This window comes from Cynocephalus volans, chromosome 10, assembly GCF_027409185.1.
Source record: "Cynocephalus volans isolate mCynVol1 chromosome 10, mCynVol1.pri, whole genome shotgun sequence".
NCBI lineage: Eukaryota > Metazoa > Chordata > Mammalia > Dermoptera > Cynocephalidae > Cynocephalus > Cynocephalus volans.
Window position 1 is genome coordinate 95,984,449 of NC_084469.1, and position 112,730 is coordinate 96,097,178.

The window sequence follows — 112,730 nt, forward strand, 5'->3', positions numbered from 1 at the left end:
TGAAACTGGACAAAGACCACAAAAAGATCTTTGAACAGAAAGCCAAAAACTTGCCAAGCAGGAAAGGAAAAGGGCAAATATAAAAAAGAAAACACCAGGAAGATGCAGAAATAAAGCAATTTTATATACAACTTTCATTAAATACTGCTAAAATGAACGTATTAGTCCATTTCCGTTGCTTATAACATAAATATCTGAAACTGGGTAATTTGTAAGAAAACAAAATTTATTGCTTACAGTTTCAGAGGCTGGGAAGTCCAAAGTCCAGGAACCACATCTGGTGAGCGCCATCTTTGGTGGTGACTCATGGTATCACATGGGGAGATGGCCGAAGCAACCAGAGACACTCACGTGCTCTCCTTTTAAAGCCCTCAGAACCACACCCATGACCACCATTATTAATCCATTCATTGGGGCATGGTCCTCACAATCTATTCACCTCTTCAAGGCTCTACATTTCAATCACCATAATAGGACTTCCCACCCTCAACAGTTACAGTGGGGATGAAGTTTTGAGGGACAGTCAACCAAAGGCAATGTCCTTTTTAAAGACAGACACAGGCATATGTATAATTGATTATGACTCAACAGAAATTAATAATAATAATAAATAAATAAAATAAAGATAGACACAGGCGCGTAATGGAGGGGACATCTGGGAGATCCTATGTGTGTTTGAGAGGTAGGTTTGCAGCCTGATCTTTAAGTCTGTGGCTGTGACTCAAGATAAGCACGAGGTGGGTGGTCCCGAGAGCTCTTATGCCGCCACGGTGGAGGCCCCAATCCCCATGTGAGCGCTGAAGGCACAGGAACGATGTGTGGGTTCCCAGAGCCCAGCACACAGGGTAGGCCCTTCATGCATATTTGGTGCATAAAACAATGAACAACAGGGAGTGTCGCGACAAGCAGCCATGGCTTGTCACCACAAAATTGTAACGTGCCCCTGCCGAGTTCTGAAGGCGTTAGAGCCTCTGCGGAACTCCAGATCGAGCCGGGATCCCGGAACCTTTATGTCGCGTTACTGAGGATGCAACTCAGAGGGGGAAGGACCGCAGGACTTGGAGCTGGACAGGCGCAGATCTCAGCCAATGACAAAGGCAAGCTGTGTATGCTGCAGCCAATAATAGGGGATAACGGAAGTGACGTTGACGGAAGTACAAGATACTATTGAAGAAGCTCGATACGCACCGAGCCTAACCGGTTCTCTGGTGTTTGTAGGACGAGGAGGAGGCAAAGATGTCGGAGCGAAAAGTTTTAAATGTAAGTGTTGAGCGACTCGGGCTTTCTAGCCGGAGCGAGACATCCCGGAACTCCGGAAGAAGGGGAGGCTTCCTGTGACCACGTCTCGGAGCCCTTTTCTTCCTCAACGGCCTTTCGCGGAACGGATTTTTCCAAACTCCTCCCAATCCCTTTCCGTGGGGGGTGGGCCTTCGCTAAGCCGATACCCAATCAGCTGCGGGGGAGGTGTTCGGGAGGCTTACCCAATCACGTTCCCTGACCGGGTTTTCCCAAGGGATTTATCCAATCACCTTCCTTAGGGGCGGGGCTTTATTATGATTTGACGGTCCTGTTCCACTATCGCCTGTACGGGCGTGACTCTTAAGCCCCGCCCCGCCTGGGGTCTCTAACCAATCGTATTCCTCGGAGGGGTTAGGTTTTGTCAAGTGCTTCTGGCTGCAAATGTGAGACCCCATTCTCTGTGCAGCTCCTCCCAACTCTGTTGAGGGATTTTCAGGACTCCATTAGGCTATGCTCCTATTCACTATATCACACGGTTTCCTCCATAGTCCCGTCCCTGGATCTGAGTCCTGAGTAGCTGAAACCTGCGGAACTCAGTTTCCTCCTCTGTGAAATGGGTACATTGCTCTTTGTCTCCTAGAACCTTTGCAAGGCTTCCTTGAGGCAAGGGAAATAAACTGCTCCGTGTAGTGACTGGCGCCCAGTAGGTGCTAAAAACACGAAGTGCTTTATTTTCTGGTTATCCGATGGAGTTATTTTTCATCACCCAAACTCGCTTTCCCCGTTTCCCACCTCGGGCTCCTTGCAGAAGGGTTATCGCAGCAATCGTGTAACTGCTCTCCTTAGGAAGTCCTGCTTGCCGGGTTTCGTCCTTGGCTGGCATCTGGGAACTTGAATTTCAGGATGGTTCCCACTGTTCCCTTATAAGAACATCTGTCTGTTGGTGCTTACACTGGTTGTGCCAACAATGTGATTTTTGCTGAACCCCTGCTGTCTGCTTGGGAGTCTAGGATCTTGGCATGTGCCAGGCAGAGGGTACCTGCGTGACCAGCCCCTAGTACAAGCCCTGGATCTCTATGAACTTCCCTGGTAGACAACATTTCACACGTGTTGTCATAACTTGTTGTCGGGGGAGTTAAGTGCATCCTGTGTGACTCCACTGGGAAAGGATTCTGGAAGCTGGTTTCCTCCTGCTTTCACCCCAAGGGGCTTTTTACCTTTGCTGATTGTGTTTGGTTTACTTTCATTGTAATAAACCATAGCCACGAGGACAACTGTAGGCTGAGTCCTGGGAGTCCTTCCTACAAATCACAGAGCTTGGGGTGCTCTTGGGAACTCCCTGACACAGCTCCCCAGAGACCCTTCCCTCTGCCCGTGGCCTACCCCTGCTTCTGAAAAGAGTTCCCCCTGACACTTCATTCCTCCCCACAGAAATACTACCCACCGGACTTTGACCCATCAAAGATCCCCAAACTCAAGCTCCCCAAAGACCGACAGTACGTGGTGAGGTTGATGGCCCCCTTCAATATGAGGTGAGCACCCCCTAGGTTCCCCCACCAGTCAGGCTGACAGACTCAGTGCCTGGCATCCAGAGAGGTGGCCTGTCCCCAGTGTTCAGACCAGGCCACTGGTCCTGGCTCAGACATTGACCACTCCAAGCCTCACTCTTTCCAACATTCAGGATTAAACTCCCAGACCTCTGAGAGCTCCTAACCAGTGCCTGCATCAAGGTCCTAATCATTAGTAAAAGTGGGAGTGCAGAAATGGGTCCCCATACATACATTTCGGCTCCTCCAACAACCAAGCTTCTTCCTACCTCAGGGCCTTTGCACATACTGTTGCCTCTGCCTGGAATGTAGCTGGCTCCTCCTCACCCTTTAGATCTTGGCTCAAATCTTACCCCCTTGGAGAGGCCTCCGTTATTCTCTCTCACACAGTACTCAGAGTGGTCAGAGAAATGTCAGAAGAAATGACAGTGGCGCTGAGGCCTGAGGGTTGAGGGGTGTCATAGGGTGTGAGAACCACAAGAGCAAAGGTGCTGAGGTGGGACGAGCTGGAAGCGTTTGTAGGGATAGCCAGTAGGTGGGCGTGGTGGGGCTGGGAAGCACGGGGCCTGAGTGGGAGGGATGAGGGAGGGCAGGGTGGCAGGAGCTCCTTCCTGTATGCAGAATCTTCCCTCGTGGAGGCTGGGATGCCTCATAAGCACCAGGCTTGCTTCTGGGAATATATGACAGGCAAAGCTCACCTAGTCTGAGTGCTCCCATGGAGGGGACACTTGGGCCACGTTATGATGAGCAGAAGAGCATTCCAGGTGGGGAAATTCGTACCCACAATGGGGCAGTCTGCCCCAGGAGGGAGGAAGCTCCCTGTCTCTGGAGGCAAGCAAGCAGTGATCTTGCAGGATGCCATAATGTCCTACCAGAAGGGGCCAGAGTCCCGATATGGCACGGGTTCCTTCATCGTGCCACAGGTGTAAGACGTGTGGAGAGTACATCTACAAGGGGAAGAAGTTCAACGCACGCAAAGAGACGGTGCAGAACGAGGTCTACCTGGGCCTGCCCATCTTCCGCTTCTACATCAAGTGCACCCGCTGCCTGGCCGAGATCACTTTCAAGGTAGATGGTCAGCCAGGCTGCTCCTTTGTACCCCAGGTCCCCTTGGATTGGGCGGGCTCTGGGAGTGACCAGCTTATATCCTCACTCTCCAAGGAAATTCCATTTCAGTTTATGTCCAAGAAACAGACAGAGATTTGGGGGAGATGTTCATGGCAGTGCTAAATATCAAGGCAAAAAGATAGAAGCAACCTACATGTACAATACTAGGGGATGGGATGAACAAATTATTGTACAATAGAATATGAGGTAGTCAGTAAAAATCACATTTTTACGGCTCGCTGGTTGGCACAGTTGGTTAAAGTGAGGTGTTATAATACCAGGGTCAACGGTTTGGATCCCTGTACTGGCCAGGTGCCCAAAAAACCAAATAAACAAAAAGTCATGTTTTTACTTTTAATTGTTACCTTAAGGATTTGGGGAAAGGACAAGAAGAACTTAAAATTTTCCGTTTTTATACTTTGGTAGTGTGTAAGGTTTTTATTTATTTATTTTTTTATAAGCTTTTTTTTCTTTGATTAAAAAATAAGATTTGATTAAAATAAATAAAAAGTATGTTTAGAAATTATATATTTTAATTCTTTACCTTTTTATTAACAGCTTTATTGAGATATAGTTCACATACCATACAATTCACACACTTTTAAAGTGTATAATTTAGTGGTCTTTAGTTTATTCACAATGTTCTTGTACAACCACTACCTCTGTCTAATTCCAGATCCATTTTTATCACCTCTAAAAGAAACCCCATCCCCATCAGCACTCACTCCCCATCCCCTCCCCCAGCCCCTGGCAACCATGACTCCACTTTCTGTCTCTGTGGATCGGCCTGTTCTGGACATTTCATGTAAATGGAGTCACACACTCTGTGGCCTTTTGTGTCTGGTATCTGTCACTGAGCATGATGTGTCCAAGGTCCATCAACGTGATAGCATGTGTCAGAGCCTCATTCCTTTTCATGGCTCAGTAGTATTTCATGGTACAGATGCACCACATCATGTTTATCCATTCATCTATTGATGGACACTTGGGTTGTTTCCAGAAAATGGCTTTTTAACCTGAATTGTAAAGTGTGTGTATTTGTACATATTAATGAATACATGTGTATTTTTTAAAAGGCTAGAGAACCTATGGCAAAATGTTAGAAGTTGATCTTTCTTGACTGGCCAGTTAGCTCAGTTTGTTAGAGCACTGCCTTGTAACACCAAGGTCAAGGGTTTGGATCCCCCTACTGGCCAGCTACCCCCCCCCCCAAAAAAAGAAGTTGGTCTCTGTGGGGAAGTGATTAGGTTCTAAAATTACTAGGAGAAATATATACAGTATTTCCATAAATACTCATATATATGTGTGCCTGTGGTAAAAGCAGAATTCAAACAGTACTGCAGGATTAAAACTGGAGAGTCAGTCTACTACTTCTCTCTGCCCAGCCACTCAGTGCACAGGAGCAAACTCTGTAACAATTTCTTATACGATTTTCAACAAATTTCCTATGCCCACATGTACATAGTGATTACATTTTTCCTCGCTTCCTCTTTTCTAATAATAAAACATCTTATTTGGGGATACTTGTAGATTTACATAAAAGTTGGAAGTACAGTACAGACAGTCCCTGTCTACCCCTCACCCACTTCCCCTCACGTTAGCATCTCCTGTAACCACAGTGTGGTTGTCACAATGAGAAACCAGCATTAGAATGTTACCAACTCCAGACTCAATGCAGAATTCACTTTTTCTGCTACTGTCCCTATTTTGTTCCAGGGTCTGATCCAGGATACCAAGTTATATTTAGCCTCTCAAGTTTTTTTTTTTTTTTTTTTTTTTTTTTAAAGATGACAGGTAAGGGGATCTGAACCTTGACTTGGTGTTGATAGCACCACGCTCTCCCAAGTGAGCTAACCGGCCATCCCTATATAGGGATCCGAACCCGTGGCCTTGGTGTTATCAGCACCACACTCTCCCAAGTGAGCCATGGACCAGCCCTCCACCTCCCAAGTTAATAAACACAAGTACTTGTGTGTTGTGTACTCAGTTGTATATGTAGTTCACAACGAAAGCAGAGATGTTCCTAAGCACACACACCAAAAGGGCAGGGATTGTGACATGTGCAAAGGCCTGGAGATTCCATCTGCAAACGTGCTGAAGGTGGGGAGTGGAGGGTGAGGTTTGCAGGGAGGCAGTGGGCTGGCGGAGAAGAGTTTTAATGTGCCTGCTGGGGAGTTGGGCATTTCTGCAGACAGAGATGAGAGCACTAGAAAGAACCATACTAGCAAAAGTGATAAGACATGAAAAATAAAGAAAAGGTAGCAGGAAGAATTAAAAAACAGAGAGAAGGGGTTTGGGCTGCTGGGAGCTCTTTAGCAGAAGCTTTCAGTGCCCAGGGAGCTGATGTTTGTCCATCTTCCTTCCAGACAGACCCCGAAAACACAGACTACACCATGGAGCATGGGGCCACACGGAATTTCCAGGCTGAGAAGCTCCTGGAGGAGGAAGAGAAGAGGGTGCAGAAGGAGAGGGAGGACGAAGAGCTGAACAACCCCATGAAGGTGAGCTGGGTGCTGCATGTGCATGTGTCCATGCGTGTGCATGTGTGTGTGTGCTGTCTGTGTTGGCACCCCTTCCTGCCTCAGGTTCCCAGGCAGGGTGATGAGGTGGGGTGTATAGTTAGTAAAACTCCAAGATGTCCTCCAAGACCCTGCCAGCTGGTGCACATGCCCCAGGTGGTCCCCTAAAATGTGAATTGGAAGCATCCCACTCCCATGCATAGGTTATAATATGTTAACTTATGGCTCAGTTGACCTTTCCAAAGGAGATTATCTAGGTGGACCTGAAGTATTACACGAGCCTTTTAATCCGGGCCTAGCGTCAGAGACAGAGGAAGTGACAGAACAGTCAACAGCCAGCAAGAAAACAGGGACCTCAGTCCCACAACTACAGGGAACTGAATTCTGCCAGCAACCACCTGAATGAGCTCAGGAGAGAATACTGAGTGTGACATGAGACCACAGCCTGGTGAGACCCTGTAAGAGATCCCACCCAGCTGTGCTGGGCTCCCAACCCACTGAAACCCTGAGACAATGAATTTGTGGCTTTTAAGCCACCCAGTTTGTGGCAGATTGTTACACAGTGCAGCAGGAGGAAACGAATACAGGGGGCAGGAAGTTGGTCTTCAGAACAGAAGGTACTGCCTCCAGTTGGCTGCCCCCGTTTTCTAAGAAGCTTTCTATGACCTGTTAGGCCAGTGGGTATTAAGACTAGAAATACTTAAGGAGAAGTTCTCTTGAGCATTTCCCAGCTCTGTGACCTTGGGCCAGCCACTTGGCCCCTCTCGTCCTCAGCACCCTCATCTGTGAAATGGGATTGATAACTGTGCCCGTTTCACATGACTGTGGTGAGGGTTCAGTGAGTCCATACACGTAGAACTGTCAGAACAGGGCCAGGCACACAGTCAGCGCTCTGTGAATGTCTGCTAGGATTGTTATTCTTCATAAGAAATTATTTTCACCTTCCATTGGAGAGTTTTGTTGTTTTTCTCAGAAATGTTAAAATGACTATGTTTCTTCCTGTGCCCTCCCACTTCCACATTCCCCATTTATTCCTGGACTCCTCCACCTCTGCCAAACGTGAGTTTTCTGAGCAAGCCACGTCAGTTGATGCAGAGCAGCAGGGAGGGAATGGGCCTCAGCAAGGGTTTGCTTTATGCCTGGAGCTGTCCCCATGCTGTCTGTGTGTGACTTTACTTCCCCGCTGACAGCAAGGAGCTGTCACACTGGTGTTAGTCAGCTACTGATATGTAACAAATTATTCCAAAACCAAGCAAATTCACCCAAGGTCCAGCATTCGATCCCAGTACCAGCCAGCTGCCAAAAACCAAAACCACTAAGCAGCTTCAAGCAACAGACGTTTATTATCTCCCATGGCTTGAGGGTCAGGAATCCAGGACTGATTCAGCTGGGAGTTTATGGCTTGGGGTCTCTCCTGAGGTCAAGCTGTCAGCCAGGGCTGCATTGTCTGAAGCCTCGACTGGGGCTGGAGGAGCTGCTTCCAGGCTGGCTGCCTTGTGTGGCTGTTGGTCGGAGGCCTCAGCTCCTCGCATGTGGGCCTCTCCCCAGTGCGGCTTGAGCTTCTTCGTGATGTGGTGGCTGGCTGCCCCAGAGCGAGGTATCCCAGAGAGAGAGTAGGAGGCACCTGCCCTGTCTTTGATGTCCTTGTCTGGGAAGTGGCTTACTCATACTTCTGTCATACTCCAGCTGCCACGTCCAGCCCATGCTCACAGGGAGGGGATCAAGCTCCACCTTTTAAAGGGAGGGACTTCAAAGACTGTGGATGCCTTTTAAAACCACCACGATTGCCGTTTTCTGACGGTTCAGTACAACAAGGCTGCACCACTGGGAAGTAGCCAAGATGGGACCCATACCCAGTCCTGCCGGGCTCTAAAGCCACCTCTCTGAGACCTGGGGCACCTGAGCTCACCACACTGAGACTCAGTTTCCCTTTCTGTAAAATGGGGCTTGTTGTGAGGATTAAATGAGACTATATTGGGAAACAACTTAGCTGAGGGCCTGGCATACAGTAGGTGCTCGATTTGTTTTTTAAAATTTTTCACTATTATTTTTACTTCATAATGGTGCCAGGCTGGAAAACCAGGCCATCTGAGTCCAGGGCCAGACTCCAGCCACATGGCCTCAGGTGGTCACCTCCCCTCCCCAGAGCTCAGTGTTCTCCCCTGTGAAATGGGCACAGTGATGGGGCCAAGCAGGAGGTCCCTGAGCAGGACAGAGGAACAGAAGTGGGGCTTCCCTGGCCCGGGGCAGCCCCCAGGGCACAATCCCAACATGCCACTCAGCCCTGCCTGGTTGCGCCCACCAGGTGCTGGAGAACCGGACCAAGGACTCCAAGCTGGAGATGGAAGTGCTGGAGAACCTGCAGGAGCTCAAGGACCTGAACCAGCGCCAGGCGCACGTGGACTTTGAGGCCATGCTGCGGCAGCACCGGCTGTCGGAAGAGGAGCGGCAGAAGCAGGAGCAAGAGGAGGATGAGCGGGAGATGGCGTGAGTCAGGCGGCTGTCCCCCTGCCCTATGCTCCCCTCTCTGGATCTTTCCATGGTTCCCTCCAGTGTCACCTTCTCAGGGAGATCTTTCTTACCCACCCCATCACACTTTCTTGTGGCAGTTATGTCAGGGTCCCAGGACCACCCTACGCATGGAGATCTGCTGGGGGGTGCTCCTGGGACTCTGCATGGGTCGTCCTCACAGCCATGGCTTATTATGATGAAAGGATGCAGAGCAGAGTCAGCTCAGGGAAAAGGCACATGGGGTGGACTGGGGGGTTTCAGGCTTGGCTTCCAGAATCCTCCCTGAGGAGAGTTGCTCAGGACCCGTTTCATCCCCATCAATGGGCCATGACAACTGAAGGCAGAAGGTGGAAGGCAGGGTTGAACTTAAACCACAATGTTTGCACTGACAGTATAGGCCCAGGAGCCCCTCCTGTCATAGAAGCAGGGCCCCCAGAGCCCAGGTTCCAGATGCCAGCCAGGGCGGGCCTCGCAGTTGCCGTTCTCAAGACGCAGCCTTGGGCCTCCCTGGTTGATGCTGTTCTGCTCAGCGCCCACCTCCCTCTGGAATCTTTTTGTTGATTCATTCTTTTCCTGGTTTATCCCCGCTCCTGCCTCCTGTAGCGTCTGAGTGCTGTGGGAACAGGGACTTTGAGTGGCTTCTCCTGCATCCCCCAGGCCTAGAACAGGGTCAGGCATGTCATGGGTCCTCAGGAGGCACCTAGTGGGTGGGCAGAGGGATGAGCCCTTGAGTGAGTAATAGTGACAGGAGCACACGGTCATCAGGCACCTTCCAGGTGTCAGGTGCTGCCCATCTCATGGCCCTGGAAGGCAGCATGATTACCATCACAGTCGAGGTTCAGGAATGTCCAGCCATGGTCCCAGCTGAAGTCACCCAGCCAGGGTTTAAATCCAGTCCAGGTGTTTAACCACGCCACTGCCCTCAGTGGATGAAGGAAAGTTGATTTTTTCAAAGTTATCTGTGGCCTCCTGCCCCACCCAATCTCACCAAGGGCAGGAAAGCACAGCAGGGCACTGTCCCCCTGCAGAGCATGTCCCCCAGCCCCCACGTTCCACCCCACAGGACCTTATTGGAGGAAGCCAGGAACCGAAGGCTGCTTGAGGACTCAGACTCAGAGGATGATGCTGTGCCTGCCCCGCCCCGGCCAGCGCTGTGGCCCAGCCCCACTGCCATCCTGGACGAGGTGAGCAGGGCTGGCAGAGTTGCGTGCGCACTTGTGCTGAATGAGGGACAGGTGAAGCCAGGGGCAGCCTAACTCTTCTACTCTGCTGTTGTAGCCCCAAAGCGGCCGTAGGTCGTGGGTTATTTACCCCACATGGGCGTGGCCATGTGCCAATAAAACTTTATTTACAAAAACAGGGGTCAGGCCTACTATGGGTCTGTAGCTTGACATAAAGCACATGGAAGTTCATTTCTCAGTCATGTGACAGTACCAGAGTGACAGTCGGGGACTTCTCTGCTCCACAAAGTCATGCAGGAATTCAGGCTCCTTCCAGTTCCTTGCTGTGCTTCTCCCTGAGTGTGGATTCCTGCTCTGTGGTTACAGCTGGCTCAGAGTACCCACGAGGTCCAGCTGTGGGAAGGCAAAGGGTGAATGGAGGATCACCTGCCAGTGCCCTGAGGCTCAGACTCAGATGTTGCCCACCTGAGTTCCTAGTCACTGGCCACATCTAGCTGCAAGAGAGGCCAGGAAGTGCAGTCTGCAGCTGGCCCGAGCCTGGCTGCTACTCTATCTAGAAAGAAGAGAAGAGAGGTTGGGTGGGGACTGGCATTTCCACCATGGCTATCTTATCCAAGGCTGAGGCCACTCTGGTTTGTTCATTGAAGAAGGTGGTTAAAGTGAGGGATCATCCACCAATAACAGTCACTCAGAAACATTTCATTTTAGTTCTAAACACATTTGTGTTCTGTGTTGGTGGAAGTACAGGCCCAGCCACCAGACAAGACCCAAAGTCACAGCAGTCTCAGTTGGGTAGAAGCTTGCTCTTCTCTCAAATCCCAGCCATGCAGAACAATCCAGAGCAGGGAAGGCGGCCCCAGGTGTCAGGGCCCAGGTTGCCTGTCTTGTAACTGTTCTGCCGTACCTAGGATGACGCCCTCCTGGCGTGGCATTTCTCTGCACCCCAGTCAGTGGGAGGGGGTGAGGGGTAGAAGGGACACACCTTGGGTTGAGCACATCCTTCTGCTCAGGGCGTGAGCACCTCCCACTGCAAAGGGCACTGGGAAATGTAGTCTATAGTGAAGACAGCCATGTTCCAGCTGGGAATTCCATCCCAGCTAGAAGAAAGAATGGGTTTAGGGGTCAAATACTCACCCCCACTAATCTTTTGATATAGAACCAAGACATTTTTTTTTGTTTATTTTGGTTTTTGGGTTTTTTTGATGGCTTATCAGCACAAGGATCCGAATGCTTGACCTTGGTGTTCTCAACACCACACTCTAACCAAGTGAGCTAACTGTCCAGCCTTGGACGTTTTTTTAAAAGACATTTTCCTCGAGGATGTTTCCCCTAATAAGAGTTCTCACATTGTTTTTCATTTTCTTTTTTTTTATAAAAGATGACCGGTAAGGGGATCTTAACCCTTGACTTGGTGTTGTCAGCACCACGCTCACCCAGTGAGCTAACCGGCCATCCCTATATGGGATCCGAACCCATGGCCTTGGTGTTATCAGCACCGCACTCTCCCGAGTGAGCCACGGGCCGGCCCCTCACATTGTTTTTCTTACATAAACTGCCCCCAGAATTCATTGTCGACAATTTCCTCTTTTTTTTTTTTTTCCCAATTGGAGCAAGAGAGCGAAGCTACTTTCAGAGCAACCTGACCTTTTGTGATTTATCTCTCCCATCTTTTGCCTATACTTGATTTGATAGCAAGTGTTTTGCTTTGTTTTGTTTTACACAATATGCCTTTATCAACACTTTTCAAATCTTCACCTTAACTCTTCTGTTCTTGTTTTGGTGGCTGGCCGGGACAGGGATCAACCCCTGGACCTCAGTGTTCTCAGCACCACACTCTAACCCACTGAGCTCACCGGCCAGTCCCCTTCACTTTAACTCTTGTAGGAAGTTATACATGTCTCCTTTCACACCTCTGTTTCCTTGGTTTGGTTGAATGACGACAAGTACAACCAGCAGAAGCAGGTTCGGGAACATGTTTGCGTTGGCACTGAGCCTGGGGAGAGCCCTGGTAGTGTTTGGCAAGGCTACAGAACACCAGTTAATCCTGTGCGTCAGTGGTGCTGGATGACAAAGCTTCAGCCAGGATCACTCATCTGCCCTCTCTCCCCCTGCTAAATGGCCGTCTGACCCGGGCCCTGTGCAGCCCCGGCCAGCATATGCAGTGTGCAGAATGGCCACTGTATCCTCTGCCTCTGCTCGTCTCCCCCTCCAGGGGTGACAGCTTCCTTGCTGCCTTGGATATGCCAGGCTCAGTCTCCCCTCGGGTCTGTGTCTCCCTGTTCCCTCTGCCTGGAGCACCCTCCCTGCGACCTGTGCTTGTCACCACCACCTCCTCGTTCTGATATCAGCCCAGTCACCCTCTAACAAGGCTTCCCCAACCACCTTGTCCAAAGTGGGCACCCCCTCGCCTCCCACTGTTACACTGCCCTGACATCTCAGTAGAGATTGTCCTGGTTATGTGTTTACTTGTCCCCATCTCTCCTGCTATGGTGAGGCCCCGCCGGTCCTGTTCCCTTTGTGCCTTTTGAATCCGGTGGTTGCCAGTTCCTCTGTCTAAACAAAAAACAGACAGAAGGGGTCCCTTCTGGTGTGATTGAAGAGCTGGGGGTGGGGCCGAGCCCTTGTCTGCCTCCCTGTAACTGTTCCCTAAGGTGGGTGCCTCCATGTTCAGTCATTCCCTCAAATGCATGGACTGAGTACCCGCTGTATGCCCAGAACTGTTTGCAGACCACAGACCCGGCAGTGAGCAGGACAGCACGCATGCATAGTTGAGGAGTCGGGTAACAAGTGGCAGAGGGCACAGTGGGCAGGAACATGTGGCACTCATTTGAGCTTGAACTCTGGGGAGAGGCTTCATGGAGGAGGACATACTCGAGTGGGGTATTGAAGGATACATAGGAGTTCACCAAGTTAATGAGAGGACAGGGGGACATTCCAGGTAAAAGGAATGGCATGGCTGAAGGTGTGGCAGTGAGAAGCCACACTGTGACTTAGGAAGTGCCAGTGCAGGGTGTATGGGCTGGAGAATGGGCAGAGACCTAGGAGTACCAGGCCCAGGGCTCCGGGAGCCATAGAGGAGTTTAGAGCAGGGGAGAGATTTGTCGTCAGCACAGTAGTAGAGATGAGGGTGGTAAGGACCCCTCCGGCAGCTGGTTCATCAGGAGACTATGAGTAGGGAGGTCAGTGGGGGTGGATCTGGGCCAGACCGCCCCCACATGTCCCCCTTGCCCCACAGGCCCCTAAGGCCAAGAGGAAGGTGGAGAGCTGGGAGCAGAGCATCGGCAGCCTCGGCAGCCGGCCTCAGCTGTCCGGCCTGGTCGTGGTGAAGAAGAGGAAGACAGAGCGGGAGCACAGCGCCGGGCAGGGCCAGGCAGCAGCCGCCCTGGGTGAGTCCCCCAGGTTCCTGGAGCCGGGTGCAGTGTCCCCAGTAGCCCCTAGGCGGCAGCAGCGCACCCCAACCGCGGCGCTGTTCTGGAGCCTTCATGGAGCAGGTTAGGGTAAAGTGCGTCTCCCTCCCAGGGCCTATTAGTGGAGTAAGGGGAGAAGGCATGGAGGGGTTTTGTTTTCCTTTTAATTACAGAAGGAGCAAGTGCTTTAAGACCCAAGTCACAAAGAAGTGTATAAAAACTAAATGTCAGATCCTGCGGTACCCCACCTTCATCATCCGTTGTCAGCAGACACAGGTCCTGGGCGTCTACACCTCAGGGATGGTGTAGCTGGTGCTCTGTGGCCCCCACGCCCCACACCAACCCTGGAAGATGGAGAATTGGAGGAGGGGGTGTCAGTGTGGCCAGGTGGTTAGGACCAGGATTCCAGAGCCGAGCAGCCTGGGTGCACATCCCCCATGCCTCCACTTGCTTCTTGTGCAGCCTTGGTCAAAGGATCTCCCCCCACCCCTTGGCCTCAGTTTCCCGTCCTGTTAAAAGCAGATAATAACAGGACTTACCTCCTAGGTAGGGTAGGAACTTGGTTTGGGGTTGATTCCATGAGCTGCTCCACGTCAGGTGCTTGTTTAGACCCTGGAACACAGTGAGTCTTCCATGTAAGTGAGCCAGCCCTTACCTGTACCGCTATTACCCACTGGTCAGATGAGGAGGCCGAGGTTCAGAGAGGTGTACCCACACACCTGAAGCCACACAGCCAGGGGTGTGTCCCTTCTGAATCACCATAAACTGTGGCTTGACTTTGGACTTCAGAGCCATGTCCACTTTCTGCGGTGCACTCTGCCTGCCTGGCTGGAGCTTCCAGAAGTGCAGTTGCCAAAGGGTGTGCGGGTTTAAATCTGCCATAGGCCCCACCAGGAGCTTTCCAGAAGGCTGGGCCATTCACACGCTTTCCACCTCTGGGCCTTGCCAGCAAGCTGGAATGGCCAAGCTTGAGCTCCCAGCCTCGTCTCAGCTGACTGTTGCCTTCCCCTCCAGGTGCCCTTCAGAGCAGGAAAGCAACTGACCCTGCACCCCCGACACCTGGTGCCTCCTCCCTGAGCCAGCTGGGGGCCTATCTGGACAGTGATGACAGCAGCAGCAGCAACTGAGCCCCGCCCAAGCCCTTCAAGGTCAGGGGTCTCAGGTCCAGCTTCAACCGTACCAGGAGAGCTGGTGGTCAGGGCAGGAGGCCTTGGCACCAACCAGGGCCACAACCAGGCGAGCACCAGTAGCCACCAAGGCCAGCGGGGCCGGCAAGGGCTTCAGCCTGGGGACTCGGCTTCTCTCCTGTCTCCCCACTAGCACCTTGGGGACCCAAGCTGCCCCTACCCCCACTTGGCACCATGTTGGGGGCTGCCACATTCCTGGAGCGCCTCTCAGCTTTCAGCATGACTCCCTGGTCCTGTCACAGACCGTCCTTGGGATGTTGGTCGTATTATGGGCATGCAGGTGAGCCCACCTACCCCCAGGTGGCTCCATCCCTTCCCTCCACAGAACTGTCTGGAATCAATAAAAGGAATCCACCTAGCTGACCGGGCCACTTGCCCTCTGCCAGCATCTGACAAGGGGGCTGTGGGGTGAGGCCTCTGCTATCAGGTTCTGGTTCTTCCAGAAGTATTCACAGCTGCCTCCTGTGTAACCAAGCCTAGGTCTGGGCTTTTGGGCCACAGCGTATATCCCGTCGTTTGTGCCAGAGTTCGGTGCTCCTCCCCCTCTGCTAGGGATGTTGTGTTTGTTCCTGATATTTGCTGCCACGCACAGTGTCAGGGCAAACCCTCCTATGAGTGTGTCCTCGTGAATGGGGTCAAGTATCTCTTTAGGACACCAAAAAATGGAACTGTGGGCTCGAAGGAGGTGCATAATATTCATTTTTAACTTCTGGGGCTTTTTTTGGGTTTTGGTGGCTGGCTGGTATGGGGATCTGAACCCGTGACCTTGGTGTTATAACACTGCTCTAACCAACTGAGCTAACCGACCACTGTTAATTGTAAAGGACACTACGCTTTGCCTTCCAAGGGGCTGGGCTGTTTACACTTTCAGCAAGTGTGGATCCCTGGCTGGATAATCCGTGGGAATCAATGCTGGCTGGGAAGTCCTGCCTCCCAGGCAGGGGTAGCCCAGGGGCGGAAGGAGGGCGGGAAGACGGGACAGGATCAGGGTGAGTGCTCACTTCCGGCGCCTCTTTTCATTTTAATTTTGACGTCCTTCCAGACTTACCAATGAGTTCCAGAACTAGAACAAAGAATTCTCATAATGACCCCTTTCCCACATTTACTCTTCTCTATACTGTGTATACAGTTGTCCCTTGGTATCCATAGGGGATTGGTTCTAGGACACCCGCCATGCCCCCACAGATACGAAAATCTGCGGATGCTCAAGAAATGTAACACTGACACAGAACTGGTGTCTAATCTCCATCTGTGGTGGTTATGGTTAAGTTGTGTTCCCCAAAAAAGATATGTTGATGTCCTCGCCCCCAGGACCTCAGAGTGTGACCTTTGGAGACAAGGTCATTGCAGACGGGATCGAGTTAAGATGAGGTCATTAGGGCTTGTCCTTATAAAAAGGGGAGATTTGGACAGACAGACAGACATGCACAGAAGGAAGACACAGGGAGAGGATGGCCGTGGGGAGACCAAAGGGGCGGAGACCAAAGGGGCGCAGCCGTGAGCCCAGGAGTGTCCACACCTTGTTGCCCCGACCCCACTTGGATTTTGGAATTCTAGCTCTACTGTGAGAGAATAGATTTCTGTTGTCCCAAGCCACCCAGTCAATGGTACTTTGTTGCGACAGCCCTAGGAAACTCATACACTATCAAATCAAATTCCACCGATTGCCCCAATAATGTTCTTTTGTTTTTGGGTACAGGGATCTGAACCCTTGACCCTGGTGTCTTCAGCGCCGCGCTCTAACCAACCAGCTTGCCAGCAGCCCCCCCCATAACGTTCTTGATGGCAACGGGAACCCCAAGTCAGGCATCGCGTTCTCTCCTTGCATCTCTTTTGTCTCTTGTCACCTGAGACGGTCCTCGGCCTTCTGTTGTCTTATATGTCACTGATATTTTTGAAGAGTCCAGCCAGCCGTGCTGGAGGCTGCCCCTCCATTTGGGTTTGTCTGGTATTTCCCAACAATCAGGTTCAGGTTGCACCTTCCTGGCAGGAGTGTCACAGAAATGATGTGTTCTCGGGAGGCCCACGAGGTCGGGTCGCCCTATTTCTGGTGACTGAACCTTGGTCTGGGTCGTGGTGACGTCCATAGCTCCCCGTTTTCCTTTTTCATCCCACAAGATGGCAAGTGTCCGTGGGGAGGTACTTTGAGATCATGTAAACATCTAACCCTCATCAAACTTTCACTCGCCAGTTTTACCATCCGTTGCTGATTTTCTCTCAAATAAATGATTGCTATTGTATCCGTTTCTTGTGGCTGCCATGACAAGTGTGTCATACCAGGGGGGTGACTTAAACACTGGAAGTGTATCCTCTTATGGTTCTGGAGGCCAGAAGTCAAGATCAGCGTGGAGCAGGGCCGGCTCCTGAGGCTGAGGGAGAATCTGCCCCAGGCCTGTCCCCAGCTTCTGGTGGCCGCCAGCAATCCTGGCATTCCTTGCTTGTAGAAGCACCGCCCCACGTCTGCCTCCTCACATGGCCATCTTTTCTGAGTCTGCCTTCCCTTCTCTTCTCTTCCAAGGATACTGTCTTTGGATTTAGGACCCACCCAAATCCAGGATGATCTCACCTTGAGATCCTTCACATAATTCCATCCACAAAGACCCTTTTCCAAATAAAGCCACATTCACAAGTTCCACTTGTTAGGACATGAATATATATTTTTGGGGGATCAGTGTTCAACCCACTACAACCATGATGGTTACCAAATCCAACTCTTTTTAAATTTTTTTTTATTTTTTATTTTCGGAGGCTAGCCAGTACTGGTGTTGAATCCTGGTCCTTAGTGTTATCAGCACCACATACTAACCAACTGAGCTAACTCGCCAGCTGCATATACTCTTTTTATTGTTTTAATTTATCGGAGGCTGGCTGGTATGGGGATCTGAACCAGTGACCTTGGTGTTATGAGGCTGTGCTCTGACCAACTGAACTAACCGGCCAGCCCTTCTATACACTCATTTAAAAGAACTTATCTGTTGAGTGCCAGCCATGCGCTGGGGGCTGGGATATGACAGCAAAAGACACAGTCTCTACCTTCATGGAATTCACAGTCCAGCATGACTCAAGGTAAATACCATAAAGAAAAGAAATAGAGGATGTCTGTAATCAACCAGAGGATGATTTGTGCTGAATTAATCAGGGAGGCTTTACTTGGGAGGTGACATTCAATCTGAGACCTGAAGGATGAAGAGGAGCTGGCCATACAGATCAGGAAAGAACATTCCATGCAGAGGCAACAGCACGTGCAAAGGCCCTGGGGCAGGACCGAGCCTGGTGTGTGGGAGGAACAGCGAGGAGGCCCGTGTGGCTGCAGCAGAGAGAGCGAGGGGGAGAGAGGGAGGGGAGGAGGGGACAGGGCAGGTCATGCAGGGCCTGGTGGGCTGTGGGGAGGACTTGGGCTTTTATTATACGAGTAATGAGAGGCCACATGAGAGTTTTTAACAAGGAACTGACATCTTATTTACATTTTAAAAAATTACTCTGGTTGCTTTGTGAATAGTTGGTAGTTAACTGCAATCTCATAAGGCAAACGCCATCAGAACCATCGCATAGGTGAGGACACTGAGATTCAGAGAGGGAAAATGATGTGCCCAAGGTCCCTGTGGTGGTCTTACAATAGGTCCGTATGCCATATGAATAGCTGCATTAAAAAATACGTATATGTCCACAAATTCTTTGATGCTCCTCTCTTCAAGTGGTGGAGCCTAATTCCCCTTTCCTTGAGTGAGGGCTGAATTTAGTGACTATTCAGTGCCTTTGGTGAATGGGACATTGGGTGACTTCTGAAACTAGACTATAAAAAACATCGTGGCTGCCTTCCTGCTCTCTCTGGGATCACTCGCTCTGGGGGAAGCTCAAGCTGCGCTGTGGAGATTCCTGTGTGGCCAGGAGCTGAGGCCTCCTGCCAACAGCCGTGTGAGGCAGCCTCCCTGGGAGTGGCTCCTCCAGCCCCAGTCGAGCCTTTAGATGGTGCATCCCTGGCTGACAGCTTGACAGTGACCTCATGAGAAACCCCAAGCCCAAACCCCCCAACTTAGACACTCCTGGAATCCAGACTCTCAGAAATTATGAGATAATAAATGTTCGTATGCTAAGTTTTGGGATAATAGATAACTAATTTGGTCATGCAACCAGTAAGTCTGATTCCAAAGCTAATGCCCTTTGAAGGTTGACAGATTTCAACTCTGGTGTAATTCTCTACCACTCCAGGATTTTCTAGTTTAAAGTCCCATGCCTCCATCAGACCCCTTCACGACCTGATCAACTCCCAAGCCTTCTCTCCTACCCTACCCAGGGTTAGTAGCATCAGCCCCACCCCCCACCACATGCTTGTATTTGGAATTTGGCAATTAGGTTTTGTATTTTTCACTGTCAGAGTTTGGGGGGTGAAGAGTCACCACTTTGGGATCCACTTTCCTATGATGATTTCCCTGCTTGGATATGACTGATGTAGAGGTGAACTGGGGGCCAGCTAGGGCTTTCTGATGAGGACTCGGGGGGCCTCACATTGTAGCTCCAAGGCTGTGAAGTCAGGACCTGGGGATCCTGACAGTGGTAGACTGAGGCCGGCTCACACTGAAAACTCGTGAGAGTCAACGGGTAGTTGATGTCTCTTGTGTTAAGCAACATCATGTTGGTGGCTTAAACTTGGCCATAGGAGCATTTACACCATGGAAACTGGCAAGTGCTGCAAATCAGTCCCTCACACCAGCCAGAGAGCCAGCTGTTAAGCATTTACCAGCACACCACTGCCTGTTTTCTCCAAATCCATGATCATGCATGGAGCCTGGAATGTGGTCCATTCAGAGATTGGTTAAAAGAAATCATCTGGGGTTGGCCGGTTAGATCAGATGGTTAGAGTGTGCTGGTGATAACATCAGCGTCCAGGGTTCAATCCCTGTCAGCCACCAGAACAAAACAAAACCAGCAAAAAAGCAAAGCAAAGGGCCGTCCTGTGGCTCACTTGGGAGAGTGTGATGCTGACAACAGCAAGTCAAGGGTTAAGATCCCCTTACCGTCCGTCTTTAAAAAAAAAAAAAAAAAAAAAAAAGCAAAGCAAAATCATCTAGTTTAAGAAGTTGTAAAAAGAGGTTTGGTGGGGAGGGTGAGGGTTGGGCCTCTCTGGTTCGTTCTGATTCATTCTCTCTGACTGTTTCCTGAACGTCCGTCACTCCTGATCCACTGCACTTTTCGCCATGCGCGTGCACTGTTACTTGCATTTATTTAATAGTATTACATTGTAACCTAACTGTTTTCCAACATATGAGTCAACAAACAACAGCCCTTGGGCCAAATTTGGTCCCTGTGGCCTGTCTTTGTAAATAAAGCTTTATTGGCACACCGACATGCCCATTTGTGTGCATATCATCTGCGGCTGCTGTTGGTCTACAGTGGCAGAGTTAGTATTTATGATAGAGACTTTATGCCATGCAAAGCCAAAAATATTTATTATTTGGGCCCTTTACAGAGAAAGTTTTTTGACCTCTGCCTAGGTCATCATCAGCTCTGCAGTTCTCGAAAGGCCTTCAGAGAAAGGTGGTCAGGACAAGGCACCCCCCACATGTGTAGGTGCACACTGTCCCTGTAGCTCCTCCAGCTGAGGCCACCCAGAGGACAAGCACCAGCCTCCCTCTCCTCTGTGTGACATGGCAGGTGGACTACAGGGATCTTCGCAGCGAGTAATAATAACAGCTAAGGTTCGTGCACCACTGAGCACTCTCCAGACCTCGTGCTGAGCTGTTTATACAAACTCACCCAATGGGGCCGGCCCGTGGCTCACTCAGGAGAGTGTGGTGCTGATAACACCAAGGCCACGGGTTCGGATCCCTGTATAGGGATGGCTGGTTAGCTCACTTGGGAGAGTGTGGTGCTGACAACACCAGGTCAAGGGTTGAGATCCCCTAACCGGTCGTCTTTAAAAAAAATAATTATAATAACTCACCCAATGCTCATCTCCTAATGCAAGTTTATGAACCCCTTTGCTCATTCAGAATATATTTATTGACCACCTACTTTGTGTCAGGCTTTGATTTAAGCACTGGGAGCTGGCCGGTAAGCTCAGTTGGTTAGAGCACAGTGTGGATAAACCAAGGTCAAGGGTTTGATCCCTGTACTGGCCAGCTGCCCCCTCAAAATAAATAAAAATAAATAAATAAATAAATGAAAAAATATATATTTTAAAGTGGATTTAGGCACTGGGGCTACAGCATTAAAGTAAAACAAAGTTCCACTCATAAAGGTGACATTCTTGGTGGGAGATGGGGGGTAAGAGATTAAACATATATAAATATAGTGAATATAAATAACACATTTTTACAATAATATATAATAATACTACAGAAAATATATAATATATTATGTAAAGTTAATAAATGTTATATATGATAATATGACATAATAATATGTATAATGTTATAATTATCAATAACAATATAAGTATAATAAAATATAAATGAAATTTATGTATTATATTACTAATAAAATATAATTTTATGTATTTTTATATTAATAATTTAAAATATATTTTGTAAGAATCATAAATAATAATAAGGTACAAATAAATAAAGTAAATGTAAAATAAAATAAAGTAAACGTATGCTGTAGGTAGTGATAACTGATTAAAATAAAGCAGGGCTGTCCAGTTTTCTCAGTGGTTAGAGTGCAGTGTTACAACACCAAGGTGAAGGGTTCGGATCCCCGTGCCAGCCAGCTGCCAAAAATAATTTTAAAAATTTAAAAATAAAGCAGGGGAAGAGAGTTCTGAGGGGCTGCCAAGGGGATGCCTTAGCAGATGTGTTTATTGTCCATCTCTCCCTGTATTTTTTATCTAGTACTGCCTATGAAATTATCCCAAAATTTAGTGGCTTAAAGCAACAGAAATCCAGGTGTGGTTTAGTTGAGTCTCCTGCTTCCAGGTCTCTCAAGGCTGCAGTTAAGATGTTGAACAGGGCTGGGGTCTCATCTGAAGGCTTGCCCGGGGCAGGATCAGCTTCCAAGCTTGCTCTCGTGGTTGCTGGCAGAATCCAGTTCGTCATGGGTGTTGGCCAGAGGCCTCCCTCAGTTCCTTGGCCACGTGGAAACTTGGAGCAGCTTGTTTCATAAAGCCAGCAGGAGAGTAGAGTCTGTAGACACAGCACCCTTCCCCTCTGCCATGTTCCTTTGGTTAGAAGCCACAGTCCCACCCACACTCGAGAGGAGGGGATTCCACATGTCATGAACACCAGGAGGCAGGGGTCATTGGGGGTCACCTGAGGGTCTGCCTGCCAGACTTCCACTGGACAGTGAGCTTCGCAAAGGCACATATCATATTGGCAACTGTGTCTCCAGCACCTAAAACCACCTAGGCTCTTAGTAGGTGCTCAAAATGCTTGTGGACTGATTGAGTGGGTGTTGCCCCATTCACAGGCGAGAAAACCGAGGCTCAGGAAGCCCCATGGCTCTGCCTGCTCCCACCACTCCTCCCCACCCTTTCCTACACCACTGAAATTTTTATTTTTAATTTTTACATCCCCTTGGAGGCTTTTAGACTTTGTTCTCTCACCCTGTGCCCCCTGCTCCCTGCTCTGCCCCAACCTCCCCTGGCTCCCCCCCCCACCTGCCCTTCCCCCCTCACAGCCCACAGCTCCCACCAGCTTATCGTCTGTTACCCTGTCCTCGAGAGCTGTCAGATCTCCTGCGAAATCTCCTCCATCAGCCCCCTGGGGCTGCCACACTGCCAGAGCAGATCAGAGGATGGGGGGAGGGGGTGGCAGTGGCCGCTCGTCCTGCTGGAGCCCACTCCCGCCTGAACCTGGGCCTCATAAAGGAGAAGAGGGGCCGCTCCCACTCCCCAAGCTCTTGCCACAACAAGCACAGCACTGAGCTCTCTCCAGGCCGAAGCTCACTGCCCACTCCCTCGGGCACACGCTCTGTTACTGCCCCATTTTACAGATGAGGGAGGCTCCTAGGTCAAGGGCTCGTGGTGAGTGAGGGAAAGGCCCTGAGTTTGAATCCTCAAGGCTCCAAGTATATGCCCTTGATTTCACGCCCCACTAAAACTGCTGCAGACTGGGAGCCTTTAGGGACCAGGCCAGGCCTCCCCCATCAGACTGGAGGCCCTCAAAGGTTGGTCCATGCCTCCTCCATCAGACTGGGAACCCTGAAGGCAGGCTCATGTCTCCCCCATTTGACTGGGACCCAGGAAGTCAGGGCCATATCTTTTCCATTAGACTGGGAGCCCTTGACGTTTGGACCATGCCTCCCCCTTCAGACTGGGGAGCCTTGGAGGCAGGTTCATGTCTCCTCTGTCAGACTGGGACACTGGAAGTCAAGGCCGTGTCTCCTCCATTAGAGAAGAGCCCATGAAAGCAAGCACGTATTTCTTCCATCAGACGCTTCCCCCAGCAGACTGGGGACTCCTGAAGATAGGCTCATGTCTCAACTCCATCAGACTGGGGGCTCCGAAAGTGAGGGTCATGTCTCTCCTATGAAACTAGAAGCCCCTGAAGTCAGAGCTGTGACTCCGCCATCAGACTGGGTGCTTCAGAGGGCAGGATTATGCCTTCCCCACCAGACTAGGAGCCTATTAAGGCATGCACGTATCTCCTGCCTCAGACTGGGGGTTTCTGAGGGCAAGACCATACCTCTGCCATCAGACTGTGAATTAAGAAAGGCAGAGCTGTGTCTAAGGGCTTCTGAGGGCAAAGGTGGTCTCCCCTATCAGACTAGGAGCACCTAAGGCAGGGCCACGTCTCTCCCATCATATGAGGGGTTTTTAGGCCCCATCGTGGGCCGTCATCTATCCCCGGCTGGTCCCATCTGCCCTGGTGTATTGGCTCCCACACCCCCTCGAGAGTCAGAGCTGCTGTTCTAGGAGACAGGGGCAAGGGTACAGAGAGAGCAGGCACAGCCCCCAGCCAGGGACCACATCCCGCTCCTTCCTGAGGTCCTGTCCACCCTAAGCATATATCGAGCACCTACTGTGTGCCACACAATGGAATATTACTATAAAAAGGAACGAGGCTCTGACACACGCTACCACGTGGATGATCTTTGAACACATCACGCTCAGTGACAGACGCCAGACACAGAAGGCCACACAGTGTGTGTCTCCATTTATATGAAACGTCCAGAACAGGCCAATCCACAAAGACAGAAAGTGGATTCGTGGTTGCCAGAGATTGGGAGTTTGGGTCTGAGATTTCTTTGGGGGATGATAAAAATGTTCTGGAATTAGTGGTGATGGTCACACAATCTTGTAAACATACAAAAAACAAACCCCACTGAATTGCATGTACACGGTAAGTGGGTGAATTATAGGGTGAGGGAATTATATCTCAAGAAACCAAACAAAACACAAAAGCACCCAAAACAGTGCCTGGCAGTAAGTGCTCAGCAGGGGTGACCTGTCAGTCCCCATTTCCCACGTGAGAAAACTGTCCAGGTCACTCCCCAAGGTCAGGTGGGCTGGAATTCCTGAGCCCAGGCTCTGGAGAACCACAGCACTCTGAGCCCCGCACACCCTGCAGGAGCCCTCAATAAACTGCCTCCCAGACCACGAGTGCTGGGGGAAGGGAAGTCCCCGCCGTGCAGGACCCCCAGACCCCTCCACATCCTTGCTTGTAGCCACACAGCGCCCCCCTGCGGGCAACCGTCCCAAAGCCCAAGCCCAAGAGGTCATGTGGCTGATTCAAGGTCACAAGGTGACTCCCAGCCTGGCTCTGTCATCTGCCTCTTTCTGCACCCCCCCACCTCCTCCTCGTTCCTTTCCTGGGGGTGGGGGTGGGGCAGCCCCAGAAGCAGCCAGCTCAAAAGCTCAGGAAAGTCAAATGCCGTTTGATTCTGCCTCCAGGGCGTCTAATTGCTATTCCTGACACAGACTGTAATTAGAAGGCTCCTTTCAAATATTTATACCTCAGACACCGAGTATTTATCCGACAGGGAGAGGACTCGGATTTGATGAGATCTGTCAACAGCTCATCCCCGAGCCAGGAATTGCCTTGCGGCTGACAGAAAACAGGACAATTACCCACGGTGCTCCCTGGCGGTCCCCAGGGACGCTGCCTTGCTGATCGGAGAGGGTAGGGTGGAAGGGGGGGGTGCGGACTGTGTCAATGAGCCCCAGAAGGGAGGTCCAAGTTCAACAGGTCTCTGTTGGGGGACACGGCAGATGGGAACGGGAGGGAACAGAAGGGTCGAGGCCCCTGCTGCCATCAGGGGCTTTATCTTAATCGTTCTATGCCTCAGTTTCCCCATCTGGAGAGTGGGGCTAAGAGTGGAGGGAACAGGGAGGATCCCTGATTCCATGAAGAGACTCCAGTGGGTGGGTCTGCAGTGTCACCCCACAGCAGGCCACACGATGGTGTCCAGGCAGAAATGAGCTGCTGAGCAGCTTTGAGCGAGGCCCTCCCTTCTCTGTGCCTCAGTTTCCCCATCTTTAAAATGGGGAGGCTGAGTGATCACTTGCTCCCTTCGGGTGATCCTTGCTCGAGCTCTCTGGGTTTTCCTATTAGAAGCCTCCTTTTTCTAATGAGGAAACCAAGGCACCAAAGCACAGCAGACCCTGTCCCCGGTCCAGTAGTTCTGCCAGTCACAGCGTGTCAGCTTTTACTTCTGTCTGGTCCTCCCTCCCCTCCAAGCCAGAGGCACCCTGGGGGAGCCAGGAGAAGAGAATCTGGGGTCCCATTCTTCCTGATCACCCCTCTTTTTCTGCAGTCATTAAGGGAAACTGAGCAAGCCTCCTTACGGGGAAAGAAAAAAAGGTTTTGCTCTAAAATCGACCAGCAATCCCCTTGTCCTCTCTCATCTCCCAAACTTCTTAGTGTCCTTGCCCCCAGACAGCTGCAGCTGCCGACAGGCAGCCAGGACAGGCGACACCCTTTCACTCAGTCCCCCTTCCCACCCCCCAACCCCAGAAGCCACAAAGGGACAGATGCTGAGGCCACACGCCAGGCACAGACGCCATCTCCCTGCCCCTGGGGGAGGGGAAGCCGGATCGCAGTCCCTTCCGTCGCCTCTCCCTTCCTTCGGCTGCGTCAACGTCAGTTTTAGCCGGTGACCTCTGCGACAATGTCCACGCCCCCCAACCTCCTGGTCAGTTTCCCCGCCAGATACCGGTTCGGTTTCAACCCTCGGCGGTGGCCACTCGCCCCGTCCGCTGGACGCCTTCCCCGCTTCTCGCGGTCAAGTGCAGCCCCAGTCTCCCCGCCCCTCCTGCCCCGCACCTGTCGCTCTCCCGAGCCACCTCGGTGCCAGCTGACTCCCCACCTGCCGCCCTCCCCGCGGCCCCCGCCCCTCCCTGCCCAGAACAGCTGAAGGTCTCGGTCACCTCGGAGGGGCGCGCGGGGGGCGGGGGAGGGGCGGGGAAGCCTTGACGTTGCTGCCCAGGACGTGGCCCGGGGCTGGCGGGGACCGGCGCGTCCTCCTGCGCGCCCTCCCCGAAGTCCCACCTCCCGGCCGCGCGCCGGCTGCTGCGGGGAAAGTCTCTCCGAAAGCGCGAAGGGGGATCGGAGGGGATTTTTTATTTCCCTTTGTGCCGGCGGCTGCGGCCGGATCGAGGCGGCGGGGCCGGGGGCCGCGGGATCGGGGGGCTCCCTCCGGAGCGGGAAAGAGCGCGACAAAGGATGCGCCCTGCCGGGGTCACCGTCCCCACGGCCCAACTTTGCGCGCGGTGCCCGCGCCCCGGAGGAGCCCGCCCGCTGCGCTGAGAACCCAGGGGTCCGGGCCGAGCCGGGCGAAGGTGGGCCTCTCCCGCTCCCCCGCTGTCGCCGCTTCTGAATTTCCCCTTCTGCACGCTGAGCCCGGCCAAGGCGCACGCCTGATCTTTCTCCACCTGCTTCGCCTCCTCCCCCTGGGGAAGGGGGCCCGGAAAAAGGCATGTGGATCCCCCTCTGACGGTGGCAGGATTTGGGGTGACACGCGTCCAGATGGCCAGGTGGCTGCGGGACTACCTGAGCTTTGGCGGCCGGAGACCCCCTCCGCAGCCGCCCGCCCCCGACTACACGGAGAGCGACATCCTGAGGGCCTACCGGGCGCAGAAGAACCTGGATTTTGAAGACCCCTATGAGGACGCCGACAACCGCCTGGAGCCGGACCCCGCGGGCCCTGGGGACTCCAAGGGGTCCGGAGACGCCAAGTACGACTCTCCCAAGCACAGGCTCATCAAGGTGGAGGCTGCGGACATGGCCAGAGCCAAGGCCTTGCTGGGCAGCCCCGGGGAGGAGGTGCGTGGCTGGGTGGCCCCGGGAGGCTGGGTGGGGAGGGTCAGGCTGTGCCCCGTCCCCCCATCTGGGGGAGCTTGTTTAATGTGTGATCCCAGAGGTGGGCCAGAGCACCAGAGGGACACTTGCCAGTCCTCCACCTACTTGTCAGAGTTTGATATCTGTCCCTTTGCAATGCACAATGCTGGTTGTCCCTCTGACCGGCCCTGCTTTGTCTTTCTGTCCTCCTGTTCCCTGGCCATACCCCTCCTCCCGTCCCCTCCCCTCCACTTCCCTTCCTCTTGGCAGCAGGTGGGATCTTCCCAAAACGTCTGAGCAAGGCACTCTCCTTCTGGGCACTTAAACCTCCTCACCATGACTCTGCCCTTCCTGCTGTTAGGATTCCCATTTTACAGAGGTGGAAACTGAGGCTCACAGAAGAGAGGTGACTCGCCCAAGGTCACAGGGCTCCAGCAAGTTGAGATTTGATTCCACAGCTGTCTCCAATGCCCATGCTTTTTTTCAATATGTTTCCTAGAGGATCGGGGAGTTGACCCCAAAGCTTCAGCAGAGACAGTAGCCAGAGAGGGATTTGAGGTGGGTGCCAGGGGCTGCATTGAGTCGTGGTTCATGGCACCAGAAAGGGAATAGGAGGCAGGGATTCAGGGGAACCAGACAGCTGGGATCAAACTCTGCCTCTGACTTACCAGCTGTGTGACCCTGTACAAGTCACTTACCCTCTCTGTGCCTTGGTTTCCCCATCTGTAAAATGGGGATAATGTACTTACTGGATGTTGGTATTATGAATAAATATAGGGAAAGCATTTAGAGCAGAACTGGCACCTGGTAAACATTACAATTACTGAAGGAGGGAAGCAGGTGTCTGTGTTGGGGAGAATCACAGTAGCCTGGAGGAAGTCAGCAGGGGAAGCTGGCAGCTGTGTGCCAACTCTCGTGAGTGCTAGAGTAGACTCCCTGCCCTCCCCCCGCCAAAAGAACTGCTTGGAGATGTGTCAGATGGCCCAGAGGGGGCAGGCAAGGAGTGTAAGATCACCCAGCAGGGCATCCAGAGCTGCGCTCGGCCCCCCTGAGCCCTCGCCCCTCTCCTTCCTTCTCTCCCCAGCTGGAAGTTGACACTGAGTATTCAGACCCTTTTGATGCCCAGCCTCATCCTCCTCCCCCAGATGACGGTTACATGGAGCCCTACGACGCCCAGCGGGTCATGAGCGGTGAGCGGGCAGGGATTGGGGGATAGAGACAGAGGCCAGGTGGGAATAGGCTCTGACCAGTGTCCTTGGCCTCCCAGAGTTGCCATGCAGAGGGGTGCAGCTGTATGATACTCCCCATGAAGAACAGCACCGAGATCCAGGGGATGGACCCCTTTCCGGGCAAAGGCCTCGACAGAGCCGGCTGCCCCAGGAAGATGAACGGCCAGCGGATGAGTATGACCAACCCTGGGAGTGGAAGAAAGACCACATCTCCAGGGCATTTGCAGGTGCTTCTCCCACCCAGGCCCTGGCTTCTGGATGCGCCATCCCTTCATTTCCTCGTCTGGTCATGTCCCCCGATTCCACTTAGAAAGTAGAGCCCAATCACCTGCCACTTTGGTAGTTTGTTAATTCTCACTAAAGTGTGAATGACTGATAGTCGTAAATTCCTCTTCCCAAGAGAATATACATCTTCCTTGGAAACTAAAATGCCTTTTAGAGTGGAATGGAACCTATTCATTCCGCTCAGTATAGTGCAGGGAGAGGAATATGGCTTTGGTGTTACACTAGACCTGGCTTTGTGTTACTTGGGCAAGTCACTTTATCTCCTTGAGTCTCAGTTTCCTTACTGTAATATGGAGATCATTCTAGTACCTACGGAACATGGCGCTTGTAAACTGAGTGCTAGAAAGTGCACTATTATGTAGGAGGTTTTGGGAGGAGAGGGCAGTACTTCTTAGTAGCTGCCAGTCAGGTAGACTAGGGATCGATTCCTAGCTGAGTTGAGTGAGCTTGGACAAGTCTCTGAACCTCAGTTTCCTCCTCTTTAAAAGGGATAATAATAAGGTCAACTTTAAGAAATAAAATAATTCGGACCAGGAGGACTTGTGACAACCCAGCCTTGCCCCAGAGGTTGTGTGACTGGGAGGGGGGTCGGGGCTCAGTGCCTTGATCTACCTCTCTGCATATCGGGGGTGGTATTCTAGTTCTATGACTTGGCCCCAATAGGGGCAGAACCCCGGAAGGGAACTTGGGAGTCCATGGCTCTAGTCGGAAACTTCCAACCCACCCTCTAGACACGCCCCCTGATCTCTGATTTGTCGTTCATAGCACTGCCCCGCCCTTTCCGTGGCCACACCCTTTCCTCCTGAAGGCCAATCCTGCGCCAGCCTTAAGCCCAGCCCCTCCTATTCTGGGCTCTGATAGGTTCCTCCAAGCAGGTTCCGCCTTCCTACTGAAATTCCATTGGCTTGTCCCTGCCCCGCCCCCACAGCTAGGCTGAACTCAACCCTTTCCTCTCTACCCTTAACCCTCCAGTGCAGTTTGACAGTCCGGAGTGGGAAAGGGCCCCAGGCCCAGCCAAGGAGCTCCGGAGACCCGCGCCCAGAAGTCCTCTGCCTGCAGAACGCGTGGATCCGGCCCTGCCCCTGGAGAAGCAGCCGTGAGTGGGGAAGCCGAAGGTGGAAGAGCCCTGCCGAACCCCTCCGACCACCAGTAGACTCCAACCCCTCAGATTTTTTCTTTTCCCTCCCTGGACTAGGGAGCTGGGGGAGCTTTGATTCATTCGTTCACTTCACTCATTTCTTCAATTAATCTTCCCTGTGCACCAATGCCTGCTGTGTGCCAGACACCCAGCTAGGCACAAAGCAGAATGAGATGGGGTCCCTTTCTCGCTGGGAGCAGGTTCTGGTTTCGAATCCCTGCTCCGCCTCTCCTGGCTGTGTGGCCCGGGGCAAGTCACTTAACCTTCCTGAGCCTCAGGCTCAAAAGACTGCCTGTCTCACTTGGTTGGGGCTCACAGCCTGAAAGCAGAGACAGAAATTATTCTCACCCCAGGATCTCTTGGGATGGAACTGGGAAGAGCAGGATTCTGGGGGGCTCCCAACTTTGGGCTGCGGTGCGGTGCATGAGCTGGGAGGGTCTGGGGCTTCTTGGTGTCCCTCCAGCTTGGGAGCTCCTTGAGGGACTCCCAGAGCCCAGGCCATGCCATCACAGTCATTCCCAAACCTCTTCGGTGGGCGATACAGAACTGGTTATTTAACACTGAGGCGTAGGATGCGAAGTTTATTCTCTTTTCAATTTTCTTTCAATACAAACGACGGTAAAGTCTCCGTTTGGCGCTCTTCTGTCTTTGACACCTGCCCGCAACAGCTAACCTCTCTTTGAGCACAGTAAAGAAAAATATTAAATAAAGAATGGTACAAGGGGCTGGCTGGTTAGCTCCGTTGGTTAGATTGTAGCCTTGTAACACCAAGGTCAAGGGTTCGGTTCCCCATACTGGCCAAAAACAAAAAAGGTAGAGGTGGGTGGGGATCTGGGATGTGGCAAAACTCATGAAAGTGATTGAAGTTGGTGGATTAGGAAGGGGTGTTGAGGACATTTGGAGACCCAGCCAGATGGGGGCTGTCAAGGTCAAGGTGAGGTCTACATGTTGAATTGGAGGTAGCATCTCCACCTTTGACCTGGGCTCAGCTGCCTCCCAAGGGAAGCTGTGTCTGCCCGATGACCTGGCTCCTCCTGAAAAATCCAAGGGAATTTTCCTCGATTTGTAGCCTGGGTGTCACAAGCCCTTGCACCAGCTGTACCTGGCCCGACCCCAGGGTGTGCTTGGGGGTGGCCCTTCATGAGACATCTGCCCTCACCCCCTAGGTGGTTTCATGGCCCGCTGAGCCGGGCTGATGCTGAGAACCTCCTATCACTCTGCAAGGAAGGCAGCTACCTCGTGCGGCTCAGCGAAACCAGCCCCCAGGACTGCTCCCTGTCCCTCAGGTGAGCCCCCAGCCTCCCAGGGACAGAGGGTCACAGGACTGCATGCGTCACACTTACAGGTTAATTGGATGGGAGCCCAGGGGTGTGGTTCCAGCAGCCAGTGGGCAGGGCTTCCAGGCCAGTGGGTGGAGGTTTTTAACATAAGGGCGGGGCTTCCAGGGAGGTCACTGGCATGATTCCAGCTGGGAATGAGCTCGCCGTCACTGGAGGTACGCAAGAAGATGAAGCAGGATCCAGGCCTTGGGTGAAATGGGGAACTAGGTGTCCACGGTTTCTTTAGGCTCCCCTAGTGCAAAAGTTGAAGTATATCTCCTTGTGTCTGCCTGAAGCCAGAATCCCAGAGCGGCCCTGTAGGCATTTGAGTTTTAGGCCCTGATTCCATGTGCTCCTGTTCCTAAGATTCTAAGTGGGTCTAATTATAAAACGCTCCCAAGATTCTACTAGGTGTCTGAATGCCAGATCTAAAAGGACAAGATTGGAAGAGGACTTTGAGGCAGGTTCAAATCCTGACTCTGCCACTTTCTAAATTAATCAACCTCTCTGGGCCTTTATCCTCATCCGTATAGCAAGGGTAGTGATAGCATCAGCTTCCTGGTGGTTCTGTGATAATCAGACAGACAAACAAAAATAGGTGAAAAAATACTGGGAACAGTGCCTGGAAAACAGGACATGCTTAATTAATGTTAATAGTCATGATAAAATGATTCCCAGGTTCTAGGTCATTCCACCCACCACACATGGAGAGAAAGCAAAGGGATCCCAGACCGGGGGTTGATTAGTGGGAGCCCCCGAGGGGCCGTACAAGGGATCAGAAACTTGGGAGAGAGAAGAGGTGGTGAGCTCACTTGGTTAAAGCATGGAGCTGGTAACACCAAGGTCAGGGGCCCTGATCCCCTTACCAGTCAGCCGCCAAAAAAAAAAAAAAAAAGGGTAAGAGAATAGGGTGAGTCTGGGGGTGCTTGGAGTGACCTAAGAGGGGTCCTCAGGCCCCCTGGTGCTAGGTCCTGTCCCTTCATTGAATAGACATTAATTGAGCACCTGCTGTCTGTGTTCCAGGCCCTGTTCTAGTTGCTGGGGCTCTGGCAGTGCCAGAGATAGAGATATTTTAGATAGAGATAAGGGCTAAGACCCAAACAGAACAGTGGAAAATCGGAGAGTTTGAGTAGGGGCTCAGGGGTGGCCTCTCTAAGGAGGTGACATTTGAGCTGAGCCGTCAGGAAATCAAAAGAAAGAGTGCGCAGGGGTAGAAAGTGTCCTGCCAAGGTGTCCTCTTTGGGGTCTCCTGACTGCACCAGAATTTCGAATGTGTTCGGCCACTCCCCAGGGCATGGGTTAAGGACTAGGTTTTAGAGCGGAAAGAGAAACTTACAAAGTCAAGATCAGGGAGGTAGAACCTGATCCTCTTGTATCCTGCAGAAGACATGCACTGGGTCTGCTGTTGGGTCCCAGTTCCTGGAGAGGAACCTCAACCCCAGCCTACTTTCATAGGGGACAAGCCTGAGATGGCAGCCTGGCCAGGGGGGAATAAGCAAACAGCTTCACACCAAACCACTGTTTACCACCAATGTCTGGGGACACCAGTGCCCGGCCCTGGGGACTGTGGGAGGTTGCTTTAGGGATGGAAAGCATGAGTGGGTCTGGGGTGTTCAGTGCTCCCTTGGACCCCTGTCCCCCAGGAGCAGCCAGGGTTTCCTGCATCTGAAGTTCGCGCAGACTCGAGAGAACCAGATCGTGCTGGGGCAGCACAGTGGCCCCTTTGCCAGCGTGCCCGAGCTGGTCCTGCACTACAGCTCGCGCCCGCTGCCGGTGCAGGGTGCGGAGCACCTGGCCCTGCTGTACCCGGTCATCACACACACCCCCTGATGGGGACCCTCAGCCCCCTGCCCAGCATCCCTGCCTGATAAAGCTGGAAGACAGATGGACAAACAGACTCTCTACCCTTCCAGACCCTGGTCTACATCAAAGCCACCTAATCTGACTCCTTGTGGGTTCTAGAACTCAGAACTGTGTATCAAAACCATCCCCTGGCCTGGAAAATAAATAAGTTATTGTCTGTTTCAAGTGTCCTTCCTGGGCAGCAGGGAACGGGGATCCCTGTCACCCAGTGGGAGAAAGAATTAGGTGAGCCCTCACCCCTCCCATCTGTCTCCCCATGTGGGGAATGGCCACTGTGGGTGTCCAGTGTGGCACGGGGGGGGGGCCCAGGAGACATCCAGAGGCACCAGCCCCTTGAGGCATGATGGCGAGACTGAGACTCTTGTAGGGGCAAGGGCATCCCCAGCTCTTTGTTTTGGGGTCGGAGCCGGGCTTGGAGCCTGAGTCTCACACCGAGCAGGGACAGGCAGAGGGAGAGGTACGAGGTACAGGGGCAGATAAACGCCCGGACAGCAGAAACCAGCGGATACAGAGCTGGAGAAACTGAGGGGGCAAGGCTCTCAGGCCAGCCCCACCCCCTCCTCATCCGGCAGGCAGCATGGTCTGATCTGCAGAAAGGACATCTGTCCCCATGGAAACAGCAGGAGTGGGGGAGGGGAGCCAGGCCCAGCTGGTGTCACTTCAAGGTGACAGGAGGACAGGAGATCCCGGGGGGGGGGGGGGGGGGGGGGGGGGGGGCTGGCAAACACCAGGGAGCCTCTGACTTCCCCACTCCTCCCCCCATCTCCAGGCCTGCCTGAGGGGAGATAACAGCTGGGGAGGGGGTCGTCCAGCAGGACAGGCTTGGAGGCTGGGGGGTATCACCTTCATGCTCCTTGGATGTGTCTCTACCCATATAAAGGGGGGTTGGCAAGTTGACACAGAGCTCCCTCGCCACAGTGGGCCTCTCCAGCCATCCCTGGGGGCTCTGGGGCCTCCCAGATGACCCCTCAAATCCCCACAAACTCTAGCTTTGCTTTCTTCATGAGCTTTTATTGAGCATTCTGGGGCCGCAAGGGAGATCTATTGCCATAGAAACAAGGCGGGGATCTCTGTTGGACTCCTGGTCTCCCCCTGGAAGGAGTTACATCCTTTTTTTTTTTTTTTTTTTTTTTGGTGGCTGGTGGGTACAGGGATGGAACCCTGGACCTTGGTGCTAACCAAGTGAGCTAACCGGCTAGTCCTACGCAGTTACATCCTTTTGTAGCCTCTTGTGGGATCCCCTTTGTGTCTCCTGGAGTTTCCAACTCCTCTCCCACTACAGGGAACCCTCGGGCCTTGGCTGCCCAGAGGGGCCTGGGCCAGGAGAGACCCTGATGGTAGAGATGGTTTGGCTGGGCCTCTGGCTGGGGCAAGGTTTGGGGGGCCAGACGCCGTGGGGGGGTGGCAGGCTGGGGAAAAGAGAGAGCGTACACGCTCTGGCCTTTCTGGCCCTCCCTGGGTGTGTCCAGCTCCTTTCTCTCTCCAGGCCAGGTCTCACTCTTCTTTGGGGCCCCTCGAGGCCGGTATAGGACGTTGCTGTAGAATGGATTTCCTAGATGGGGGTGACACAGACCAAGAGGGGACAGTCACTTAAGAGAGTCTGGCCCTCCGCGGCTCACCTCTGGGGCTTTGCTTCTATTTCTGAAGAACGTGGGTGCAGGGCCTGGCCTTCTCCATCCCCCTACTCCCCTCCGCTCCCCGCCAGCATCCCGGCCGGGGCCCTCCTAATGGCCGGATGAGGGACGGGCCATCCCTGTCCACAGCTGCACTTCCCGCCTCGGCCACGCGGGGGCGGCCTGCGGCGCCCACGGGCTCCCCGGCGCGGTTGTCTGTGTTACCTGAGTCCTTTTCCCGGCAGCGGCGGCGACCCCAGATGCCCGCGCCCAGCGCGACCGCCGCCACCGCCACGACCCCCGCCGCCAGCAGCACTAGGAGCAGTCCTGGGAGGAGAGTGGGCGGGCTGAGGGGGCGGGGCTGGGAAGGGACACGTGCCAGGGGCTCACCTGGGAGGCTGGGGGTCCGGGGGCCATCTGCAGAGAAGACGTCACTGTCGCCCGAGGGTACCCACCTTCGAACCAGATTCCTGCACGCTCCACCCTCCGAGGTCAGAGCTCCCTCAGCCCAGGAGGGGCCTCCGTGCTGTGGGGCTTCAGGTAGGTGCCCACTCTGAACCTCAGTTTTGTCTTCTGAAAAATGAGGTTCCCTGTACCAGCCGGCCGCCTATATATATATATATACACATTTATATTTATTGAGCACTTACTATGTCCCGAGGTCCTGTGCTTCTTTAGATAGACCCACTCTAAATCCGCCCAATCCGGCCAAAGAAGCACTATTGGCTGTTTTGTTTGGGGGTTTTTTGGCTGCTGGGGGAGATCCAAACCCTCGACCTTGATGTGTTCAACACTGAGCTCTAAACAGCTGAGCAACCGGCCAGCCCTACTGGCTGTATTTTGACAGCTGAGGGAACAGGCACAGAGAGGTCAAGTTACTTGCCCAAGGTCACACAGCAAGTCAATGGAAGAATGAGGACTTGAATCAGGTCTGTATAACCTTCATGAGCCCCAGCCGAAGGCTCCGAATGCTGTGCTAAGGTGAGGTCCAGCGCCCCCAACCCCTTCATCTAGCAGGTTCTGAGGTGGGTGGGCGGGCGGTCCCTGGAGGCTGGCTGTGGGGGGTGGGGACGCCAGCCGTGCGGAGCTGGACCGACGCCTGCTTGCTTCTCCCCTCGCAGCTGCCAAGGCACAGCCTGGAGCCTGCACACCCCGCCTCTGCTAATTGCTAATTAATTGGCCCCCTTGACACAACCACAGCACACCACCCTGGAGGCAGACACGCGGCCCCGCCAGTGGGCGGGTCCTGCCAGCTGGAGAGGAACGGGCATCTCTTGGGGCGGGGAGCCGGGTGCTCCCTTCTGCCGGATGGGGGTTGGGCAGGCACCCGGGGCCGACAGGAACCACGGAGAAAGCAGGCAGGGGGCCTGGGTAGCTTGTGTCCCTCGCAAGGGTGTCGCGGCAGAGCCAGGCGAGCGTGGGAGCCGGGCTCTGCAGAAACTGGGCTGCATCCCCGCCTTGTGTACAACGCTGGCCACGTCCTGGTCCTCTCTGGGGCCTCAGCTTTGCTGATCTAGAAAGTTCTTTCCGACTTTGAGAGTCTGACCTTCACTTCTGGATTCTAGAAATCTAGAATTCTCTGCTCTTACACACTCTGAGATTGCAAAATTCTGAGTCTATTTCAAGTACTTGAGATACTGCAATTCTAAGATTCTAGATTTCATTATCACCCACCTAAGAAGGTGTTTTTAGACTTTTTTGAAATCTTAATTTGCTCCCCCATGAAATGTTAATTCCACAGATATACTTGTAAATCTGCATATGTTCTGTATGTGTATTTATACTTTATACATAAAAAGAGTAAGATTTTTTAACCCCCAAGAATCAATATTCGCCTCCTTAGGGGACAATACATGCTTTAATTTTAAGATCCCAGAACCTTCTGTCCCTATGACTCTAGAAGTGTAAGATTCCTTCTTTTTTTTTTTTTTTTTTTCCAGAGCTGGCCTGTCCAGGTATCAGAATCCTTGACCTTGGTGTTATAACACCGCTCTAACCAGCTGAGTTAACCCACCAGCCCTGTAGGATTCTGTTTCGAGACTCCACAATTGTCCAAGGTACAATAGTAATGTGTACATATTTTTGCCAAAAGACAAGCCCTAGATTTTTCAGAACAGACTTATCCATACTAACCAAAAGGTGGAAGCTGCCCGAACATCCATCAATAGGAAACTGGATTGATAATGGTGGTGTAGTCACACGACGGAATAGTCTACACTGAGGAGAAAGGACGGACCACTGCCACATGCACCAACATGGATAAGTCTCCCAGAAATCACACAGAGTAAAAGAAGCCAGACACAAAAGAGAAAGCCATTTAAAATAAATACAAAACCAGGCAAAAATAGATCAATTGTCCTGACCCGCGGGAACAGCAACGCGGACCCTGGAGGGAGGAGTGGGAATTGGAAGGAACAAGAGACGCGAGACATGGAGACAAGACAGTATTCTGATAAGGTCTCATTTATTAGCCACAAGGTCACAGCTATTTAGACAGCAGGAGGGGATCAGCAGACAAGGAAGTGAGCAGCAGGTGGCTTGCTGAGAAAACCGCAGGGTGGGTTGTTCCGGTAAATGGGAAATTCCCCTGTTATCTATGGCAAGTTGCAAAGTCTCCCACACCATAGTCACACGAGGGGTAGGGACGGAAGGTAACAGCAAACAAGGCTCTGAGGCCTCGAGGCAATAGCTGGGCTCTATGGCTCCGGACAGGCAGGCTCTTAGGCAACAGCCGGGCTCTATGGCTCCAGACAGGTCCCCCTTTTTTATTATTTCAAGCCAAGAGAACCCCTCGGGAACTGTGCCTGTCTTAGGTTGGGGCCATCCATCCCGAGCATTGTACCCGTCGTAGGATGAGGCCGCATCAATGGCGGCCCTCCTGTCTTAGGTGGCGCGTACGGGGATGTCACCCTCTTACCCGTCGTTGGCTATCCAGTTCAGCTCACAGGGGAGGCAGCCCGCTAATTTGAATTCAGCGGGACATGTGAACCACTTTGTTCTTGCATCTCTAGGCATTGGTGATGGACCTGTATAGGCCTTGCCTGCATAGCCTCAGTTTGCTGTTTAATAAATGCCATAAGTTTCTTGAACAAAAGAGGACCTAAGGCAAGCAATAGAAGCAAGCCAAGAAGCGATCCAAGAAGGGGTAGGAGGTAAGGTAGGAATCCATTCAGTCCAGACCAAAGGGGGTTATCCGCCAATTGTCTTCTTCTTTTTTCCAGGTCTTCTTGGAGCTGTTTGATTCGGTCTCTGACTATTCCGGACTTGTTGGCGTAGAAGCAACATTTTTCCTGTAGGGCCAAACAAATACCTCCCTGCTCTGCAGATAGTAGATCTAAACCTCTTCTATTTTGTAATACTGCTTCTGCCAGAGAATCTAGTTGATCTTGTAAATCTTGTATAGTTGGGGAAGTGGCTTCTACATCAGAGACCAATTGACTAGACAATTTGGTGTATTGGGTTAGAGCGTAAGCAAGGCCAGTGGTTCCGGGCGCAGTTGCGGCGGGAATTCCTAGCCCTGCAAGTAAGGGAATAAACTGTATGTCTCTTTTAGCTCTTCCAGCTATGTGATCAATTGTAGGGACAGGAACAGGCTCGTCTCCGGAAATAATGTCTACATCGGGCAGGAGGGAAGCTAAGACACACAACCCTGTCCAATTTGTGGGCAATTGGGTATAAGCCTCATTGTGACCACAAACAAAGACAGAGCCGTTAGGAGCACACAAAGGTGTAGAAACATTAATAACAGTCGAGCACTCAGTGAAAGCAACAATCCCGACGTCGATTGCAAAGCTATTGTTAACTGAAGGGGAGTAATAACAAGAGGAATTAAAAAACTGTAAGGGTTGTACCTGCAAAGGAGAAGTCAGTGAGCACTGGTTATCAGCAGAATAATTGGAATGCGGACTGGGGATGGCAAGGGGGACGGGTTGTCCTACAGTCAGACAGAGCCAACAGTTCTGTGCAAGCTCAGCATTAGACGCATTGAGCAGGTTGTAAGTAGCCTGAAGGATGTTGGAGGTCTGGGTATCGCGTTTCAACTCGCCCCTGGCTTCAGGCAGGGCTAAGGGGGCCTCGTTTATTTTCTCTATCCTCCTTTGTACCCTAAGCACTCTGGCCTGATCTTGGGGACCTCCTCCATCAGACACATGAAGAGGGGCGGAGGTGGACCAACACACGTGGCTACCCGCTGTGCCCGGGCAAGAGGTTTGGACAAATTTAGTTGAACCTGGCCCGACGACGGAAGGAATAACTGCATGTTCTCCCCCGACAGACCCCGCCATCGATTTTTCTAGGATGGCTGTATAATATGTAAGATTTCCACGGGTGCATTGCTGGAAAGAAGAATAACAAGAACTATGCACAGAACTGACAAATGTTGTACAAGGGCACGGTCCGGGGCGCCCATTGACAGCAGGAATAGCCTGTGGATTTTTAACACACTGCCATTTTAAGGCTGTCGAGCTGTCCCAGCCGGCTTGATAAGCCGCGTGACTACCGCATTGTACGATTGCTCGGACATCCCGCGGGAGACTGGAACGATATCCCCCTTTGCAATCGCATGGTTTACCGTGGATTGCCCTTAATTTTTCAAGGGCCCTCGCGGGATCCTCAAAACCAGTTTGGATCCGTATCAGCTGGCAGCACAGGCTAAGGAGCCAAAGAAGGCGTTTGGTCACCATCATTTCTACAGGAGAAGGAGAAAAACGAAAAAAGGCGTTCTCAGGGACCAACGGACTTCCTGGGTGACAGGTTACGATCAACTTGCTTAACTAATCGTTCCGGCAGCCATCTGGCCGCATCATGCTTTTGAGAAAAAACACAGACTGAGCCTCTTCCCCAAATCAAGACTGGATCTGGGCCATACCAAGTGTTACCCAGTGGGTCTTTCCATTTGACCATGGCAAATTGTTTTTGGGACTCAGGATGCCAAAAACGGTCGGCTGCGGACTTGCCGCTAGAATCCAGGTTCAAAAAATTAAGAATAAAAAGAGCTTGATTAAGTAGATTCCTGGGGGAGCCTTTTGTAGGATAGCATCCCCCTTTTTTATTTTCTCAAGGCAAGTCTTTAAAGACAAATGTGCTCTTTCAACAATTCCTTGGCCTTGAGGATTATAAGGGATACCCGTAAGATGTTGTATCTGTAATCTAGCACAGAAATCTTGGAAGGCCCTTGAGGTGCAGCCAGGGCCATTGTCAGTTTTAATTTGTTTAGGAGCTCCTAGAATTGAAAAGCAGTGTAATAAATGAGAAATGACATGTTTAGTGGCGTCTCCCGTTTGTAGAGTGACAAGCAAAAATCCACTATAGGTGTCTATGGACACATGTATGTACTTTAAGTTGCCAAATTCTGGATAATGGGTAACATCCATCTGCCAAATCTTGTTTGGGACAAGTCCCCTAGGGTTCACTCCAAGGTGGGGGATTGGCAAATGAGTAACACATGTGGAACATTGTTTGACTATTTGTCTAGCTTGTTCTCTAGTAATTTTAAATAGTAATCTAAGTGTGTGAGCATTAACATGATGAAGGGCGTGTGTAGCTTGAGCCAGTGTTACAGGGTCGGCTGCAATAGTGGCCACGGTTTTGGTGGCTGCATCGGCTAGGCTGTTACCTTTGGTTAGGGGGCCTGGTAGGCCGGAAGGTGCTCGAATATGCCCTATGAAAAAAGGTGTGGGTCTATGTTGGATGAGTTGCTGACATTGTAAGAATAGTTTAGCAGTATTGGAAATATGTTTGATTTGAGAAACTGCTTCTAAAAGTGGAATAGAAGGAGCCAAATAGGCACTGTCGGGATAGATATTAAAAGCCTGATTTGGGAAGGCTGACAGCACCGCAATGGCAGCTTGTAATTCTACAAGCTGAGCAGAAGTATGACTGGTGTTAAATATGATTATTTTATCATTGACAGTATAAGCCGCGGTGCCTGTGGACGAGCCATCAGTAAACACTGAAAGGGCATTAGCTAAGGGCACTTTGCTAGTGGCTCGGGGAAATATAAAGGCATGTAGATTACAAAACTGAATAAATTTATTTGATGGGTAGTGGTTATCTATTATACCAGCATAAGAGGCACAAGCTATCATCCAGGTGTCCGAATTTTGTAAGAGCCAATCAACCTGTTGTTGGGTATAAGGTTGGATTAATGTGGTTGGCTCAAGCCCAAAATATTTTCTACTATTTTCTCTGCCTAATATAATCAGGTTTGCAACAGCATCATAGTAAGGAAGTAAAGTCTTTTTGGGGTATGAAGGTAAATGAATCCACAGAATAGGGTTGTTTTGCCAAAACAGTCCTGTAGGGGCAGCTGTTGCATTAAAAATGATAAATGTTAAGGGTTGAGCGTAGTCGATGCTGGTAACAAACTGAGCTGCAATAGCATCTTCTACCTTTTGGAGTGCAGCCAGTGCCTCTGGAGAAAAGGACCTAGGAGATTTGGGGTCTGGATTTCCTTTTAATACGTCAAATAAGGGTTTCAGGTCACCTGTGGTAAGCTTAAGGTACGGACGGAGCCAGTTTATATCTCCCAACAGCTTTTGAAAATCATTAAGGGTTTGTAATTGATCCTTGCGAATAAGTGCCTTTTGGTTGGAAATCTGGGGTCCACTAATTTGAAAACCTAAATAGGTGTAAGGATCCTGTCGCTGAACCTTTTCGGGAGCAATTTGTAAGCCCGCTACTGTTAGTTGTTGTTTAAGTTGGGCGAAACACTGTAAAACCTGTTCTCCTGATTGCCCTGCTAATAGAATGTCATCCGTGTAATGTATATAATATATATGGATTTCCAGGCTGTTCTAATCGGTTGTAAGGCCGCAGCCACATATTTTTGACATAAGGTGGGACTATTGGCCGTACCTTGAGGTAGGACCCGCCAGTGATTTATCTTTTCATAGGCTCCTTGAAATTTATTGAGGGAATACTAAAGGCAAAACGTTTTTGATCATCAGGATGCAAAGGAATTGTAAAAAAAAAAAAGTCTTTGAGATCTATAACAATTTTAAAATAACCTAAGGCGGGGGGCGGCCCGTGGCTCACTTGGGAGAGCCTGGTGCTGACAACACCAAGTCAAGGGTTGAGATCCCCTTACCGGTCATCTTAAAAAATAAATAAATAAAAATAAATAAACAAATAAAATTAAATAACCTAAGAGGATTGCAACTGGGGATGGTAAGCCAGGCTGTAAGGTACCCACAAGCACCATTGCAGCGTTAACAGCTCTTAAATCTTGTAATAATCTCCATTTTCCAGATTTCTTTTTAATAACCAATACGGGAGTAGTAATTCCATGGGGAGTTACTTTCAACAATGTGTCCGGCCAGTAATTGTTCCTGCACTAACTGTTGGGCGACACATAGTTTTTCTGATGTTAATGGCCATTGATCAACCCAAATAGGCTTGTCCGATTTCCAAGTGATGGGATCAGCACGTCTTTGGGGTGCAGGCATGTCAATGGCCGAAATTAAAAACTCCCAACCCCCTTTTTATCACGTTGGCCTGTAACTGGGATGGGTTGTAAAATGCCCTGGGCTGTATCCTTGAGCTAGCATTTGAGCAGCAACTATGTCATTAGGGCTGCACATTATTACTCTCATTTGTGAGAGCAGGTCCCTTCCCCAAAGATTAACAGGTAAATTAGGGAGGATAAACGGTTTGATGAGACCTGAGTTATTTTCTTTATCTTTCCAAGTAAGGTATTTTGCACTTTGTTTAGGATTGTTGCTTTGTCCAATCCCTTTTAAGTTGGTTAAGGTCTCGGAAATAGGCCAACTGGTGGGCCAATCCTCCTGTTTAATGATGGTAACATCAGCCCCGGGATCTATTAAGCCGGTGAACTGTTTACCATCTAACCATAAGGCGAGGGAGGGGTTTGGATGAGAAATTTGTTGAACCCAGGAGGCATCAGAGGACCCAAAACTTCCAGATCCCCTTAGAGCATTATGAGCTTTGTGTCTAGTCTTTATTAGTGGGAGTAAGATTAATTGGGCTATTCTTTCTCCTTGGGGGCTAGTAACAATGTTACTAGTTGCTTTGGCCATGATTTTAATTTCCCCTGTAAAGTTATTATCGATTACTCCGGGATATATTAGTAGACCCTTTATAATGGCACTGCCTTGGCCTAGAACTAACCCAAAGCTTTCGGGGGGCAATGGACCAGTAACCCCCGTGCTTAAGGCTTGAGTTCCCATTTCAGGGGTTAGTATTGTGCAGGAGGTGGAACAGAGGTCCAGTCCTGCACTCCCCGGGGCGACTCTACTGAGTTTTGAAATGGATTGTTGTTCCCGGCTGGAACAAAATTGATTGCCCCACAGACTTGATTCGGGGCCTGGGGCTGGCCCCTCTTCCCGTTTCCCTGAAGGGGTGGTAAGGGATTTCCCTGAATATCAGTTTTAGACTTACATTCATTAGCCCAATGTTTTCCTCTTTTACACCGTGGGCAAGTCCCTGGAGTTTTAGCAGTTGAGTCCTTATTTTGGCTGACCTGACAATCTTTGGCAAAATGTCCTGTTTTGTCACATTTGAAACAACCCCTTTTATTTTTATCCTTGTTAGCCAGAAAGTCTCTAACTGTTTGTCCATTAAAAGCTGCTGCCATAGCTAGACCCTGTTGATAAGAGGATCCAATGTCTGAGCAAAGGCGAATGTGATTTATTTTTACGGGGCCTAATAGCTGCCTGACAGGCAAGATTGGCGTTTTCAAAAGCCAACTGCCTTAGATAGTCCACATTAGCGTCAATATTGCCAAATATTCTTTCTGCGGCTGTCATCAGTCTGTTTACAAAATCTGGAAAAGGTTCATCAGGCCCTTGTCTGCCTCCAGCGAGTGAAGCGCCCGAGTCCCCTTTAGCAGGGAGCCTTTTCCAGGCCTTTACGGCAGCTGCCTGAATCTGGCAGGGTCATATTCTTTTTGTTCTTCTATGCTAGAATAGTCACCGGAGCCAGTTAACATGTCAAGACCCCAGTCTTTGTCAGCCTGTAGGTTTTTTCTTGCTGTGTCCCTGCAGTTCTCCTGAAAGTCTGACTTCCAGAGCAAATAATCGCCCCCCGAGAGGGAGGCTCTAACAAGGGTCTTCCAGTCAATGGGGCTGAGCCAGTTTTCAGCTACAGACTCCAGTATAGCAAGTGTCTATGGCGCCGTGGGCCCATACCGGGAAATAGCGGCCTTTAACTCTTTAATAATATTATACCCAAACCTAGAATGGTGTCGTGTAGCCTGTCCCAGGCCATTTATGGTTTCAGACACTGGGTAGGCCTCAAACTGGCCAGTACTGCCCACATCTAAGTGACGGGGGGGGCTCTGTTACTGAGGTCCCCAGTTTACGGTCCCAGGGAGGGCGATTGCCAGCTGCCCCTTCCGCTTGTCTTAACCTTAACTGTTGTCATTTGGTGGTCAAACACTGGAATTTTTCCTCTAACTTTATGTGCTCTTCTAGCTGTTTTATTTTCTTTTCAAGCTCTTCTTTGGAATCTGGTGCAGCCATTACCGCCGGAGCAGAGGCCAAATTATGGGGGGGGGGGGGGGGGGCACGATAAGGACAGGCCCCTCCATGCACATTGTCTTCAGCGACAATCGACCTCTTTCCAAGTCGCCCCAATCAACCTCTGAGGGGTCAGGATTGGCTACATGCTCACTACCCTGGAGTTTGAATGAGGGATACTTTTTAGACTTTTTAGATTTAACAACAGGAGCCTTGGCCCCTTCACCTTCATCTTCTAAGGAAACGAGGTCTATATCCTCGCCAGGCGGCGGGGAGGAATTTCTGAGGTCAGCTTTGGAAGTGACTTTTAATACTTCCTCTGTCTGAGCCACAGTTTCGGCTATGTCCAGGGATTTGTCCCTAGTTGGAATCATGTCTTTGAGCAAATTCCTGTAGGAAAAGGCAGTCACCGGGACCTTCTCTGGCCCGCAGGTTTCATAAAAATCTTGTAATGCACTCCCAAACCCAGTCCATCTTTTTGCACTAATAGTCCCCTTCCTCCGGAAACCAAGGACAAAGATCCCGTGCAAAATCCAAAAACTTTAGCAAATCACCCATTTTAACCTTTACTCCTCGCGTCTTTAAGGCCTTTTGTAACGGTCTCACACAGACGTGATGTGGACTCAGTTCCTGTCCCATAGTCGGGCGCGCTTCCTCACCTTATCCCGACGCGGCAGGTCCCCGCGGCCGACGAAGGTCTCACTCTTTCGTTTTCAGCGGTCGACCCTCCGAGGCGCCGTCTTCCTCACGGTGTCCCCCGTATCCAGTGCCCCACGTCGGGCGCCAGAATGTCCCGACCCGCGGGAACAGCAAAGCGGACCCTGGAGGGAGGAGTGGGAATTGGAAGGAACAAGAGACGAGAGAAATGGTGACAAGACAGTATTCTGATCAGGTCTCATTTATTAGCCACAAGGCTACAGCTATGTAGCCAGCAGGAGGGGATCAGCAGATCAGGAAGTGAGCAGCAGGTGGCTTGCTGAGAAAACCGCAGGGCGGGTTGTTCCGGTAAACGGGAAATTCCCCTGTTATCTATGGCAAGTTGCAAAGTCTCCCACACCATAGTGCACACGAGGGGGAGGGACGGAAGGTAACAGCAAACAAGGCTCCGAGGCCTCGAGGCAAGAGCCCGGCTCTATGGCTCCGGACAATCAATGCTAGTAGAAGTCAGCATACTGCTGGGGGCAGGGGTAGTGCTATCCCGGGGACCATGTAGGATATCTGGGAGGCTGGAAATGTTATGTTTTTGAGCTGCTGGGGGTTGCATGGGCATGTTCAGGTGGTAAAAATCCACTGAGCTGGACACTTACAGTATGTGTGTTCCTTTGTCTGCAGGATATACTCTAAAAACATTTTTTAAAAAGATTCTGGAATGGTTTTCATCAAAACTCCAGAATTGTATATTCTCCTGAATCTTTATGATTGTGACATTCTGGAATAAGAGTTAGCAAACTACAGCCTATAGGCCAAATTCGGCCCACGGCCTGTCTTTTTAAATAAAGTTTTATCGGACCCCAGCCGATAAAGTTTTATCGGACCCCATTCGTTTCTGTGTGGTCTATGGCTGCTTTCATGCCACGAGGGCAGAGTGGAGTAGCTGCAGGAGAGATCGTGTGGCCTTTCACAGAAAGTTTGCTAAACCCCAGTCTGGAATGGTATGTTCTAGTGTGTCTTTGGTTCTGTGATTTTAGACTTCAATGTTCTCGACTTTGGGGGATCTCTCATCCTAAGAGTCTGATGGGAAGAATTTAGAATTGTATGTTTCTAGGAGCTTGAGAACAAGAGTCTTATGATTCTAACACCAAGGTCAAGGGTTTGGATCCTGTACTGGCCAGCTGCCAAAAAGCAAGACAAAAGAAGTCAAGAGTCTTTTTTTTTTTTTTTTTTTTTTTTGTCGTTTTTTCGTGACCGGCACTCAGCCAGTGAGTGCACCGGTCAGTCCTATATAGGATCCGAACCCGCGGCGGGAGCGTCGCCGCGCTGCCAGCGCAGCACTCTACCAAGTGCGCCATGGGCTCGGCCCAAGTCAAGAGTCTTAAGATTCTAGAATCTTCCGTCTCTCTCACTTGCTCTCATACCTGCAGACACCATGAGCTGTGTCCCATTACCCTCAGCCTCCTCCAACTCAGGAATCTCCATAGCTGCCCAGCACACATAGTCCCCGCTGTCGTTCATGCTGACACGGTCCAGTCGCAGGGTGAGATCACCAGGTGCCAGCCAGGACAGCTGTCCCCAGGGCCCACAGACCCCCAGGCTAAAGCTGCTGTTGGTGATGTATGGCTGGCACATGACATCACCGTCCTTGGTCCACCCAACATGGAGACGTTCCCAGGCCTGGGTCTGGGCCACCTGACAGGCCAAGATCACCTGACTGTCCTGTCTCACCCATAGTGATTTGGGCCCCTGCTGTATACTCAGGCCTGTGGCTCCTTGAATGGTTGGGGGACAGAAGAGGTGGGTGAGACCTTTCTCAGTGTGTGCACGTGAGTGTGTGTGTGACTCACTCCCCTAGTGACCCTGCAGTAAGGGTTTGAAACCTCACTGTCTGTATGACCTTTGGAAGGTCACTTCTCCTCGCTAAGGCCTAATGACCCCATCTGCAAGATGGGTATAACTCAGTCAGCTCTTGTGGAATTTCAAGATGGATTCTATCTATGACATGTCCAGCTCTCAGCCACATCAATATCACCTAACATGTGCCATGCCCTATGCTGGGTGCCCTGAACAAAATCCTTGTCCTTGAGGAGCTGATAGTCCGGGGTAAGAGAGACATGGGAAAGCATGAAATGAGAATCACGATGGAGGAGAGGAATGGAGAGTGACCACAGAGGATAACAGTGAAGGGAGGGAGAATCGACTTATAGAGGGTGGCCAGGGAGGGTCTCTCTGAGGTGGTGACATTTGAAGGGGGATCTGAATGGTAAGAGAGAACCAGTTGTGGGAAAGAAGGTCTGGAGGAAAAGCGTTCCAGGCAGAGGGCACAGCACGTGCTAAGGTCCTGGGGCAGGACCGAGCCTGGCGTGTGGGAGGAACAGCGAGGAGACCCATGTGTCTGCAGCAGAGAGAGAGACAGGGACAGAGGGAGGTGGGATGGGAGAAGTCAGCAGGGGATGGTTAACACAAGGCCTTGTGGGCCGCGGGGGTGGTGTGGGGAGGTGGGGAAAGGGGCAGTTTATCTTTTCATCTAAATGTGATGGGAAACCAAAGGAGCAGGGAGGAAACATGGTTCAGTTTCAGTTTTAATGAAAAGGTCACCCTGACTGCCATGGCGAGAACACACTGTGGGGTACAGGGGTCAGGGGCAGGAGTGGGGACACCTGGGAGTTGGCGACCGCACTAGTCCGAGCCTGTGATGCTGGGGTGGGAGAGACATGGATAGAGTTTGAAGGTTGTCCCCAGAGGAAGCGCAAGTAGGCTGGAGTTGGGGAAGACGGAAGGCGGAATGGTGGAGTATGCCCAGAGTTTGGCCTGAGGGACTATGTGCATGGTGGCCTTTGGTGGGGGACCCTGAGGGAGAAGTGGGCTGGAGCAGAAAGAATGAGTTTGCTTTTGGCCATGATAAGTCAGGTGCTTGTTAGACCCCCCAGAAGGCGAGGTCGGGTCAAGTTCTTGGTGTTTGAGATGCAATGGAGCCCAGCCAGAGACATGAGATCCAGGGAAGAGTACCAGGCAGCTGCGATAGCAGGTGCAAAGGCCTGGAGGTGGGATCGGGCCTGGCATGTCGGGAAAAGGAGGGGAGGGAGGGAGGGAAGGAAGACCAGCAGGACAGAGCTGGGGAAGACAGGGCGTGTAGAGAGGTGGCTAGAGGTCAGAGAGGAACGGGGCCAAGTCATGCAAGGGTGGCATATAGGTCATGGTTTGAATTTTCCCCTCTGAAGACCCTTCCTGACTCTTTCAACCCACATCAGGTCCTTAGTATCAGAGGGAGACGGGACCTTGTGAAGTTTGGGACTCCGAGCAGGAGGGGCAGGCAGTGGGGGGTAACGGGCAACAGGAGAGGGGTGTAGAGGGCAGGGAGGGCCAAGTACTCACCCCACAACTGCACCAGGAGGACCAGCACCATGTCCAGGGACTCCACTCCTGGCCCATCAGCCCTGTCCCAGCTGTCCCCTTCTCCCCCTCCCATGCGACAAACTTCCCGCCGCAATCTCCACCCCACGCCGGATAGGCAGAAGTGGCAGACATCCGGTGTTCGAGGCTTCTGCGGGCTCCACTTCCTGCCACTTCCTGCCTCGGTTTCCCCAAAGTGTTTTCTATCTAAAAGTCAGTGTGCTTATGTGAATCTGTGTGTGTTGGAGAAGATGTGTTCCAGTGAGCAGAAACCTTTCTGGAAGGCTCTACATAAACGCATCTGGACTGGGGCACGCATTGGAAGAGCAGGTGACACAGGGTGGAGGAGGGGGCAGACGGCAGAGGCCTGAGTGGTGGACTGAATGGCAGGATTCCTGCCTCAATTATTTTGTCCCCCAAATGTCTTCCTTGGAGGTTTGGAGGAATGGATTTCTACTGATGACTTTGACTTTGGGTCCTACCACAGGTGTGGGGGTTCCTCCTGCTGCCATGTGCTGGGGAGATGTTTGGGGACCCAGTTGAGGGATTTCATAGGCTCTATAGTTCCTCCCAGCCCTGCCCCCCTCCCCTGTCAGCAGGGCCTCCTGAGAGGAGGTGGCAGACCCACAGACCACAATGTCTCATATGCAACCGCTGAATGACCTCCTTTCTCACTCGGAACCAGAAAGCACGCATCCTTCACAGTCGTGTTCCTGTCAACCACAAGGAGGCCCCTGCGGTCGCGCTCTGCACCTCCCTAGCAGACATTCAGCCCCCTTCGTTGGAAGCCCTCTTCCCCCCACTCTCTGCAGAGGACCCTGGATAGATTCAGCTCCAGACCCTTCTAGTCAGATAAGAAAGACAGAGCTGGACTCAGTCATTCCTAGCCCTGTGAATTCTGGGCTGGCGGGGAGGGTTCTAGAGAGGAGATGTTAGAGCCTGGGGCTTTGTGGGATGTGTAGGAGTTCGGTTGTGGTGTGGGGACGGAAAGAGGGTATTGGAGGCTGAACACCCGCTTGGGGAAAGGCCTTGGCTTTTCGGTAAATGCATGGCCTGTGAGTGGTCCAGGGCCAGATCTCGCGGGGTGAGGTGAGGGTTTAAAATACCAGTTTGAGTAGCGAGAGAGAAGAAGTGGGGAGACTGAGGCACGGGAGTACTAGGGATGGTCTGGAGGTCCTATAGCAAGGCTGGGGGCCGAATCAGGCATTCTGTCTCCCAGCTTGGGGCTCTCTTTAGCTCAGACATCACTACCAATGTCACTGGCTGGGCCCCAGGCTCTGGAGGTCCCGGCTCTGGGCGACCCCAGCCGCGGGACTACATTTCCCAGCGTCCCTCTGGAGCCGCGCCTGCGCATTGCGGCCAGTGATGGAGCGCTGACCCGGGGCGCGGCGGCGGCGAGGGCTCGGCGGGCCATTGGCTCCCGGCAGCGGCAAAGGCACTTTGGGGACTCAAAGAGCCAGCGAGTCCCGCGGGCCGGGCTGGGGTGACCTGGGCTGCAGCCATGGAGGACCAGAGGGTAGGACGGGGCGGGGCGGGGCGGAGCCCGCAGCAGGGGGGCGACAAGGGAGGGGACCAGGTGTTGCCGCAGCGACCCCCACCCCCGTCCCTGCAGCTGCTCGGCGCTCCAGGCCCCGCCCCCGCCGCAGCCCTGCCCGGATCTCCCCTCCCCATTTGGGACGCAGCCCCTCCTATTATGTTGGCCTGGGGCCAGGCGCCCCGCCAAGCCCCCCATCCCCCCAGGACGTGGGTCCCAGTCCTGACCTCATCCCCCACACCTGCCATCCCCGCCGCGGACCGGGGGTCCCGGCCCTCGCCCCGGCCCGCCCCCCGAGGACGCCCCACCAGCTCCGCAGTGCCGACCCCGCCGCCGACCCTGTACCCCCAGAAAAGGGGCCCATCGAAGCCTGGGTCGCAGCCAGAGGCTCAAGCCCGAACCGCCCACGAATCTTCCCTCTCCCCTCCTTCCCTTCCTCAGGAGCTCCCTTCCCCCTCCCCACTTACCTGGGCTCTGTGGCTTTGTCCAGGTAATCCCTTTCTCCTTCCTAATCCCTTTTGCCCAGGTAGGCCCCATCCCCAGGGTATCCCCTTCCTTGGCCCATCCCTGTTCCTGGGCTCTCCCACCTCCCTGGGGGGTTTTCTTCCCACAGATAACCCTTTCCCCAGGCTAGCCCCTTACCCCAGCTCATGCCCCACCTTCAGGATGTGGGCACTGGGTTGAAGGCTTTGTGCTTGGGCAGACGCGGTCCAGGGCCAGGATCTGTCCCTTCCTGAGAGGCTCTCTCTGAGCCTTAGTTTCCTCCCCTGTAAAATGGAGATGCGTCCCGTACTCACGTGCTAGGTGAGGTCCATAGGGCTGGGAGCTTCACCTCCAGCAAGTGCACAAGGCCATGGCCATTAGTATGGAAGCCCCCCCATCTCCTTCCTGGATTCCTGGAGGGTGGAGCCAGACCACGCTGCGGGGCTTACCTGCCCTGCGTGTTCATGTTCATGTTCCTGTTACTGGTGGAGCAGGAGGCTCTGCGGAAGATCATCACCACGCTGGCTGTGAAGAATGAAGAGATTCAGAGTTTTATCTACTCCCTGAAACAGATGCTGCTGAACGTGGAGGTGAGGGGGGCGGGGAAGGCTCGGGTGGGTGGAGGGAGGGAGGTGGCAGCCATAGGAACTGGCCTGTTGCTGCTCGTGCCCGTGGGAGGCTGGGCCTGGCAGGCCATGTCCAAGCCTCAGTTTCCCCGTCTGAACACGGGCTTTGGCCAATCCTGACCCTTCTGACCCAGGCAAATTCAACCAAGGCGCAGGAGGACCTTGAAGCGGAGTTCCAGAGCCTCATCTCCCTCCTGGAGGAACGGAAGGAGGGCATGCTCATGAAGATAAAGCAGGACCGTGCCAGCCGCACCTACGAGCTGCAGGTGTGCGGCTGGACCACTGCACCCCTCAGCCTCAACAGAGCCCAGCTGGCCTCAGTACCTTTCTTCAAACCTAGATGCTCCCAAGTGTCTGGTGTCTCCCCTGCCCCCCTCCCTAGCCCATCAGTCCCCCAGCTACCTGCTCTCCCTTAACCCCTCTCCATCACCACACCCTCAAGGCTCACTCAGTCTTCCCCTCCTGTCTTCACCTAGTGCCTCCAATTTCTCACCCAATCCCATGGCTTCCCAAGATCTGATGGTATCACTTCTGCTCAAACACCTGCCATGGCTCCCATGGGCTCTCAGACACCAAGCTGGGGTCACTTGGGAAGCATCCAAACATCCTGGGAAACTTACTAACATTCCAAATTCCCCTCCCTAGGGAATGTAGAGCCCAGTAGTTCAGGTGTGGCCTGGACATGTGAATTTTTAAGGAAGGGATTCCCCAGGAAGTTCTGATATACTGCCGGAAGTCAGGCCCGACTTGGCCAGGCTCTTGAGGCTCCAACCCCCCTCTCCCCCCTGGAGTTCTAGAAAGGCATGGTACCCTGAATCCTGAAGGTGGTGGGGAGCCCTGGGAGGGGTTGAGGCACTGTGGTGGGTTGTTTTCTCCTTTGGTGCCTGGCACCTTGCCCATTGGAGCCATGCTACCTGCAGAACCAGCTGGCTGCCTGCACGCGGGCCCTGGAGAGCTCCGAGGAGCTTCTAGAGACAGCCAACCAGACCCTGCAGGCCACGGACAGTGAGGACTTTCCTCAGGTGGGCGTCCCTGATGCTTTACCCATAAGGTTGCCAGATAAAATATAGTGTGCTCACTTAAATCTGCTTTTCAGGTTAGCGACGAGTAATTTTTTAGTATAAGTGTGACCCACCCGTGGAATATTTTAGCATAAGTGTGCCCTGAAGATTGCACAAGACATACACTAAAAAAAAAAGTATTTGTTGTTGATCTGAAATTAAGATTTATCAATGAATAATTTCTTTAGTATGTCACATGCAGTGTTTAGTGTAAGTATATCCCAAATATCACAGGACATACTTACACTAAAAAAAATCATTATTTATCTAATGCCAGTTTAACTGGGTGCCCTGGTTTTTATTTGCTAAAGCTGCCAACTGTATGTACTGGGCACTGGGCAGGAGGTTGGGGTGCGGTTGGGGACATGTTTTTGCCTTCCTATCCCTTCAGGGTACAGCCTAGAAGGAGGAAGGAGGGTTTCTTCCTCAGTGCTGGGGGACTTTGGCAAATGGCTACTATGCTGGGCCTCAGTCTTCCTGTCTGTATAGTGGCTCTCTGATTTGGTCGAGACAAGTCTTTGAATTTTATTCTGTCTCTCTCTCTAGGCTGCAAAGCAAATCAAAGATGGGTAAGATGCTGGGATCTGGCCCTCACCCCAGTGCCCTGCCCCTGGTGTGAAGGTGGGACACCCAGGTGAACAGCACTGGACCGGAACACGGGGGAGGGGGTCCCACATCTTGGACGACCAGGCCTGGGGCTGCCCTGAGACCCCTGCCAGCAGGCTACCTCTACCTCCTTCCCTGCAGTGTGACAATGGCCCCTGCCTTCCGGCTGTCATTGAAAGCCAAGGTCAGCGACAACATGAGTCACCTCATGGTGGACTTTGCACAGGAGCGGCAGATGCTACAGGCGATCAAGTTCCTTCCTGGTGAGAGGGGAACTCACTGGAGGGCCAGGATTTCAGGGAAATGGCCTGGGAGTCTGGGAAGCCCTGAGAGGGGGCCTGGAGTATGGATGAGTGTGAATCCTCGGAAGGCCCCGCCCCAGGGTGGAGCCATAGTGAAGCCCCACCCACCCGGTAGCAAAGACTTGGGAAAACCCTGCTCCCAGTGGTGAAGCCTTAAGAAGGCTACGCCCCTTGGGGAAAACGGCATTGTGAGAAAGACCCCCTGGTAGTAGAGCCCCAGAGAGAGCCGTGCCCCCAGTTGGTAGAGAATTCTGGAGAAGTTCTGTTTTCTTGATGGAAACTTGAGAAAGCTCTACCCCCCTCCCCACCCCTTTGTGGAACCCTGAGGTGGCCCCGCCCTCAAGACTATATCATGTGGGTGGGCGGGTCTCTGGCAAGTCCTCTCCCCCACCCCACCCCGGGTTCGGAGCCTGACCCCCTCTCCCTTCTGTCTTGGGCAGTGCCCAGCGCACCAGTGATCGACTTGGCTGAGTCCCTGGTGGTGGATAACTGTGTGACCCTGGTGTGGCGCATGCCGGAGGAGGACAGCAAGATTGACCACTTCGTGCTGGAGTACCGGCCGACCAACTTCGAGGGCCCACCCCGCCTCAAGGAGGACCAGGCGTGGATGGTCATCGAGGAGATACGGCAGACAGAGTACACCCTGACAGGTGCGGTCAGTGCCCTGAGGTCACCCCTGAGGGCTCCCATTTTCCCGTCAGTCAACCGGGGCCTTCTTGACGATCCCCAAAGCTTATGAGAGATGAGAGTAGCCTGGTCGGGCTGATCAGGAATATCAGAAAGTAACACTAATGGAAGCGATACGGGTGACAGCTAAGCGTTTTACTCATGCATAACGGGCATGCTTATGATGACCATTTTACAGATGAGGAAACTGAGGCACAGGAAGTGAAGGCACCCTTGTGTGTCCCCCTCTTATCTCTACTATCCAGCAGCCATTCATTCATTCTAATTTTTTTTGTTTTGTTTTTTAAAGATGACCGGTAAGGGGATCTTAACCCTTGACTTGGTGTTGTCAGCATCACGCTTTCCCAAGTGAGCCACGGGCTGGCCCCCATTCTAATTTTTTGAGCGCTTGCAGTATACCATGCTCTGTCCTCGCAGCGGTGAACAGAGCAGAGGAAAATCTCTCCCTTCCCGCTGGTGTCCCGGGAGCACCTTCCCAGTATTTGGTTTCATTTGTTTGTTTTTGATCCAAACCCTTGACCTTGGTGTTGCAAGGTGGCGCTCTATCCAACTGAGCTAACCGGCCAGCCCATCTGAATTTCTTTGACAGTGATAAGAAATCAAAAAGCCTGGGGGATCCACGTGGCTGGTGGGGGGGTGGGTCTGCAGGAGGATAACCCTGGGGGTCCCTAATGAGTTTAAGAAGCCATTCTGAGCCAGGGGAATCCCTCAGGGGCGGGTAGTCTTGCTGACATGCTAACTATCACCCGTCACTAGCTTGCTCTTGGACTGTAATCAGCCTGCTGGTTATCTGTAATTATCTTACATGGTTAATAATGAGCATGCTAATTGCAGGGAGATAAAGTCACCAGCCAGCTAGAGGGACTGAGAAGCTGTTGGTTTATCCTTTGTATAGGAATCAAAATAAACACACCCCATTAGGATTCCTCAAACCTTTCCTCCAGGCACTCCTTTTTGTTTTATTTTGTTTTATTGTGACTTCTTATTTTGAAATAATTATAGACAGGAAATTGAAAAAAAAAAAAGTACAGGGAGACACATGTCCCCTGCATCCAACTTTTGCCAACAGTGGCAGCTTACATAACTAGAGTTCAATGTCAAAACGGGGAAATTGACCTGGGTACAATCTGCATAGTATATTCACCTTTCACCTGTTTTGCACGCACCCCTCTGTGCGTGTGTGTATAATTCCGTATGGTTTCCTCTCACGTGTAAATTTGTGTAACCACCATGGTCAAGGTATAGATCTGTTTTATCACAAGGCTCCTGGATGCTACCTCTTTATAGCCACACCTGCCCACATTTTACAGACTTCCTAGTGAGTGAATTCCTCGGGGCAGGAAGTTGGATCCATCAAAAGCTATGCAGCAGTGAGGATTCTGATGAATGCGGTTCACTTATGCGGTTCACTTATGTGGTTATTTGCAATCCATCTACTGTTCTGTGGATTGCTTCAAAAGACAGGAGGGGCTTGGTTGTGTTTAGGATTTATGCTCCTTGACTCGTGCTATCCTCCTGTGAACCTTGCTCGGTGTGGAGCATACGATTGCCAGTTTGCAGTGAAGGAAACTGAGGTACAGGAGTCCAGACCTCTGATAGCCAGATGGGTTTCATATTTCTAAAGTTGAGCATTCTGGACGGGAGTCTTAGCTCCGGGGCAGTGAATGGGTATTGCTGAGCGTGCCGCTGAACTCTCAGAAAAGAGCAGCCAAAGGAGAAGGGAGAGGCAGTCTGGACAGGCACCCGGAGGAGGTGGCAGCCAGGCAGAGGCCTGAAACAGAACGGGTGGTGGGAACAGTCTTCCAGGCAGAGGGAATAGCCTACTCAAGGGCTCAGAGGCCAGAGTACTGAGACTTTGTGTCTAGAACTGGTTAAGTTTGCAGAGAAAACTACATTTGCAGGAGAAGTGAGAGGAAGAATGTACTTTACCCCCAGGACAAGGGGAGCTATGGGAGGTTTCAGAGCAGGGGCTGTCCACTGCTATATGCGATGCTTGGAGAAAAGGCATCCTGGTGGCGGTGGGGGGTGGGGGATGTTCAGGAGTTCACTAGACATGTGGGTCTGGGCTAGAGGCTGGGCCATAGGTGCTGTGGGTGGACAGGTGGCACCCAAAGGGTGGGAAGGGGACAGTGTGCAGAGAAACATGAACAGGGATCCTGAACCAAGCCAAATGCGCTGGCAAATTTTCCCATGAGGCACATCCTCCTAGCTGGGCAGCTCAGAGAAAAGAGCCACTGTGCTTGCTATTGTACCAAAGTCCCAGGGCCAATTCCGATTGGCCACCTTGGGTCATGTGCCTATCCCTGAACCAGTCACTGTGACTGGGTCATAAAGCATTCTGATTGGCCAGCCTGGGTTGGAGTCTGAGTCAAGTAACCCATAACCCCACAAGTAGATGAGGGCAAGGATCGTTTCTCAGGGGTAAGATGTGGTTTGTAAGGTGCTCCTTTGAATAGGGGTGGTGGTGGGATTACTGTGGGACGTGGTGGGCTCTTAACCTTTGCTCGGAGTCTCAGAGAGAGCACAGTGTTGAGATCCCTCTCTTGCCTCTCAGGTCTCAAGTTTGACATGAAATACATGAACTTCCGGGTGAAGGCCTGTAACAAGGCAGTTGCAGGCGAGTTCTCTGAGCCAGTGACCCTGGAGACACCAGGTGACGGCTCCCACCCCTACCCCGCCCCTGACTCCACAGCCCCTCCCTCCCCAGGCCCCAGGGACCAGTGTGTCATGAGAATCCTCTCATCAGGGTTCTGTGGCCCTTGTTGCCCTGGCTGCCAGGAAGCTCAAAGTTCAAAGCTCAGTCCACAGTGGTTTCCTTAGCCTGCGTGTGTGGTATAACCCTGCTTTTGTCCTTTGCTTCTGAAGTTGATCCTATTATACCTGGATGGTTTTTATACACAGACACACACACTCTCTTTTTTTTTATCTGAAAAATAGATTAGTCCTTTGTAGAGCTGGGGATGGGATATCAGTAGTGAAGACAGATTCCACAGCCTCCCACAGTGACACCTTTGCATTTCCTGCTAGGAAGTCCTTCTGCAGTCTAGCCTAACTCCGTCATGCTGTAGTCCACCCCCTTTCCTGAGATTAATCCTCAGTGGAACCACAGGGCAGCGCAATTGGTTTGAAAATGCCTCCAGTCCTGGGAAATGTTTAGGCAACAACCCCTCGGCCTCCACTCCTCTGGCCCCATGTTCTGTCCCCTCTCCCCTCCCCCACCTTGTCTGTCTTGTGTCTTTCTGCCTGTCCATCTCTGAGACATCTGTCCCTCTTGGAGCCTTTGTCTGTCAGTCTCTCTATCTCTGTCTCCTTTTCTCTTTCTGTTCTCTGTCCCTGTCTTGGTCTGTCTTGGTCATTGTCTATCTCTCTGTGTCCTCTGGGTTTCCCCACCTCTGTGACTCCCGCGTCTGCCTGGCCCCAGCGTACATGTTCCGCCTGGATGCGTCCACATCCCACCAGAACCTGCGGGTGAATGATTTCTTCGTGGAGTGGGACGCTATGGGCGGGAAGGTGCAGGATATCAAGGCTCGCGAGAAAGATGGCAAGGGGCGGACGGCGTCTCCCGTCAACTCCCCAGCCAGGTAGCCTGTCCCCTCCCCTCCCTGAGTCTCTGGTGGAAGACATCAAGCTGGACATGGACACACAGAGTCCGCTGTGGTCAGGGCTGGGGTGGAGGGAGGGGCCCAGGGCTGGAGGAGCCCAGAGAGTGAATGAAGGGGAGAGGAGACTTTGGACAGGGTTTTGACAGTTGAATAGGAGTTTTCCAGGCACAGGCGTGTTCTGACATGAACATGAAGGACGCAGTGTATGGAAAGAGCCAGATACTGTCAGAGATGGACCAAATGTCCACAGTGGCTGGGGTGGACCAGGGAAGCTGTCATATGGGGAAGGCAAGAGCTGAATCGAGCCCTTTTCCCTCCCCGCTACCCACAGAGGTGCTCCGTCTCCCAAGAGGATGCTCTCAGGTCGTGGGGGACGGGATCGCTTCACAGCCGAGTCCTACACAGTGCTGGGTAAGGAAGGGGAGAGGGGTGTTCTGGACAGGGCCTGGTGGGGGGGGGGGTAGGGGAGAACCCTTTGTCTGGGGACATAGGCAGCCATCAACAAAGCTTCTCTGGGAAGGGTCAGAACACCTGTTGTTCTGGTACTCGGGGAAGTGGAATATTTGGGGTGGAGGGATTACCAGGGAGAGCTAGAGTTTGTGCAGCTAAGGAAAGAGGCTGTGGACTGAGGAGTGGCTGGGCAGGAGCTTGGAGAGGAGGTTTCTAGAGTCTGTGGAGTAGCTGGGATTTGGGGAGTAGCTGGGAAGAATAGTTGCATAGGGAGCAGGTGAAGCAGGCAAGAGTTTGGGGAAGTGGCTTAGGGCATGTGGAGGAGCTGGAGAGAGTACCTGGGGTCTGAGGAGGAGTTAAGAATGGGCAGGACTGGAGGAACAGACAGTACCACAGGAAGATTAGATCCTGCCAAGGAGAAGCTGGAGTCAGTGGAGGAACCACAGCTTAGGGGGATCGCTACTGTCCAGAAAAGAGCTGGAGAAAGATGCTGAGGTATAAGGAAATCAGGGTGGTCAGTAATATCTAGGGGGGAAGAAGTTGGGGTAGCTGGTGTCTGTGGATAAGCTAGGGCCTGAGAGAAAGTTATGGTTCTGTGGAGGATCTGGATTTTCTGAGGAGCCTCTGGGATGGGTGACAGTTGGGAAGATATGGTTGGGGGTCTGCAGAGTGGCTGAGATTTGAGAGAGAAAGACACCTAGTGCTTGGGACAGAGCCTAAGCAATTTGTGGTTGGGGGAGTAGCTGAAATCAGGGAGGAGCAGACTTGGAGAGGAGATGTACATGGGGGATAATCTTGTATGTGGGGAGGAATTGAGATTTTATATAGAGATGAGCTGTGATCTGGGAGGGGCAGGAGTGTGAGGAGAAGCTAAAGCTTAAAGAATAGCTGCACTGGGCTGTGGGGCAGTAGCTCAGTGGCAAGAATCTGGTCTGGGTTCTGGGGAGGACAGGATGGGGGCTCAGGGATTAGCTTAGATCTGGAGAGCATCTGGACTCTGTGGAGCTGCAGCTGGAGGAGCATCACAACTCAGAGGGTATCTGGGGAAAGTAGTTGAAGCTGGAAAAGTATCTGGACACCAGGAGGAGCTGAGGCCTGGGGGGGTGACTGGCTTGGGGAATACTTGGGGGAACTCCAGGCCTCGGAAGTAGCTAAGGCACGGGAGAATGACAAGTTGGGGTCTGGGTAGAAGCTGGATTCAGAGAGCAACAGGAAGGAGTCACTGAGTCCTGAGTCCTCGGGAATATCTGGACTTGAGGATTGAAGCCTGTGGGAATGTTTTAGAGTCTGCCAGGAGCAAAGGATTTGAGATTGTCTAGTCTCTGGGCAGAAGGGGAAGTGGGGGCACAGTGGGGACAGAATCTGAACATGAGGAGGAACTAGAGGAAGTTTCTAAGGCCTGGAAATATCTGAAAGGAGTAGCTTGGGCTGAGAATCTGAAAGGAGTAACAGATGTGGAGAGTATCTGGGCTTAATGCATTTCTTGAGGGAGTTGCTAAAGCCTGGGGAGTACCTGGAGCCCGGGGAGTATCTGGAGGGAACAGCTGTGTCTCGAGGAGTATCTGGAAGGAATAGCTGGGGCCCAAGGAGTATCTGAAGGGACTGTCTGTGGCCCGAGGAGTACCTGGGTGGCTGCCCCTTTGTGGAAGAGCATCTGGGACCTGGTTCTACCCAGTCCCCACTGCCCACCCCACAGGGGACACGCTGATGGACGGCGGGGAGCATTACTGGGAGGTGCGCTACGAGCGGGACAGCAAGGCGTTCGGCGTGGGCGTGGCCTACCGCAGCCTGGGCCGCTTCGACCAGCTGGGCAAGACGGCCGCGTCCTGGTGCCTGCACGTCAACAACTGGCTGCAGATCAGCTTCACGGCCAAGCACGCCAACAAGGTCAAGGCGCTGGACGCCCCCGTGCCCGACTGCCTGGGTGTGCACTGTGACTTCCACCAAGGTGACCCCACGCCCTGGCTGCCGTCTCCAGCCGACTCTGCCCTTCCCTTGCCTCTGCCTGCGTCCCCTCCCCTCGTCCCCATCCCACTTCTGACGGTCCCCATCGCTCTGCCCTCCACCCCAGGCCTCCTGTCTTTCTACAATGCCCGCACCAGTCAACTGCTGCATACGTTCAAGGCCAAGTTCACACAGCCGCTGCTGCCTGCTTTCACGGTGACTCACCCTCCCTGGCCGGGATAGGAGGGGTTGGCTCTGGGTGCTGGAGCTCGTGGCTGAGCCTCCCTCCTCTCCTCTTTCTCCCAGGTATGGTGTGGCAGCTTCCAGGTGACGACAGGTCTACAAGTCCCCAGCTCTGTGCGCTGCCTGCAGAAGCGGGGCAGTGCCACGAGCAGCTCCAACACCAGCCTCACCTAGGCCATCGGACCACCCACCCAGCTGGAGTGTTTTGGGGCCACAGCCAGGCCTTGGCTGTTTTAGCTGGGTACCCTCGTCTCTCTTGCTGCTTAGAGCCTTAATTCCTGACGGGGGGTCACCAACCGGGAGCGGGCGCTCCACCTCACTCACCTCCTAATAAAAATCAGACACTGGCCAGGCCCTGCTGCTGGTTCTTTGGGGCTGGGTGGTCCTGCCTAGCATGCTGAGAGCACTGGGACCTCAGCTTTCCCAGATGTAAAATGGGCTTTCCTTGCAGGATAAGGTGGTAAGTTTTGCTAAGCTGAGCATCTTTGGGGGTAGATGGGGCTGGTTGTGGGCAGACATCTGATGGACCCCTCACCCACCATACCCCAAGCAAAGCCAACCGCATGGGTCCTGGGGTCACTTGGGTTTTAATCCTGGGAGAAATGATCTGCCTGCTGTGCCATGCCCCAACATGGACTCACTGGTTCCCCCCGGCATGTCTGACTCAGTGCTCCAGCGCTCGTCTCTTTTGCAGCTTCTCCTCCAACTCTGCTGTCACGTTTGCCAGCTCTGGTTGGGGGAGCGGAGACAGTATCTGATGCTTCAGCCGGGTCAGGAATCCCCAGTCCATGCCCTCAACCCCACATCCCCCGGGACCAGCTACAGATTTGCAGGACCCCTTGAAAATGAAAATGTGTTCCAAGGCATCGGAATTTCAAGAGACCAACAGCACAGCATTAAATTGCAGAGCCCTTTGGAGTGAGGGGCCCAGCATGGCTGCCTGAGTCGCGCACTTGGGAAACCCTCCTGTACCCCTCTGTCCCCGACCGCTTACCTGTCGCAGTGAAGGAAGGCTGGGCTAAGCTGGCCACCAGCTTTTTGGCCAGGACACTGTTGAGGACTTTGGGATCTGGAAGAGAAGGCAGGTGAGGGCTAAGGCCAGCCCTCCATCAGATGAGGGAGGGATTGGGGAGGGGGGGCCCCTACCTGGCTTGGGCACAATGTGTGGCTTTGGAGGCTTTGCCTGAACCTTTGCCAACTTCTTGGGCTTCACGATGACTGGCCGACTAGAGGAAGTCACTGTGTGGATAGAGGTGTGGTGTGTCCCATTGAGCAGTTAGCCTTCTCCCCCCACCCCTGGCTCTCGGGAGCCCTGTCCCCCACCCACCATTCTGGTTCACATATTCAGCAGCTGGGGCATCTTCAATGGGGGTCACATAGTTCTCATCCTGGTTCGGTAGCTGGGGCAATGGAGGTAGCAGGGGCAGCTTGTCCTGGCTGAACGCAGGCATGGATGTAGGATGTGGCTGCTTGGGGCCACTTGCAGGGGGTGCAGGACCTGGTGGGGAAAGGCGGTCACCGTTGGGACCCACGCGGTCCAGGGACACCTTACGGTGGGTCTGTGTGCATGCCTGGATACATACATGTGTCCCTGTGCATTTGTATTCCCGTGTAGCACAAACGCATACACAGGTTGAATTTGCATAAGTTAAATACATGTAAAAGGCTTGTGTACAAGTGTTTAATGTGTGTGTGTGTGTGTGACACTTCCTGGCTGCTCAGGTACATGCTTGGGCCCTTGTCTATGTTAGTGTGTTATGCATATACATCTGTATCTATACACATCTGGTTTTGTGCTTGTGAATGAGCATGCCTGCATTTATGTGTTCACACGCGACTGTGGCTGGGACCTTCAGCAAACACCCTCTCCTCCAGGAAGCCTGCTGCTTGGACCCCCACCAGCCCTAGGTTTCTCCTCTCAACCCCACAGGGATGGGAGTGTCTGTGTCTGGCCCTGTCCACCACCCCACCCCCCAGCCTGGGAGCCCCTCGAGGGCAAGGTCTGGGTAATCTCTGTCCCTGCAGCTCTGGATACAAGACCTGGCACACGCGGCGCCACCCACGCACTCTCGCCGTTCTCTTTATCCGCTTCCACGAAGCCTGGAACAGAGAGGGCGACCTAGAGGAGGCATGGCGACCAGAGGCTGGCCCAAGGGTGTCCCCCTCGGGACGGGGACGGGAGAGGCGCGGAGGGGGTCCTGGAGCTCCCCGAAGCCTCACCCACCTAGCACCTTCTCATAGTCCTCGTCCAGTAGGAAAGGCACCAGAGCCTTGTTGGTGCGCGACACGAAATAGTTGACCACAGCATCGAGTGAGGCGCAGGAGAACTGGTGGCGGATAGGGGGACGCGGTCAGGGCTGGTAGGGAAGGGGCGCAGACCCCGCCAGTGCGCTTCTCGGGACCCCGGCCCGACGCTCACCGGCTCCTCCACGTCGATCACGTACTTGGGGCTCTCATACTTCACTCTGTAGTGCCGGACCACGGCCTTCCTGCACAGGCAGCGGGCGAGCGCGGGCTCTGCTCGGGCTTCCCGCCGGTGAGGCCCCGCCCCCAAGAACAGGGCCCGCCCCAGGGGGACTTGGTCCAGCTGACTCCACCCTAAAGGCCTGCCCCCAAGAACAGGCCCCACCCCAGGGCAGGCCCCGCCCCAGGGGGACTTGGTCCAGCTGGCTCCACCCCCAGAGAAGGCCCCGCCCCATAGGACCAGGCCCTTGGTTGACTCCACCCCTAAGAAAGGCCCCGCCCCTAGTCCTGGCACTGCCCACTGGTAGGACAAGTCCCGACTCAATCTCTTTTTTTTTTTTTTTTTTGTCTTTTTCGTGACCAGCACTCAGCCAGTGAGTGCACTGGCCAGTCCTATATGGGATCCGAACCCGTGGCAGCAGAGTCGCTGCGCTCCCAAGCGCTGCACTCTCCTGAGTGCGCCACGGGGCCGGCCCGCGACTCAATCTCCAGAGAAGACCCTCCCCTGGGTTATGACTCCACCTCCAACGTGCGTGGTCCCGCCCCTAAGCCTGGCTACGCTGACGGAGGATTTCGTGTTGGGCTCTGGCTCCGCCCCCAGGCAGCTCCTGACCACGCCCCGAGCTCTACCCTCCTCCCATCCCGGATTCCCGAGCCGCGCAGGCGCACCCGTTGAGTGTCTGTCGCGTAGTGACCGACACTGCGTCCGTGCCGTCCCCGCTGGGCCGCAGCAGCAGGTTTCCACAGTCGGGATAGCGCTCCAGGAGCAGCTGCGCCTCCAGCCGGCTCACCTTCAGAAAGCAGCTGGGGGGAGCGGGCGGCGGGCGGGGCGGAGACCGGCCGGTCAGCTCAGCTGGTCAAAGTCATGGGTTCAGATCCCCGTACCGACCAGCCCCGGCCAAAACAACCCCAGACCACACAGTACCCGGAGCAGGCCCCGTCCTTGAAGCCCAAGCCCCGCCCCTCTGCACGTAGCCCCGCCCCCGGAGACCCAGCTTCGCGTTTCAGGCACCTGAGCGCCTCGACCCGCCCCCGGAGGCCCTGCCCCGCTCCCCTGGCACCTAGAACCACCTCTGAAGACCGTGCTCCGCCCCCAGCCCAGGACCCGCCTCCGGGGTTCCAGCCACGTCCTCCCACCAAGTAACCCGTCCCCGGAGACCCAGCCCTACCTTCTAGGCACCCAGATTTGTCATCCTGCCCCGCCCTCCGGAGACCCTGTCCCCTCCTCTAGCCACCTAGACCCGATCCCTGGGACCCAACCCCTAAGTTCAAGCCCCGCCCTCAAAGACCCCTGCTGGTCTCCCAGCATGGCCCCTGCTGACCCCCACCCCAGCCCTGATGTGGCCCTGTACTCAGCCCCAAACCCAGCTCCGGCACGCCCAGCTCAGAGGCCCTCAGGCCAGGCGGGGTACTCACGAGGGCATCTCCAGGGCGCGGCGCGCCTCCTCTTTGGCCAGCACTTCGGCCATCATGTACAGGTGTCCGGGAAGCAGAGTCAGGTTGGACGGGATACGGAGCTGAGGGGCGATCAAGGCACAGAGACCGCACCGGAGCTCAGTGAAGGGAGGTGGATGTGCCCAAGTCACAGACGGGCAAACTGAGGCCAGAGGGGTGCTAGAATCTACCGTCTGCGGGGATCAGTCAGATCTCAAACTGGCCTGCAGGGACCAGGCAGGAAACAAACGTGCCAAAGATAAATCAGGAATGTAGGCTAGAATTCCTGGTTTTATGATGGAAGCTAATTTTTAAAATTTTAGAACTCTGTTTGCAAAACTGTATATATATATAATTTTTTTTTTTTTTCTGGTCGACTGGCTGGTACGGAGATTGAACCCTGGACCTTGATGTTATTAGCACCACGCTCTAACCAACTGAGCTAGCCTGCCAGCCCTACAAAATGTGTTTATGGACTACATGTGGCTCGGGGGCCACGAGTTTGAAACCAGTGTGCAGCACTCCACAGGCTCGTTTGGGGAATGAAGGATGGAAAGAAAAACAAGGATTTCTGAGTAGGTCTGTTGGGGAATGGGAGAGGGGGGTAGAGGGTAACCACAGTTACCTCCACCACTGTCAAGATGAAGCCTTTCCACATCTCCCGAGACTCCAGGCTCTCTACCTAGGGGTAGAGAAGAGTCCGTGTCATTGGGCTTGGTCTTCTCATCTGTAAAATGGGACTGGGGAATAATAGTTCCTGATTCTAAGGGCTGTTTTGAAGGTTGAATGAATTAGTACAGGTTAATGTAGGATGACGTCTGAATAGAAGTCCTCAGTAATGTGGGATATTATTTTTTAATGTTATTGTACAAACATTTGAAAAACATAAATCAGGTCATACACACCTCTGATGCTCTAAACCCTCCCAGGGCTCCTGCCTCACTCATGGTAAAAGCCCAAGTCTTCACTGAGGCCCACGAGGCCCTGAACGACTTACCCCCATTACCTGCCTGCCTCCCATCTCCCTCTCACACCTTCGATCACTCTGTTCCAGCTACATGTCCTCCTTCAACATGCCAGGCATGTTCCTGCCCCAGGGCCTTTGCACTGGCTGTTCCCTCTGCCGACAGGCTCTTTCACAGATATCTCAGACACAGAGAGATTGAGTGACTTGCCCAGTGTCACCAGCCCAGTGGAAGAATCTGTGCGACTCCACACGTGTGTGTGTTAATGGTGGGCATGGTGGGGAGGGGGGGTCTCCCACTAGCCCCCACAAGGAACCTACCTTGAACTTGATCTCCTGGTTCCGGAGGACCAGGCTGAAGTGGGTGCCAGTGTCACGCAAGCTTCCCCAGGGAGCCTCGTCTGTGAGCCTCACAAAGGTTCCCAGGTCTAATTTCTCCACGTGCTGGGGACACAGAAGCGGGGGGTCTGAGCACCAAGCCTGTGGCCTTTCACACCACCTGGATAACGGAGCTGCTGTCTTGGCCACACCATACATCTTATGCTTCATTACTGGGGTCAAGGGTGGGCCAACTCCTGAGCCCCCATTCCCATTTTTACCTGGACGTCCCGATTGCTATTGTAGAAATAGATGGTGAGACCCTGGAGGCCTGCCCAGAACTTCTTGTACTCCTGGGGACCAAAGGTGGAGAAAGGGAGGAAGTGAGGCTGCTGAGCCGGACGCCTTCAATATACCTACTTCTGCCACGGGGGCTTTGCACGGATTGTTCTCTTTGCCTGGACACTCCTTCCCCCAGATCTCCATATAGCTCTATCTTCAGTACCTGCTCTGGGTTTCTGATCATATGTTGCCTTTTCAGAGAGGCCCTCCCACCCATGGCCCAGCTTCTGGGTATCTATTATCCTCTGAGAAAGGATCAAACGGAGCCTTGATGGGATGGGTGACTGGGAGCAGTCCCCAACCTATGCAGGTGGGGAATGTAGGAGTAAGTTGAACTAACTAACATTATGGTGTTCCATCCACCCCCACATCCATCCACTCACCCACCATCCATCCCCCATCCCCATCTATCCACCCACCCATCTACCCACCTACCTGCCCATCCATCTATCCACTCATCCATCCATCCATCCATTCATAAATACCTATATAGATACATACATGCATTTAACTAACACTTACTGAGGCCTACTCTGTGCCAGGCACTGTTCCTGGCACTGGGAATAGAACAATACATAATTAAATCAGTATGGTCAGACCTGCCTCATCATGTGCCAGCTACGTGCTGTTGGTCAAGTTATTTGAGCTCCCTGTGCCTCAGTTTCCCCAGCTATAAAACGGTGATAATAACGGTACCTACCTTGGAGTCTCTTGTGAGGGTCAGGTGAGTTAACACATGTCAAGTGGCCACCCTGAGTCAGGTCCTCAATGTGCTAAGAGCTACCCTCTCTTGTAACCATGACAATAACCCTAATCTACCCATTTCATCATAGAGGAAACTGAGGCTCAAAGATTGAGATTCACTTGAGTAAAGCCCGGGAGTAAGAAAAGCTTGGAGCGGAGATGTGAACCTGGGTCTCTTGAACGCCAGGCCCATGATCTTTCTTAAGTACATTGATGCGCTGCCTCTAGAGGATTTGTTGGTTGCAGTGGATTTGGACCCATGGGGACAGAAGGAGAGGCCACTTTAGATGGAGGGAGCCCCAGTGACAAGGGTAGGGAGGAGGGCAGGGAAAAGCAGGGAGTGGTTGGCTCAGGCTATAGCAGAAAATAAATGTGGGGTGTGGGACGGGAGAGATGGGGCCTTAGGGGGAACTTAGGGGCTGGGACTTTATCCCAAGGAAGCCACACGCACACACATCAGTCCTGTGGTTAGTATCTGGTCTTGCCGAATGTGGCCTCCACCAGCTCTCACGGTCCCCACATGCCACCTGCCCTGGTCTTGACCCCTACAGCTGAGATTCATGGGTTCATTCTGGGCTGGGAGCAGGAGGAGGCACGGGAGTCAGAGGGCTCTCCATTTCCTGGAGGAAGTCCCCGATCTTGTTTATATCCAAGAGACTGAAAGAGAGACCAAGACAGAGAGAAAGACTGAGGCAAAGAGAAAGAGAGACAGAGACAGGCAGAGAGGGACAGAGAAAGAGAGAAAGAAATCAAATCAGAGGAAGAGACACCGAGAGAGACAGAGATAGACAAACAGAGAGGGACGGAGAGAGAGAGACAGACAAATGATCAGAGCCCTCCCCAGCCCCCAGCATGTGCCCTGACCCATCCAGCACCACCTGCCACCCCCGTTGGCCAGTGGGAAGACTGAGACTCAGAGAGCTGCTGCACCTGCCCAGGCTGCCCAGAAGTGCCTGGCCCCCTGCCCTGCCTTACCAGGTCGCAGGGCCCCTTCTTCTCCAGAAAACTCTCATAGTAGTGTGAAGGCAAGATCCCCTTGGGCTTGGGGACCCGGGGTGGGCTCAGGGCCGAGGCCATGGTGGGCCCAGGTCTTGGGCCTGGCGTCTTCTTCCAGCGGGCACCCTGGCTGAGCCAGGAAGCCGAGAAACAGGTTCCAGGGGAATTTCCTCTCTCATCATCAGCCTGTCAGATCCCTCCCCTGCCAGTGCTGGGTGCTGGGCGGGGGCTGGGCCGGGGCAGGTCCACAGATCCCGGGGAAATCCCAGCAGGCCGCTCTGGTCTCCCTGCCTAAGCAAAGACGTGGAAGTGGGAACGGAGAGAATGTGGTACCTGAGCGTCTAGGGTATACAGCAGGAAAAGACACAATGGAGGCCTAATGTAAAGCCCTTAAACGCCCATTAGGCCACCTCACTTGGGTGTTAGAATAGTCTTGCCTATGTCAGCAAAGCCACCTTGCTGTGATTTTAATAGGAATTGCCCTGCACCTGCATAAACTTGGGGCGACTTGACATCTTTACTATGCTGAGGTCTCCCCGTCCATGAACATGGTGTGTCTCCTCTTCATTTAAATCTGCTTTGATTTATTTCATCTGAGTGGCGTAGTGTTCAGTATAAAAATCCTGTACATATTTTGTCAGATTGATGTCTAAGTATTATAAATGGCATTGTGTTCTTAATTTCAGTTTTTCGCATGTGCATTGCAATTGATTTTTGTGGTTGATCTTTTTTTGGCGGCTGGCCAGATGGAGATCTGAACCCTTGACCTTGGTGTTACAAAGTTGTGCTCTAACCAGCTGAGCTAGTCTGCCAGGCCTGCATGTTAATCTTTATCCTGCAACATTCCCGATCTCCCTTATTAGTTCTAGGAGTGTTTTTTTGTAGCTTTCTTGGGATTTTCTACATAGATCATCATGTCATCTGCAAAGAGAGTTTTATTTCTCCCTTTTCAATCTGTATTCCTGTTATTTCCTTTTCTGATGATATTGAGTCAGAGTGGTGAGAGTGGATATCTTTGCCTTGTTCTCAATCTTAGTGGGAAGTAGGGGTCACCTGGTTAGCACAGTTGGTTAGAGCACAGCCTTATAACACTGAAGTCATGGGTTCAGATCCCTATGCCAGCTGCAAAAGAATATATATATATATATATATATAAATCAACAGTAAGTATGAAGTTCGGTTTAAAGTTTTGTAGATATTCCTTAGCAAGTTGAGGTAGCTTCCTTCTAGTTTGCTGAGAGTTTTTATCATGAATGGGTGTCGAATTTTGTCAAATGGTTTTTCCCCATCAATTGATATGATCATACGATTTTTCTTCTGTAGCCTGTGTATTAGTAACAAATGACCACAAATTTAGAGGCTTAAAACAACACAAATGTGTGATCGTACAATTCTGTAGGTTAGAAGTCCTACATGGATCTCACTGGGTCAAAATAAAGGTGTTAGGAGCTGGCTCGTTAGCTCAGTTGGTTGCAGCACAACCTTGTAACACCAAGGTCAAGGGTCCGGATCCCTGTACCAGCCAGCTGACTAAAAATAAATCAATAAAATAGTGTTGGGAGGCTGTGTCCTGTTTCTCTTTCTGGAGGCTCTAAAGGTGAATCTGTCTCCTTGTCTTTTCCAGCTTCTAGAGAAAATACCAGCAATAGGGGGTCCTTCCGAAACAAGAGACTTTTTTTTTTTTAAAGATGACAGGTAAGGGGATCTTAACCCTTGACTTGGTGTTGTCAGCACCAGGCTCTCCCAAGTGAGCTAACCAGTCATCCCTATATAGGGATCCGAACCTGAGGCCTTGGTGTTATCAGCACTGCACTCTCCCGAGTGAGCCACGGGCCAGCCCTAGGAACAAGAGACTTCTTACATCACAGCACTCTAAGCTTCTATATATAGAAGGAAAAACCAGAACAAAAAACAAAAAAACCGAACTTCTTCTGTAGTCACCTCTCCCTCTGACTCTCACTCTTCCACTTTTATGGATCCTCGTGATTACATTGGGCCCATCCAGATAATTCAGGATAATCTCCCTATTTTAAAGCCAGCTGATGGGCTGGCCGGTCAGCTCAGTTGGGAGAGTGTAGTGCTGGTAACACCAAGGTCAAGGGCTTACATCCCCTTACCGGCCAGTCACCAAAAAAATAAATCAGTTAGCTGATTAGCGACTTTAATAACATGTGCAATCTTACATCTTCTTTACCGCATATCGTAACATATTTACAAGGTCTGGGGATTAGGACGTGGACTGCCCACCACAGTCGGTTAAATATGATGAACATTTATCGGTTTTTTGGATACTGACCCAGTCTTGTGTCTCTGGAATAAACCCCCCTCAGTCATGGTGCATAATTTATTTTATATATTGCTGAATTTTATTTCCTAATATCTTGTTAAGAATTTTTGTGTCTCTTCAGGAGGGATATGGTTTGTAGTTTTCTTTGTATCATCTTTATATCAGGTATCAGGGTATCAGGACAGGTAATAATAGGTTCATAAAATGAATTGGGAAGTCATCCCTCCTCTTCAATTATCTGGAAGAGTTTATGTAAAATTGGTGTTAATTCTTCTTTGAAGTTTTGGTAGCATTCTTTAGTGAAATCATCTGGACATGGAGATTTCTTTTTCAGGAGTTTATTTATTTTTAAAGATGACCGGTAAGGGGATCTTAACCCTTGACTTGGTGTTGTCAGCATCACACTCTCCCAAGTGAGCCAACCAGCCATCCCTATATAGGGATCCGAACCTGTGGCCTTGGTGTTATCAGCACCTCACTCTCCCAGGTGAGCCATGGGCCGGCCCTTTTTCAGGAGTTTTAAGGCTGGCTGGTTAGCTCAGTTGGTTTGAGCGTAGTGCTGATAACACCAAGGTCCACGGTTTTATCGCTGTACTGGCCAGCCTTCGCCCGCTCCCTGCAAAAAAAACAAGTTCAATTTCCTTAATAGTTACAGGACTAGGCTGCCTGGACCTTATCCACGTAGCAAAGAATAGACTTTGTAATCCACAGAAGAGGTGTGTGACTCTGGGCAATCTCTTCATCTGCTGAGCTGGCTAATAAAGTTGATAATATCTGCCGTATAGAAGTGCTGTAAGTGATCAAAAAGGTCACAGGGGTTAGTTTTAATTTTATTTGTCAAAGGTAATAGGGAGCCATAGAAGGGTTAAGAGCAGGAGAGGGGCTTGTCATAGTAGCTGCATTTTAGAAAGATCCTTCTGGGGCCAGGGTGGAAGTGTAAGATCCGTGCACCATGCACAAACCCCACACGCTGGGATAGCTCACCTCACAAAGACCACGAGACAGAGTCCAATGCAATCAAGCAAGAGGAGTTTATTTCCAGCATGCTGGGGTCACTCAGCATTCAAGACATAAGTGACCCTGAATTTACAATACAAGCAGCTTTTATACAGTTTTTCTGAACAGATCTTGTGACAGGATGAATTGTTGGTTATCTGTGGCGCCTTTAGGTTTACAGGTGGGCTTTAGCAGGCTGACACCCCGATAGTGCATTTCTCAATCATTTATCTTCCCCGGGGCCTGGCCAGGTGGCCTTTAGATAAGGAACCAGTCATTTCCTGGAACCAGGTGGGGGCTATTAATGTTTAGTGTGCTCAGGCCTGACCCTTGTATGGCCCCTTAGAAGCTGCTTTGCTTAAGCATGTTACAAGACTGCTTACCTTAAGGTTATATTTTTCTACAATTCTACTACAATTTTCTATGTCCCCCTACAGAAGATGGACAGGATGAGGGACGAATTTGGGGCCTGAGGCCCACTGAGGAGGTGACCAAGGTCCAGGTGGGAAGGCAGGTCCTGTTCCCTGGAGAGCCTCCCCCGCGCCCGGTGTCCTGTCCCCTCTTCCCAGGGAGCCCGGGCAAATGCACTCGCGTCTGAGCCCCGTCCACGGCGCCCGCAGCTTCGGGGCGTCCCCACCCCGGACTTTCCGCCCTGCCAGCGGCTGGGGGAGTCCCCGGGCAAAGGTCCCAGGACAGGGGCAGGAGACAAAGGCCGGGGACAAAGGGCGGACACACACCGTCCGAGCGCGACACCAGCCTAGCTCCGTCCCCTCCTCCGTCCGCGCGGGGAGGGGCTAGACCCGCGCCACAGGTTTTAGTTCGGAAGCTGATTGGCTGGCTGAAGACCAGTCCCTGCAACTGATTGGATGCGTCAGGCCCGGGGGCTCCTGCTGATTGGCCGATGTGGACGGCTGCCCACGGGCGGAGTCGGAGTTTGGTGCAATCAGGAGTTTCGTTCTGATTGGGCGCGGCGGGAATCCAGCGGCTGCTGCCGATTGGCTGAGGGAGAAATAAATAGCCCTTATATAGTTGGCTGGCGGGCTCCGCTCGGGCCCAATCATGGGACGAGCCGAGGGTCGCCGGAGAGGGTGGAACTTAACCCTTTAGAGACTCACGCCCGGCCTCGGGCTTCAGACCCACGTCAGACCCACGACGCAGTGGGCTGCTTCCCACTGCGTCGTTCCCCCGGACCTCAGTTTCCCCACTCGCGTCCCCCAGCCCCAGGCTTCAACCTAACAAGTGGTGGTCTCGGGTCGAACCACTAGTCCCCCCCAAAACGGAGGTCCCGGGGCTGTTTCCTCTCTTGTACCCATGAGCTCCCGGTCACCATCCTCCTGCCTCAGTTTCCCACATGGTCCCGGAGAGCTGAGTTTCCAATCCCCCTCTCCCGCGTGGGCAGGCCCGAGGCCTCAGTTTCCCGGATCGCCACCACGGGCCGAGCCCCCCACGCACCCGCCCACCGGCGGCGGAGGCGGAGCCGCGTCACGTGCCGGGAAGAAAGAGCCGGCGGCGCTCCGGGCGCGGGGCGGGGCGGCCATGGCAGGTACGGAGGTCCCGGCGGGGGCCGGAGGGCGCGGGGCGGCGGGGCTGGAGCGGCCGGGGGAGCGCGGCCCCGCTGCAGCCTGTCGCTCCCCGCAGCTCCGGAGCAGCTGTCCCCGGCCGGCGGCGGGGGCGAGGAGGCGCCGGATGAGGACGAGGACGAGGCGGAGGCCGAGGACCCCGAGCGGCCGGCGGGAACGGCGGGCGGGCGCAGCGGCGGCGGCGGCGGGGCCGGAGCGGGGGGCTGCAGCGGGCCGGGGGGCGCGCTCCCCAGGCGCGCGGTCACGCTGCGGGTGCTCCTCAAAGACGCGCTGCTGGAGCCCGGGGCTGGGGTGCTGTCCATCTACTACCTGGTGAGCGCCCCCCACCCCCAATCTCACCCGGCTCGGGCAAGAAGGGGAAACTGAGGCCTAGAGCGCCCTTGCCGCAGGACGAGCCACGGTGCGGGGATGGGAGACGGAGGCACAGAGTGTCCACATCCGGGAGGAACCCTTCTGGGCAGGAGGACGTGTTTCAGCTAGTGCCCTGTTCCACAAAGGGGAAACTGAGGCTCAGAGAGGAGCCGTGACCTGGACAGGGTCAGACGGACCATACCATTGCCTGTCTGTCTGTGTGACCTCCCTCAACCTCTCTGTGTGGTAGTAGTTTCTCCATCTGCAAAATGTGCTATTTTCCTCTTGTGGGGTTGTGACAGGATTAAAGGATTTAAGCGCTCAGCAGGGTGCCTGCTACACAGTAAGTGCCTCATAAGTGTGTACTGTTATTACTGTTACCTTTTTATATTTATTTTTTGGCAGCTGGCCAGTAACGGGATCCTAATCCTTGACCTTGGTTTTAGTTTTACAACACCACGCTCTAACCAACTGAGCAACTGGCCAGCCCCAGGGACAATTTGTGAATTGAGCGCCTGGTGTGTGCTGGGTTGGATATAGGATGCTTGGGATGTACAAGTAATCGAAACAGACCCTGTCCTCACCCTTAGGGGGATCGCAGTCCCGGGGTGGGGGGGACAGGTAATGGGACAGTTTCCATATGGGCTGATTAGGTGTGTGAAAGTGGACATACAGGCATTGAGAGGCGTGGAAGCTGGCCTGAGAGGGGTTCCTGGAAGCCCTGGAAGGGGTGCTAGAGTGGGAAGTGGGTACCAAGTCTCAGGGAGCATGCAGTCAGGGAGGACTTCCTGGAAGAGGTGGCTTGATGGGTGCCAGGTCCTGGGCCCAGCCAGTCTACTCTGGCTGCAGGGGAAGAAGTTCATGGGGGACCTACAGCCAGATGGCAGGATCGTGTGGCAGGAAACTGGGCAGGTCTTCAACTCCCCCAGCGCCTGGGCCACCCACTGCAAGAAGCTGGTGAACCCAGCCAAGAAGTCGGGCTGCGGCTGGGCTTCTGTCAAGTACAAGGGCCAGAAACTGGACAAGTACAAGGCCACCTGGCTCCGTCGGCACCAGCTCCATGTGCCTGTTGCTGCTGCTGATGAGGTACGTCCTTCAGCCCCCTGCAGCAAGCCATCCAACTCGCTGTTGGGTGTGGGGTGCCCAGCTGATCACAGCTCCCCCAGGGCTGGGCTAGAGAGAGGGGACACAGGAGCCGAAGCTTTGAGGGATGAGCAGGAGCTCATCGTGAAGGGTAGAGCTTTCTAGAGGGTACTTGCTAGTTGGGTGAACTTGGCCAAGGACTCTTCGTGGGCCTTAATTATCTTTATATGTAAAGTGGAGATAATACATGTGTATCAGTTATATACAAGTCTGAAATTTGCAGACAGGCTGGAAACTTAGGCAGGAGTTGGTGCTGCAGTTTCGAGGCAGAATTCCTTCTTTTTTGGAAAACCTCAGATTTTGCTCTTAAGGCTTTCAGCTGATTGGATGAGGCCCATCCACAGTATTCTCCTTTACTGAAGGTCAGGTTAATGTAGGTGTGAATCATAGCCTTTGCAGCAATACATGCATTAGTGTTGACTGAATATCTGGATACTATAGCCTGGCGAAGTTGACACAAAACTACCCTTTGCATCATGCCACAGGGCTATTCATTCAGCAAGTTTTGATTAACTGACTGTGTGCCAGGCCCTGTTTTAGGCATTAGATGTAAAGCAGATCAAAAAGAAAAATCCTGCCCTCCTGGAGAGAGGAATAAAGAAACTAAATAAGTCCATCTTATAGTATGTCAGAGGAAGTGAGCAGGGACAAGGGATGGAAGTTGGGGGTGGTGGTGCGGTGAAATAGGGTGGTCGGGAGGCCTCACTGAGAAGGTAACATCTGAGTGAAAGGAGGGGAGCAAGGGAGCCAGGAGGATGTGCAAAGGCCCTGCGGCAGGACTGAGCCAGGCACGTTGGAGGAACAGTGAGGAGGCCCGTGTGGCTGCAGCAGAGTGAGCGAGAGGGAGAGAGGCAGGAGGGGAGGGCAGGGGATGGGGGATGGGGCAGGTCTTGCAGGGCCTGGTGGGCTGCAGGGAGGACTTGGGTTTTTCCGCCAAGGAAGGTGGGAGCCATGGAGGGCTGTGGGCTGAGGAAGGAGGGTCCTGAATTAGGTGCTCACAGGCATCCTCTGGCTGCTGCAGGGAGGACAGACTGTGGAGGGGAGGGTGGGAGCCAGGGCACCAGGGCGGAGGGACCTGAGCTGCTCTGGGTGATGAGGCGGTGGATGAGACTGCCATTCAGGAGGCAAGTGGGTGCGTTGCAGGGGTTTTTTTTAAGATGACCGGTAAGGGGATCTTAACCCTTGGCTTGGTGTTGTCAGCACCACGCTCACCCAGTGAGCTAACCGGTCATCCCTATATAGGATCCAAACCCACAGCCCTGCACTCTCCTGAGTGAGCCACGGGCCGGCTCTGGTATTTTTGAAAGTGGATCTGACAGGATTTGCTGATGTTGGGGTTAGGAGATGTTGGGGTCCTGAGTAAGTGGGTGGACGGAGCTGACTTCAGTTGAGATGGGGGAACAGGGGAAGCACAGATCTGGGGGTCCGGTCAGGTCCACCGTGGCTGTGTTGAGTGTGAGACCCCCACGTGGAGACGTCGAGAGGCAGCTGGGCCTCATGTCTGGAGCTTGGGGGAGACCCGGGGTGGAGACAGGACCATGGGAGTCAGCAGGTGTAGACCCAAGAATGGAGGAGATTGTCCGGGAAGGGTGGGGGTAGAGGAGGGAAGAGGCCTGAGGGCCCAGCCCTGGGCCAGCGACGGAGAGAGGCAGAGCTGGGGGGTCTCAGAGAGGCTGGAGCACTTGCCCAAGGTCACGCAGCTTATGACAGGCAGAGGCGGGATTCGAACCTGGAAAACAGCCCCAGGACCGTCTCTGCTCACTCGCGCCCTCTAGTGGTCACCCTGGGCAGTGGCACCTAAGGCTCTGATGACAAAGGCCTGGGATGGGACTTGGAGGGGAGGGTGGGGGATACCCAGCTGAGGGTCCTGCTGCTGCTCCCCACCCACACCCCTCCAGAGCCCTGCCAGCGAAGGGGAGGAGGAGGAGCTGCTGATGGATGAAGAAGAGGAGGAAGTCCTGGCGGGGGTCTCAGCAGAGGACAAGAGTCGGAGACCACCGGGGAAGGGCCCCTCGGATCCTGCCCACACGGGTGAGAGAAGAGGCAGGGCGGGAGTCAGGTAGAAGGCGGATGGGGAGGGAGCTGAGGACAGGCTGGGCTTTTATCTTTCCTAGTGCCCCCGAAAGGCCTGGCTCACTTCCCAGCCCCACTGCCTGATTTCATACACTGCCTGATTTCTTAAGCTCTAATGCTGTATTCTTGGTCCCACTGCCGTATTTCTCTATGTGCTGCCTGATTTCTTGCTTCCCTGTGGGATTTCTTTGTCCTGTTGCCTGATTTCTTTGGCCCACTTCCACTTCCTGGTTTCCTAAGCTCATCTATTATTTTCTTAAAATCTCATCTGTCCCATTTGTTAACTTGCTCTCTGATTTCTCAGTCTTGCTACTTGATTTTTTGATTTTTAATGCTGCCTCTAGATCTTCCTCTTTCTGCTGGCCGGTATGGGGATCTGAACCCCTGGCCTTGGTGTTATCAGCCCACTTCCCTGCTGTGTTTTCCAGTTTGGGCTGGGGAGGCACTGACACACTTTTTTCTCTCTCCAACCCCCAGATGCCACGCCCCCAGGGAAGCGGGTGGAAAACAAGGTCCGGGTGCCTGTCCGCTACTGCATGCTGGGCAGTCGTGACTCTGCCAGGTCAGATATGTCCCAAGCCCTCCACCCCAGGACAGAGCCTCAGATCCTCAGACCTGGGGGAGGGGGGTGGGAAGCCAGCTTGGGGGTGAGGGGAGAGCTGAGGGGTTCCTGAGGCTGTTGGACCCTCCTGGCCCCTACAGGAACCCCCACACTCTGGTGGAAGTAACATCCTTCGCAGCCATCAACAAGTTCCAGCCATTCAACGTGGCCATTTCCAGCAACGTGCTGTTCCTGCTGGTGTGTGGCCAAGCCCCCACCTTGTCCCTCGGTGTCCAGGGGCAAGGGGCTCCCGGGAGGGAGGGCAGGGTCCCCAAATGTCAGCTCTGTGAGAGCAAGGAGCTTGTCTGCTTTGTTTCCTACTGGTAAACAGTAGGCACTCAATAAATGTGTGAAGGAGGGGGCAGGCTGGCCCCTGTGTTGTGGGCAGCCTAAGCCGGTCTCCCCACGCCCCTCTTCTCCCCAGGACTTCCACAGCCACCTGACGCGGAGTGAGGTCGTTGGTTACTTGGGGGGCCGATGGGACATCAACAGCCAGAGTGGGTATTTGGGGCCTGGTGGGTGGGGGGAGTTGGGGGCCAGGGTCGATGGCTACTTCTCCCATCTCCCGACAGTGCTCACGGTGCTGAGGGCCTTCCCCTGTCGGAGCCGGCTCGGGGACACCGATACTGCAGCCACCGTTGAAGAGGAGGTGAGGCAGTGGCTGGAGGTGGCTTTCTGGGGACGGCTGGGAGGGACACAGTGGTCCTGGCTACTGTCCTGGTGGCTGCCAGTGTCAACGCTCAGTGAGTGTGTGTGTGAGCGAGTGCCTGTCCCTGGCCTGGAACCTAGTGGTTTAGAGAGTGCTGCTTTTGGGTCGTCCAGCCCTGGCGCTCACAGTCTGTACAAACCCTGGCAGCCCCTTCCCACATTTCCCTATCTGTGAAATGGGAGGCTTAAGTGGACGGCTGTCAACACCAAATGCCTAGGGCTGGCTGGGTAGCTCAGTTGGTTAGGGCACAGTGGGACAACGCCAAGGTGACAGGTTCAGATCCCCATACTGGCCAGCTGCTCCCTCCCCCAGGCCCCCCAAAATACCGACTGCCCAGGCCATGTTGGGCACCTGGTAAGGGCTCGATAGAAACTGGTCATGTTTTCACAGTGGTGCTTAGTGCTCTGTGCCCACCATGTTGTGGCTTTGTCACAGTGTCCCTGGGGGGACAGGGAGTAGGTGTTGATTCAGCACATCAAGTTCTCTGGCCACCTCATTTCTCTTTGCCTTCACTTGCTCATGACACCTAGGAATGTCCCTCTGCCATGTGCATACACACCCACCTTTCTATTTATTGAGCACCTACCGTGTGCCAGGCATTGTTCCATAATCTGGGGATACAGCAGTGATCGAAACAACTTCCTGCCCCTGCTTTATGGCAGGTGCATCTTTTTACAGATGTCTTTATTGACTGCGTTCCCTTCCTTCTCTCCTCCCAGACTTGGTGAGGGTGTGGGCGGGGTCCCCAGACCTGGTACAAAGTGTGCGCTCATGAAGTGTATGAGTCCACGAGGGCTCCCCTGGCTCCTCCCCGCCAGCCGCCCTCTGCCCTCAGATCTACCAGAGCCTGTTCCTGCGGGGCCTCTCCCTGGTCGGCTGGTACCACAGCCACCCCCACAGCCCAGCGCTGCCCTCGCTGCAGGACATCGATGCGCAGATGGATTACCAGCTGAGGCTGCAGGGCTCCAGCAATGGCTTCCAGCCCTGCCTTGCTCTGCTCTGCTGTAAGTCCTGGGCTGGGGGCGGTAGGGAGCCCTGCCAGGCCAGCTGAGCCCCCTGGCCCCAGCCTGCTCTCTTACTCTCCTCTCCCAGCCCCTTACTACTCTGGCAACCCAGGCCCGGAGTCCAAGATCTCACCCTTCTGGGTGATGCCTCCTCCTGAGGTAGGCGGGGCTGCTGGGGGAGGCTGAGGCTGGGGCGGGGTCGGGGGGGCCTGGAGCATTTGGGCAGACTTGCCGGGGCCAGGAGGGCTTGTTGACAGTCCAAGGCAGGGGATGCTAGTTTGGGGCTCTGTTGGGGAGTTGGGGCCTCGGTTTCTCCCACCTGTGAAATGGGAACATGATCGCTGCCATATCTGAGCCTCTTTGTGAGGCCTGGGTGTGGGGCCTCTGTGTTTAGCGTGTTGCTTACTTCCTGAACCCTGCCAGGGTCCATTCCCCAAGTCCTGCTTGGGGTCAGAAGGCAGCTATGGAGGACATTTCGGGGTGCTGGCTCTCTTCTTGGCCTCTCCTGGTGGGAGGATGCCACCCTGCCTCCCTAGCCCCACTGCAGTTTCCACTAAGGTCCCTTATGGTGGCTCTGATCCACTGATCACAGTGTGGAGTTGGCCCAATTCCCAGCTCAGGGCACTTGCTGCTGGCAAGGCGCCTTGACCAGTCCATGTCCTTGCCAGCAACGGCCTGGTGACTATGGCATCCCCATGGATGTGGAGATGGCCTACGTCCAGGACAGCTTCCTGACCAACGACATCCTCCATGAGATGGTGAGCTTGTGCCTAGAAGGGCAGGGCTGCAGGCGCCTGGGTGGATGCACCACAGCAGGGCTTGGGTCAGGCTCCTCTTCCCTCTCTCAGGATCCAGTCCCAGACCCTTGCCATGGCCCCTCCCACCTCTCCCCTCCCTTGCCCCACTATCCTAGCAGTTCTGGAATGTACCTGGCAGGCTCCCTCCTGCCTCAGAGCTCTGCATCTGCCACTGGTTCTCCTAGTGGAGAAATGGAGGACTTTCTGTGACACCTGGATGACATTTTTAATACCGGCATATTCAACATACATCTAAAAAAACTGAAGTAGTTCACTATAGCTGGTGTTACTACTTAGGGTGTTGGTGCGAGGGAGCCGTGCCAGGCCTTCGTGGATGTAAGGAAATGTGTTCATTGTGAGCGAGTCCATCTCCCGCTCTAGGGAACCCTCCTGGACTTAGCCTAGTGGGGCCCTCCTGCTGAGTTTGCCCAGGATTTCTCCTTTGTGGCGCTCATGGCTTATTTGTTGGAGACTTGGGTCATGTCTTAGGGCTGTCACGAGGGGAGGTGGCAGTGTCTGTGCTGTGCCCAGGGCGGGGAGGAAGGGAGCCAGGAAGTCCCATCACCCTGTCCCATAGATGCTGCTGGTGGAGTTCTACAAGAGTGCCCCTGACCTTGTGAGGTTCCAAGAGCCCTGGAACCAGGAACACACCTACCTTGACAAGCTGAAGGTAAGGCTGGTGCCCAGGCCCTCCAGCCCCAGCTCCCCAGCAAACCTTCCTAAAGGAACCCCCAGAAACATCTCCATGGGCAGCCTGAGAAACAGTGACTGTAACGAAGATGGGAATTTAAGATCCCATAGACCTCATACCCCAGGACAATGCGGTTGGAGAAGCTGTTCCCGACCCTACTTCACACCATGGCTGCCCAGGGAGGGTGCAGACAGGGTCGGATTTGACTTGGGACCTTAAGCTCCGGCAAAGCTGAAGTGCGGAGCAGCTGGTTTGTGAACCGGTCTCTGTAGCTCGCAGGCCCGCAGTTCCTGGGTTGTTTACATAGGGCTTGGCTACCTTCTGAGTGTGTCTTATTTCCTGCTTGAAAGTCATTCTCAGAAAACACTCGACTGCTTTGCATAGAGCCACTTTCCTACACTGGCATGTTTTGTTCAAGATTGAATAACCTAGGCTTAGAGCTGCTGGTGCCCCTCCCACCGCAGCACTTGAGGGCTGACTTCAGGAGGCCCTGGCATGCCCCCCAAGGGATGTCCGAGACCCAGGCAGGCAGCTGGGCAAGGGCAGGATCTGGAATGTGCAGATAAACCCCACCCCCACCAAGCCTGACTTCACCCCGCCATTAGTTAGGCCAGCCTTGGGTGAGGCACCATTCCTCTGCTTAAAAATACACCGCCCTGCCCCCAGGTTTAGGAGTGGGGTGGAGCCAGGCTGCTGTGCGTGGGCAGTCACCTCTTGGGGCAGGAATGAGGGGCGGGGCCAGGACCCAGGGGTGTAGCTCTGAGGCACCAGCCCCCCGCTTGTTTCAGATCTCCTTGGCCAGCAGGACGCCCAAGGACCAGGGGCTGTGCCAGGTGCTGGAGCAGGTTTATGGCATCCTCAAGCAAGGAAGCTGAGGGCACCAGCCTCCAGGGAGGTGGAAAGCTCTGGGTCAGGCTCACTGCCCTCCTTGGCCCCAGGGCTCTGGGTATCTGGTCTGGGGGTCCCCTTTGTTACTGTTTCACACCCACGTAGCTTAGCAGAGGTTCAGATAATAAAGACACGAAAGCAACAAACAGCCTGAGTGTGTCTCACCTGGAGTGTGTGAGGATGGGCTGGGCGCCAGGTTCTGCCACCTTAACCCCTGCTTCTTCAGGGCATGGGGACTTGCTCCTGTCCAGTGCCACCCACAGTGTGGCCTCAGGCCTGACCCTGTGCCCCTGCACCCACCGTGGCCAGTCTCACCCCCCTCAGACTGCAGTGAGCATCAGCTGCCTGCTCCAGGGGACTGGTGCTGTGTGGGGGCCTGGGGGTGGGCTGCCACTGGGCTACTAGACCCCTAGGGGGCCCATGGGTGGCTGGTGCCTGGGTGTCCAGGTGTGCTGGGGCAGGCCCACCCCTGCACCAAGACAAGGCAAAGGGCTGTAGAAAGAAACATTTAATACTTTTTTAAAAAAATCATGAGTACATTTTGATTCACTCTAGAACCATGACTGAGGCCCTACTGACCATCTCAGCTGGGGCCTGTGTGCCCCCATGTAATGTGGCAAGGGGGCCACAGGGAAGAGCAGGACTGGTGTCCCAGGCTTTTGCTGGGCCACTGTGGGAGGGGAGCATGACCACAGCCAGGCCCAGAGGTCCCGCCATTTAGTCAATTTTTGGATTAGGCAAGAGGGGAAGCGGATACTGGGGTGAGGGCCCTGCTGGTCTGGGGAGGGATCTCAGGAGCTGCCCCTGCCTTGGTCTAGAGGAGATGGCCCGGATCACTATGGCAGGGCAGGGATGGCGGCTGGCTCAGGAAGCGGGAGGCCCCAGCAGCCAGGGGTCTGGAAACATTCACTAATCAGAGCCTTTGTGCTTGGCCTTCGGCAGAGCGGGAGGTGGGGGCCCGTGGTCCCATGGGAGGTGTGTTGGGGGCTGTGTGTGTGTGCAGCTGGTGGTGGCAGCTCGTGCCTGAGAGAGAAACATACCTCTGTGTGCTTGGCTGGGGGCGGCTAGAAGCTCAAAGGTACTCGGCTTTGTGAGGGTGGGGAGGGGGAGGCGTGGTACGAGTGAGCAGGTGAGCTCAGCGTCTCCACGGGAGGGGGGGGCAGCCCCAGGAACCCTGCTTGCCCCTGTCCCTGGACCACAGGCAGAGGTGGTGGCAGGCCAGGAAGAAGTGTGAGTGCAAGGCTTCAGGGCAGTGCCTCTGTGGGCCACAGGCACTGGGGAGACTGGAGTGGGGGCTGGGCCCATTGCCAGCAACGGGCTGGGGGCTGTGAGGAATCTACAACCAGGGGTCCTGCCTCAGATCCACCCAGTTAAGGTGGCGGGGCCTGGGTACAGGCCTCCCGGCAGCGTGGGGCTGGGCCCCAGTGCAGTCAGGACGGAGATGGGGGCTGGGGTGGGAAGAGAAGAGGGGTCCACCCTGGAGTTACCCGCCCCTTGAAGAACGGAGGAACAAGGAACGTTAGTGTTTCTAAGAGCACCTTAGTGTCAGCCCCACCTCTGGGGCTGGGCTAGGAGGTGGCTAGTGGGAAGGGAGCCCACACGGCCGCCGCTAGGGTGAGTGCTAGTGTAAACAGGGGCCCCTCGCCTGCCTGAAGGTAAGAGCCGCCCCCACACTGCCTGCAGGCTCCAAGCACTGCACTCGCTGCAGGGGTGAGGCGCCGCGAGTTGGGAGCCGAGTGGAACACAGGAGCCCGGCCAACAGTGTGGATGGAGGGGTTGGGACGCAGCATGTCACTGAGGCAGGGGCACGAGCACCTCCACGTAGCTGAGGGGGAAGAAGCCAGACTGGCCGTTGAGCATGCCCTCGTACCAGTTCTCGTCAATCTGGTTGGTCAGCGTGATGATGTCACCCTCGTGGAAGCCCAACTCCCCGTCGTTCTCGGGCTCAAAGTCATACAGGGCCTTGCAGCTTGGCTGGTCCAGGGGCACTGGGGTGGGGGGTGTGTGACAGAATGACCAGCAGTTCCCAGCCCCCTGGCCACCATGCAGAGAGCCTGTTGCTGGCAGAGCCCTTGTGGCATGATGAGCCTGCCTAGCCCAGGCCCTGCCGCCTGGCTCCTACCCCACTGGGAGCTCAAAGATGTTTCCAAAACAGACTAAAAGGCCGTGCTGTAAAGTGAGGCTGGCCACAGGCAGGGAACGGACAAGAACAAAAAGCCTGTGCCCTTGGGGACACTCACCCATACTCCTGCTGGGGGTCCGGATGGGCTTATCAGAAGATCGGAAAGATGACGAAGCTGCTCGCAAACAAAACCCAGAGGCTGACTGAACATGCAGGGGGGCACCCAGCTCCTGACCCCTGGGACCCCTGAGGTTTGGGTGGAGCAGCAGGCTTGGGGCTGTGCTCGGGGCCTGGCTCATAGAGACACCAGGGCGGTGCCAGCCCTCAGGTCCCCACCTCACTGGCCCTCCTGCCTCCCAAACACAGTCCCTCTCTGTTACCTGCAATCTTGGGGGCCGTGGCGCAGGGGAAGCCCCCATTGGACTGCTCAGGCTCTCCGAAGTCAAAGGGCTCCCGGGGCTTGGGCTTGTATTCCCGCCTGGGGCGTGAGGAAGCTTCCCGCATCCTGCGAGGTCACAGTGCCATGAGCACTCAGGCACCAGGGCCCAGAACCCCCAGCCCTGGCACTGCAGAGGCTGTGACAAGCCGGGTCCTGCCCTCCGCCTCTCTTCCTGTGCTGGCCCCTCCACAGCCCAGGGAGCTGCTGCCCAACACACGTCTCTGCCCCCTGTAAGGCATTGGCCTCTGGCAAGGTGGCCCTCAGAGACAGTCCCCATGTGCCCCTTTCTCGAGCCTGCAGAGGTGAGATGGGGATGGTTAGGAGTCTCCTGAGCCAGCGTGTGGGGCAGACCCATGCCAAACCCTCCCTATGGGGCTTGCTATTGGCCCAGAGCCCTGAAGAGCCTGGTTATTCTGACCTTTCAGCCCTCAGGCCGCTGCACCCTCTCCTTTGGGGCCTAGAATGAGCTCAATAAGGCCCTTGCTCCCTCCTCGGACCCCACTCCAACAGTGCAGTCTGTGAAGCCCACAGTGCCACAGCTCTGGAAGGCCTTCATGCCAGGGCTGGCCACGCAGGCAAGGTGCACTGCCCTCTCTGGCTGGCAGAGGGCGCATGGTGTCCCCAAGAACCCATGAAAGAACGAAGATTTGGGGGGCTTCAAGGAGGCAGGGAGCAAGAGGGACTCCAGCAGGGAAGACCTGCAACCCGCCAGGCAAGGGCTGCGCACCTGCGCTTCAGCTTGTCAGCCAGCTCCTCGAGGATCTGCACAGCCTGCCGGTGGTAGTCGAGCTGGGCGTCCACCAGGGCAGAGAGCTGGCTTACCTGCTCGATCTGAGGGAGCAGCAAGGCTGAGGGACCCCAAGCCCCTGAGGCTCTGGGTCCACCCCCTCCCCGCTGGAGCAGTGGGTGGTTCGTGGCCCCTGTGGTCCTACCCCATAGCCACCGCCGTGTGCCATATGCTGCACGTGCGGGGCTGCCCTGGCTCTGGCCCCATGTCCCTCCCAGGGCGACCTGTGTGGCTCTGGGGCCCACGCACGTCGGTCTCCAGCAGGTTGTGCATGCTGGTCTCAGCCAGCTCCTTGGACTCCTCAAACTTCTCCAGGGCCTGGCGCAGCTCCTCGCCAGGGACCCTGCCCTGGCGCTTCTTCCTATAGTCAAAGTCCAGGCGGCGGCCCTCCAGCTTCTTCAGGTGGTGCTGGGGGTGGGGGGGGGCAGGGGGACAAGCATCACACCAACTTGTCCCCGCAGCACTGGGAAGCCTGGCCCCACCTAAGTGAGAACCCCCGAGGGATGTCCTGAGGTGGAGTGTGGGGTGAGGGGTGGGGGTTAAGATGGGCCCTGGCCCTGTGCAGCTGGGAGGACAGCCAGCCAGGACTGACCGCATGGGCTTGTGGGCACAGGGGACAGCGCTGGCCCACGTAGTACCTGGATCTCCTTCAGGTCCTTGTCACACAGGTTCTGGAGGGGGTCGATGAAGTTCTGCTTGACCTCTATGTCCAGGGAGTCCTTCACCTCAGCCAGGCGCTTCATGGACTCCCCGGCGTCCAGCAGGGCGTCACCTGCAGAGATGGGGCCGGGGTGGGGGAAGCTGTCACGGGGGACCTGCCTTATGGGACTGAGACCCTCCCTGACTTCTAAAAGGCCCCCACTCCACAGCTGAGGGCCCAGAAGCTAGAAATCAACAAAACAAGGAGCCCTAAAATCTGAATCAGTCACATTGGAGCTGGCAATATGGGAACTGCCCCACTCCCTCCCCAGGAACCCTTCCCACTCTTGAAAGGGACCAGGTTTGTCCTGAGCCAGCTGAGGGTGGTGTGAGGGGCAGATCCCTGTGAGGGAGGCTTTCTCGGGAGCCTCAGATGCCCACCCTCCCCCCTCCTGGAAACTAGCTTGCAATGGAGAAGATTCTGCAGCTACAGGAAGGGAGTGCCAGTGTTGGATGCTCTCTGCCCCTTTTCCTGCACCCACTTCCCCCCGACATCGGCTGACCCTCTGTAGCCCCTCCATCCCCCCACGGGGAAGGCTGTTGGGTCCACAGTGCATGACCAGTGCCTCCAACAGCGCCTGGCAAGTGTAATGCAGAAACCAGGCCCTGGCCCTGTGGCCCCTGTGACCTCCCGGGGGCTGGTCCCCTCACCGAAGTTGGACTCGCCGCCCAGCTCCTTCCCATAGCGGATCATGCACTCGCCCAGGAGGCCCTCCGACTGTGGATAGCCGGGGTTCTTCACCTGGCCCCGGATCTTGGACACCGTGTTGAGCATCGTCAGCTTGGCCCGCGAGGCTGGAATGGGACAGGCCGCTGGGCATGGGCAGCCTATCTGCCCAGACTGCTGCCCTCACCCCCGTTTCTCTCTAAAGGGCATACTTGGCCTGAAGACCCTCGTCCCCATGCTGGCTGATGGGCCAGGCTACAGAAAGCACATCTCCTGAGCAGACTCCCAGGAGGACCCTTCTCTGCTCCCGCCTGCCATGGAGAACTGGTCTGGGCTTAAGTGGGCAGGAGAGGTGACTGGATCCCAAATGAGCCTCCCAAGGGCCTCCTTGTCCTGGAACTTGTCTGTGGCTAAGGACATCCCCTCCCTCATCTGGGGAGGAATGGTTAGGCACAGCCACGAGGGACAGGCTTCTCAGCCGTGGCCTGTGCCCCTTCTGGGAGGGTGAGGAGCAGTGCTTGGGTCTGTTCCTGGCACCGGCCATGAGTGGATGCTGTGGCCTTGCTGCCCATCTTGTGGCCCTTGTTTCCACTGCAGGAGCTAGCATTTGGATTTTCCCCAGGGAGAGGTCCGCCTCCCTCTCAGCCCAGGAGACCCAGCTCCATACTCCCAGGTGGGAGTCCAGGCCAGGTAAGCTGGGGGTGGGCATCTAATACAAACTCACATGAGTCATTTGGGGGGAAAAGATGCTCTTTTCTGCTAAGACTGTTAGCTGGAAGGTGATTTACAGCAGGACTGCCACAAGGGACAGACCAGCCTGTGACTGAAGCCAGCACAGAGGAAGCTGAGCTGCCCACTGAAGGAGAAGGAAGTGCATGACCCCAAGGACGGCCCTGGGACTCCTGGATCCAGCCCTGCCTGAAGCCCGCCTACCCATGGGCACTGCAGTTCTGTTAGCCGGCACATTTCCTCTTCATGCTCTGCTAACTGGAAGATTCCAACTGACACACAGCACCGAGGGGTTGGGGCAGACCCCTGGCAGCTGGCTGCACCCCTACCTGGGTTGGGCTGCAGGTACTCAATGGTTCTGGCCAGCACTTCCGTCACAGCCTTACTGGTGACATCCACCTTCTGTGAAGAGAGGCAGCATGTGGGCTTCCACAGGCATCAGGGCGCCCAAGGCTGAACTAGGGTCCAGGCACCTGGCCCTTACCTGCCTCAGAGCCCACCCAGGGACCACCCACTGCTTCTGGGCCTCTTCAGCTCTGTGTCCCATGGCTGCTTGCCCAGGGCTTGGGGAGAGGTTGCTACCTGGTGAAGGGCCCAACCCCACCCCACCTACCAGGGCCTGTCACTCTATAGCTCCAGCCAGGCAGAAGTGCCACTTCTGGGAGACGCTCAATGAGCAGCGCCGACTGCACATGGAGCGCAGCTTCTTTCTTACCTTCTCCATCTCTTTGAAGTCATCATCCAGCTTGGTTCCCTCAGCCCCTCCGACCTTCTCGCTGACCAGCTGGATGATAGAAGGAAGAACACTGTGTGAGCCCCAGAGGAGGAGGAGGAGGAGGGAGAGAAGAGGCGCCAGGACACCTATCAGATTCGTCTGCTGCTGGCGCGGGGAGGCCAGCAGTTGAGGCAGCCAAGCCCTTGCAGGGCTGCTGAAGGTGACGGGGGAAAAGAAGATGGTGTGGCTGGGTGAGCCCCAACAGCCCAAGTGACAGCAGGCAATGCCATGGTACAGCCCAGCACCAAGTGCTGCTCTGAGTGGTGCAGACCTGCAGGCGGCAGTGGTGCAGGGCAGGGGTGTTCTGCCCATCTCTGAGCACCTGGCTCGCTGCTGGCGAGCCCTCTGTGGGCCCCCTGGGCATGGCCTCGTCTTCGTCACAGCAGCAGAGTCCAGAGGCTCAGGGTGGGAAACATACAGCTTGGAAAACATGGATGCTGGAGGTACCTACACAGACACCCCCAAGGACAGGAATGTGGGGATCCACCCCCACACTTCTTCAATGTCTTGGGTCTACTTTCGTTAAAAAAAAAAAGCCAAATTCCTGACATTTTGGTTAACAGAAGCAGCACAAGCTAACGGTTATGAGCAGAGCTGCAGGTGGCCAAAGCGGGTCTAACTCACTAGGACCCTCATGACCTGGACAAACAGGAGGCCACTACACCTTCCTGAGCTCTGGTGTCTGCGTCTGCAGAACAGGACAGCCTGTCCCCTACCCCATGTGGCCGCTGTGAGCTCTACAATTTTATAAGCTTAATTTAAAATGCAAAAGCCGCCTGGGGGGAGGGGGTTGCTTTGGGTGTACAGAGGGTGGAGGCAGCCAGGTCTGGATGAACATGTGGCTCCATGAGCCCCCCATGCCGCTTCCTTGGTCCTGGAGCACCTGCTTGTGGCGCCCCCAACTGGGCCCAGTCCATACCCCACCCCAGTCTCCCAACACTTCTTGTCCTGGTGATGACCATGAGATGCTGCAAGACATGGGCAAGGGATGCCACAAGAGTCCCAGTGGTGCCACACTATGCTGAGCTGTGCTGTGGGCAGCAGAGCAGTTGTGGTTCAAGACAAAGGTGGGGACAGCCGGGACCTTAAAGGGCACCACAGCAGGCTGGGAGGAAGTGACCCAAGACCACAAGAAGTGGGGAGGTTGGAGAAGGGTGAGCCCAGGGCTCTGCCCACGCTGGGCCCCGGACGTATCCTCCCTGCACCTGCTTGTCAGCCTGCAGCCCAGGGAGCCCATGTGCCCACCACACTGTGGAAAGGGCTGCCTTCCTAGGGTCCACTGATGAGTCTTCTGGCATTCTGCCCAGAAAGACACTGTCCCGTCCCCATGGAATGTCTCTGCTCTGGAAGCTCCCAATCCAGGGGGCTGTCTCTGCCCAATCACTGGTAATCCTTCTGGGGCTCCTGAGGGTGCTGGCCTGCAGGAGAAGTCAGACTGCTGGGGCTTGACGCCAGCCCCACCGCCTTCTACCTGCGTGGTTTGTCTCTCAAATGCTTTACCAGGCCTCAAGGGTGCACCAGGCACACAGCGAGCCGCATACCTATGACCACTGTCCCCTTCCCGTGCACCCCTGCTAGTCAGTGGCTCTTAATTCAGAAATGTCTGAAAAATCCCCTTGTCCATGCCATCCCCAGGAGGGCCGGAGTCTGGGTCCAGGAGGGGACTCAGGTGCAGGTAAGAGGCAGGAGGAAGCAGGGACCAGACACTGTCGCCACCTGGGGCTGCTCAGGCTGCAATCAGCCGTGCACAGTCCTCCCGGGGACACAGGCCCCATGGGAGAGGCAGGGGCTGCCCTCCGGTTTCTGCTGAAGGTGTTATGAGGAAAGACCCCATCCCTCTGGGGCGTTCCATTTTATTTCATGGGACAGTTTCACTTCTTTTGGTTGTGGTAACACAAGACATTCTTAAATCTGGTGTTTGCCAGAGAGGGAAGTGACCCGCCTGACGTGAAACCAGACGCTTCTGCTAAACTGGAAGAACTGAAGCCAGCAAGGCACAAAACCACACCCTCCGGCTGAGGGCACCCTGGGCCCGACGACTTGCTCAGAGGAGGACCTGGTGTGCTGGGCCAGCGGGAGTGGCCCCATCAGGGGGCCCTTCCCTTTCCCCAGGCCTCCTGCAGGACCACAGTACCGAAGACCCACCTCAGTGGTCTCTTATGGGTCCCCTGACCCCTTGATCTACCTTCAGCCCCTCACTCCCATCTCTCTTGGGAATCTAGGACTCAGCCTTCCTGGGCCTCCTTTCTTCCTGAACTTCAAGTTCACCCGGCCATCCTTACTCTCGGGGTCCTCAGGAGGCGGCGCCCTGACTGAGTCCCTTCTGTCCAGGTCCAAGCTCAAGTCCCTTGGGTGGTGACTGATGGTCCCGCATGGGCCAAGCACCAGGCGGGGTACAGAAGACCGTGAAATGCCTTCTCTCCTTGGCTCACAGGCTAAGCAGCAGCACACATGGACGAAAGGATGACAAGAGGCCAAGAGGAGAAAGTGGAAAGACACAGAAGCCCCATGGCCCGGACGTAAGGAGCAGGTGTCTCCAGTGACTAGTGCTGTCTGTCTGTCTGGGGCATGAGCTGCCTGGGGCAAGGAAGGCCACGAGCCCAGTGGTCCAGTCCTGCTGAGGGGGGCTTGGCACATCGGTCCTCAGTCCTGATGACAGCAGGGAACCCAGCAGCGGTAACAACCTCCGCGTGCAGAGTCCAGCCCAAATTCACAAATCTCGCCTCATTCCCCCGTGTGAGAGGAAACTGAAGGCCCGAGCCTACCCTTCACCTGCACGGCTGCCGACTGGGCCCTGCTGCAGCCAGGGATCCCAAGAGGGCTCACAGGAGAGAGGGACCGTCTTCGTTTCTTAAACTCTTTATTCATTAAAGCCAGTTGTCTGCCCAGGTTACTGAGCCTACACATTGGCTCATTTATTTTCCATGTCGTATTGATCAGGTTTCCCTACCAAGATGATTAAATTATGAGGCCTTCCATTGGTGGTAGACAAGTGGATTCAGCATGATTTGAAATTTTCCTCCAGCTACTGCCCAGTGGCCGCCACAGGTGTGCCTGGCTGCTGTGGGGCAGCTGGCCATCTAGACTGCCCCGGGTAAAATCGAGGTGCTCCTCCTGGTGGTTTTCTGCCCTGCTCCCCATCCGGCTGCCCTGCCCCCCACCCAGCTGCCCTGCCCTGCTCTCTGCACGCAGTGTCTTTGCAATTTGCTTTGTGCATTTTTCCACCATGCAAACTGTCTGCCTTGCATGTCAGATTCCTGGCTCCTCTGCAACAGTGGCCAAAGGTCTAGGACTCTGAAGAGTGCTAATCTTCAAAAGAATAGCCCCCTTCTCCGTGTGGTCTTTCTTATTAATGCTGAGCCAGCAATGTGGTCAGGAGCTGCATGCTCTGTAACGAAGCCCCATCTGTCTCAGGCTCACTCCCTTCCCAGGTGCCAGGGTCACAGGTGGCAAATGGATTACAGAGTGCAGGCCAGGCAGAAGCTGCATGGAGTGTGCTGCTGGGCGGGGCTTGAGTGGACGAGGGTGGGCAAGCGGGGAGAGCAGGCAGCCTGCGCCGTGCTGAGGCCTGAAAGATCGGGAGGCGGTCTTGCACAGGCCTGGGGAGATATCCAGCAGGCCACAGCAGGTTCATCTCTGGGGGCCACTGCCAGGTCCCCCTGAGCAGGGGCTTCTCCCACAGCGACTTCTTCTTTTTTTTTTTTTTTTTTTTTAAAGATGACCAGTAAGGGGATCTTAACCCTTGACTTGGTGTTGTGAGCACCACGCTCAGCCAGTGAGCTAACCGGCCATCCGTATATGGGATCCGAACCCGGGGCCTTGGTGTTCTCGGCACCACACTCTCCCGAGTGAGCCACGGGCCGGCCCCCACAGCGACTTCTCAGCTCCAGCTGCCTCCCTGAGACTTGTGAGGAAACATGGCACAGCCCTCTGCAGGAGGCTCTGCAGGGCCTGGCTGGCACCTGAATCTGTGGCAGAGCCTTGGATAACGTTCCCTCTTAGGGCCTGGCCTGTGTTTGGGCCAAGGGTGGGAAGAGGGGGTGCCAGCGTGGGTTTCACAATGCAACTGTCACGGGGACTGAGGCTGGTGACTCATGGGTGGGTGGGGCCCTGCAGGAGAGCGGGCAGCGGTCGCCACCTGCCCTCCTGACCCCTGGGGTGTGCTGCAGCTTTGCAGGCCTTGGCTGCAGGGGGACGGTCCCTCTCTCCTGTGAGCCCTCTTGGGATCCCTGGCTGCAGCAGGGCCCAGTCGGCAGCCGTGCAGGGGAAGGGTAGGCTCGGGCCTTCAGTTTCCTCTCACGCGGGGGAATGAGAGGCGAGATTTGTGAATTTGGGCTGGACTCTGCACGCGGAGGGAGCTGGCACAGAGGAGCTGAGGGGCAGGAGAGACAGGGAGGGCTGCTCCAGCCATGCTGGCCTGGATGGACGCATCAAACTCTCCTGTGAAGGGGACACTCCAGGGCCCCCATGTCTCATGTGCCGTCATGCTTTCAGTGAGTCGGGGTCTGCACTGCTGGGATAAGCCCTCTACAGGGTTGTGCAGAGGTCACCTGTCCTCTCCTAGCCAGGGCGAGGGTTTCAGGGCAGGGCTCCCCTCCTGCCCTCTGCCTGGCTGACTCCTACCTGCCCCTCGGTAGTCCTGTGATGTTACTACCCACACCGTGCTATGGAACAGCCTCCTCGCTCCTCTCCCGAGCCCTCCCCAAAAGGGGAGGGACAGGTCTTGTTCAAGGGAGGCTTGCCCAGGGCCAGGCACAGAGTGAACTGTGCATGAACAGCAGGGAAAAGGTGACTTACAGCACCGGGACAGAGCTGGGAGCCACAGGGTAGGGTCCAGGCCCAGCCACCCTGCGGGTCCAGGAGGCCAGGCTGAGGCTGGTGGGCAGGCCTCAGGGACGCTCTGCAGGTGTGAGCATTTCTGGCTCCTCAGTGACTGCCGTCGGGAGAGGGATGGACAGCCTTACATCCACGGGGCAGCAGGCAGCCAGCCAATCACCATGAGGAACAGACCACTGACAGCATGCATGAGCCTCCAGGGCAGTAAGACCCCATCCTGGCCACGAAGGAGACGAGAACATCAGGTGTCACAGCAACACGAAGGATGGGAGCCACAGGAGCGGAAGGTGACCCTGGAGGGAATGAGCCACAGAGTGGGGCTATCTGAACAGGACCTCAAAGCAAGGGCAAAGCCCCAACGCACAGCACAGCCGGGGGGGTGACATGTGGGGACAGTGGTGGCGGGATGCATGGAACAAGAGCCACCATTCACGGTTCACATTGCCACCGTGCTTGGTGCTGTGCGTTTATCGCGTCACTGGTTTGCATGCCCACTCGATGACGACGCAGGGATCAGCACCCCATGTCACAGATGAGGGTGGAGAGACCCTGGACCCACACATGGAGAAGCTGTCTGGCTGCAGGTCCACCCCCATTAGCAAGCGCAGTGCCGATGCTGCACCCTATGCTGAAGGGCTGGTCAGCAGTCGGGCAGGGGCCTGGGCCCGTGTAGGGTCTGCAGGAGCAGACTGGCTGGAAAGGAGCTGGGCTGAAATCTGACGGCAGGGGATCACCTGTGTGCAGAATAACCACAGCACAGAGTTGAGGTGGAGACCCCGAGAGGAGACAGAGTAGAGATCTCTGAACTGGGATGAGGGCGTGGGGATGGGAAGGCAGGGGTATGAGGGTAGAGATGAGTGTCTTTAAATCCCCTTCCAACTGCGACCCCCTCCCTATTGGCCTAACATCTGGGAGCCACTGCCAAACACATGCAGGGCAACCTTTTCAATTTTCCACCGCAGTCGTCTTTCTCATGAGCCAGAACATCCAAGAATTGGGCCCAACCCAAGGCTGGCCCACTGCCATGGGCACATGAAGCTGCTGAACTTCCTTTGCTCCTGCTCCCGGCTGCTGATTCTGAGACACTGGTGAAAGCACCACAGGACGCACTCCGGCAAACTAGACTCTCTTCCTGGAAGGGTGGCCAAACACACTTCTGAGAGTGTGACATGCACGGGGCACCAGTGCCCGGAGCTTCCTGCTCTTGCTGTGCCTGTCCTTGCTTGAGAGGCGTCACTGGCACCTGGTGTCACCAGGATACCCAAGGTAACCTCCATGGCCGAGGCCCTGTGTATCACTTGATTATGAGATGCCTGTCTATGGGTGGCACTGATTCCAGGTGGTGCTGGCTTTGCACATGAGAGTAAAAGCCACAGAGGCTGGACAGGGCCTCCGCTCCTGGTCCCCTGAGCCCATGGGTGTCCCCAAGTGAAAGCAGGACTCATTACTCCTGAATGGACATGGCAGAGGCTGAGAAGGGGTGAGGAAGAGTTGTAGAGTGGAGAGAAGCCACAGAAATGCCATTTATGCCATTTATGGCCTTAAATGCCATTTAAGGCCGAGTGAACCTTCACATCCCAGGAATCAGAGGGTGCAAACCAGCTCAACCCAAGGAGACAGGTCAGGCAGGAAGCTCTGGCAGCGGAGAGACCTCATCTGTCACAGGTTCCTGTTAATACTGTGAGCTGACAGAGTGAACCCCACTCCCTTTGTGTGACTGCCTGGAGGGAAATGTTCTGACCAGTCAGAATGTCCTCTGGTACCCCCAAGATTCTGAAATATCCCTGGATTGGCAGGCATCCTTTGTGCCTCCAGCTGCACCAGGCACAGATTTCCTTTCTTCATCTTTTTTTTTTGTTTATGGAGGCTGGTACAGGGATCTGAACCCTTGACCTTGGTGTTATCAGCATCCAGCCCTCCTGACTTCCTCTCTTCTTATCAATCAAAATGGTATTTAAAATTCAGCCTTTGTGAACAGGAGCAGTGGAAATGATGAATGGCTTCTGAAATTGTTTTCCCATGGAAACCCCAAACCAGGTGCTGCCAGCACCACCACATCAGGCCCCAGGGGACAGACATGGATCTTCCTCCATGGCGTGTCAAGGGTTTATTTGGGAACCAAGCTTGTGCAGCAAAAGGACAGTGGCTCTGGAAGCAAAAAGTGTCCTCTTAGCTGAAGGTGCAGTCCCTGGGGCCTAGCGCTGGTGGCTGAGATGGGCTCTGCTTCTGGCCAGGCTGTAGAGGTCCCCTCGAGAGCCCAGTTCCTCACATCCCCCACACCGCTGAGGGAAGGCTGGTGGCAGTATAGGTAAGGAGCGGTGGGAGTCAGGGAAGGGAGCCTGGCATGGGGGCTTGTTCAGATCTGGACTCCCACAGTCTGAACCCATGCAAGGAGGGTTTCTGCCACCCATGGTAGTGGCCACTTATGTCATGTCTTGGGCAGCCTCAGGCCTCTCCCTGCTTGGCTCTGGGGCTGGCACAGGAAGATAAACGATGTGCTGACTGCAAGGCAGCAAGCTGAATGCCATTCCAAGATGCAGCCGCCGCTCCCCTGCCTGGCACATGCTGCTAAAATGAGGGGGAAGCAAGAGAAATCCTCTCAAAACCACTCATCTGGCTTAATCTGGGAGTCTGAGACGGACGCAGTTGGAGAAGTGGAAGCAGAGAGGGAATCAGCCAGCAGAAAGAAATGACTTTTAGACAAAAGTAGCAATGGCAAATGGGAGAAACTCACTCAGTGGCTGTCACTCTCTCAAACAGAAAAGGGGTACAGCGGGGTCTGGTCGGGACAGCTGCAGGCAGAGCTTCTCCTGCAGCTCAGGGCTGGAGAGCTCTTCACTGACAGTGATCACCAGCCCTCTGCAAGGGCCCATGTGGCCTCCCTGATGAGGCCTCACACTGGACGCTCATCACTTCTTCCCAGGACCCCGGACCTCTGGGATTCCTTCTGGGTCTCACCTGCCTGGCGCCCCAGCTCTGCCTCCCACCCCTTGGTTCTACTCTGGCCTGATCCCTGCTTGATTTCTGCAGCCTCAGCTTTGGCATCCTTTTATGTTAGAGTCTCTCGAGCACTTCGGATCGCTTGTATGTTCTAACTCTGTATCTGTCTGGCTCCAGACAGAGCCGACGGCAAGCTCCCAGCACACGGGGACACCGTGTGCCTTGTTTTCTGCCATTGCAGGGTTTGGTGGATAACAGACTGACAGGCCGGCCCAATGCCGACACCTAACTCGCCCTTCAGGGCGACTCCTGCTGGCACCTCTAGCTATTCCATACACCTGGCACAGCATCTGGCCCTTAGGGAACACCGGCAAATATTGTGTTCTTGGACACGTCAGAGTGGACTGCTGGCCATGCCCCAGGCAGGTGCTGGGGTACGGGAGAACATGGAGGCTGAGCTCTGAGGTGGGGAATCTATGAGAGTGGGGCCATGGAAGAAGAACAAGGTTAGGCAGACATGGGGGGGTCATCAGGTGCCTCTTCCTGCTGGTCCAGTCCCAGCTGCTGCAAGACTAGGGAGAGGCCTCAGCCCTCTGCTAAAGGGAAGAACCTCCCTCCCCCAGAGGTGACTCAGCAATCTTTCGAGATGAGGTGATAAGGACTCATGCCCTGCCTGGCCCATCCATGGGTGTGGTGGAGAGGAGAGGGCGGGCCAAGTGTGGGGCCCAGACAGGGGTTCCCCTCACAGCCCATCTGGCCAGAAGTCATGATTCCAAGCCCCCTCCTGACATTTTGGTGGGGCAGTGGCCCAGGGTCAGCAGGCTCCTCTAGGACTCTCGGGATGATCCTGTGTCCTGATCTGTAAAACGAGTGTTGGCCTGGATCCAACTCTAACGATCGGCAGTCCTGGGATTTCCATAAAGTTTGCCCAAAAAGCAGCAGAGAACTTAGCCAAAACTGTTTCCCTTGTTTCCTCGATTCAGGGGGAGGAAGTGGGGCTCGCAGGCCCTTGCAGCCTTTGAGCAGGAGCCTCCGCTTGACAAATGGGACCACCGAGGCCCCACAGGGTGGCGTGCCTTGCCCGAAGCTAGGCAGTGTAGCATGTGTGACTGAACCAGACAGCAGGGGTAACGGCCATGGAATCCTTCGACGGGCCCTTGCTAGCTGTGGCTCTGCCCAGAACGCAGCTAGGACAAGTGCAGGGCAAAGCTCCAGGGCCTGGCCCAGGAGCCTGAGGAGTGGGCTGGGTGGGAGCTGCAGGCTGAAGCTCATTCTGCCTTCTCCCAGAGGAGATAGCAGCCAACCAGGGGACTCTGAGCTGGGCTCATGCACACACGCTTGTGCCCCTGGCCTTGCAGAGGGATTTTATCCAAAGGCTGAGATGCCAGAGTCTGCTTGAGTCTCATCTAGAAACAAATTGCATCCGGAACTCTCCCCAGACCCCAAATGTCTAGATATAAATCAGCCTCATGCATTTTAATTTCTCATCTTGAGGACAAGGCAGGAGGGCTGTCTGTCACACAAGGGGTAAAATCAATTTCAGATGAAAACTTATAAAAAGAAAAACCCAATCCACAAACAAATGAGGTAATAAATCCCCAGAGTCTCTGCTTAGCAGGGAAACACCAGCTCTGCACCACTAACTGCACACTGGTGTTAATTGCAGGGGGAGCTGTCAGCTGAGGGTTTACCTTCAGGGCAGCAGAGTGTAATTATGTTACACGTCTGCACAGGAGTAATAAGGTGTTTTTAAAAATGGATCTTTCATCAATAGCAGAGCTGATGCAAAAGATAGCCCTTCAGGAAGAGACTGTAAATGCAGCTCGAAGATCCTGTGAGGCAGGAGAGCTGCTTGGCCCCCGGAAAGCACCCAATAACCTCTGCATCAAACACAGTGACCGCAGCTGAGAAGCTGCAGGTGTGTCAGCACAAGTGTCAACGAGGTGTCACGAGGTCCCTCGCCCAGACCCCTGCTCCCACCCCTTCCTGGAACATACATCTCATCTCCCCTATCTCTAAGACTCCTTCTATTTATTTTTTTTTTATAAAGATGACCGGTAAGGGGATCTTAACCCTTGACTTGGCATTGTCAGCACCACGCTCTCCCAAGTGAGCCACGGGCCGGCCCCAAGACCCCTTCTATTTTTAAATGCCAAACTAATGAGAAGCCACTCCCCCAGGAAGCCTTCCTGGTTCTCCATCACCCACCTCCAGGAGTTGCCCTGGCTACTGGCTGCCTCTCCTATCACACTACTGACACCTCCTCTCTCAAGCCTGCCCCCCGCCTCCCCTGGGTCATATGTTCTGCGCCTCACTCCCACCCCAGATCTCTGTCCTAACTGTCCCTCCTGCCTGGGCCTTCCTGTGCCGGGTCTTCTCTGACCCGGGCCCCATCCGCGTCCTCATTACCCTGAGCCCCCATCTTCGTGCCGCTCACCACCCTGTGAGGTCGTCCTGCTTGTGTGTGGAACCCGCCACTGCTGCACCTGAGCTCAGAACAGCATCTGAGACACAGGAAGGGCCAGGCAATGCTTTGCACCCTGGAATGAAGGACCACCTGTGGCCTCCTGGGGTCCTCTCACTGCACAGCCCCCGCATGGTGGGAGGCACCTCAGGACGCGAGCTGGGCACCTGGCCAGATGTCACCATTCCCCCTCAGCTTTCCTCTGTTGCTTATGGGGAGTTCAGTTGGGCTGACAAAGAACAAACCCTGAGCAAGCCAGGCCAGGGCTGACCGGCATCTAGGGGTCCCTGCTCCCCGAGTGGGGTGGTTTCTTATAGACAGGAATCCCTGGTAAAAATGACAGGTTTAGGAGGACAGGACATGGGATGGAAAGGCTTTGAAGGCCAAATAGAAACATCCCTAGAACCTGCTTGGCTGCAGCTGGGGAGAAGCCGAGTGCCGCATTTCTCTGCGGAACTCCAGGGTGACTGACAGAGTTTGGCCTCAGGGCCCCTCCATGAAACAGCTCTGAGACAGAAGCCATGAGCCCATGCTGAGGAATGTGCCTTCACCTGGCTCATTCCTCACCTGTCACACCATGGCTGGGGCATCAGGCTCATGTGACAGGTGACTCACGACCACAGAGACCAGTTTCCTGGGACAGGGCTACCAAAAGCACTTGGGTGGGTCATAATCCCAGGACAGCACAGGGCAAGGCAGAAAGAGGCGAGAGGGGAAGGGGCAGTGGCTCCTGTCATGGGTTTGCAGACTGTGCTGCAAGCCAGGGCCCTGTATTAGATGCTGGCATCTGTCCACTGTTTGGCCACTCCTGCCCTGGCACGTGGCCACCCGTACCAGCTCTGGCTCATGGTTTTCAACCCCTAAATGCTCAAGGGCATCTGCTCTCTAAATGGTAAAGTTGTGAAAACCTGGAACTGGAAAATCTCAGAATCACTGACCACCTCCCTTGGCACACAGAGGAAACCTATGGGGTGGCGGGGGCAGTGGGCAGCCAAAGAGGAGGGAGCTGCTAGGACCCGGTGGGCAGTTCCAGGTGGTCCTCAGGGCAAATAGCTCCTGTCCCCCTACAGCGAGGGGGGCTGGGCCTTTCCTTTCTGAGACTTGCTTTCAGATCTCGCACACAGCACTAGGTGTAACTTGTGCCCTGGGGGACAGGCAAGCACCCTGGGCCTTTGAGGTTCTGGGTGGGGGTTGTTTTCTAGGGACCACCCTCAGGCCACAGAACTGAGAAGGGCAGTTCTCAGGGGGCTCTTCCTCCCCTGTGGCTCATCTGCATTCAGGCAACAATGCTTGGGACAGGCTCATGTTTCCGACCAACCCATCCCAAAGCACCCTGTCCTAGAACACAAGCCTACCGTGGGCAGGACTGGGCACCAACACAGGGTCAGTGGAGGTAGCACGGGGCCTGGCCCCCAGGAGGTGCTCAGTCACTGAACATATGTTGAAAGAATTAATAAATGAGCCCCACTCTCCAGAAGCTCAGGTGAGTCAGTAACAAGTCAAAACAAAGGTGTGCCTAGGAGGTCATGAGGTGGGGCAGGGGACAGTGAGGGGGAGGGGAGCCTGGACTGGCGACACTGGGATTGGGGCTGGTTCTGGCTCTGTCCATCGGGGCTATGACTCTAAGGAAGAATGCAAACTCCTCTGGGCTCAGTTTCCCCAACTGCAAACCGGGATGGCGATGGATGACGTGCTCGGGAGTGGACGTGCTTTAGAAACCACAAACTGACCTACAGGTCCAAGTCTACTGTTCGTTGGGTGATATGTATCCCAAAAAAAGACTGGTATGGGGCTGGTGCAGGGCTTCGCTTACGCCTGGTGACAGGGCACCCAAGTCCAGTTTTTCTGGAGCAAAAGATTTCGCGTAGACCCTCCTTTAGGAAGAAAGAAAAACAGGCACATTCCTTCCCTGGGTCAGGACCACCTCCCAGGGGCTCCGTGGGATGTGCAGGACACCACATGGGGACAGACAGAAATGCCATGTGATGGCAGGCTGAACGAACACAAGCCAGCTCCTGAAGATCAGGAACGATCTCACCCAGACTCCGTAAGCTCCTGGCACCTAATGTACTTATTGATGGCCCTGATAAATGATTCTGAAGTTCTACGGGGATGGGGTGAAGAGAAGAAAAAAGCTAAGCACCAAGAGATAAAAGAACTCAATCTGAAAGAGGACTGGTAGAAAACTTCCTACGTCTCTGATGCACAGTTGCCACCACGTCACTGCTGGGGCCCCTCTCCTCTTCCTGTTTATCCAGTCGAGCAGCCAGCATGGCTGGTCATCCCCGAACATCCATCTTTCCTCCTTCCATCTTGGCTAATGCACCTCCGTCCCCCAGGACAAGGCACCCTCTCTGCCCTAGCACAGCAACGTCCCCCCACCCTGCGAGATGGTGCTGGTGCACACAGGACCCAGGAAGCTGAGCCCACAATCTGTGTGTGAGAGGATTTGGGGCCCTGAGTGGTGTGTCTGGCTGCATTTTGCCAGGACGCTGCTGTGGTGCAAACTCCAAGCACTCCTGAAGGAAAAAAGCAGCCCTCCTGGCCTGGAGGCCTTTCTTCCCCAGCCCTTGTTTGTGATGAGGGTCTGGTGTAGCCACTTCCTGAGCTAAGTAAGAGCAGTAAGAATATTCAAATCTCTCCCACCCACCGATCATGGTCTAGTGGCCAGGGCTCCTCACAGCAGCCAGGGAAGCTTCTGCTCTCTTGGAAGGACGGATCCCACAGACAGATGGTGTCTGGGCTCCTGAATGAGGGATAAGAACACAACAGGCCAGCGACCCTGCAGCCTGGTGCTGGGGGCCTCCCTCCACCCGCCTGCTCAGAGGGGTGCCCAAGGCACGGGCCCCCTTGCCACACCAGACACTCTGCTTCCTCCTACGTCCAAATCCCACCCATCCTTCAATGCCAGCAGCTGGGGCCATCTCCTCGGTGAAGCATCCCTGGTTCCCTCCCCCACATGGGGGAGGCAGTCTCTCCCCAGAGGCTCAAGTTAGTATTGGCCCCATTTCAAGCACTGCCACCACGCACACCTGGGACGCTCTCCTGCCCTGAGCTGATCCACTGTGATGGCATGGGCTGAACATCTGGGGTCAAACTCAGATGATCAGATGCTCCCTTTCAAAAAGGTTGTGTTTATTCATTCAATAAGTATTTATTATTGGTCCTATGATAAGTGAACTATAGCGAGAAGCCACTTCCTTCTTATAGAGGAGGGAACTAGGGATGCTTCACCAGGGAGAGGTGTTAGCAGGGCTGCATTCCTTTCTGGGAGCTCTAGGGGTTTCGCTGACTTTTCGGGTGTCTAGAGGCTGCCTGCATCTCTGGTGCCAGGACTCTCATTGGTCGTCACAGGTAGCCACGGCTGGCCTCTCCTGCTGCCATCTCTCTGCCATAATCTTATCTTTGACCACAGCCGGGAAGTGTTCCTTAATCCCACCTGCAAAGTCCCTTTTGCCAAGTAAGGGACAGCATTAGTAGTTTCCAAGGATTAAGGCGAGGGCATCCTTGGGGGCATTATTCTGCCTGCCACGGGAACTACAGTCACTCGCTTCTCCCTATTCGTGGTAGTTTTGTTATACAAAATCACCATACACACTTAGTGAATACTAAACCATCAACCTTCGGGGGAAATACAGGGTTAGGTTCCTGCGAGCCTATGGTCCCAACATTTTCATTAAATGATCAACACAAAACTTTGTCTTACATGTGTTTCTGTTTAAAGACGTCTTATTTAACACGCACTGTGATTCATTCACACTGAGGTCATGGCCGGCAGTGCTATCACTCACACCTGAACAAAGATTCTCTAACACACGTCTTTCCTCTGTAAGGCTCAGCACAGCCTCCTTGGGCCCAGGAACAGTAGACGGCGCCTCTGCACCATGCGTGGGGCCATTCTAAACAGTGAGATAAGGGCTAGCTGGTTAGCACAGTTGGTTGGAACATGGTGTTATAACATCAATGTCCAGGGTTTGGATCCTTGTACCAGCCAGCCACCAAAAACAAAACAAACGAACTGAAATCACCAAGAAAACCCAGGAAAATGTGAAAAATACGGCACTAAGTAGACAACAAAGAGAGAGCTAGTTTACGGGATGGATGAGAACTGGAACAAGAAGACAGCGTCACCTTGTTTGAACTCAGCTGGGAATGCATGCATTGGGTGACACATTTTTCGCTGTTGTGTGGGTGTCCACAAATGACTGCAAAAACACATCGAGTACTGGTTTTGGGGGCTACAAATAAATTTGAGCAAGTAAGTGGACTTGCAAATACAGGATCTGCAAATAATGAGGATGGACAGAATACACTACCCTGAGCAGCCCTTTGGAAGAAGGCTAGGTGCTTGGTGCTTTCTATGAGCTCAGTCTCACTGTGGCGGAAAAACCTCAAAGTACGGGTCCTGGAGGAATCTGCAGGCTGGCGAAGAGGTTAATCTGTCAGGAAGACACAGAACAGAAACTGAATCCTCAGAGCTGACGGTAGCAGCAGGACCCTGGGGTTCTCCAAGCTCCCTCCTCCCTCCGGACCACACAGAATTAACTCTGCCCCTGGGGAGCCTCCTCCCTGCCCACTCAGCTTCCTGGCCAAGGCTCAGACAGCACAACAGAGCACAGTTGAAATAACACACTTTACAAGTGTTCAAACACGTGACACCCACCAGCTCTGGGTCCAAGACTTCAGGTCATGCAAATTGAATAGGTTGGGTTTTTTTTCCAAGCTAAGACCGCTGAAAACCTATTTGAGACACATGCTCAAGGGGACATCCACCAGACTGCTCACTGCCACACCGTATGAAAGAGCAAAAACTCAGAGACATCCTAAATGTCTCCTGGCAGGACAATGGATAAACACACTGTGGTATCATCATACAAGGGAAAGCTACATAGCTGCGGAAATGACTGGAACTCCCTGTAACAGTGTGAACCAAAAAAATCAGGCTACAAAAACAAACAAAAATCCATGTGATACCATTTACAGGAGGTGTAAACTTGCAGCACAATCCTGCATATTGTTTAGAAATAAAGTCACATGCAGCCAAGGTATAAGGGAGAAGGGCTTCGACTGTAGGCAGCAGGCACTTGGTTACTGGCTGCTTGTTTTTTAGATCTCTTTCTACATCTGAAATATTTTATGATACAAACTTATTAACAAGGTGCCCAAAAAAGGATGTGCCCCTTGGCGACATGCTGGCACTGACCCACTGAGTGGCGACTAGTCCTCGACAGTGGTCAACTGTCCTCCTGGCCCCTCTGTTGAGCCGAGCCCACCCCTGGGCTCCAGAAACACCTTCATGGCAGGCTGCCCAAGGTCTTTCCCCTTCCCACTCTTTCCCAGCACCCTTTCTACACTGGTCCCTAACACCCCTCCCTGGCTCTACAGCTTCCCACTTGGGGACCCCAAAGCCACCAGTCCAGAGGTAGGAAAGGAACTCCACTAAACAGAGGGGTTGCTAAGGCCCTTTGCTGATTCTAATGGGCACAGGGTGCCCTGGGGAAAACCAGGGAGGCTCCTGGAAGTCGGACACAGAAACAACACTCAGCTGCCCTTGAATCTGATGGGGACAATCAGTGATCAGGGACTTCCCAGAGAGTCTGAAGAAACATATACAAGACTTCGCAAATGTGAAATAAAAATGTAAAAGCTGGGGGAGAAAAACCATCCACATTTCCTTGTCCCCACGACCTCAAAGCTATGGTGAGCGTCACTTACATACATTTCTTGGCCCTTACCCAGACACCCACTCGGCAGTCAGTGGGAGCCAGGGCAGCTCCAAGATTCCTCATGGGTGAGATGCCGACTGGACCACAGCAAACAAGAAGCAAGAGACTAATTCAGTAGTATTTGGGTTTTTGTTTTCTTCCAAAAATAGCAATGATTCTCAACCTCAGAGAAAACAGTGGGAGCCATCAAGGAGAGGAGATAAAGGACAATCTCAGGCCGGGGTGGGTTAGGGTTAGGGGATGGAGAAATTCCATCCCAGCTCCCTGGGCTGCCCTCTTCTGAACCACAAAGGCTGGCCTTGAAAGGCTGGTTTTAAACAATCAGGACTCTGATAGCTGAGGTTGATGGATGCCTGTGAGTCCGCCTGAGTCAGCTGTAGGCCTCAGGGGGTGAGGAGGGACCCCTCATGATGGGGGGGATGGGGGGATAGCAGAAAGTTCCCACAGCTTCCTTCCCCAGGGCTTCCTGAGAACAAGAGTCTCTGCTCACTGCTGGGGCTGAGACCCGAAAAGGCGGCAAGAAACTCATTGGTCAGCAGTCCTGCTTCAAAAAAGTAGGTAGTAGGGCTGGGTTGGGGCTTCCTAGTGAAAGGTATTTAAAGTGCCAGCCGGGGTGAGGCCTGGGGACTAAGAATGTCAGTGGAGCAGCTGTTACTAATTAGCTGTTACTAATTAGCCCCCTGCATCCACAAGCTCTTCTGTGCCTTAACCCAAGTCCGCACAGTCTCCTGATTGTATGGGTGAGACTGTGCAGGCACAGCAGTGGGCACTAAAGGAATAAAGGTGACGTGGTCCACAGGGGAACACAGTGTGGGAGGTAACATAGGGACGGGTGACATGAATCCTGTGGTGAAGACATGGTTCCCGCTGTGATACTCTTTCAGCACTTCTTGTTCTGGCAAGGAGAAGCCTTCAGGAGGGCACTCTTATGGTTTGAACACTCTCTAACAAGAGAACAGAACTCCAGCTCTGAAGTAGCGTGTCCAGGAAGAATTTGTTCCACTGTTTTGTTTCCGCTGAATCTGTTGTTCCAGTCACTATCACTGTTGGTGAGGAATAATACCAAGATCCCTTTCCAATTGAAGAAACAAACTGATTTAAAAGGAAACAAGTCAATTAATGATTTCATGTCAAAGAACAGGCAGTAGGCAACTAGCCCAGGTGTCAGTTCACGCATTCACTGTGGGGCTACTCTGTGCTGTGGTCTACATGCTGGCACTACCCACATTGTGCGGATGGGGGCAGAGTGAGTCAAGGTCACAGCGGGGTTGGGAGTGCCAAGGCTGAACGCTGGGACTGGGGACTTAGGTTTGGAAGACAGGTACTGAGAGGGGTGGTGGACACCGAGGAGGCTGCAGTCCCAGAGGCAGAACAGGACATCCACCGAGAGAACCAACAGGATGAGCAGGAGGTGCCTAGAGAAGAATCAAAACTGCGCCTTGGTGTGGAAGCCAGGGAAGGAGCTGGAAGCCAGGGCTGTCAAGCATGACTGACTGAAGCTAAAGAGGGTGGAGTCTAAGAAAAACTAAGCAGGTTCCTGGAGGCCTGGGTGTGGTCTAGTTTAGGGAAAAGTTGGAGTCAAGGAACCACCATTTCTGAGCAGGACTGCCGGCTGAGCAGCTGCAGATAAATTTCCGCCTGGCCCCGTTTAACACAGGAGACATCCCCACTCTGCTCCTGTGGGCCCCAGGCTAGAGACTGCCCAGGACATGGGTCAGGCCCCTTTGGCCCAGCCAAGTACGGGTCACTCTCAGCTGCAGCCCTTGAAGCACTAAGGGCGTATCTTAAACCAAAGGGAACATTTTCTCTGTGCTATTTTATTTTTCTTTAGACCCGTCGGACCTGTTCCTGACCAAGTTCTCAAAGGCCTTGTCAGCCACCCCGCTTCCCTGGTGCTCTGCCCAGGCCTGAGCAGATGCCAGGCTAGAGGACTGGGGGCTGTACTGGGCCATGACCAGGGACACTGCAGGAGGCCCCGTCGAGGGACAGTCCCATTCCGTCTCTGAGAAGGAACCTACCAATTTGAACTTGTCAGGGGCATTTCTGATGACCTCATTGGCAAGCCACGACCCAGTGAGCCTGCACAAGGTGCCCAAGAATAGCCTGGTCCTTCAGGGCTTGCTGTATGCTGGAAGAGGAGTGCATTCCATGCAGGGAGTGGGATGTGGCCTATGAGTGGGAGACCATGGGGCTAGATGCTCTGAGGGTGGAGAACTTGCTTCCAACAGGTGGTTCTGGAAGACGCCAAGGCTGAAGGAAGATACAAGCAGAGCTTTACAGGGGACAGAAAGTGGACAGGCAATGGGGCTGGGCTGGGGAAGGCAGGAGAGGCAAGTGCAATCAGACAGAGAAAGAAGGAAATAGGAGAGCACAGGGCCCGCTGGGCAGGACCCCAAGCATGGCAGACCAGTTTCCTACACGTGTGTGTCACTTACAGAGAGGAAGGGCAGGGTTTAAAGCTGGGACCAGGATGGAGGCTTAGCCCGTAAAAGCCCATTTAGAGCTTGAACTGCACCCCAGGTCCTCTGGGGAGGTTCTCTTCTTCCTGCTGGGCGTGTTCATGCAAATCTACACTGTAGCCATTTGCTCCCTCGGGTGTGGGGGCAACTGTTGGTCCAGCCATCCTTGCATCCAATGTTTACAGAGTTCCTGGGACAGGCCAGGGACTGAACTCAACACTGAGGATACGCCATGAGCAGGAATATATCCTGCCTGCAAAGAGCTTATCATCCAGGGATGAAGACAACAGGATAAATGCACACATCAATCCAGAACAGAGTACCCAGAGGTCCAGGAAGAGGTCCCCTAGGGGACGGCGAAGGAGGATAATGAACTCACGTTCCCAGCAGGGGGGTGAGCAAGCCTACCCACCCTCTATACCCCCACTGAGCATCTAACACCGTTTGTATGTTGTGGCTCCTGTGACCGTGAGCCCCTTGTACACCTGCAGGCGCTGGGCTGGGCTGAGGCAGCTGCCGCACGCGCTGACACACTGCACGCTGGGGGTGCTTCCTGTCCATATCCAGGTGTGGAAACCCAACCCGCCAGGCAGGAGTACTTTCCAAAGCGGTCAGCAGGCTGATGCTGACTCAGGTCCGGCGGAGGAAATGACCCATCTATTTTCCTGCTGTGGTTGGGAAGTCTCTGCATGACCCCGCTCTTGGCCCAGTCAGCAGGATTTTCTGGGAGCTGGGCGGAAAAGGAAGATGAAGCCATCCTCTGGGGGGCTGCGTGTGCAGAGCCCTAGTTACTGCTTAACGGGAAATGAGCAGAAATGCACCCAAACTGCAGTGATCAGGAACAGGGCCGGCCAAGTACAGCCCTGTGAAAGGACAGAGAGGGTGACAGGAGAGAGACAGAGACAGAGACACACACAGAGAGAGACAGAGACACAGAGAGAGAGACAGACAGAGACACAGACGGGGGGGGGGAGGGAGAGAGAGAGAGAAACCAGCAGTCACCACAGCCTGCCACATTCCTCCATCCAGCTTTCCAGGGACAGCTTTGAAATAGACCCAGAAGAGACCGCCCCTGGCACTTCAGCACACACATTAAAAAGCCATTAGGGTTTGAGGATAAAGCGTCTCAATGGGTTTCCTGAGCTCCTGAATCCCAGGGGCAATAAAGGCCTGTGGCTTGAAGTGCTTCCGCTTCAAACCCTCCTGGAAATTAGAGACCTCACGCTCCTTGGAAATAGGAAACACAGAAGACAATTTTCCGTTCTTCCTTCCCCGCCCCAACCTGCTTCAGCAACAGAACACACAGTTGCCCTGGATATCCTATCAGGGAAGTTGGCTGCACACTCCAAATGAAAAACTAAGCTTCCCTAGATCAGATCAGTTTCAAAATGTTGGCAGCAATGGAAGAGGAAAAGGGCTCTGAGAGAGAGGACACGACTGTATCCCAGGTCCCTGGATCACAGGCCACGGGACACACAGTCGGGAGGCAATGGCAGGTCTGAGCTGGACTGGCTGCAACCTGTAAGTTGTTCCTCTGAAGGAAAAAGTAGAACAGATGTGCATATGGACAACGGAAGACGAGACAGCAAGCTCAGGCCCCCAAATGTATCACACACTCAAAGGAATAGGTACCCAGGCCAGAGGCTGGCTGGACAGGTGGGTAAACAGTATTATTTTCTCAGTGAGCTTGCTAAGTCTTCGACAGGTCTGGGGTCTAAAAAACGTGACAGCTCCCAATTTCTTAAACTGAACAGGGAGATAATCTGCAACACCTAGTCTCACAGGCAGTCATTAAGTGACAAACAGAATATAATTGAGTATCATCAGGCCTGGTATTAAAACACACCCAGATAAGCAGGGCGATTAGCTCCCCTGGAGCTCCAGCCCGTCTTCAGTGAACACAGGATTCTGAGTCAGAGGTGAACTGGCTGTTGACTCTTTTTGTGCAGCCTCATGTACAGCAGTCACGGGTGGCAGAACTCAGAATAGGATGACCTGTCAGTGCTGGTTTAAGAATGGGAATATGCAGGATGCTGCCTGGTTACAAAGTACTCCACGATCACTAACAGGCAGCCCTGGGAAGGAAGCCGGCAAACCTGGTTTTACAGACGGTACAGGAAGGGGAGGGTTGAGGGAGCCCCCAGATTCCTCTGAACAAGGACTGTCTCAAACTTCTGTATCTCCACAGTCCAGTGAACACGCAGCTCAGGCCTCAGGCTCTACCACTCTGTGGGCCAGTGAACCGAAAGCTGTGTGGGCAGAGCAGGTCCTGCCTGTCCACGATGGCCCAGGGTTCCGGCGCTGCTGGTTCAAGCATCTTACAGAGCAAGTTGGCAAATGCCTCACTTTCCAGGCCTTGAGTCATCGCGGCTTTCTGTGAGAGTGGACTTAAGATAATTCCCATCACACGTGGACATTACCACAGCAAAACCCCTTCCAACATCTGCTGCCAGCGCCTCCCTGAGAGAGGGCTTCTGGAGGTGAACCTACAGCAGCTGAACTTGGGCCCCCTCAGACCCCAGGGATGGGCCTCCAGATCACCTGTCATTCCCAGCGCACAGGCTCTATGTCGTTATTCACAAGGTGAAGGGGTTATAAGCTCCACATTTTTGTATCTTTTTCTTTTTGGGGCTAGTCGGCATGGAGACCTGAACCCTTGACCATGATGTTACAACACTGCGCTCTAACCAACTGGGCTAACCAGCCAGCCTTTCGTTTCTTAAGAGCATTCCATGTTTATTACTTAAGAAGCCAAGCACTTTGTGAGAAAGGCAAAAGCGTAGTTCCACAACATGAGGCTTAAAAATAGCTCAGAGCGCCAGAATACCTCTAGGTTCCCCTTCATCTGACCTACCGCCTTTTTAACAGATCAGGGTCCAGAGTGCCCCAGCCCACAGCCCTCCCCTCACCCCCATGCATCTCTCAGGAAGTATGAACTCTCCTAGGCACAAACCCAGGGCCTAGGGAACCTTCAAAGCTATGGGAGGTGGTGGTCCTGAATGTTCCTCCCAGCTCAGATGGAACCAATCTTTCCGTTCAAACTCTCTCCCTTCTTTCAGGCAAAAAAAAAAAAAAAAAAAAAAAAAAAGGTCAGGCCAGCATTCCACGCAGCTGCCAACTCTACCCCTAGTTACACTCTTAAATCTCCACACAGCCCAGCCACAAGAATGATCAGGAAACCAGTTAGCAGTTTAGGTCTGGAAATAATGTAACCCAAACACACACCACGCTGAGAAGCAAAACTGTGAGTCTGCATCTTGCTAGCGAGGTTCTTTTACAAACCTCCTTGTTCCCCAGAAACACTCAACAGAATACCTTAATTCTAGATGTGCAAATACCAGGAGTGGGAGTTACACAGGCACAACGAGGGAGACCAAAACCATGGGGCCGAGACTGACGGCTCTTTCTTTTACGGCTTTCTTCTCTACTGATTCTTGAACTTTCCCCAGCCCCCACCTCCAACTAGGCGGTGGCCAGTAGCTAACAAGAAGTAAAAACCCACAGACTTCCCACTCAGGCTCAAATCGATTTTGCACAAGACCTGCAACTTTTTACCGGGCGATGAACTGGTGTGGAATTTGCTAAGTCTGTTATTAAAATCACCAATGAGAGATTAGAGACTTTGAATCAATCCAGCCTCACCTGCTAGAAACCAATTTCTTCTCCCAGCTTGCGCTCCTACATCCACCTGACTTCTACTTCTCAATGTAGAAACAACACTGTTACAAGACTTTGAAATACAGAACCTGTTTTAAGCAGGGTTTCTCAACTTTTGTGCTACTGACATTTGGGGCTGGATGATTCTTCGGAGGGTGGGGTGTGTATGTGTGTGTGTGGGGGGGTCCTATGCATTGTAAGATGCTTAGCAACCGTCCCTGGCATCTACACACTTGACATCATTAGCACCCTCTCCCCAAGTTGTGACAACCAGAGATGTCTCAGACATTGCCAAATGTCCCAGGGGCGGGGAGAGGGAAGGGTCAGAGTCGCCCCTGGATGAGAAGCACAGATGTAAGTGGACTTGGGAGGAGGGGAACTTGGGGTCTGGATGCTGAGTTTTATGGATGTGTTCATCTGTGATTATACAGCTATTTCTGTTTTGAAAACTAGGAAAATCAAGCCACTACCACAAGAAAGATCCAAAAGGGATTTTTTTGTTCTTGTTTTTTTGACTTGCTGTAATTATGCTCAGTTTTCTCAAACCTCATAGCAGGGTTTCTCAACCTCAGCACTACTGACTTTTGGGACCAGGTAACTGGATGCAGGGAGGGGCTGCCCTATGCACCATAGGGTGTGGAGCAGCCTCTCTGACCTCCACCTACTCGATGCCCGTAGCACCCCATCAAGTTGTGACAACCCAAAATGTCCCTAGATATTGTCAATATCCTCTGGAGGGCGGATTGGCTCTGGTTGAGAACCACTGTTCTATAGAAAGATAAAAGTCTCCAAATCCTTTTGTGTACAAAGAGAAGTGTTTTTACTCTTAGGCTGGATTAGTGAGTCCAGATGAGACTTACTGGCTTAAAGCATATTGCCTGTTCACATGTGAGAACTCGATAAATGTTATTACCACATAACAAGAGATGTCTGTTTTGAACAGAAAACCGTATTCTGAGGGCACAGAAGAGGACGAAAGAAGTGTTACTAAGAATGAGAAAAGAAACACACAACAGATGGACATGTCCAGATAAATAATCGAGAAGTTAGAGAAGTACGGAAACTATTGCAGAAGAGAATGGACCATAGCCAGGGTGATTCCTGAGAGCACAACCCAGCAAAGAACTGATCTGCAGGCCAAGACAATAGCTTTCTGAGCAGGATGTGGCTGCTGTAGTTATTTTTTAGGACTGGGCCTCAGAAGGTCAGAATAGTAAACTGATCCTAACCACCAGCTTACACTGTACTGTGCTTTCCAGAGATTTGAATGCAGGTCATTCTGCTTCCCCCAAGAGAGAAAAACTTTTGGTGGCTGGCCTGAGAGGCCTAGCTAGTTCCTCTAGCAGAGTATCTGTGTGGGACCATACGGTCAGGATCACCAGCCCTGATAGCTGGGAGTGGGCAGGGCTTCCAGAGACCTACCTACATCAGGCAACAAAGTGGTTCAGAAATTATTCCAAGACATATGGAGACCTCTGTCCTGTAGGGGGGACTGCATCAGGGTCCCAGTTAGTGAGCAGCATTCTAAGGCACTTCCATCAAGCACATGGGGTCTGACACCTGCTGGGCAAGGTCTAACCCAGTGCTGGGCCACTTGATTCCATTCTGCTGGGGCAATGGGGCAGTACTCTCAGCAACAACCCTAAAATTCCTCTGGATTAAATCTCTCTTTCCCTAGGGTTTAGTTATTATCTGGGGTCTAGAGAGAGATCCCCAGTATCTACATCCCTAGACAACCACTAGGGTCATTACTTTTCTCTTTCCAGGGGTGAAAGGTATCAGCTGTTACCGGGTACTCACTTCTCCTTCCTCTCACTGGGACTCTCAAAATTGTGGGTAAATCTGTTTGCCAGCACAGCCCAAACAATTCCTAAGATGATCGCTCACTCCTCCACAGAGTCAATCCACAGAAACTCTACAGCCAAGGTTCTTAACTTGCAATTCATGGTCCAATAGAAATCAAGGAATCTGGGACTTCTTGGATTTGAAATTATAAATTGAATTTTACATTTGTTCAGTCTTCTGGAGAATGGATCCACAACTTTCACCAGATTAATGAGCAATGGAGCCTGGACTTTCCAAAAATCCTGTATCTATCACATGTAAGATGCATTTAGTCTTGGATTCAGCTCTCTACTTCTGGAAGTTTATCGTATACAACCAGTTCCGCCTGTGAGCAAAGATATTTACTGGCTTTCTACTGTAGTATTGTTTGCAGCAGAAAATTACTGGAAAGAAGGCTGGACAGTTAGCTCAGTTGCTTAAAGCAGGGTGTTAGAACAGCATGGTCAAGGGTTCAGGTCCCGTACCAGCCAGCCACCTCCACCCCCTCAAATTACTGAAAACAATATAAATATCTACCAATAGACAACTGGTTAAAAAAATTATGATATACTTTATGGAATGGAATCGCCCATCCCCATTAAAAAGATCCAAGAAGCTCTTAGAGGTATACTCTAATGCACTAGTTCTGGGGAAGAGAAAAGGGTAATTCTACCCACTAAGGGACATGACTGGTGGTGGGGGGTGTTCCTGGCATGTAGTGGCTGGAGGCCAGGGACGCTGCTCAACGCCCTACAGTGCCCAGGATGGCCCCATCATAGAAAACAATCCAGCCCGGAAAGTCAGCAGTGCTGAAGCGGAGAACTCCGAATTTAATGAAAAACACAAAGTACGAAAGATTACGTAGAACATACTATCACACTGTGTGTGTCTGTGCGTGCGTGTGGTGTGTGTGTGTTCAAAAGAAAGGCGTACACAGATTTTTTGGAAGGGACATAAGGAAGGAGTCGATGACAGTCCTTGTCTCTAGGGAGAGGGACTGGATGCCTAAGAATGCGGGGGGGTGGGAAACTGATTTTTCATTCTACCCTTTCTACTTTGTACCTTGCTTTTGAAAAAAATTGCTCCAGTCACAAATTCTCCCTGCCTCTGGGCTATCTGGCAAGACGTGTGTCGACAGCCTGGGGACTCGTCTCTTCCCCTTCTCTTCCCCCAACCCCACCTTTAGAAGAGAGAGAAGGAGGAGAGGGATCTACGTCCCTGGCCAACTTCTGGGTGCATCTCTGCTCCTCCCAGGGACTTTATCCACCCTTCTCGAGGAGACTGGAGCCCCCCACATGGCGGGCGGGGCCTGGACCACCTCGTAGCCCCCGTCCCTCCTGGGCTCTCTCCCCACGCGGCCGGGGACACATGCCAACACCGCCCCCTCGGTCCCCTCGGCTCCCTCCCGAGCCAGGGCCCGGCCTGGCCCCCCACTGCGAGCATGCGGGGACCCAGGGCTCGCCCCCGCCCCGGCCTGCGCTCACCTGGCTCGCTTTGTAGAACTGCTTCTTCAGCCCCGCCACCGACATGTTGCCTCCCGCCGTCGGGCCCCCCGCCCGGAGCGAACGAACCGCAGGGACCGCGCAAGCGACAGGCTCCCGGGCGCCGCCGACCCCTCGCGCGCCTCAGCTGCCCCTTTCGGTGCCGCCTCCGCCGCCCGCCCGCTCTCTCGCCAGCTCCGCGCCAGCTCCGGCGCCGCCTCAACCCCCTCGCGCGCCCGCGCCGCCAGGATATTACATGGCAACCGCACACTTCCGGTGCCGGCCCCCGCGCCCCCACCCTCTCCGGCCTCGTCTGCGCACGCGCGCCCCCTGCCGGCCGGAGAGCGCACGCGCACTTCCCCTGCAGCGGAGAGAAGGGAGGCCGCCTCCGCCAGCGAGTGCAGCAAGCTGAGCCTAGAGGGGCCGTGGCGGCTGCAGCGACCCCTCAAGTCCCAGCGGTGTCCCTAAAGTCTTAGGAAAGGCGCTTAAACCTGCCTGGAGAGATTGGGAAAGGCGAAGAGGTGAGGAAAATTCACGTCTAGAGCCATTCTCCGGATACCCTATTCCTCTGTGTGTTCAGTCCCTGCTCTCCTCCGCACCCTGTCCCGTGTTCATCTCTTTAGTTGCCCTTCGAATAATAGTTAAAAACCATTTAGTTGCCCAAGTCAGACATCTATGAGGATGTTAATATCACCTCCTCTGCACTATCTCCACTGTCTGCACGCCCTGACCGTACCATTCTACCAGCCTCCTCTCTGGTGTCCCCACCTTCGGGTTCTCCCCTCCAATTCATCCCCACCAGACAGACAGAAAGGTGCCTCTAGAATACAATTCAGATCACATTAGTCCACCTACTGCCCTAAGGATACACTCCAAACTTCCTAACATGGCCTACAAAGCCTGCATAATTTGGCCCCGTCAATACCTCTGACCACTGTTTTCTTCTGCTTTCTTCTTTTCCTGTATTTCATGATCCTTGTTGCCTGTGGGACTTGGCTAACGTCTCTCTCTCTTGCACATTCTTCCCCAATCTTTCTCTCACCCTTGGTGTTATCAGCACCACACTCTCCTGAGTGAGCCACGGGCCGGCCCTTGGGTGATTTTTCTGAAGCAGAAGATTGCTGGACGTTTCCAAAAGCGTTAGCAGAAGGTAGCAAACTAGATCAATCCGAGGGTCGGTTCAAAATACACATTCTCAAACTCACTACCCGAGATCCTGATGGGGCTATTATGAATAGTTTGGAAAAGCTACCCACGTGATTCTGATATTCAACTTCGACTATGATCCACTGGTCTAAACCATTGCAGAATGCCAGAATTTCA

The 112,730-nt window shown here is 53.8% G+C and overlaps 7 protein-coding genes across 9 annotated transcripts; 4 read left to right on the forward strand and 3 right to left on the reverse strand.

Moving 5' to 3' along the window:
• Positions 1–1,173: 1,173 nt before the first annotated feature.
• On the forward strand, positions 1,174–16,926 carry YJU2 (YJU2 splicing factor homolog). Its single transcript, XM_063111809.1, has 8 exons — positions 1,174–1,260; positions 2,671–2,771; positions 3,710–3,854; positions 6,260–6,394; positions 8,718–8,899; positions 9,987–10,107; positions 13,340–13,490; positions 14,526–16,926. Exons 1-8 carry the CDS (start codon positions 1,237–1,239, stop codon positions 14,636–14,638), a joined length of 972 nt encoding a protein of 323 aa, XP_062967879.1. The 5' UTR covers positions 1,174–1,236; the 3' UTR covers positions 14,639–16,926.
• An 8,891-nt stretch (positions 16,927–25,817) lies between these two features.
• On the forward strand, positions 25,818–32,904 carry SHD (Src homology 2 domain containing transforming protein D). The gene is made up of 6 exons (XM_063110491.1): positions 25,818–26,898; positions 27,998–28,103; positions 28,181–28,369; positions 29,400–29,523; positions 30,732–30,851; positions 32,528–32,904. The coding sequence occupies exons 1-6, from the start codon at positions 26,602–26,604 to the stop codon at positions 32,712–32,714; spliced, it is 1,023 nt and encodes a 340-aa protein (XP_062966561.1). The 5' UTR covers positions 25,818–26,601; the 3' UTR covers positions 32,715–32,904.
• A 1,030-nt stretch (positions 32,905–33,934) lies between these two features.
• Positions 33,935–47,959, reverse strand: TMIGD2 (transmembrane and immunoglobulin domain containing 2). The gene is given in 8 exon segments (XM_063109966.1): positions 33,935–34,038; positions 34,041–34,129; positions 34,131–34,299; positions 34,586–34,687; positions 44,063–44,226; positions 44,540–44,657; positions 45,912–46,271; positions 47,866–47,959. Coding segments are annotated over 8 exon segments (1,200 nt in total).
• A 1,425-nt stretch (positions 47,960–49,384) lies between these two features.
• Positions 49,385–59,595, forward strand: FSD1 (fibronectin type III and SPRY domain containing 1). Of its 2 annotated transcripts, none has more exons than XM_063112057.1 (13): positions 49,385–49,399; positions 50,395–50,490; positions 50,661–50,792; positions 51,447–51,548; positions 52,134–52,156; positions 52,335–52,456; positions 52,936–53,145; positions 55,737–55,835; positions 56,604–56,763; positions 57,116–57,195; positions 58,931–59,182; positions 59,306–59,394; positions 59,485–59,595. In XM_063112057.1, exons 1-13 carry the CDS (start codon positions 49,385–49,387, stop codon positions 59,593–59,595), a joined length of 1,491 nt encoding a protein of 496 aa, XP_062968127.1. The 2 variants fall into 2 exon arrangements, with proteins under 2 accessions (XP_062968127.1, XP_062968128.1); XM_063112058.1 differs by having other exon boundaries at positions 58,931–59,103; positions 59,485–59,509.
• Positions 59,596–60,000: 405 nt separating this feature from the next.
• Positions 60,001–66,763, reverse strand: STAP2 (signal transducing adaptor family member 2). The gene is made up of 13 exons (XM_063112629.1): positions 66,662–66,763; positions 64,882–64,953; positions 64,604–64,726; positions 63,944–64,000; positions 63,301–63,401; positions 62,554–62,688; positions 61,841–61,910; positions 61,646–61,748; positions 61,461–61,521; positions 60,749–60,924; positions 60,568–60,660; positions 60,416–60,490; positions 60,001–60,150 (listed from the first exon to the last, which is right to left on the reverse strand). Exons 1-13 carry the CDS (start codon positions 66,761–66,763, stop codon positions 60,086–60,088), a joined length of 1,233 nt encoding a protein of 410 aa, XP_062968699.1. The 3' UTR covers positions 60,001–60,085.
• A 4,309-nt stretch (positions 66,764–71,072) lies between these two features.
• On the forward strand, positions 71,073–79,948 carry MPND (MPN domain containing). Of its 2 annotated transcripts, none has more exons than XM_063111429.1 (13): positions 71,073–71,508; positions 71,604–71,857; positions 72,746–72,982; positions 74,938–75,070; positions 75,590–75,674; positions 75,815–75,911; positions 76,138–76,210; positions 76,286–76,362; positions 77,258–77,426; positions 77,515–77,585; positions 78,095–78,184; positions 78,801–78,893; positions 79,703–79,948. In XM_063111429.1, the coding sequence occupies exons 1-13, from the start codon at positions 71,277–71,279 to the stop codon at positions 79,787–79,789; spliced, it is 1,698 nt and encodes a 565-aa protein (XP_062967499.1). In that variant the 5' UTR covers positions 71,073–71,276; the 3' UTR covers positions 79,790–79,948. The 2 variants fall into 2 exon arrangements, with proteins under 2 accessions (XP_062967499.1, XP_062967500.1); XM_063111430.1 differs by having other exon boundaries at positions 77,345–77,426.
• Positions 79,949–80,295: 347 nt separating this feature from the next.
• SH3GL1 (SH3 domain containing GRB2 like 1, endophilin A2) lies at positions 80,296–111,634 on the reverse strand. The gene is made up of 10 exons (XM_063110279.1): positions 111,411–111,634; positions 85,961–86,029; positions 85,575–85,647; positions 84,501–84,644; positions 83,789–83,922; positions 83,400–83,558; positions 83,091–83,194; positions 82,305–82,429; positions 82,043–82,099; positions 80,296–81,790 (listed from the first exon to the last, which is right to left on the reverse strand). The coding sequence occupies exons 1-10, from the start codon at positions 111,453–111,455 to the stop codon at positions 81,594–81,596; spliced, it is 1,107 nt and encodes a 368-aa protein (XP_062966349.1). The 5' UTR covers positions 111,456–111,634; the 3' UTR covers positions 80,296–81,593.
• Between the last annotated feature and the right edge of the window lie 1,096 nt (positions 111,635–112,730).

Bases quoted from the DNA above. Each gene is read 5' to 3' on its own strand.
- YJU2 (XM_063111809.1), top strand. From the start codon at position 1,237: ATGTCGGAGCGAAAAGTTTTAAAT. The intron at 1,261-2,670 runs GTAAGTGTTGAG...TCCTCCCCACAG, and splicing joins CGGAGCGAAAAGTTTTAAAT to AAATACTACCCACCGGACTT. The intron at 3,855-6,259 runs GTAGATGGTCAG...TCTTCCTTCCAG, and splicing joins TGGCCGAGATCACTTTCAAG to ACAGACCCCGAAAACACAGA.
- STAP2 (XM_063112629.1), bottom strand. From the start codon at position 66,763: ATGGCCTCGGCCCTGAGCCCACCCCGGGTCCCCAAGCCCAAGGGGATC. The intron at 60,925-61,460 runs TCTTGTATCCAG...CCGCCTTTCCCC, and splicing joins GTGGCGCCGCGTGTGCCAGG to ACCAGGTCCTGCACCCCCTG. The intron at 60,661-60,748 runs GTGGGTGGGGGA...CTATCCACACAG, and splicing joins TGAATATGTGAACCAGAATG to TGACTTCCTCTAGTCGGCCA.
- SH3GL1 (XM_063110279.1), bottom strand. From the start codon at position 111,455: ATGTCGGTGGCGGGGCTGAAGAAGCAGTTCTACAAAGCGAGCCAG. The intron at 86,030-111,410 runs GTGAGCGCAGGC...TCTATCATCCAG, and splicing joins AGTTCTACAAAGCGAGCCAG to CTGGTCAGCGAGAAGGTCGG. The intron at 84,645-85,574 runs GTAGGGGTGCAG...GTCCCATTCCAG, and splicing joins GTACCTGCAGCCCAACCCAG to CCTCGCGGGCCAAGCTGACG.
- MPND (XM_063111429.1), top strand. From the start codon at position 71,277: ATGAGCTCCCGGTCACCATCCTCCTGCCTCAGTTTCCCACATGGTCCC. The intron at 75,912-76,137 runs GTGTGTGGCCAA...TCTTCTCCCCAG, and splicing joins GCAACGTGCTGTTCCTGCTG to GACTTCCACAGCCACCTGAC. The intron at 77,427-77,514 runs GTAAGTCCTGGG...CTCCTCTCCCAG, and splicing joins CTGCCTTGCTCTGCTCTGCT to CCCCTTACTACTCTGGCAAC.
- FSD1 (XM_063112057.1), top strand. The intron at 53,146-55,736 runs GTGCGGTCAGTG...CTTGCCTCTCAG, and splicing joins GACAGAGTACACCCTGACAG to GTCTCAAGTTTGACATGAAA. The intron at 57,196-58,930 runs GTAAGGAAGGGG...CCCACCCCACAG, and splicing joins CGAGTCCTACACAGTGCTGG to GGGACACGCTGATGGACGGC.
- SHD (XM_063110491.1), top strand. From the start codon at position 26,602: ATGGCCAGGTGGCTGCGGGACTACCTGAGCTTTGGCGGCCGGAGACCC. The intron at 28,370-29,399 runs GTGCTTCTCCCA...TTAACCCTCCAG, and splicing joins CATCTCCAGGGCATTTGCAG to TGCAGTTTGACAGTCCGGAG. The intron at 29,524-30,731 runs GTGAGTGGGGAA...CTCACCCCCTAG, and splicing joins CTGCCCCTGGAGAAGCAGCC to GTGGTTTCATGGCCCGCTGA.